Consider the following 144,179-nt stretch of genomic DNA (forward strand, 5'->3'; position numbering starts at 1 on the left):
ATTTTTTCACCCATATTGCACTAATTTATTACCACCCTAATATTTTTCACCACCAAACCACCCTTAATGAGAGCGGTTCTTCTGGCTTAAGGTTCAAGATGGCAGAGTTCAAAAAAAAAACTTTTTGTTGATGGCATATTTTTTTACCCATTTTTCACTAATTTATTACCACCCTAATATTGTTTCACCATTAAACCACCCTTAAGGGGAGTCATTCTGCTGGCTTGCGGTTCAAGCTAGCAGAATTAAAAAAACATATTTATAATATACCACAGTGTTTTGCTAGGTTTTTACGAATTTATTACCATCCTAGTAATTTTTCACCCCTTAACTACCCCTTGTGAAAAGTCAATAAATGTGTTAGACTAAAATTTAAGGAGAAATTTTTTTTTTCAAATTTACTGTCCACTACTTATAACTGAAATAAAAAAAGTGTTTTATTAAGTTTATACTAAACTTTGACCATCCTGATAATTTTGCTCCCATAAACTTATTAGAAAACTTTCCTACTAGCTGAATATTTGAACCAGCAAAATAAGAAAAAAAAACGTATTTTTGAAATACCTCAGTATTCTGCTAAGTTTTTACTAATTTATAACCACCCTAGTAATTTTTCACGCCTAAACTACCCTTTGTGATAAGTCAATAATTCTGTTAGGTTAAAATTTAACGTGAAAAAAATCTTTTTTTACAATTTCACTATCCTCTGCTTATAACTGACATAAAAAAGTATTTTTACCCTGATAAGTTTCCATCTCTAAACCAATCTTATTTGGAAACGTTCCTGCTAGCTTAATATTCGAGCCAGCGTCATTAAAAAAAATTATTTATGATATACCACAGTGTTTTGCTAAGTTTTTACGAATTTATTACCAACTTGGTAATTTTTTATCCCTCGACTAACCCTAAGTGGAAGTCAATAGTTCTGCTATGTTTAAATTAAAGGTGAAAAAGTTTTGTTTTATAATTTTACTAAATACTATTTATAAGTAAAATAAGAAACTCTCTGGTTAGTTTTTACTAAATGTTAACCAACCTCACCAATTCCACCATCTACACATTTACGCTGGTTGAATGCAAAGCAAATCTTTTCGGAAATATGAGATACTACAGTATTATGCTAGATTTGTACTAATACATTACCATCCTAGTAATTTTTCACCCTTCAACTACCCTCTATAAGGAGTCAATAATTCTACTACGTTAAAATTTAAGGTGATAAAAAATCTATTTTTATAATGTTACTGTATTCTACTTGTAACTGAAAATATAAATTGCTTGCCTGGTTTTTACTAAATTTGATCCACCCTTATAATTTTTGACCCCCTAAGCCTCAGTTAATGGGAAACATTCAACAAGATACACATTGACGCTAGGTGAATAAAAAATCTTTTTGAAAACACAAGAGTGCTCTGGTAGAATTTTACTATATTTTTACCAGCCTAGTCATGTTTTTCTCAACTACCCTAATTGAAAAATATTTTCAAATGTTATTCTACACTAACTAATATTTATTTTTTCAATGTTTAAATATTAAAAATATAAAAACACTTTATTCCAAAAACTATAAATTTTACCTGTTTTAAAAAATTGACTCTGATTCGAGTCGTATTACATGGCTAAGAGAAATCGAATCGTTAGTCCCTTTTATGAATATAAAATAACTGAAATCAAGTTGAGTTTTCGTAAATACAATGGAATTTTTATATTTCACAGAATAAATTACCAGGTACGAAATATTCAAATTGAAATAATTTTATTACGTCTATTACATTATTTATCTGATTGTAAATGAGGGTCGTCGGGATCGTGCGCACCTATTGTTAAAAGATTTGTATTCATTAGGTAGATGAAAATTTGAAAAATAATTTAGGTATTTAATATTTTAATATTATTTAAATAAAAAGAGTATTAACGATTGGTCAAAACATAATTTTAAGATTAGGTGTATAACATAAAGAATTTATATTGCAAACCATTTTAGGATATAAATATTTTAAGTAGGTATATTCAAATGAGACCGAAATTACCGGTTGGTCAGAACAGCTGATATACAGTGATGAGTGTCTTACCACCCGGCTTTTTAACTTAAGAGATAGAAAACACAGTTACCTTGTGAAATAAAAAGAGATTAAACACGTAGAGGTGAGAAATAATCGATAGAAACCTATAATTTACATTACATTACATTACCACTATCAATAGTCTCACGCCTTTAGACGTTAGATTCGAGCTAAATCACCTCGGTCATAATTATTATGAGTAACGTCGAATGTGTGACGTATTTCCATTTTTTAATTTCGCATACAGTAAAAACTGATTGACCACAATAAAGCAAAGATGTGAATAAAATAATTTAATTAATAGTGATTATTTAATCTAAAGTTTTAAATTATTAACCAAGAATAATTTCTACTATGATTTGAGGAGTTTCATACACTCTTGTCACAGAATAATTATAAATCCTTCGTGGATTAGTGGTAAGAATTCGACATTGCGATACAGATATCGCAGACGATTAGAGTTCAAAACCCACATGTGGTTTTCTTTTTTTTTTCTTTTTTTTTTTGATAATTTGAAATTATGCAAAGATCGTTTTGCTTTGAATCACTAAACAAAACTAAACAAAAACTAAAGTTAAAACAAAAAATCTTATTGACAAAACAGTATCGTCGTACTTTCGAAAATAAAGTAAAAACTTTTAAAGAATAAGTAGTAAAAATTCTACAAAAATAAAAAAAATATCCGTGGCCACTAATCAATCGATTAGGAAAAATCGCACTCAGATATTCACTGACGATGCGAGAATTATGTGCAGGACAACCATCGTGTTGAAACCATATGGAATCGAAAGGTATTGGTAAATTACAAAGGGCTGGGACAATTTCATTTTGCAGAAGTTTCAAGTATTTCCGCCCAGTCAACATACCATCTATAAAAAATGGACCAATAACATGATTCCCTATTATGCCTCCCCAAACATTTACTTTTCGAAGACGCTGGGTACGAGCGACATAAATCTGACGAGGATTTCCTCGAGATCAATACCTAGCATTGATTGAATTGTGACGGCCATGCAATGAAAACGTACATTCATCGGTGAACAAAACGTTCTCTAAAAAATGTTCATCTTGATGTGACATTTTCATTGCAGTTTGACAAAGTTCTAAACGTCTATATTGATCCCCAGGGAATTACACGTTGAATTTATGAAGTTTATAGGGACGATATCGATGTCTTTATAAAATTTCACCTACTCTAAATCTTGGAATTCCACATTGTTCTCCGAGACGAGGTGTTGATTGGGTAGGATTTTGCTCAATACTTGCACAAATCAAAGTGTCCCTTAGTTCCAAATCTGAATTTACCTCCCTTCGTCTGCGAACTCCTCTTGGATCGAACACGGATCCATAAGTAAAAAAATTACGTATAATAGACTGAATTGTTGATCGTGCTGGAGCCGGCCTATTTGGAAACATATTTACAAATTGTTGTATAATCATGTTGTTTGATAATCCATTCACATGCCAGACAACAATTTGCACTTTTTCCTCTGCCATTAAAATCCTTTTCACGAATTGTTTTTTCAATAAAAAGTTTCTGTTTACCGTAAAAAACACTTCTCGATGTGTTATTATTTGATAACTTGAAGGCTTGATGATTTGGTTTGCTATAAAGCAGGTAGCTATTCGCGCGCATCCATTCCAATGTCGTCAATTGTTTTGAAAATCATTACCTGTACAGAGGAATTAACATTAACACTGAGAATTTAGTGATGGATTTGACATTAAACAATCCCTAATGTATTATTTTCCATTCACAACTGAAGACTGTAAAACTGGAATTGAATTTGAAATATTTTGTATTTCTATTTTATAACATTGGAATAGAATAAATTGTAAATAATGAGTTTTTCGAAAACTTGTTACCTAATATGTATCATCTTTTCTATTATTTTTGATTGAGTAAAACAAAAATTTTACCCTTGGTGTGAATTGAACCCCAGTCTTCTTATCAATAGACAACGTCTCTAACTATTACGCCAACTCCACATACAACAATTATTTTCGGGTTGAACATACCTATTTAGTTTAGTCAAATATTTCAGCTGAGTTATTTTTATTATTAAATAAACTTAAAGATTTATAATTTAAAATCGCTACTAATTAATGTTTTTTACTATATGTCTTAATATATTTAATCATTTATTCAAACAGCAGAAATTATTAAAATAAAATATTTTTGAGGTCATCCGTATAATTATGACTGAAGTCAAATAGACACGTCTAATAACTAGCCCTATCTCGTACTATCTCACAACTTAATCTGTCTTCTATCCTTTCTGCTATTTTGCCGGGTAAGACACTCATCACTGTAGATTATTTGCGTAGTAAAATAAATTTATATTAGCAGCATTTTAAAAATTTAAAGATATTTGTATTTTAATTCTTTGTCGATTTTTCATTCATTGTCAGTTGAATATAGGTAAAAATTAAAGGTTATTACAAAAAAATATTAACTTATTTATTTTGTTTATATAAATGTTTGAAAGAATCGCCCACGGAGAGATCTGGTTTCTCGGCACAATCCACACACTCATAAATTGGGTTTTTTCTTATTTTTAGGATAGGACATACTCTGCATCTTTTCGTTTTCGTTTCGCGTTTGTCCGATTTATTAGCAATTATTTATAGGTAAATGTTCGCGATATTCCGTCTTTCTTTGCTTTTCTATAAATTAATTTACGAATTAATTCTAACCTTGATATCGTCTTTTTTGTCTTTTGTTTAGTATATTGTTTAAAACTAAGTCTAACTTTCCACGGTACCATCGATTCATCTAGCGATAATTATTTTACTGGATAACGCAGAGCAGTCATTTTATTATTAAAATGTCTATAACTGTTCTTATTCTATAAAACCTATTACCTTCAGTAATAACATTCGGTCCCATTGGATTATGGATAAAGATTAAGCACCTTAAAATTATAAGAAAAAGATCTCTTCCGATGTTCTGCAAAAAAGGTTGAATAGTGGATCTATTTTCGAATAACCCTCCAATCTTGAAATCCGTATGTGTCAGTGTGGAAGATAATTCCCATAAATACTAGAAATTCAAATAAGGAAAGTAGTTTACATCTTTAAATGCTAGTTTTACACAAACACCAACTTCACCAACTTTTTTATATGCTAAACATTGCAATATTGTTGTTTTGTACATTTCCTATTTTTTAACAAAATTTTACAACTTAAAAAGGGATCATTCCCGTGAGTTGGCTGTATATCATATAGTTAAAAAACTCGAACATTGAAGTAAAACACTGTTGTGATTGGTATATTTAATTTAATTTAATTAAAGGATTAAGTTCAAAACGTTTTCGGACTTATCAGTCCATCTTCAGTGAAATTTGTAGTACCTTTAGTAAGTAATTAATAAGTAATAGGTAAGTAGTAATTTTTAATTAAATATAAGAATTATTACAACAGATGTGTTTTTCACACACCCACACTCGCACACACACACCGTGTAAATGTATTGAAGTATTTTTAAAAAAACAAATTTATTTAATTTTTGTTAAAGGGGTAGTAAGGGGTGAAAAATTACTAAAGTTGTAATAAATTCGTAAAAACCTAGCAGAACACTGTGGTATATCATAAATATTTTTTTTAATTCTGCTAGCTTGAACCGTAAGCCAGCAGAATCGCTCCCCTTAAGGGTGGTTTGATGGTTAAAAAATATTAGGGTGGTAATAAATTAGTGAAAAATGGGTGAAAAAATATGCCATCAACAAAAAGTTTTTTTTTTTGAATTCTACTAGCTTAAACCTTAAGCCAGCAGAATCGCTCCCATTAAGGGTGGTTTGGTGGTGAAAAATTATTAGGGTGGTAATAAATTAGTGAAAAATTAGTGAAAAAATATGCCATCAACAAAAAGTTTTTTTTCTGAATTCTGCTAGCTTGAACCTTAAGCCAGCAGAATCGTTCCCATTAAGGGGGGTTTGGTGGTGAAAAAATATTAGGGTGATAATAAATTAGTGAAAAATTGGTGAAAAAATATTACGTAGGTTAAATTGGATTCCGCTCATGTGACCCCGCTAGCTTAAGGGTATCATCTTCACTTCCTCGCCCCGGTAGCGCTTCTAACTGTCGCGAAGAATCCAGAGTCGGGTTCGCAGTTCCGCGGCCTACTTACGTTTAAAAATAAAACAAATGAATATAGTTAGGACGGAGTCTTAACAATAGTTTATTTAAGTGTTCTTGTAATATTGATGCAGATTCTTGTGAGATTCCGTTCTGTTATACTCTAAAATGGGATATAGCACCATTCGTTCGGACTTAAAATGTTCTTTGATTTAAAAAATTGTTTATGTAGGCCAAAATTTTTTCTTGGTTTTCAATTTTTTTTTTAGGATAATTAACATATGATATTTTCACACTATATCAAATGCTTTAGTTATGTCATACATTTTTGCCATACATTTTTGATTAGTTTTAAAAGCTTCTTGAATAGCGTTTGTTGGTGAACAAACGCTGATAAAAGAACATGTTGATAATATAAGACAATATGATTTTGGTTGTAGATAAGCTTTATATAATAATAGAAAGAACAATGGCATTTTTCCAGATTTTTAAAAATGATTTTTGTGACCAAATACTAATAAAAATTTGTAATACAAACTTTTGAGCTTCTATGAGAAGTTTTTTAATAAATTGTATTGTTAAGTCGTCTGGACCGGGTGAAATATTTCTCATGCTATTAACTGCCTCCTCCTGTTGTTTGTAAGTTAAGAACTCTTTACTGTAATTTTGGCTGAATTAGAATTTTGATAGGTATCAGCTAGTTAATTTACTATATCCTGTGGATCAGTTATTAACGTACCTTCTTTTTCTAGACTTACGATTTGTTGGTAAGTATGCTGTCCTGATATTTTTTTAGCTTGAAACATTTGAAAAAAAAACCTGAAACATTTGAAGAAGCAAGCAGTAACTTGGAAAATGTACCAGAAGTCCTTCCGGGAAAAATATATTCCAATGACAAAAATGAAAGGCAGTAAATCAGCTGAAGTAGATGGCATTACAGTAAAACTACTTAAATACATTGGCACAAAAAAACTTAAAAATCTTAGCGCGTATATCTCATAAACGTCACAAATCAAGATACATATCAGACCTCTGGAATAGCAAATAATAATTCTCATAGGCAGCAAAGAGAATACCAAAAACATCAGCTCCATAAGTCTACTATTAATTATATTCAAGACGTTCACAAAAATCATCACCAACAGATTGACTAATGTATTAGATACTGCATAGTCAAAACAGCTGGCTTTAAAAGTAGATTCAGTAGTCTGTAAATTCCATACGTTACAAGAACTAATAAGTAGAGTTGAATAATATGAAATACCGCTTGCCCTAACCTTTTAAGACTTAAAGAAGACTTTCAGTTCTATTCATCACAGGAAAGTAATAAAAACTTTCACCAAATAAGGCACTAAAAAACTATACATAGAAATTATAGTAAAAATATACTACAAAAAAGCAAAAGTTTAAGTAAAAATTTATGAAAACACTCCTTTTCCCACTACACAATGCGTCCGTCAAGGAAACGCAATACCCTTAAAGCTTTTCACCGCAACCCTACAATATATACTTAGAAAAACGAGCTGGCTTAAACAAAGGCCTGTCCATTCTTATATACTTCTGTCATTTGCAATTCGCTGACAATATCATTTTACTTGCTAATACTTTTGCAGAACTAAAAGAATTTATAATCGATATAATCAACCGAAATGCACCTAAAAATGAAGTTGGCCTAAAACTGAACTTAAGTTAGATTATTTTTTGGTTAAAATGCTGTAATATTTAAATTTAGAATGCTACTCCATTTAAAGAAAAGAGTAGTTGATCAGTGTATATTACTTATCCCATTCATACTAATGACATACGGCTGCAAAACTTGTACACTAAAGTACTCAAAGGTAAATGGAGAGATGTGTGTTAGGAATAACAAAGAGAGATCGCAAACGAATATACTGAATCAGGCAAAAAACCCAAATCACTAATGTAATCAACGGAATTAAATATTTTAAATGACAGTGGGTGGATCAAACTGACAATAGATGGTCCACGAAAAGTACATTGTAATATTCAAGAAACATCAAGAAACCAAGACGACGTTCAAACTTAAGATGGGACTAGATGATGATATACTTAAGATGATATAAAGCAACAAACATGTAGAACATGGTACAGAGAAGAGAATATTAGACAATAGTAGGAAGAAATAAAGAATGACAATGTAAGATAGGCTGTACCATAATCTGTAGCATACGCTAAGACTGATAATCATTATATAAGTAGACTTGGGGGACAAAGGATTAGGATGCGAAAATATGGAGTTAATTCCAGTTTACTCCACTTAGCCCCTTTTACTCAAATCCGACTCTCACCTTCCCCTGGTGTCCCCTGTTAAACCAAGCAACCCAACTGGAGATCAGGTAGACAACCCGGGTGAAAGGTTGGTTCGGTAACTGACAAAAGCGGGTGAACAGGTCCTCCAGGTTGGGGGTTGGGCAATGTGATAACACCCCTCCCGCTTTAAAAATTCTTTTGTTACGGAAACTTCAAAACAATCTGCCAGACGGATTTTTTGTCGACGACTTGGCAAACGAAATAAGGTTAATGATAAGGTTAATAATATTGTTTTATTTACTTGGAATGTACGTACGATGTAGTGCAGGTAAATTAAGAAGTCTGACCAATACACTTAATGAATATTTAGCAGACATTATAGCACTTTAAGAAATCAGATGGACAGGTAGTGCTAGCCTAGAAAAAAAAAGACTACACTTCCTTCTACAGCGGAGATAAAAATAATCATACTTTTGGCTTGGGATTCATACTGAATAAACGATTGGAATCAGAAGTCACAATTAAAGGCAGGTTCTTTAATTACAGCATTATCAATATCCGTGCTACCACTGAAGATAAAAAAGACGAGGAGAAGGACATATTTACCGAGAAACTGGAAAGCACTTAGAGACAATGTCAGAACAATGACGTAAACATTATTGTTGGTGATTTTCACGCTTAAGTCGGCCAAGAGACTATTTACCGACCCACGATCGGCGAGCATAGTCTTTATGCTGTCAACAACCAAAATGATTTACGCCTGATTAACCTCGCAGCATCATTGGAAATAGTGGTAGTAAGTACATGTTTTTCTCACAAAAATATCCACAAAGCCACATGATAGATACCAGACAGTCAAACAAAAAACCAAATTGACCGTGTACTAATTGATAGTCGACATTCCTCAGACGTACTAGATGTAAGAGCATATAGAGGTACTAATATAGACTCTGACCACTACCGTGTAAGAACAAAACTCAGGGCTCGTATATCAAACGCTAAGAAGGGCCAGAGCACAAAATCTACGAAATATGTATAATACTGATGTGCTAAAATCTGAAGACTCTAGGTATAACAACATGAAAATTTCAAATAAAGAGCTGACAAGAACCGAAAAGTGTCGACGAGAAGAAAAAAAGCGTTTAGAAAAAAAAAGAGTCATACGAAAACGCTACGAAGGCGCTACAACTTTGAGTTATATAGAAGTTTTGGGGAACCTGCCGTTGTAAAATGTATTAAATTAGCCCGACTTCGATGGATAGGACGTGTAATTAGGCGAGATGAAGATGCAACGATCAGAAAAATTTTCGACCGAAGAGGACCAGTGGGAAGACGAGCCAGAGAAACGCCAAAACATAGGTATCACGATAAGATACAGGATGATCTAAAATCCATCAGAGTTAAAGCATGGAGAAGAGTTGCCAGAGACAGGAGCGAATGGAAGATTATTCTGAAGAAGACTCTGGCTTACAACGAGCTGTAATGCCACTGATGATGATGATGATATAAGTAGACTGTAATTTTTACATTTACGAAAAAGCTACTGAAAAATAATTTAAGTTTTCTAATATACTACTCGTATCTAAGTCAAATTTTCAGACTGTAAAATTAATCAAGATAAGATGACTTATTATGCAGATTTAATATCAGTAAAACATTAAATTTGCTGTAATATTTTAAATGTTCATTAAGTTATAATAAGTATTTCACCTTATCATCGATGGAAATCAAAGCTAACAATTATAGAAATGTAGTGGGGAGTATTAACACTAACAAAAAACGTAATTAGTCAAGTGGTCCTTTTTTTAAGTGGTTGGCTTCTTATTGTATATAATGCACATTATTGTGAAATATAATTCTCAAACATGAAGACTACATTGGTTTTGACTCTCTTGTTCTGCGTCGGTAAGCAATAAATATTTTTTATGTTTATTCAGTATAAAGGTTTTATTACTCTTAATTGGTAATATTTGAATATTGTATACTACTTATTATTTATTTTATCTGTGTCAAAAGTACACAGATAAAAATAAATAATAAACTAAATGGTTCTTAATTCCGCTTGTGTTACAAACTGGATGTACTCTCTGGGTCAGAAACCAAGGAGGCAATTTTAAGATACGAAAAAAATAGCAAAACTGTTAAAGCCACAAATAGACAGTAGAAACGCAGATGATTATTATTATAAGCAGCTGATATTGTTAGCAATTTGGCAATATGTTAAGCCTCACTACACGCGTAGGTTGTGCATCCAAGAGCTTGTGTTAGAACTTACGACTCGCAACCAAAGGTTAATACAAGCCTATATATTGACTTAATTTTCTCATTCTTTTTGATCCTAATTTTCATCTATTAGTATAAATCTTGTATTATTTTTACTAATTGTCATTCAATATTTTTGTAAGTACTTTATTGCATATTTCTAAGTTGATTTGAAGTTGTTTTTTATTTTCGGCCAATATGAAAAAATCTTAAATTTCTATAACGCGCATGCATCTTTTTCCCTTTTACGTTACATTTTTTAATTATTTCATTCCATGTATAGAATTTTTTCATTAATTTTAAAACTCAGATCAAACAGATTCTAATTGTCTTTACTATTAGTTTTTATCTTTTTTTTTAATTTTGTACTTTTATCCCTTTTTGCTTTGGTAACAAATTCTTTTACTAATCTCCTGCATTTTTTAAATTCTTCATAGTTTTCTGCTCTTTTATTTTGTAAGTATATTTTTATGCATTTTTCGTTCTTTTTGCTTTTTTAATATTATTTAAAAACTTCATGATATATCTTTAAATATCTTTGATTACACAAAACAAAAACAAATTGATTGTAATTTTTTTATTTGTATTTATCTGCGTATCTGGCTACCGATTACTGGATCCATTTGTATGTTACCAAATTTTATTAAATTTAAAAATACAAAAACTTTAAAATAAGAGTTATTTTATTTTAAAAATTCCTACCAATAAAAGCCATTGTTTACTTTTAGTTCTGACCGTATTCGCCCAAAGAACCCGTGAGCCTGAACCTGAGCCTACCGACGATCCTGAGCCTGAGTAAGTAGAAATCGTACAAATAAATGGGAACTTGCTAATAAAATATTTGCCAATCTGGCCAGTTTTATCAAAAATAAATTTTATTGTTAAAATTTCTTAGCCTCAATAATATATTTTTAAAGATTTAGTCCGCCCGATTGAAAATTTACTTTTTAATACTATACTAGAACCCAAAAAAATTAGATCGTATCAAAAATGAAACTTGAACAAAGCAAAATATGTTATTTTGGAGGATGCTAAATTGATCTCGTTCGAAACAAATCTTATTGCATAGCAACCTGGGGCTAGTTTCTTATTTAACAAATCGATATGAAAGGATAACTTAAGGTTACTGTCCATCAGATGATACTAGTATCACCAGTAAAAAGAAATATTTTTCCGTCAATTTTCAAGTTGGTAATGTCATTTAGAAAAATAACAAAAAGTAGAGGACCTGAAACTGAACCTTGTGGTACTCTACTTAAATGCATTTGTGACTAGAGTGAGTATCATTTGCTCTAAATAGCTGTTTTCTATTTTACAAGTATGATTGAAGTCAATTTAAAGAATAACCTCGAATTCCGTGGACATTTAGTTTTTTTTATTAAAATTTCGTGATTTATACAATCAAAAAATTTGGCAGTCACAAAAAACAGTGTCAGTTTAACAATAATTGTACAGTTCTTAATAGACCTTAGGTAGTACAAAAAACATAATTATCATCACTCATCACTGGTACATTTATTAGATAAAAAGCAAAACTGCCTTTGTAAATGTTGTTTTCAATGAGAAAGGATATAGTCGAAATGATATAGAAAGTCGAGCTTTTATAAGTCTTTTAATAATTTTGGGTACTACCAGTAATGAATCAATAGGTCTGTAGTTGCGTGCATTGATTTTCATCCCCTTTATAAAGATGAATAATAATAACTGTCTTTAGGCACTCTGGAAGTATATCTTTTTTAAAGTAATCATTAATTAGTGAAACCAGGACTTGCTTATATTTTTTTGGGAGATTTAGGTAAATTTTTATTATTAATCCATGAGTACTACAGACAAATTTGCTTTTGATACTACTGATTGTTTAGCTTAGTTCAGAATGATCAACTAGTCTTAAAAAGACCGAATTCGAGACATTTTTTCAAGTCTGGAGATAGAAAGTATAATCTTGTTGTGGCAAAATAGTAGACGTTATATTTTTACGAACATTAAAAAAGTATTCATTTAGCTTTTTAGGGTTTGGAAGAAAAAATGTTTGAGCCGGGTTAGTTTTATTTCGAAGATTGTTTATAGTGGACTGAGTTTCTTTTGCAACATTTTTAGACCTCAATAATAATAGCTTCAATAAACTTAATATTTAAAAAAATAAATTCTACGAAATTGAGTTAATTGAATTAATAGAAAAAGTCGTTTCTTTCTACAGATTTGATTGCGACAACTGTATATTATTTACCACTGTTATCAAGGATTTAGTAGAAGACGGAGTACCCTTGGTAAGTTTTATAAGTAACACTATAGTCATCAAATGTGTGTCCATAAGTGAAAATTTTGTTAGTTTGAAAAGTTAGTTAGTAGTCATAAGTAAAAATTTTGTTTTACATACATTTTGTATGAATTGGCATTAAAATAATCAATTTTATTACTAATAATTAAAAAATATTTAAAACATGCAATAGTATGTGCATATTTTGAATAAAACAAAATCTGTGTGTAAGAAGTTACAAATATATAACAATAAAACGCTGAAAACTTGGTTTTTAAAACTTCCAAAAAATTTATTATATTATTTTATAACTATAGTTGTTCCCGCAGAGTGCCTTTCTCAATTTTTGGTATGTGTTTACACTTTATAGTATTTAACTAAATAGGTTGAGGAGAGAAAAATTGTTTGACACAAATTTTTCATTCAGAATTAAATCTGTATTTTTAATTTGTTAATTTTCATTGATTCTATCTAATAACGATAGCTTAAGGTCTTTATTTACCTGTGAAGAATTTAAAATAAGTCTAAATTAAAATTTAAATAGTATAAATTTATAAAGTTAAACTTTAAATTAAAATTACTGTTTTTATGTTATTATAGGACGAAGTTGAAAGAGACGCAGACAGATTATGCGGTGTTTTACCAGGTGACTTGAGAGATTATTGTGAACATAATTTGCTCCCAAAAGTTGATAGAATCTATGGCCAGCTCCACGAACATACTCCTGAGGAAGTATGCGAAAATTTGGACTTGTGTTGAGATCCATTAAGAATTTTTTTAAACATATGTAAATTTGAAAACGTCTAAAATAAATATTTAAATACAATAGTTTTGTTATGTATTAAAATCACATTTTTTTTGTCAATATTTCCTACTTTCTTGTATAAAATATTTAGCGAATTTTGAGTCACTACTTGGGCCTGTATACGTACAATATTTAACTTCTTTAGGAATTAAATGTAAGTGAGTATAGACCAGAAGTCGAAATCTAACTGTAATTTTGAAGTTCTACTTCTATACGTGCGCGTAAGAGAGAGACAGAAGATATATTTTCCCTCTTTCTCTCTCGAGAATAAAAATGTTCCGTTTGTATATATATATATATATATATATATATATATATATATATATATATATATATATATATATATATATGTATGTATGTATATATATATATATATATATATATATATGTATATATATATATATATATATATATATATATATATATATATATATATATATAATATATATTAATATTATTATTTATGTGATATGTTTTGTATTATTTATTAAATGTTCATAATTATTTTATTATTAGATTTCAAAATAATAAATACAATAAATCACTGTATGACCGAGAACTGTCAATTTTGAAATATGTTAGTTTCATATCTAATTGGCAAATTTTTTACGTGTTTGGTTCATACGCTGGTATATGTGAGTTCGAATTCCAATATGTATTTCGTTTTTTATTTTTGAAATATTTAAACCTCTCGTTAATCCTATTAAATATACGTAATATAGGCAAAAATATTAAATTTTAAAATAAAATGAAAATTTACAACATAATCCGAGTTGTTGGTTTTTTATTTTTATCTTCCACAAACATTTTTTGAAGTTATACTTCTATACGCGCGTTCGACGTTGGAAATTTGTACGGGAGTGAATCGGCAAAATCATTATATGTAAGATAGAAAAGAGAGAGACCGAGGATATATTTTCTCTCTCTTTCTCTCTCGAGAATAAAAATATTCCTTTTGTAAATATTTTTAGTATTTATTATTATTATTGTTATTTTATTAATATTATTATCATGGTAAATTGAACATATGCGTAAGTAAGTTATCTACATTTTCATTTGTAAATACTTCTGAATATTGCATTTTAATTTGTATTGTATTATTCTATTGAATTGTGTTGCAGTGTATTTTACTGTATTGTTATATTAATAACAAAAATGTGTATGTGTATGTGTATGTATGTGTAAAAAAATTTTTTGCATTCAACTCCTTTTATACATATATGCAAATAAAAATATATATTTTCATTAAAATATTGATTTAATCCTTCATTTACTATCACATTTTCTATACTCCTATACCTAATTCTGTTTCTCTTTCTGCTTTCTCTTACCTATAGCATTACATATGTAATGATTGTGCAGATTGACTACCATATAAATTTGTAACGGCGAATGCGTGTATAGAAGTATAACTTCTACCGGCAGTTCCTCTGGACTGCCACACCTGTTTTTAAATCATCATCTTCATCAAAATTATTTTCAAGGATGAGATACATTTTTGGATGAATGGATTCGTCATCAAATAATATTGTGTAATTTACAACCATTCCAATTCGAAGCAGATCAAAAAACGTCAAATGTATCCCAAAAAAATGGTTAGTGTGGATCACTTGTGGCAAATTATAAGTATGATATATGATGAAGAAATGATGACCAAGGCAGGGAGGGGCACCGTAATGGTATCTATACAGTGAACGGCTAAATTATGGAATATTCTCATTATTTTAAGAACCGTCGATTTTTAAGGGAAATCCGGAAACAGGTCGACTTTTGTTATAAAATACCCATGTTATAACGTACATGGAGTAGGGATAATGTCACCGGTGTAGGTGTAGTGACGTAATCGTTTCTGCTGTATCTTCCAGTTCTGCCCCACTCAGCTCATCTTCAAATATCACTTTAATATTTGATATGTCTATATTTTCTAAATCTTCATCATTATTCAAGTCTTCAATATCACTTACATCACAATCATCTTCACTATCATTCCAATTGTCGACTATAACTTGTAATTATTTATCTGATACAGGCCTCTTCATACATCAGCTAGACATATAAAATAATACCCAAATTACATGTATCATAAATGATACAAACAAACTTTTTACCATACCTTTAAAAATAATAGTTGAATAGCTGAATTAATACTGGATGACTTGTAGATGTATAATAGCCAGAAAACGCAATTTTGTACATTCAATTTTCATTAATAACCACCTATAAAAAAATGTTAAACTTAGCGTTATCGTCAACATGACGGTTAAGTGATAACTGACTAATTCGCGCGTTTTATAAAATAAATTAGACGACGTTGTCAGATTAAAAAATATGTATCATATATAATAGAGTGGTATATATCGAATATATTACATAGTGCTGTTTGGGCTTAATATTATTTCACTGTGTTATACATGTAAATTCTCGGTATGTTTCATATATGATACATTGAGCAGTGTAGGGTTAAACTATCTATAGAAGTTAAATGCATGTTGTGTTTTCGTCGAAATTATTTAAAAAATAAACGTTTGAAAAAGGAGTATGTTTTTTACTTATAAACAATTGTAATAGCTTTTTATTTTTCAAGCTACAGACTTATACGTACAACCATTGGATAGCTGGTAAAAAAACTCACATGAAAAAAAAACTTTTATAACCAGTAGGAACGAAGTTAGGGACTATTAGGAAACGAAGTTATATATAAAAAAAATCATATCTCCATTGTTTATAAACATTAAGAAGTAAAATTTGCACAAGTTTTAAATGAAAATCTAAACTTTATATTGAAACATATAGCTATAAAATTCATCCAACTTTTCGAAACTTACAGCCCTTCGAAACGAAGGTACTTTCTAAAGATTGGCATAGGAAAGTGGAGAGGATAACTGTTTCAGCTCCGTTTTTTTTTCGACATCGGAACTTCAAATTGAAACACGTAGGAAAAATTTACATTATCTCGGCTTCCATTGCAGCTTGAAGCTTTTTTTTTTATTCTAGGGTAGCTCGTCGAAATAAGAATAACAACATAGTTTTCACTGACCGGTAAATATGGGAAACCTCGGAAAAATTGAGTCCATTTGAAATTCACCGTAAAAACTTACTTTTTTTAATTAGGCTGGAGTAGTCTGCTGCAGTATTAACAATGATGACATAATTTTCACCTCCCGGAAATCTCGGAAAATCCCGGAAAATCAACATATATTTTTTTTCATTTTATATCAATGATAATGATGTAATAATACTTATATATTTTATAAAATAAATTTCGGGTACCTTTTTACACATTATATTATTATATTCCTTATATTAATTATAATTGTTTGTATTTTTATAAATAACAATATTGATTTTTCAATAATAGATTATGGGTCAATTTTTTATAGTCAAGCAGCGATGACTCACCTTAAGAAATTAGATAGGCTAGTAAATAAAGTCTTAAGAATAAGTATAGGTGCACTTAAGAGTACACCCATTTTAAATTTAAATGTAGAATGCAATGAACCTCCACTAAATTTCAGAAGAGATTACTTAACGGAGAAGTTTTTATTAAAAATGTATGCAAAGAAAAGTCCGGTAGTACAAAAATGCTTTGAGCTCAGTATTTACGATCTAGTCAAGGAATATTGGCAAAAAAGCCTACAATTACTGTTGCGTAACAACAATACTTAATATTTTTAGTCTATTTTTGTATCATATTATTTAGTTTATTTTTGTATCATACTGTATATTAGTTTAGATATATAAAATTTCTTTGTACTAACTAATAATCTGTAAAGCGCCGTTATCTTGCATTTAAATAACTTTCTACACAAGTTTCTAAAACCTTCATAGAATCGTAACAATGAAAGGATTAGTATTTTCCAAATTACCCTCTGACGCATTCCAAAATTCCGCAAGTTGAGACAAATACCCTTATCAGGTAGTTTTTATCAATGATTTGAAAGTTAAAGTTATTTGAAAAATAAACATATCTTTTAATACGTCGAGGGGTCAGGGGGGAGATTTCGGAATGTTTGTGATTGAGGGGAGAGAGTGGACATCAGTATCAGTTCAAATTCCAGCACGGAAGGAGCGTCAGGCTCTACTCGCCCTAGCGGCATATTAGTGTTTTAAACCAGTCGGTATATTAATAAGTTCGTGTCAATATTGTATCACCGACAAGTGTGTATCATATGCAAGTTATCGGCGTTTAAAATACATTGTATTTGTTTAAATATATTTGTTCAAACGTTCTTTTCGAATCTTCATTTTTCCCAGTTTTCTGGGTGGTCCTTCAAAGAAATATATATATATAAAGTGAACCTATTTCCCTAAGGAAAAACCTTGTTCGCCAAGGGAAAAAACCAGCGACCTATTACTGGTGCGTGAAACAAAGCCATCAGGACAAAGGTGTAAGGACAAACACCTACATCTTCGTTCATGTTCCTTCGAACCGGACTTCTTCACATTTCAACTTCGAATCAGAGATCTTCGCATGTCTCATCTTCAAGTTATACATCAACGCAGCATCTGCAGCATCTTCCAGTAGGACGCCTCCAGACTCCTTCATCCTGGTAGCTGATTTAACGCCTAGCATCACACTCAACAAACTGTAAGTTTTTTAATTTTAATATCATTTGTGAAGTGCATACTATAAACTCTTTTTGAACATTTATTGAACATTTTCGTTATTTCGCTATTATTTTTATAATTATTATATCCTTTTACTTATATTTTCGATTTTTAGTGAATTCTCATATTTTCGCTATATCTCTGTGTTTATTACTATTCTTCTATTTTTTCAATTTAAAGATCAAATTCTTTCACATATTTCTCGCTTACTAAATCTTAATCTAATTCAATCAGCTAATCATGGATAAAACGGTTGATGATATTGTTAAAGTAAAAGATGATCTTGTTAAGGCAAGAGGTCGAAGTAAAGCTTCGATAACTAGATTGGAGAATTGGTTTAAAGAAAATGAAAAAAGTAATATTTCAAAAAATGAATTAATTTTTAGAAAAGACTATCTATCAAAAGTTTTTGACAAATATCTCGAGGTTCAAAATGAATTAGAGACAATAGATGATGACTTTTCTGTTGACATGGCAGACGTAGAAGACAGATTTTTAACGTTAGGATCAGCTCTAAAGAATAAAATTGATACAATTTCAGTAAATTCTGTTGTGAGTACCTCAGCTCAACAAAATCATTCAAATAACCATCATATCCCCCTACCGGAAATAAAAATTCCACATTTCGATGGAAATATAGCAAATTGGCCTAGTTTTATCGAGATGTTTACCAAACTTGTCGTAGATGATTTAAATCTTTCAGATATTGAAAAACTAATTTATTTAAAATCAATTCTCAAGAACGAGCCTCTACAACTAATTGAAAATTTGGAAGTTGTAGGCTCAAATTTTTCCGTTGCGCTCGATACACTTAAGAATAGATTTGAAAACAAATGTTTAATAATTAACACTTATTTAAAACAACTTTTGAACGTTCCTTCATTAACAAAAAATACTGCTCAAAACTTGCGAGAATTCTTAACTCACATAAAAAAGAATTTAAGTGCGCTAAATAATTTAAATATCTCCGACAATCTTGCAGATTTAATTTTAATTCACATATTTACACAAAAATTAGATTTTAATATGAAACGATCCTTTGAATCCGAAAGAGATTTCAACGAACTTCCTACAATAGATGAGTTTTTGAATTTTATTGAAAAGAAATGTAAGATATTGGAAAATTTGATCTTTGAAGAGAAAACAGTTTATAAATCAAAACCGTCTCTTCATATTTCTATAAATAATAGAGATACATCTTTTAAATGTTTCGTATGCAATTCTAACTCACATAAAGTATACTCTTGCCAACAATTTTTAAATTTGTCCGCTCAAGAGCGTATGCAAAAAGTAAAAAACAAAGGTTTTTGTCTCAATTGCCTTGCTAGTGGTCATATGTCTAATTCTTGTTCCTCATCTTCGAATTGCAAAACCTGCAATAAAAGACATCACTCTTTGCTTCACATTTCGCACCCGTCGGAAAATATTTCACGGCAAAGTTCGTATAGATCGAATTATGAAAGTCAACCCGCCCAAAATCAATTTGTTCGGAATTCACGTCATCAACGTCCAAATCAGCATTCGTCTCAATTCACTTCGGAGAATATTCATGCAAATTCGCAGAACAACTCTGTTCCAAATGCAATTCCGCAAGGTTCACCAGATACGCAAAATCTTCCAGGGCCGAGCAATATTTCGTCCCACTCTGTATATTCGAACAATCTGCAAATTTTACTCGCAACTGCTTTGGTAACTGTTTACGATGTTGAAAACAATCCCATCTCTGTTCGTTGTTTAACAGACTCCGGTAGCCAAGTTTTGTTCATAACAGACAGGTTAGCCAAAAGAATTTGTTATTCATCCTATACCAGAAATCTTCAAATATCAGGTATAGCTCAAACTTCTTCTGTTTTAAACAAGATGGTAGACCTTAAAATCTATTCAAACACATATCCTGGTAAAAACTTTAATCTGTCCTGTGCTGTCCTCGAAAGCATTACGTGCCAGCATCCACAAGTCGCGCTGGATTTAAATTTATTAAAAATACCAAAAAATATAAAACTTGCAGACCCACATTTCTGTACCCCGTCGGACGTAGACATGCTTTTAGGAGCTGATATTTATTTTGACCTAGTTACTTACGGCTTAATAAAATTAGGCCCCAACCTTCCTATTCTTCAAAACACTCATTTGGGTTATATTGTAGGTGGAAATATCCCATACTCTCGTTATACAATGTTAGGATCAAACGCGACTCCTTCAACGAATAATGCACACTCACATTATTCAAATATTTCGTTACACGTACAAACTGCTGATCTTGATTCTCTTTTAAAGAATTTTTGGGAAATAGAAGAGACTAAACCACTCACTTCTATTCATGTAAAAACATTAACTCCCTCAGAACAGCGAGCTGAGGATATATTCAAATCTTCACTAACAATTCTTCCTAGTGGCAGATTTCAAGTAGACCTACCTCTGAAGACTCCTAATGAATATCAAAAATTAGGTGAATCATTTCATTTGGCAAAAAGACGTTTTTTCAATCTTGAAAAAAGGCTTAACAAATCAGACGAGTTACGGCATCTGTACACAGAATTCATATCAGAATATGTTTCTTTAGGGCATTGTAAATACGTTCCCCTTTCTAAGCTTAATGAATCGTCCGAACATAAGTTTTTTCTCCCACATCATTGTGTTTTCAAGCATGATAGCTTAACTACTCGACTCAGGGTTGTATTTGATGGATCAATGAAATCAACCTCAAATGTGTCTTTCAACGATATTATGCTCAAAGGTTATACTGTACAACCTGATTTGTTTGAAATTCTAATTCGCTTTAGACTTTACAAATATACTCTTATCGCCGACATCGAAAAGATGTTTAGGCAAATAAGAATCAACCCAAAACAGACATTTCTACTAAACATTCTGTGGCGCAATTCCCCGCAAGAAGAATTAAAATGTCTAGAACTTCAGACCGTGACCTACGGCACAAACTCAGCTAGTTTTTTAAGTACTAGGTGTCTTAAAGAGTTGGCAGTTCGAAATAAAGAAAAATACCCATTAGCTGCTGATGCTCTAGAAAATTCTTGTTATGTATATGATATTTTACATGGTGCAAATGATATCGAGACTTTGTACAAGACTTATAAGCAACTTTCTACGAGTCTAAATTCCGCTGGGATACCACTCCATAAATGGAGTTCCAATTCTTCCGAGTTTCTCGACTCTATTTCCTCTGAATCTCAAAAATCTAATTATGTAATAAAACCCGACAATTCGTCAAATAAAGTTCTTGGAATATGTTGGAATTCTCAGTCTGACATGTTCTCTATCTCTCTTCCTGACATTTCTAGTGAACCAAAATACACAAAAAGAGAAGTTCTATCAATTATCTCTTCTATTTTTGATCCTCTTGGTCTAATAAATCCGATTACTGTATCTGCCAAGTTGTTAATGCAAAAAATTTGGATATGTAACTTAAATTGGGATGACAAACTCACAGGAGAAATTTCATCAGAATGGTTGAATTTTTTAGCTCACATTCCTGATCTTGCAAAACTCACAATCTCTAGACCTCTGCTCAATCCGCTCAATATTTCTCGAATTGAAATCCATGGTTTCTGCGATGCAAGTATGAAGGCATATGGCGTTTGTATTTATGTACGGGTTTTACATGAAAATGGAATCGTTTCATGCAACTTAATTACTTCAAAGAGTCGTGTAGCTCCGCTAAAAACCATTCCCCTACCCAGACTTGAATTATTAGGGGCTGTTTTGCTTTCTACCCTGATTTCAAATATCTTTCTTATTATTTCACCAAAGGTTTCTTCCATAGCTTCGGTTAGGCTCTGGACAGACTCCCAAATTGTACTTGCATGGATAAATTCTCACCCTTCTCGTTGGTCAATCTTCGTAGCAAACCGTATAACTCAAATACAGGAGTTAACGCGAACTTATTTATGGAGTCACGTAAGTTCTAAAGATAACCCAGCAGATATTCTGTCTCGCGGTACCACACCGGCCCTGCTGGTAGACAATACATTATGGTGGCATGGGCCCCATTTTCTAATGAACGCAACCACTAAATTTAATGAATTTGTTCCAAATATTGATATAACAGATATCCCTGAAATAAAAGCCACTTTACACGCTGTAAATAATTCGAAACCTACTCTATATACAACTTTTTGTAAATTCTCATCTTTCACTCGGTTACAAAGAGTAATTGCATATTGCAATAGGTATATTTACAATCTTAAAAATAAAGAAAACAAAAGAAATGGTGTACTTTCGGCTTCCGAATTAATAGAAGCCGAGCAGAGAATAGTTAAAATCATTCAACTAACATTCTTTCAATCAGAATTTAAAGACTTAAAGCATCAAAAAACAATAAAAAATAAGGCTATCTTAAAATTGAATCCATTTATAGACACATCTGATTTAATAAGAGTTGGTGGACGACTTCGCAATGCAAATGTTTCGTATAATCAAAAATTTCCACTTCTTCTTCCTACAAAATGCCAGGTAGTTAGATCGTTACTTGAAAGAGAACACATTCGCCTATTGCACACAGGCCCTCAAAATACATTGTCAAATATTAGACTCACTTATTGGCCTCTTGATGGACTGAGAGAAATCAAGAGGATCATCTACAAATGTAAGAACTGTTACAGATTTAACGCAAGACCAGCTCATCAAATAATGGCCGATCTACCCAAAGAACGGTTTCAGGTCTCTCGACCATTCACAAATGTCGGCATCGACTACGGGGGCCCATTTCAAATAAAATCTTCAAAACTGCGACGTGCTCCCATTTGTAAGGCTTATATAGCAGTATTCGTATGCCTCGTCACTAAGGCAGTCCATATAGAGCTAGTGTCCAGTCTTAGCACCGAAGCATTCCTACTAACGTTAAAAAGATTCATTTCACGCAGAGGTATTCCTAAAACCATTTATTCGGACAATGCGTCCAACTTTCTTGGAGCTCGTAATCAGTTAAAAGAGCTTTATGACTTTTTTATGGGAACGGATGTTCTACCCACCATAAAAGAATTCGCAGCCTCAACATTAATTGAGTGGAAGTTCATTGCACCTCGATCTCCACATCAGGGTGGAATTTGGGAAGCAGCTATAAAGAGCTGCAAGTATCATTTAGTAAGGATGATGGGCAATAATATTTTTACATTTGAGGAATTAACCACTATTTTGGCTCAAATAAAAGCTGTTTTAAATTCACGACCCCTCTGTCCATTGTCAGACAGTCCAAATGATTTTTCTTTTCTAACCCCCGCTAATTTTCTCATTGGAAGCAGCATGACTTCCTATCCAGAAAAAGATATCTCGACAAAATCCGAAAATAGTTTATCACTGTGGCAGAAATGCAGCAAAATTCAGCAGCATTTCTGGAAATGTTGGTCTAGGGATTATTTAAATCGCCTCCAAAATAAGCCCAAATGGTTTCTGCCCCAAGAAAACATTAAAGTCGATGATCTTGTACTCCTAATCGATGATAACGCTCCTCCTCTAAAATGGCCACTGGCAAGAGTAATCGAAACACTGCCAAGTAAAGACGGCAGGGTTAGAACTGTAAAACTAAGAACTAAAGACGGAACATTTATAAGATCTGTTGTTAAAGTATGTCCTTTACCCCATACTCATTTAGATGTAGGTCACATCAACGGGGGGACTATGTTGCGTAACAACAATACTTAATATTTTTAGTCTATTTTTGTATCATATTATTTAGTTTATTTTTGTATCATACTGTATATTAGTTTAGATATATAAAATTTCTTTGTACTAACTAATAATCTGTAAAGCGCCGTTATCTTGCATTTAAATAACTTTCTACACAAGTTTCTAAAACCTTCATAGAATCGTAACAATGAAAGGATTAGTATTTTCCAAATTACCCTCTGACGCATTCCAAAATTCCGCAAGTTGAGACAAATACCCTTATCAGGTAGTTTTTATCAATGATTTGAAAGTTAAAGGTATTTGAAAAATAAACATATCTTTTAATACGTCGAGGGGTCAGGGGGGAGATTTCGGAATGTTTGTGATTGAGGGGAGAGGGTGGACATCAGTATCAGTTCAAATTCCAGACGGAAGGAGCGTCAGGCTCTACTCGCCCTAGCGGCATATTAGTGTTTTAAACCAGTCGGTATATTAATAAGTTCGTGTCAATATTGTATCACCGACAAGTGTGTATCATATGCAAGTTATCTGCGTTTAAAATACATTGTATTTGTTTAAATATATTTGTTCAAACGTTCTTTTCGAATCTTCATTTTTCCCAGTTTTCTGGGTGGTCCTTCAAAGAAATATATATATAAAGTGAACCTATTTCCCTAAGGAAAAACCTTGTTCCCCAAGGGAAAAAACCAGCGACCTATTACTGGTGCGTGAAACAAAGCCATCAGGACAAAGGTGTAAGGACAAACACCTACATCTTCGTTCAATTACTATTATTGAATCGTACAAATACGTAAGGATACAACTTAGTAAGGACATTTCGACTTCAAGAGAATTACCATGTTTTAAAATAGAATTAGAACACTTGGACAGCATAAAAGTAGGATATCTTAGAGACTACTCAGAATTTCCACAATATATCCGGAATAACATGTTCCAAGCTGGCATAAAGTCTATGTTCCCTAATTATTCATATATTTTTTCGGATGCATCCAAATCAGATTTAAAGGTTACATCTGCCTTTTACGATCCAGATCGAAAATTTAGTACAGTAGTAGATCTAAATATTAAGAACTCGATATATACCGCTGAATTAATAGCAATATTAGAAGCACTTAAATATATTAGTAATTTCTCAAGAACAAAATCTAATTACGTTATATTCTCTGATAGTAAAAGTTCAATACAAAAAATTGAAAATATTTCTAAATATAACAATATTGGATTTAATTATCTGTTATCTGAAATTATAAACCTGGTGGGTACAATAAAATTAAGAGGATCTAATGTAATGTTTTGTTGGATAAAAGCTCATTGTGGAATATTAAATAATGAAATAGTAGATAAAATTGCTAAATATAATGAACCATCTAAAGAATCAGAATATAAATGTGTAATTAAAGATCTAAATTCTCATCTAAGGACAAAAATGTTAAATTCATGGCAAACAATGTACAATTTGTCCAACAAAGGATTATATTATAAAGAGATAAAGCCAAAAATACAGTCCTCAACGTGGTTCAAAAACTCAAATTTTAATAAAGGTATGATTAGAATACTATGTAGAATAAGATTTAACCATGCTCTGTCTCCGTTACATAAATTTAGAATTAATTTAGCCGAAACTCATTGCTCATTAAATACACGATGTATAAACCAATTTATAATAAAAATATACGAGTATATCAATAAGGAAAAAATTCGTATAAAAACCTTTTATTTATTAGATTTAGTAATAAAAACCAATAACTTGCATATATATGAAATAATTTTTCGCCGCATACGTAAAATGAAATTGAATTTAAAATGAAAAAGACAGTAAAGATTCCATTTCACGTACAAATCGTCTATGTATCTGTTTATACGTATTTCGCTTTAATAAAGCTCATCAGAACAGTTATTCATAGGCGTTCTCAACGTGAAAAATAGATCTTTTCTGTCTTTGGGAAGCAACGATAAAATGGCTTCGAAACGGAAGCAATAGCGACATCTGATATTAAATCCGTAAAATAGTTTGGAAACACAATTCAGATTTCTGCTTTAATCTGAACGTTCTATAAATGCAAGGTATAACAGACGTTGATAAAGATGTTAATAGAGACATGGGGAATCTAAAATTTGCATTCCACGACATGTCTCCTCAACTAAGCAGAAATCGTTAGCGAAATCGTTATAGAAGGTTCAGATTAAAGCAGAAATCTGAATTGTGTTTCGAAACTATTTTACGAAATTGAATTTCTAAATGTATTATGGTAACAGTGTATAATTATATTTCAAACATAAAAAGTTAGTTATATAACCTATAATTATAAGTCCTTTGTTTTAACCCAGTTGTTAACCTTTCTATCCGTGGTCTAATTTTATGTTGTGCAAATCGCCTTGATAGACCCCTAGGCGTATGTAATAAATCAGCAAAACCATATATTTTCCTTTTCCTTCCAGTAAAAAAAACTAAGAAAAAAAAATAATAACAAAAAAAAATATAATAAAAAAAAATAAAAAAAAATAAAAAAAATATAATGATAAAAAATAACGTACGTACCTACGTTAAAAAATTTAACGTAGGTACGTACTTATATGTAAGTCAATAGAAGATAAGATTTTATTGTTGTTACGGGTTCTCTCTATAACAATTGTTTAAAAAAAAATTAATTAATAACTCAAAACATAATAGGCTAATAGATTATGTCTCTAGTCATAAAATGAAACTACACACACACACACACGCACACGCACACGCACACGCACACGCACACGCACAAGCACACGCACACGCACACGCACACGCACACGCACACGCACACGCACACACACACCCACGCACGCACGCACGCACGCACGCACGCACGCACGCACGCATCCACACACACACACACACAATATTGCTTTTTATTCTATTGTGCGTACAAATATAATATACAATATTAATCTAACCTGCGTTACTGCTTTGATAAAATAAGTCGATTTTTTCATCACTTATCTTATTAAATTTTGCAATGTTTATTGAACTTTACTTTTTTTATTTTCTTTACTACATTGGTTTAAAAGTTAAAATTTGGTTCATTCATTCGACTTCACGGTCAGCTTTGAACCTTTTTGTTGCAGGTTGTTTGTCTTCACTTATTTAATCAGTCTCTAAATATTAAATATACATCTTCAGAATCACTCTTGTCGTCAAACGTAACTGTACCGAGGTTGTAGCATATTTTCTCCTCTACATCTAATAGTTTTGCAACCTGTGGTGCATTTGCATGTAATTTGCTTTAATGTCTCTTCGGGAATTAAATAATATAGAGTACTTATGAATTGGTTCAAAACCAGTGACACTTTGTCTTCAACCATAGGCACAAGCTTCTAACTTATTACCTAACCACATTATTTGTAATTGATAGTAAACCCGAAGAACATGCTGTTTGACTGCACCATCAGTTTAAAAGATGATTTACCGATATTTCTGTTGAATTGTAAGTTTCTTAAATCATTTAAAGAAAGTGTATCGTTGTGTTTTTTTTTTATAATTATTTATTATAATTAATTATTCATTCAATAGTTTTAAATATTGCTTACAATTTTCAATCAAAAAGTAATTAAAAACGTTTAGTTAGAGTTAAGTAGAACTTTTTTGGTTAAAATACACAAAATATTTTACTCAAAGAAGTATAAGTATATTGCTTTCTAAAGCCACTATACCGAGACTGACGAAATTTTGGAGCGTGGTGCTGAAACAGTTTCCCCTCCACTTTCCTATGTCGATCTTTCGAAAGTACCTTCGTTTCGAAAGGCTGTAAGTTTCGAAAAATTGGATGAATTTTATATATATACGTTTTAGTATAAAGTTTAGATTTTCATTCAAAATTTGTGCAAATTTTACTTCCTAATGTTTATAAATAATAGAGATATGATTTTTTTAAAAATAGTCTTCGTTTCTATTGGTCATAGAAGGTTTTTTTTAAATGTGAGTTTTTTTTTACCAGCTATCCAATGGTTGTACGTACAACTCTGTAGCTTGAAAAATATAGAAGTTATTACAATTGTTTATAAGTAAAAAACATACCCCTTTTTCAAACTTTTATTTTGTAAATAATTTCGATGAAAACTCAATATGCATCTAACTTTTGAAATAGTCTAAGTCTTAAAGAATCCTATGAAATATGCTGAATGTGTCTAGCATCATGCATAGGGCAAGCTCAATAGTTTAAATAATTTGCCTCAGGGATAAACAAATTAAATAACTTATACAATATTTGACTGATCGGGGGGTAATTTCGCACAAATCTAAAAGATGGTAATTCCTTGATGTTTAAATGTAATAATACCATTTTATTTTGTTAATAAAAAAATTAATAAAATTTATAAATTAGTGCAAAAAAACGGCTTTTTTGCAAATATCTCCGTAAATTATTTATCAATTTTAATTGAAAAAAACGGGAAAATAAAGATATTCTTGATATAAAAAAATGGTATAAATATTGTTTATTTAAAATATAAGGGAAAAAACTTATAGACAAAAAATCAAATTGTGACTATAAATTATTGTTTAAAAACACGCAAGGTAAAAATACGAGTACCTTTTCATCTATTCGTCATCTTGTAGCCCCCACCTATGTCTTAAAAGAATCAGATATCTGCGAAAAATTTTGCCGTGAAATCGATGATTTTTGCGTAACCAGACTGGGCTATTAAGTATAAGGTATTAATAAGTTTTTAGGTTATATTCCAGTTTACTAATTTAACAATACCAAGTATTTAAGCATGCATTAAGAAATCAAGACCGTAGCTACGTTTATTTTATAAGTAGTGTATTAAAACGCTGGTTTTTCATAAGTTTAAGTAGATATTTGTGGCTCTCAATTTGATTATGTAATCTATGTTAGTACAAAAAAATTTTTTCTATGAACTCAAAATATATAAACCACAAGAAGTAATTTACAATGATTCAAATCTGATTGGTCTTAAAGTAGTTAGTAGTAGTAAAAATGTACCTAATTGTTCACAATAATTTAAACACATTCAATATTAGTAATCTGGTTACCAATATTGAAAGAAGAAATCAATAAAAATAAAATACCGCATAAATATAAAGTTGGAATCTGACGTTAATATTGAGAGTAAACTAAATTGAACTCTCTTAATGCTATTACTGTTTTGATGTTTCTCTTAATTATTTCACTCAACGCACTACAAAAAGTGGTATTATAGAATTCTGTTTTTGCACCTGATTCTAAAACTTCAGTAGGAGCACAGCACTGGACGACAGTTATTTTTTAGTGTAGGGTAAATGCGTATAAGAGTACGCACTTAATATTAAAAGTGCGACAGTTTTTTATTTTTACGAAAATGGACGATTTATCAATCCTCACATTGTTAATCAACCATTTAAAAAGATGTTTTAGAATAGTTTTAAACCATGTTTGTATTTAAACAAGAAATATTTAATTCTGTTTGCGAAGCTGTTAATGCGTACTCTTATACACAAATTTGCATAAGAGTACGCATCTATATGTTTAAGAGTACCCACATTACTGAAGTGTACAAAAATATTAAGACATTCCAAAAATCAAACTTTTTTTCTAAAATAAACGCAACACAAATACATAAAAAAAGAAATATGAAAAGTATGTTTTAGAACTCATGTTTATTTCATCTTTAAATCCATTGCTACTCCTCACAGTTAAAACACATGAGGTCTTCTGTTACGTAAGTCGTACTACAAGATTCGTGCCACCAATTCTTGCATTGAAAGCACATGATCCGGTCTTCAACAGAATTTGAATATAATTCATTACATCCGGGGCACGTTACATCAGGATTATTTTCTGTATTCCGTTTTTGAACTTTGTGCAATGATTTACTACAACTAGGCACTAATTTTCTTTATATTCGTTCCGTCTTCTTTTTTTGTTCTACTTCTTTGGTTTTTTCCAAATTCTCAAGTTCTTTTGTATATGGGCTACTGGAAAGTATTTCGGACTTTTGAAATTTTGTTTTGCGTCGATTAGGCTTTTCTTTAATTTTGGTTAATGGTAAAATCTCTGCCGCTAACACTGACATATTTAAGCTATTAGTGCTAGCTTGTGATGGTATTAATACACCATCTTCGCATTCGATATCAAGATTAGCCACATCGAGAGGCGGTGTAACGTGAAAAGAGATTAGATCATCTTCATTCTCAGGCTGCTTTGAATGAGGTATTAATTCAGATGGTATTGGAAGCTGAAGTCCATTATTTTCTTCTTCTACATGGACTCCATTTGAAGTATTATCTACTACCACGCTTACTGGATTGTCCAAAGGTACGTCGGTAACATGGCAGGGGGCAAAATCGATGTCATAAAACTGATCAGGGTTTTAGATTTTAGATTTTAGACTTTAAAAGAATTTTCGGCCTTCTGAATATTTGCTACAGAACCATAAGCAGTACTAAATAATCCAGCAACTTGAATTGTGTAATTACTTTACCTGGATTACTTACCATCCACTTATCACATTTCCTACTGTAGGTTTTTTTTAAAGGGCCAAAAAAACGAATATCCAGTGGCTGTAGTTTATGGCTTGAATGAGGCGGTAGAGATAAAAGATCAATGTGATCCTCTCGGCAATATTTTATAGCTTGCAGGTCACGATGAGAGCTGTGATTGTCGAGAATTAAAAGAACTTTGTTTTCAGCACTGGGTTTGGCAAACTTATTAAAATGGATTAACCACTTACAAAAAAGATCCGTGTTGATATATCCAGATTCAGAAATTAATTTCAGAGTTTCACATGGTGCATTTAAAAACAGCTCTTCCTTCATTCTTTTTCTGGGGAATATGAGTGCTGGAGGAATATAGTTACCTATGGAGTTCATGCAACATACAGCCGTTACAAGTTGTCCACGATCTGTACTAGCTACCTTCCCTACAAGTTTCTTTCCCTTGCTTGGTAATGTCTTGGGTAACTTATTAGGCACGGTTAATAAACCCGATTCATCCATGTTATATATTGACTCACCAGCCATTTGTAGATTTCTATTAAAACGGTGAGAAAGATTATTAGATTCAGAAAATTTATACGCTGCTATTTGCAAATTTTTTTTTGTAATTCCATAAAACATCTGATCTAATTCTCGTATCTGTTGTGCTAATTCGGCTTCTAGGTCGCTTGGAATATCGCTTTGAAATCGTCCCAATGATTTTGGTACATTTCCACACTTTAATATTTTTCTTAATGTGGCCTCACTTATTCCCATGTCATTCGCTACACTTCTTTTACTACATCCTGCTTCTAATTTTTGTTGTATTTTTCGTAAGTTTTCTTCAGAAAAAATTAACTTTCTATCGGTTTTTCGCTTGTATCGACTCATTATGAATTTAAAATCTGAAAATAAAAGAAAACTTAAAATAAATAAAAAATTGTTTAAGAATACCCAACTGTGTATAAGAGTTCGCATTGCCTAATCTTATACATCGGTAACTGCGTACTCTTATACATACATATGTATATGCATTTTGTGATTTTAAAGCGTTTATTACGAAAACAAATAGATTTACGGCCCATTTTTTTTAAAAGCAATCACTATTTCATATAAATGCAGTCTAAAATTATTTTATACAAAACTGATGGTTTGCTTACCTCTCAATTGACTAAATTGTGAACACACAAAATTATAAATCTGAACAGCAACTATTTGCAGCGACCATATTGACAAAACTAGGACGATAATGCAGATTTCTATTTATGACCGTGCAATACTGTAATAATGTATTTAGAATGCCTTCAAGTAAAAATTACTTTAATAGATGGCCATATAATATATTAAAAATAATAGGTACGTAAATACTCTTATACACATGCGTGCTCTTATACACACTTACCCTAATATAATTTTTCACTTTTCCTTTGAAACGAGCTATTATTATTCTGTCATTTACAGGACTCTATTCGATCACTCTTCTCTTCAAATTTTTTTAAAGAATCAAGCCCATACCATTTCGGCACTTTGTCTCATCCTTAGTCTGATCAGAGTACAAGAATACTCCCTTTTTTGTTGGCACCTTATCAAACCCAGAACATCTCATCTCAATAAGTTCCAGAAAATACAACTTAGATTCCTCCATCTATACCTATCTCTATCTACCTGCACTTCTCTTGCTGTACGATTTTTTTATTTCCTTTAAACTTAATTTAATTCAAAGGTTGTTTCTCACATTTTTTTGCTAACTTAGACTTCAACCCTTAGATATACCTTCATAAATTTTATCAGTGTTTGTTTTTATTTTTCTGATTTATCTCTGCTCATTTTCAGTCCCGTTACGACAACATTTTTCTTCCTTCTTTGTCTATCCTACAACGTTAACATGGTTTGACTGGTTCATATGGTCAATGGACAAAGGGGTAACTTTGTCCTTATGCAAAAGGGTGCAATTGGGTGAATTTTATGCAGTTTTTTACATATAAATCTACAAAAAGTTAATCAAAATTAAATTTCTTATCGAAATGTCACCTATTAAAGATAAAAATAATTTTTTTTTGACAAAAATATATTTAAGAAACCAATAAAAAAAATAGAAACATCTTTTTTTCAGTTCAAAACTTTTTCCCACGGGAGTATAGGTATAGGTAAAAGGTTTTTGATAAAAGTCTTTACAGTTTGCACTATCTGAAATAGGATTTTTCCAAGTGCCCCACTCACACCATTTTTGAACCACTTATGTTATTTTTTCGCTTTTCTTAGCAGTTTAAGGTACCTATAAGCAATGGTATATTAAATAGAAAGAAAATTTTTATTTCAAATCCTTTATAAAAGGTATATAATAAAATACCCAAACGGGCTATATCACAAATACTTTACAGAACTTTTTCGGAATGTAAATTCCATCATCAGTGTAACGAAGTATACATGCTATGAGCCACTAAAATATATGGGTGAAAATCATTTAAATGTTATTCATTTGTAGATATGTTACATTATATATTATTATAAATTAGGATGTTTAAGTTACCGTTGGAATTAGTAACAACATTGTTATCAACAGGTCTTCGAGGACCTGTTGATAACAACTGATAAAAAAAATCAACATCTGATAAAAAGCAGTTGTTATCAACAGGTCCTCGAAGACACTTTGTCTCAGGACCATGTAACCTATGTACCTACCACAACTTAGAAAATCAGTTGGTAGACTATCTACTTTTAATGGAAAAAAAGTTTTACGGGTTAACAAGAAATTATGTTAAAAGTATGGCTTATCAGCTGGCTACTATTAATAAAATACCCAATCCATTTTCAAAAGAAAAGGAAAGTGCCGGAAAAAATTGGTTGAATTTATTCCTGAAACGACACAAGGATAGAATTTCTGTCAGAAAGCTAACTGGAACGTCCATCCATAGAGCCAAAGGCTTTAATAAGGAAAACGTGACACATTTCTTTGATATTTTGGAGGCAGCATTTGAAAATCATAATTATTCAGCTGGTAGAGTATTCAACGTGGATGAGACTGGATTAAGTATTGTTCAATCTAAAGTCCAATACGTTCTTGCGCTTAGAGGTTCGAAGCAGGTGGGAGCATTAACTTCTGCAGAAACAGGTTCTTTAGTCACAGCAGTCTTGTGTATGAGTGCCGGAGGAATTTTTGTTCCACCATATCTGATTTTCCCAGAAAAAAAAAACAATGTCTTATTGAAAAAGGGTGCTCCTCCTGGTTCAAAAATTGTGTGTCATCCAAGTGGGTGGATTCAAACCCACATTTTTACAGAGTGGTTCCTATATTTTATTGAAAAAGTGAAACCATCACAAAACGATCCAGTGCTCGTCCAACACTAGCAACACTGGATCGTTTTGTGATGGTGTCCACCATTCACATTGTCGAAATTTATTAATGATAAATTTGGCAAGGGAGAATTTTGTTGACATAGTTTGCTTGCCCCCTCATTCTACCCACCACATGCAGCCCTTAGATAAAACGTTAATGGGACCCTTAAAAACCCATTATAGTGAGAGGTGGAGATTATTTTTAAGGTCAAATCAAAGACCAATAATTACACATTATGACATTGCTAAACTATTTAGAAAGGCGTATCTTAAGGTGCAAACTGGTAAAATTGCCGTTAATGGCTTCAGAAGACCAGAATATTTCCTATAAATCGCCATGTCTTTAACGAAAGCGATTTCCGTACTGCAGAACAAGAAAATACTGAAAAAGAACAATATGCAGTAGTTGAAAATATTGCCGACAATAGTGTAGATGAAAATGAATTTGTTGGACCCGAAAAGATTACACAGGTGCCAACCTTTCAAAAACAGACAGAACCTCGAAGGGGTAGGGCACCTGGAAAAGCAGCGATTATTACCTCGTCTCGTCTCCATTAATCGTCAAAGGCGATTTAGAATCTTCAATAAATTCTCTTCAAAACAAGCCAAAACAGTAAAGCAGAAAGTACTAATGGAATCATTAGATAACCAACAAACATACTGTAACTACCACCATCTACGTAAGACGAAGAAGAAGACAATATTTCAAGATTCCTCTTCAGAATCCGAATCAGTAAGTTTCAAAGACGATTCTTCCGATGATGTTGACATGATAGATATTGCAGCAGACAATCCTAAAGAAGATGCTACTTGTTTCTATTGCAATGAAAAATGTTTGGAAGGCAGAAAAGGAGAGAAGTGGATACAGTGCGTTGTCTGCAAAGAATAGTGCCATATAGATTGTTCCGGGTGTGAAACTGATATCTCTATTTGTGAGATTTGCAAAGACAATTCACATGTATTGTCAAGGGATAGAAAGTATCTAAATCCTAATAAGTTAAAATATAAAAATAAAGAATTTCGAAAAAAAGGTAGTGTTTTATTTTAAATCTTATTTTTTTATTTAAATGCATATTACTGTGTTTCATATAAGAATCACAGCATAGTCCACATTAAGTACATATTCCATATTAGGTGCAAAATTTACCTTTTCAAATGTCACTTTTTGACTATCCCGGTATGCAGATTTTCATATTTTTAATATTAAAATCTGATATATAAAACATTAATGTGTATTTATGAATAAAGAGTCACACATTATTTTAAGAAACAAAAAAATTACAAACCAAATACAAAACGGTATTCCATAATATATGGCGCACTTCCTCTATACATATACTTATACTATTACTTATACCTTCATAATATGTTTTAATTAATAAACTTAAGTATAAGTATAATTTTGTTGTTAAGTTGATTTAAATGTTCAAATTAGTATTACTGTACATTAGGGACATCCCACCAACAAATTAATAATCCATATACTTTGAATAGTACATCCTACACATTTTACATTGCTTTTGAAACCAATTTAAAGAATTTAAAGTTCTTCTTTACACAGTATTACGCCCATGCCTAACTGATTTCATTTGTGAGGATGTCCCCTTTCAGCGCAGTATTCAACTGCGTCGGCACTTTTACTTTGGCGGCCAATCGCCTAGTCCTGTGCACCTTACCTCCAGGGCGGAGCAAAGCTAATAATATAATCAGAAAACGACATTAAGTAGTTCCATTGGTTATAAATACTATTTACATCCAATGAAATGGAGAAGTTCTTAATACCACATCAACTATAAAAATTTGTTAGCATCAGTTTTGAAGACATTTTATTCACTTTTAGCTTTAATTTTGCAAGTATAATTTCAGAATTTTTTACAGGAGTGGAACATATTTCTGAGTGAGTAATGAAATAAAAACCATATATGGCATTGGAGCACAAATTAGTCAAACTTTTCACGTCTGAATAGGAATCAATAGAACGATATAACAGTTATCCGTATTAAACATTTTCAATACTTTTAATAAACATAATAGAATTTACTTTAGAGATTGGTAGTGAATGTTCGGTATCATTTCTAGACACAAGATTAATAAGAACTGAACAAAAAAAAATAATGACAGATTGGTATCAAAAGTCAACACAATCTGGAAGATATTTAAACTAGGCATATTAGTGACAAAAAGTTCATAAACAGAAACTTAAACTTGCTATTAAACATCGTTGAAAATAATAGATACTCAAAACATATCCTCAAAAAACTGATATTTAACTTATTTTTGACGGTCCCACTGATATCGGAGCAGTACAGTCAATTCAATATAAAAAACTGCCATTGATAAAGCATTTAACCCCTTATGTGACTAGATTATTTAATCAATTTACTAATATAAAAATTGTTAAATATAATATATTGGAAAACGAAAAACTGTTTTCAAAAGTAAAAGACAAGGCTCCAACTCTTTATAAAAGTAATGTTATCTACAAGTTGCCTTGTTCGGATTGTCAGAACTGTTATGCCGGTTATACTTTACAATGGCTCAAACAGAGAATAACACAACACAAAAGTGACTGCACAAAAAAGAAAATACGTGTGCGGCAGTTGACCACTTGTTGACATTTTAACTAACCAAATGTCACGATCTTAAAGCAAGAAAATAGTTGGTTTGGAGTTGAATAGTTGAAAAATAGTGGTTTTTGGAAATGTACCACATCAATAAATAAATAGTCAATAAATTACAAGGCACATATGGGCAGTTAAGCAGTATTCTGAATAATTTAAATTAATTTTACTGTATAAATAATAAAACATTTTAACCATCTTATATATTTTAACTTGTACAAAGCTGACTATTTCTATTGTTTGTTTAATATGTACTTGTGTTTTTTTGTTTACTTTTTGTGTTTTTTAATCAATAATTATAATTATACACTCAAGTGATATTGTCTGTCAGTACTGTTTTGAACATATAGCCCAGTCTGGTTAAAAAAAATCGAAAAAAAAGGTCGAAAAATTTTTCGCAGATATCTGAAGCTTTTAAAACATAGGTGGGGGTTACAAGATGACGAATAGATTAAAAAGTACTCGCATTTTTACCTTGCGCTTTTTTGTTTAACAATAATTTATGGTTACAATTTGATTTATTGTCTATAAGTTTTTTTCCCTTATATTTTACATAAGCAATATTTTATATCATTTTTTTATATCAAGAATATCTTTATTTTGCCGTTTTTTAATTAAAATTGATAAATAATTTACAGAGATATTTGCAAAAAAGCAGTTTTTTGCACTAATTTATAAATTTTATAATTTTTTTTATTAATAAAATAAAATATTATTACATTTGAACATCGAGGAATTACCGTCTTTTAAATTTGTGCGAAATTTCCCCCCGATCAGTCAAATAGTTTAAAAGTTATTTAATTTATTTATTCCTGAGGCTAAATATTTAAATTATTGGACTTGCATTAGTAATTATGCAAGACACATTTAGCAAATTCCGTAGGATTCTTTAAGACTTAAACTATCTCAGAAGTTAAATGTATATTGCGAGAATCGATCGAGCAATCGAAGTGTAAACACGCTATCAGTTATAGCAATTAGTGATAATTGAATTTTTAATTTTACCAAGTTTAAAATAATTATTCATAATTCATAATTTTTATCTACTTATAGTTAATTTTCCTAATCAAATAAGTATGTAGTAATAAGTAGTAGTGAGTGCAGTCTCTTTGCATCTTTAAAACTAAAGTAAGATGCACAATTATTATTTTATTTTGAAGTAAATAAACAATCTACTTAAAGTAAGAAATAAAAACAAAGACAGGTTTCTTATTAATTAGTTTTCGTGCCTCTTATCAGTCTGATTTGCTTCAAGGCAGGTCCGGCCTGAGGGGGTACAAATAGTTATTTGGAAATAATGGAACTTCAAAATAATGCTGCAATTATTACTGTCAACAATACTAACAATCAACAACAAAGTTACTCAAGAGCTCTTACCCAACCGAAATTCCCTTTAAAAAATCAAGCTATAGTTTTCAACTCCCTTAATGGAATAAAACTAGAAGAATATCTTATATCCATCGGAACGAAAATTAGTCCGAAAAATATACTTTTCTCGTCTAGGATATCTAACAATAGAATATGTGTTTATCTATCCAGTGTGGCAAAGGTCGATGAATTCATGAACACTGACAATGGAATAATTACAGTAAATTCAGAACAAATTCAAACTCGCAGATTCATTACTCCAAGCCAACGCTTATTATTATCTAATGTGTGTCCATCTATTCCACATGATTGTATAGAACAAGAACTCCGAGAACAAGGCTATAACTTAGTATCTCCTTTAAATTTTCTCAGAATTGGGACAACCAACCCTGAGTATAAACACATTCTTAGTTTTCGTCGTTACATCTATATATCACCTCCCAACAATACGGTCCCAGACTCGATTTTATTATCTCATGATAACATATCATATCGTATTTTTTTGTCTCATGAAAGCCAGCTGTGTTCAAAGTGTAATCAAACAGGTCATTTCTCAAACAATTGCTTAACTGCAGTAAGTCAAGAGCCTACAAACAATACCAACATCCCTACCTCACCAAATGAAATCCCTATCATGACAACTGTACAAGTAAATGAAAAATCTTCACCTTCCCAACCTCTAACCCATAACATAGCACCAAATACACAAAATAATAATAACGATATAGATAAACAACCAACCACAGACATATCTACGCCTTCCCCAAAAATAAAGGAATCAGAAAATGTACAACAAACAGGTTCCAAACGCAGTATTACAGACGTAATAACACCTCCTCCGTCCTCACAAACTGAAGTTACATTTTTAGTACCAACTACGCAGAGAAAGAAGAAATCCAAAACTGATACTGAAGAAGAATCATGCTTGCCCAAAACACATGAACCAAAATCTAATGAAATACTGCCGTTACTGGAACCAACTAGGAAAATATTCGAAGAAGAATCGCTTAAACTCAGTTTTGATGAAATCGTCGATTTCTTTGTAAATGTTAAAGGAAACAAAGATCCGCTAAGCTTAGTTAAAACATATACCGAGAATGTTCATGATTTTTTGAACCTATTAGCTAAAATTCATCCTTATTACAAAGACCGAAGTATGAAAAACAGAAGCACGAGAATAAGACGTAAGATTATGAAGCAACTAAAAATGGACCCGATAGCAATGAAGATATATCTAGAAGAAGAATCCGACACCTCTGTCGATTCAGCGTAAAGTACATAGTAAATAGAAGCAATGGCGTCCATAATACAATGGAACGTAAACGGTTTCTTCAGCCGTTACGAAATGCTAAAGCATATTATCTCTGAAATCAACCCAATGATACTTTGTTTACAAGAAACCAACTTTAAGGATTCTAGCCATGCATTCAAGTTTCAAAAATACTCAAACTTTTTCAAACACAGACAAAACGCTGATATAGCCAGTGGAGGGGTTGCTATTTACGTCGATAAACAATATGAAGCCCAGCAATTACAAATCAACACACATAGCTTTGAAGCAGTAGCGATTACAGTAAACATGGAACAAACAATCAATATTTGCAACATATATTTACCTCCTGATCAAATTATAGTCCAAGAAGATTTTGATAATCTACTGCAACAAATCCCCAGCCCCCGCATTATTTTAGGCGATTTTAATTCACACAATCCTATGTGGGGTTCAACAAAAACTAACGCTAGAGGCAAGATTGTGGAATTTTGTATGACCTCACAAAATCTTAATTTGTTAAACGATGGTAGACCCACCAGATTTAGCATTCAAACGGGTAGTCAGTCGGCCATCGACATATCTTTATGTGATCCAATGTTATCCCCAACACTAGAATGGGACGTTATCCCGTACCTATACGGAAGTGACCACTATCCCATTAAAATTACGTTCCCACAACAAAAAAATAACAATATTACCACAACCCCATCGAAATGGAATACAAAAAATGCAGACTGGGAGAACTTTACAAAATACATACAAAATGAAATAAACAACATAAAAGATATTACTCTTAATGACATAGATAAAGACCTAGATACCTTCATATCAATAATTAAAAAAGCAGCAGAAAATCATATTGGAAAAACAAAAACACTAAAATATCATAAACCTTTACCATGGTGGACCACAGAATGCAAAGAAGCCGTAAAAACGTATAAAAGAGCCTTCAATAGGTATAATCATCACAAAACTAGTGAAAATATGGTAGAATACAAAAAACGTCGAGCAGAAGCTAGATATATTCTCAAAAAATGCAGGAAAACATCATGGCAAAAATTCGTTGCAAGTATAAATAGTTCTACCCCAGCAAGTAAAGTGTGGCAAAATATAAGGAAAATATCTGGAAAAAAATGTTCAAATAAAATACCTTTCCTGGCAAAAGATAACAAAATTAGAAGCGACCGAAAAGAAATTGCGGAGCTATTCGCCGGTGAATTTGAGTCAAATTCAAGTAACGATAACTATTCACCGGAATTTAAGCTCAAGAAACAAAGCATAGAAAAAACGAAGTTGGAATACTACTCTCAAGATGATAATATACTAAATGTGCCAATTACAATGCAAGAACTAAGGGATGCCCTAATGTCAACTAAAAACTCCGCTCCAGGTCCAGACGGCATACCATTAATTTTTTTGTTAAACCTACCAGAAAGTGGAATGTCTTGGCTGCTAAAATTATACAATTTTATATGGACAAATCAGGTCTTTCCATCTGTATGGTCGGACAGCATTATAATTCCTCTGCTCAAGCCCAACAAAGACAGAACAAAGGTAGACTCGTACCGTCCTATATCACTCACTAATGTATCCTGCAAAGTTCTAGAAAAAATTATAAACAAAAGACTATTGTGGTACTTAGAACAAGAAAAACATTTAATTCCACAGCAAAGTGGCTTCCGTCAAAATAGATCATGCGTAGATAATCTATTAGATTTAGAATCAGAGATACACGAGGGTTTTGCAACTAATCAAGAAACCATCGCAGTGTTTTTCGATATTACCAAGGCGTACGATACAGTTTGGAGGTTTAACATTATATCAAAATTACACAAATGGGGAATCAGGGGTAATATGCTAAGATTCATAGAAAACTTTCTTCAGTCAAGAGCTTTTTCTGTGCGCGCCGATAATTCCACTTCAACAAAAAGAATTCAGGAAAACGGAACACCTCAGGGATCAGTTATGAGCCCAACTCTCTTTCTTGTCGCTATCAACGATATACTGGATCATTGCTCCCCGCTAGTTAAGGAAAGACTATATGCCGATGATCTGGTTCTATTTGCAAAGGGCAAGAATATAAAAATGCTTCAAAAACACTTACAAGAATCCATTTACAAACTAGAGATATGGTCTACATCAGTAGGTGTACAATTCTCCACACTAAAAACAAGATGCATGATTTTCTCAAGAAGGCACCGGATGCAAAGAACTACACTAAAGCTGTGTGGCAAGCCGCTGGCATTCTCAGACAAAATTAATTTTCTCGGAATGGTATTCGACCAAAAACTAACATGGAAACATCATATTTCAGAAATAAAAAAGTCTTGCCAAAGTGGATTAAACGTAATGAAAACATTATCAAATAAAAAATGGGGAACCGACGAAACCACATTATTAAATATTTATAAGTCACTTGTTAGATCAAAAATAGATTATGGGGCTATTGTATATGACTCGGCTAAAAAACACGTTACCAATCAACTTGAAATCATTCAAAACACAGCACTTCGGATCGCCACAGGTGCATTTAGAACCACACCCGTTAAGAATCTCCAATGTCTTACAGGAGAACCACCTCTTACCCTACGAAGGAAGTATCTAAGCCTTTCGTATGCATCTTCAGTTGCCAGTAACAAATTCCACCCAGTGTTTCGAAATACATTTACGGACCGGTATCTAGAAGCTTATAAAAAAAGTAAGTTCGATCCACCTTTCTATGAAAGAGTCCGAAGAAATTTAAAAGATCTGCAACTGCAAATTCCTGACCTCTATCCTTCAAATCTAAAAACTCCCCCTCCCTGGTTAATCATGATTCCCGAGATCAATACGACACTACTCCAATATTATAAATCAGAGACATCACCAAATGTAATCAGACAGTCATTTTTAAAAGAACTCGAGAATTGCGGGGAAAGTTTTTGCATTTATACAGATGCCTCCAAATCTGCAAACGACGTAGGAGCAGCATTTGTCACTCCACATGCATCCTTCCAATTTAAATTAAGGTCGGCCACCTCTATATACTCAGCAGAGTTATATGCAATATTACAAGCCCTCATTCATATCAAAAGTACAAAACAGTCTTCCTCCGTCATTATCTCAGATTCTCTAAACTCGTTAACAACAATTGATCAACTATTCACTAAGAACCCTATAGCCTTACTTATCAAGAAAGAACTTGCTGCCTTACAAGAAACTGGTTCCGAAGTCAAATTTATATGGGTTCCATCTCACATGGGAATACAAGGTAATGAAAAAGCAGACCTCCAAGCAAGGGAAGCTTACAAAAACGATCATGCTACAATAGTGTCAAAGACTATTTCCAGTGATATAAAACAGTTCGTCAAAGAAAAAGTGATCAGTGCGTGGCAAAATGAGTGGAATTTATCGGAATCTAAACTAAAAGAAATTAAATCGACAGTGAGTCCGTGGCGCCTTCTTCTTCTTAAGGTGCCATGCATTTCTGCGTAGGCGTCCACCGTACATCGTCTTGTCAGGTGAGATGTTAAATAGTCAGGATTAAATAATTCTGTTTTTAGCAGCATTGCGAAGCATTTCATAGCTGTGGATTCCTGTCCATTGTCGAATATTGCGCAACCATGACATTTTTTTACGTCCGAGACCTCTCCTACCCTCTATTTTCCCTTCGAGTATCAGTTGCTGAAAAGTGTATCGTTCTCCTCGTATAATGTGCCCCAAGTATGCAGTCTTCTTACTTTTTACATAATTAAAAAGTTCCCTATCCTGTAAGCCCGCTCTTCTGAGTACTTCCTCATTTCTGACCCTGTCCGTCCATGATATTCTGAGCATTCGACGCAGGCACCACATTTCGAACACTTCAAGTTTGTTAATGGAACTGGCCTTTAACGTCCATGCTTCCATTCCGTACAGGAGAACAGGCCACACGTAACACTTAAGCATCTTGTATCGGAGGTTGAAGTCCAATTTGCGATCAGTCAGAAACTTACGAAGCCTCAAAAAAGCATTTCTGGCTTGTTCAACTCTGCTCTTTATTTCATTCTCGGGGTCCCAACCCTCATTCAGCAAACATCCCAAGTATTTGAATTGCCTGACTTGTTCGATTTCTTCTCCAGAGACATATATCTTTGCGTTGGGGTAATCATTTCTACTTATAATCATTGATTTTGTCTTCTTGATATTTATTTTCAAACCCCGAGCTTCACTTGCAAGAGTTAGATCATTCAAAAGGCACTGAAGATCTTCGATGTTATCTGCCACTATGGCTGTATCATCGGCATACCTGATGTTATTAATAAATATGCCGTTAACTTTAATACCCTTATTAGAGTCTTCCACTGCTTCTGCGAAGGCTTTTTCTACGTATAAATTGAACAGCATTGGAGACAGTATACAACCTTGCCTTACTCCTTTTTTAATGGAGAAATCTTCTGTTTCGTTGGAATTTTGAAGACGTACTGTTGCTGTCTGATTCCAATACAGTGAACTAGGTGGCGCCTAGTGAACTTAAAAAGAGCTGATCAAGTCAAAATCTCTCGACTTCGATTAGGTCATACCAACATTACACATAAGTACCTAATGAATAAGGAAGACATTCCAGTGTGTGAATACTGTCAAATCAACATTACTGTTAAACACCTCCTAACAGAATGTGGAAAATATACAGTCAACAGACAAAATAACAATATTTCCAACAATTTAAAAACAGTATTAGGTGAACATTTAAACATCAAAGACTTAATTAATTTTCTTAAAGATACATCTTTATATAATTTAATCTAATGTAAAAACTAATGTCGCTAATGACCCAAGTGGTTGAAGCGACTATTTTCTTTGTAAATAAAAAAAAAAAAAAAAAAAAAAAAATGTATATTGCGTTTTCATTGAAATTATTTACAAAATAAACGTTTGCAAAGGGTATGTTTTTTACTTATAAACAATTGTAATAACTTCTATATTTTTCAAGCCACAGACTTGTACGTACAACCATTGGATAGCTGGTAAAAAAACTCAAATTTTGAATAAAACCTTCTATGACCAATAGGAAGGAAGTTGGGGACTATTTTGACGAAATTTTGGAGCGTGGCTTTTACGCATACTAAGATATATTACCGGTTTTCTATTATATAGATGACCTTTTTCTTATTCACATGAATACATATAAAATGTAGGGACACGAGGACGGTATACTCTGTGATCTTTGGGGCAGTGGCGCACCGAGGGGGGGGGGGGTTTGGGGGTTAAACCCCCCCCCCCCAGGATCCTATTCCGACACTGTTACTTACACATTTTAAGGGCTCAAAATGGAGGTAACACCATAAAAAAATTTTTGGTGACCAACCAAAACCCCCCCAGAGGCAAATTCTAGGTGCGCTACTGCTTTGGGGATATTTAGATCTAAAAACATAAATAAATGTGTTTACCGTCCTCGTACTGTACATATACCTATACACATATATAAACGTATAGATCGTCAAAGTAGTTAAAAATTATAATTAATATAAGGAATATAATAATATAATATGTAAAAAATTAACTGAAATTTAATTTATAATTTAATTATCTATATTATTATTTATTATCTATATTATTATTTATTTATAATTTAATTATTTATAGTAATTACTTAGAAATAGGTCTGCAGTGCTAAAAAAAATCATCAAAACCCAATTAAGGATTCAAAAGAAATCTGGAGAGTAGAAAATCACGTAATGCTTTGAACATACTTTCCTTTTTTTAATAATAAAGATATCACGACGATTTTTTTACGAAAATGTGGAGAAAGAATGAGGCAATCTCGAAATATTAATAACATGTGGCGTTTGTTTCTAATACATTATAAAGGATGTTGCAAAATTAGATGAAAAAACAACTTTATTTTTACACCCCGTATATAGGTAAAACGTTGACATTTCTCAAAAAACATTATTATAGTAATTAATTAGAAATATCCTACCTATAATGTGAAAAATAAATCATCGAAATCCAATTAAGAGTTCAAAAGAAATATAGTTTCAAAATCATGGTCCATCTTAGGTGGTGCGTTAATTTTGGAGAGTAGTATAAAGTATTATTACATCATTGATATAAAATGAAAAAAAAATATATATTGATTTTCCGAGATTTTCCGAGATTTCCGGGGGGTGAAAATAATATCATCATTATTAATACTGCGACAGACAATTCCAGCCAAATTAAAAAAAACTTTTGAATTTCAAAACGGTGAATTTCAAATGGACTCAATTTTTCCGAGGTTTCCCGGCCAGTGAAAACTATGTAGTTATTTATATTTCGACGAGCTACCCCAGATTAAAAAACAAGAGTCTGGAAACTCGATATGTTAATAGAGGAAACAATAAAACCAATTGTTATTTCGATGGCAAATGAAGAAACTGATAATAATGTCTCCTTGTCGAAAGAAGACAAATTATGTATTTAGGTATGTAATTATATATCTATATTACTAATTATAAAATTATATGACGCTGGTACACGAAATATTTATTATTAAATTGTAAGGAAATGTCCTAAACCAATATTTAGTATTTTTATAAAAATTAATGTGGGTATATAATATTGACATTTTAGTTTTTTTTTATTTTAAAGTAATTTTATGTTCTCCGTCACTGAGGCGTTCAGTTATTGCTTAATAATGGGTTTGCTTATTTGCATTTAATTATGTATTGTCCCTGAGTTTTGTAGGGGTGGTCATAATAAAGTCGAGTGAAAATTCAGTTAAAAATTTAATATAATAAAAGTAAAGAAAAGTAAAAGTAAATATAATAAACATTAAACCATCTCCATCAAACTTCATCCTTCCTTCTCTTCTGGTTGGTCACACTTTTCATGACATGTTTTTTTTTCTTCATGGCAAGATCTAAAACAAAGAAATAATTAATGTATCAGAATTGTAATTGTATCTTATTACAAGTAAATATTTTTTTAAGCCATATTAACTTTTGAGAAATGGGGTAATAATCACAATTTTCAAAAAACGTCTGAAAAGAGCCATTTTAATATTTACATGCCCTTTTCTCTCTGTGCTTTCCGCAGAACATCTGCCACTAGGGCTAAAAAACTTTGGTATACCTTGTAGCATTTGAAAATTCTTTGAAATATATATTGAAATGTATTGAAATCCTCTCGAATTTGCTAAAGCAATCGAAGAATATTTTAATGTATTTCATTTCCCAATCGAACGAGTTAAAACCCAAATAGTTATTTCGTTCTTTTTGCGTCGCCGAAGTTAATGTAAACCATTTTATAGTTTTGTTTATATTACACAAGATGCGTATTTTGTTGGTATTTCTCTTTGATCGAAACCGCTAAATATTCTGCGTTTCAAATAAATATTCCACTTTACATGTTTTGTTTATACCAAGATTAGTTTATACCAGGATTTAGTTTTGTTGGAGTCGGAATTTATTTTCAAATTCGTAATCTTTTCGTCTTCCTTTTTTTGTCATGGAAATGTAGTATAAAGTGACAGTAGTAGGTAAATGTGTAGTATTGAGCAGTTTTACAACAATTTTTGAAGATGACCTCATGTTTGGTTGTGCTGTGCCTGTTTCAGTCTTTAAAGGAGACCAGTGTTCGAGGTTTGTGTTCCAACCGGTGTTAGCTTCCACCCTTATCTTCTTGTCTCTGGTCGTCATCCCAGATCTGCCTCCAGAGGTTTTAATGTATCCAGTTCCCGACCCCAGACATTGTGCTGAGTGAGATTTAGTGAGGTTCAGGTAACTTTTTCTGTGTTTAGATTTTAAACAGATAGACATTTAAAAAAATTGCTTAAAAAGATAATTCTTTACTTGTAATAATTTTTATTTGCCACAGTTAATAGCCCAACAACATTTGTAAGTTTTGTTGCAATTCTCACTTGTAAACGAATAGGACACATGTAAGTTTTTCTTTGTTATTTTTATATTTACTTTTGTGACTATCAATATATTTTTTATGTATTATCTATATTTTTGTAACTGTTTGTGGCGAGACACAATAAATGTTTAATTTATCTCTCTGGACCATTTTTTTATTTTGGAAAAATCTCCTAACCCCTGTTTGTGTTCTTTATTTTAGGAAAGAACAGCCTTTTTTCCTTTATCCAGCAATATTAGGATTCTTCGAAGCGGCGTCCTTATTTTAAATAGCTAGAGATCTTTGTTGTTGTTTTTTGTTAACCCTTTGGTCTAGAAGATTCATGTCAGTATTTCATTTTTTTTGTAGTTGCCCCAATCCGACACATTGACATTCAACTTATCCACGACTAAGCTCTCCAAACAAACCCTGAGTGCCGTTCGCACAGTTCCGTTTATTTTGCTTGCCCTATCTCCATCCCAGTAGTTTCTGTCCTCAGTTTTCGAACCCCGTATAATAATACCCTATGTGGTAGGCAAAATATTTCGTTACAACTAAATTCGAGTAACTCGACAGACTGGCAGAACATAAGGCCAATGACACACGCGGCGGTTTTCTAGTCCAGTGACACACCTAACGATTTAACTGAAACTATTTTTCACATAGTTTTACCAGTTCGCTTAATCAAGAAAGAAGTTTTTAGTTATTTCAGAAAGAAAAAGAAAGATTTCCCTTTCAAAATTGCAAAAATTACTGTGATTTATTGAAATGAGTGATGAAGAAGAATTATGAATGTTGACTTTGCTGTTTTATTAATGCTTAATTTTTGTCGACTACCGCTGGAAAAGGAGAAGGAACACTTGGGAGGATGTGAATACACTCAAGTATTCAATAAAGAAAAGATACAGGGCACTTAAATAATTTGTTCATTGAGTTGAGGAGCAATTTTTTTAATTTTACTGCTGTCGTCACCCCTTTAAGTGTCATGGCACACAGACACACGCACACACAGGCACGCACACTAACACACGCACACACAAACACTTGCGCGCACACACGCACCCACAGACAATCCCACACGCACACACACCCACACACGCACACACACACGCACGCACACACACACGCACGCACACACATACACATTTTTTTTAATACGATTAGGTCACTAATTTTTAATAAGACTGTATGACCTCTATTTTTATATATATTTACCTCAAGGTATTCATGTTATTGACATGGTTTTAATCTATTTATTTCATTATTAATAATCTATTTTATTATTATCATATATATATATATATATATATATATATATATATATATATATATATATATATATGTATATATATATATATATATATATATATATATATATATATATGTATATATATATATATATATATATATATATATATATATTGTTATGATGTATTGTTTGTGAATGATGAGCAATGAGTATTTTTAATAATATAATATATAGGGTTTTTATCGCGGTTCTCAAAGAATTAGTTTGTAAGTACTTTTTTAAATTATCTGTATTATATCTATTATGAAACACACATATATGTCTAACCTAGCCAATGTAAATTTAAAATAAACTATCTTTAAATTGAAATTCTTATGAAACTAATTAAATTCTATAGACAATGTAAAATTTAAACAAACTATCTTCAAAATTGAAATTGTTATGACACTAACTAAATTATATTAACAAAATTTTGTACCTTTCTGTCACTGAATGCCTAAATGAACTGTTTTCCACTATATAGATTCTAATCACCACTCAATGTCTTCGTGCTTCGGTTATCCTTGTTTTTGTGAAATTACTTTTTCCAATTATCAGCTTCCACCAATTTAAAATATATTTCTTCTTAAGCATTTATAAACCACCAAGCAAACCAGCAAACAGCATTTATATTTATTCTTCTTTTAAATATACCAATATCCAATCACCAAATATATTATATAATTTTAATATTCAATTAATACTTCTTCCATTATACAATCACCATTTATACATAACATAATTTTTAATCTTCAATAATATTTTCTTTATGCTGTTTCTTAATCTTCATTTAACTCACTATATTGAACAATTGGACCTTCTGACTTACTGATTGACTGACTCTAACTAACTTTCATACTAAAACTGGCCATCATAGTAACTGTAACTCATAACTGATGCCTTGAATCCAAATCACCGGGTATTTATATCTTTTTCCATGTTCCAGAATCATCTGGCAAGAAATCATGTTCGATTTTGTTCCATCTCCTTTTATATGGATGTTCTCGAAAAAAATATATGTTCGATCCACAGACATAACCATTATTCGAGAATGTTCCACCGTAAACAAAGGTCAAATTCTGTATTCTGGAGAACTCTTTAATTTTCTATTGATAATTTTGTTGACATTTAGGATTTTCAGATCAGAATATACACTTAAATCAGTAACTAACACTCTAATTTAATAACTACACATTTTAAACAACATATCATTATAACCCCACTTTATATTCGTAATTATTACTTAAACGTCACTTCAGAGTATGTATATCTGGTTGCCTAGTCACATGGCTCACTTAAATATATCTACAACATCATAATTACTAAAACAAAACTTTTTTTTACACTTATTACATGCTAATTTCTTAAAAAATGCCCTCACATAAATAATTTTTATTAAATTCTCTAGTATATAACTTCTTAAAATAACCAAATACTTTTTATATCTAATATTATCTAGTATATAATTTATAAATTATTTTCTTTAAACACCAATCATCTCAATATATATATATATATATATATATATATATATATATATATATATATATATATATATATATATATATGTTTGATTTGAGGTTTCCGCGGGAGCTATATGTGCTGTCACTATTTTTCCGGGTTTGACTCCGCGTTGTAAAATGCTGGTTTTCTTGAAAACCATTGTTTTGGCGACGTTTCGGCAAGGTCTCACTTGCCATTCTCAAGCCTGGTGGATCTACTTCTCGTCGTTACCAGTACTAATCGAGTAATGACGAGAAGTAGATCCACCAGGCTTGAGAATGGCAAGTGAGACCTTGCCGAAACGTCGCCAAAACAATGGTTTTCAAGAAAACCAGCATTTTACAACGCGGAGTCAAACCCGGAAAATATATATATATATATATATATATATATATATATATATATATATATATATATATATATATATATATATTGACAAGAGAAACGTGTAACAAATATTTAAAGAAACCTACCTCAAAACTTACGAGGATCAGATTAGATCTAAAGGAATACGACTTTGAAATAGAATATATAACAGGGAAAAATAATTACGCAGACAGTCTTTCGAGAATAACATTGCATCAACTAAAGGACATACATAAATAACACGCACATACTAGCTATAACATGAGGAAAGTAAACCTACATTACAGCCGGAAGTCCACAAGCAACTAGTAAGAAGAGTACTAAATAATTTAGAGGCGCATAGACTAGCAATTTTGTCTTTTGAGGGAGACCGAATCTCACCATCACTGAGCATTCGGATCAAAAACAAAATCAAGTGCAGCAAGAGCATGGCCACAGTACTCACTCACTTTAATTTAAGTCAAATGTTGGCACAGCTTAATTGGCTGGCGGTAGAGAATGCAGTACGTAAAGATATACGTAAATGATATTATTTTTAAATTGTGCACAATTGATGAATTTATAACAGAAGGAAACAAATTATTGAAAAATATAGAAATATACATATGCGAAGTACCAGAAACAATAGAGGACGACAAAGAAAAACGTAGGATAATGGAGGAATATCAGAACCACCCGATGTTTGGGGTCATGTAGGAAATAATAGGCTATTATAATAAAGAAACTGAAGGCAAGATTCAAATTGAGACACATGGAAAATACGTAAGAAAATGCATTAAACAATGTCATAAATGTCAAATTAACAAACCGAAAAGACTACATGTCGAGGAATTCGTGATATCGGACACTTCTTCAAAACCATGGGACATAGTGTATATAGACACAATAGGTCCATTCCCTAGAAGTAATGAAGGCAATAGATACTGTATCACAATGCTGTGTGAGCTGATGAAATACGCAGTAGGTATACCATTATGCAACAAAGAAGCCGAGACAATAGCTCGCGGAATTTTCGATCATTTTATACCAACATACGGAGTCATGAAACAAATCAGAGCAGACTACGGCACAGAGTACAAAAATGAAGTAATGCACGAACTAATGCACGAACTAACAAAAATGCAAAAAATGAGCACAACTTCTCAACGACGTACCACCCACAATCGATTGGAAGTTGTGAGAAACTACATAGAACATTAAACGATTATGTGAGATCATTCATAGATGAAGACAGAGAAAATTGGGACGTATGTTGCACAATGTTCACATACTGCTACAACACAATCCCTAAAGCGTATCATGGATATACACCATTCGAATTGCTGTATGGCAAGAAAGTAAACTTACCTGAAGACCTTACACAAGACGTTCAACCATGTTCCAACATAGATGCCTACTACAATAAGTTAAGCTATAAACTACAATTCGCACAGGAGAGAGCTGAAACCTTCTTATTAAAGCACAAAAAGTTGCGACAGGAAAGAAATAAGTCAAAAGCGACGCCATCGAAATAGGAGACTTAGTCCTGGTCAAAATAGAAGAGAATTTTAAGTTACTTGATAGTCTTTATGCAGGTCCTTTCATAATAACAGAGGTAAATAACATTAACTGTAAAATTAAGACAGATAACGGTAAGATCAAGGAGGTGCATAAAAATAGGCTATATGCTCAAGTCCAGAAACACAGTGAATAGTGATATGTGAAAACGGGAACAATTATATTGATATTGAACATTTTTTTTTTGTTATTAGATATAAGAAAATATGTACCAAAAATTTATGTATAATTCTATAAATATGTATACCTATGTAAATAGTTGTTTGAGCAATTGTAATTATTAATTCTTCTGGTTGGTTGGTCATAATTTTTGTTTTATTATAATTCATTTGTAGACCTATTTTTGTTGATTCGCTATTTAATTCATCCATCATATTTTGTAATTCTTCCCTTTTATCTGTTATTAATACAGTGTCGTCTGCATATCTCAAGTGATTTAAGTATTGGCCATTTATGTTAATACCTCATTTTTCCCATTTAATTTCCTCATAAGGTCTTCCAAAGCTTGATTGAATAGTTTGGGTGATATAGTGTCACCCTGTATGTCCTCGCCGTATCTTAATGGGCTCCGTTTGTTCAACTATTTTGATGGATGTTGTTGCTTGATCACATTTGTGTTTTACTAATATTATTTGTACACAATAATAAATAAGGTTTTGATTACATTGCAAATTTTATTAGGTTAGCGCATCGAGAAGCGTGTTATAGTTACACCGATATTTTCAATGTCGTAAACAAACAATCGCAATGAGAAATAAGCAATGATTAATATTATTAAAAGGATTTTTAAATTTTTAAACTGAATTAGGTTACCTAGATCTGTTTTCTGGATGCTTAATTAAATCCCGTTACCATTCTTTCAGTTCTTCAAGTGCCCTTTGTGCGCTTCAAGTGCGCTTTGTCTTCTTCTACGTACACAATTCCATTTTCACCATGTAAGGGTGGAATTGGCTTTTTAGCTTTTCTTAGTATTTTAAATAGCTTCCAGAACGCAGATTTATTTGGGTTTAGTTGCTACATATAGTTATCCCAATTGTCGTTTCGGTGTTTCTCAAATTGTTTTTTGACTTCACTATTTAGCTCAATACCAATTCTTTTGTCATCTTGGTTTCTTGTTCTGTTGGCCCTTCTTCTTCTTCTTCTTGTTTTTTCCTTTATTAGTTCTTTCATCTCGTCGCTGTATTCTCTGACCTTTTACTTTTGGCGTTTCTTTATGTTAACGTCAACACCTTAATCCTTCTCAACAATTGTTGCTTTTTAAAACAACCATTCTCTCTACACTACTGTCACAACACTCCCTCCAAAAGAATTTTTCAGCCCCCTATTGTTAACATCATATCTTTTATACCTCACTATTTCATTATTTTACAATCTTCACGTTTACATCATATTCCTGTCCATTCTTTTTTCTTTTGCTAGTTCTCTGTCTTTTCATATATCTACCATCCACTCATTAGTTCTAAACTCAGTAAACATTTAAACACAATCCAGCAATTCATCAGAATTCACTTTCTCCCACTTTACCTAAACCCTTAATCAACCATTGCTCCCCCCTCTCTTAGTCAACAACTCAGTACACCATACTCACAAATAAAATTTCAGGCTTTTATGTATCGAATTTAATATAACCAAAATATATTTTGTTCAGGGTGCTAGATGCTTTAAGCATGAAGGACCTCTATCATCTCTAATTTTGTTGATTAACTCATTCATTTCCCTTTAACCCACTCTCCTTTATTCTTTAGTCATTCCATTTACTTTTATTCCTGCCAAGTCTCTGAGGATCTCAGTCTTTCCAAAAAAATTTTTAAATTTAATCACATATATTATAACTTTAATTCCTTCAGCCGGAAGATTTTCAATCCCTTTTCTCAATCTATTGGACTCACTTATATTAAAAATTTTTACGATACAAGCAGTATTAAACAATTTCATCTACATACGAAGTCTTACATTAGCTACAAATATATACTATTTATTTTTCCTTGTCCTAGATGTAAGCAACATAAAAGGACATTTCCATATATTTCAGCTAATTCTTCACAAATTACACCTTTTAGACCACACTCCATACGATAAAGAGTAACATAAGCTGCCTAATGCATACGTCATCCTCTTAAACATGACCTTCAACAACACCAGTAACTTACATCTTTTATATCCAATATTAAATAATTATAGAAAAATTTTTAAATCCCAACACCTGGATTGCTGTTATCATTTTAACATCATCAAAGTTTTTTAATCTTTTGGCTGTAGTAATATAATGTTTAACTAACACTGTTTCATGGTTCATTGACATTTTGTTTTTGACACCGTTCACGGGTATTTTATCAATCAGTTGCCAGCCGTAGTCCGTTTGAAGAGGTTTACTCTCCGGACACTGGAACTCACTTAAGCATGGGTGTATGTTACCTGAAGTAAAATCTAATTAAAATATTAAACATCATATAATATTATCAACATCATGTACAATCTTTGGTAACACATTTCATTTTAAAAGGTTTTTACCCAAATATTTTGGTGGCTCAGGCATGGTAACCTGTAAGTATAACCATTTTATTGTTTTTTTTTTTAACCTTAGTCAAAATTTTAAACCACGTTTGCTGTAATTAAATGGTTTATACTTATTTTAGGTATTTTAACCTGATGATGGAACAGTTGTTCCGAAAACGTTCGTGCTTGTAATGTTGCCCTTTTAAGGGTTTTTATAAAATAAAATATACCCACATACAAAGACTAACCTCTTTTGTTATACGTGGTATACAGCCAGCTACAGGAATTATTTTCCTTGTGGATTTTATATATATATCTTTCCGAGTCTGTTGGCCATACTCATCACACTTGATCACTTTAGATATCTCCCAGCATCTATGTGTAAGCATAACACTTACACATAGATCTGGTGTTTAGCTGCTTCGACACATATTAGTCGTATATTTGTTAGGTAAGGTAGTTTCTTTTGTATAACCGTCACGGTTTTTTTTTAGTATTTATATTCCCTACCTTACCTATCTAGGATTTAACTTTCGTAACTAACCTTAGTGTTAATATCTCGCTTCTCCCATGGACTTAGATTATAGATCTACTAATACACCTTTTCGTTTGGCCCAGTAGTGGGGATATTTAATTTTGTCGTGGCTTTTTGGTCCTCGCATACCGTAGCCCCACTACTGTAATTATATTTTCTCTCTATATATATATATATATATATATATATATATATATATATATATATATATAGGTGAGTTTTGTTAGTTGTTAATATTATAAATATATTTGTTACAAATAGTTTTGCTTTTATTTCAGTTCCTGCTTACAGTTATAATATAGCAGAACAAGGTCAATAGTGTCTTATCGGTTTTTAAACATTATTACAGGGTATTAAATCAATAGTACTTTATTCCTTGTTGTTCATAACTTCATTTATTTTTTTCGTTATTTTCCTTCAGAAATTAGCTGGCGCCCATTTCAGTATTTTCCTAGGCATCTCCGTATATTCTCTTATCTTACCCCTTTTATAGTTCCAGATTTTCCGGTGCATTATTATATTGTATTCTTTTGGTTAAAAGATCTCTTTTCCCCTTATCTCAAAGCCAAATTCTAGTGTAGTGAGGCTAGCCCGAATTCGTGCTTGAGGTTTTGTGTCTCTGTGTTCTTTTGAGCTAAGCCATTCTTTTTATTATAACTTCTTTGCTAGTTCTTCTCTAATTGATCATCTCCTTCTCCATATACCACCTCTAAATTTGATTTAGGTTTCATTTGGCGCTTTTGCGTTTGCAATTTGGTTAGGTTTCAATTGGCGCCGCCAGCTAATTTCTGAAGGAAATTAACGAAAAAAATAAATGAAGTTATGAACAACAAGGAATAAAGTACTATTGATTTAATACCCTGTAATAATGTTTAAAAACCGAAAAGACACTATTGACCTTGTTCTGCTATATTATAACTGTAAGCAGGAACTGAAATAAAAGCAAAACTATTTGTAACAAATATATTTATAATATTAACAACTAACAAAACTCACCTATATATATATATATAGAGAAAATATAATTACAGTAGTGGGGCTACGGTATGCGAGGACCAAAAAGCCACGACAAAATTAAATATTCCCACTACTGGGCCAAACGAAAAGGTGTATTAGTAGATCTATAATCTAAGTCCATGGGAGAAGCGAGATCTTAACACTAAGGTTAGTTACGAAAGTTAAATCCTAGATAGGTAAGGTAGGGAATATAAATACTAAAAAAAACCGTGACGGTTATACAAAAGAAACTACCTTACCTAACAAATATACGACTAATATGTGTCGAAGCAGCTAAACACCAGATCTATGTGTAAGTGTTATGCTTACACATAGATGCTGGGAGATATCTAAAGTGATCAAGTGTGATGAGTATGGCCAACAGACTCGGAAAGATATATATATAATTTTTAAAAACCCTGATACATAAATTTCTTCCCTTCCCTTTTAAAAACCGCTGTACAAAAATCATGAACCCCTTCCCTAACAATGAATCTAATTTAATTAATTAATAACTATTTACCTAACTTTTATAGATGTTACAAAAACTGTAATAAGTACTAACCTTGGTATATGCATATACAAAGTTGTAAATTACAAGAAAAAACCTTAACCCTGAGAAACTAGTTGTTAATGTCTGTCACAACACTACAGCGGTCCTGGTTAGGTCCCCTTAAGACTCTGACGGTCCTTGAGGCTCCGAAAAAAAACGAATGAAGAAGAACGCTGTGGTTCTGGAGACAATCGGTTCCTGGTTACCAATGGGTTGAAGTAGGTGTTCGGTTAAACTAATTCTAATATTAAAAGTTATCCTAATCGGGTGAAATCTACAAAAAATAACATTTAGAGAAACATCAAGGCACCCAAAGATGACTGTCAACACATACTCTTACATCGAATTACCACAATAAACAAACATTTTATTTCATCAGCTGACTGTCATCCTGTCTATTTATTGCGTCTGCGCATTTAAAGAATATCTAGTAAATTAGGCATGAAAGTTTTTATACCGAGTAGGTATACAAAAAAAAACAGAAAAACTAATTAGGTGTCCGATAAATTTATGATCTAGGCTCAAGGCCACATGATACATATGAGAAAACTCTGATTTTACACTTTTAATATTTCAAAAGACAATGAAAATATCAATAAAATGATAGGCCTATAAAACTAACTGATTTAATTGCTCACCTGGGTTTTAAATAATTATTTCGGTAGATTTGGAAGCCGGGTTTTTCAATCAAGATTCTTTATCATTTGTTCCAATTTCTCCCTTGATGTTCGGGGAAAATATTAAATCCAATCCCAGATTTTCTACCCGATTTTAAGACGAAAAGTGCCGGTAAAGGCTTGGAGAAATAAACCTCTCAGTGTGAGTTGTTGGCCAAAACTGACCTTAGCTGAGCGCCTCTTGACCTGTAGTTGTTACACTTGCGCATCGTTCTCGTCTATTGCCCATAAACGTTTCATAAACGGGATTCTGAGGGGTTTTAGGATTTTAATAATAAATTATATTAATTAATTATATGTTAGCAGTTGTGACTGCTACACATCAGGAACTGATCTTTGTAGTGATCTGTACTAGAATGGTGGCAACGCCCTGCTTCAAGTACTGCACAAATTTTCACTTCTTGTCTGTCAAAATGAGACCATGCCCTGTGTCTCAAGGCGTGATATAACCGTTACATAAAAAAAGGCGATCAGCTCCAGTGTAACAGCTACAAAGATATAAGCCTGTTAACAACTGCTTACAAAATACTAGCAAATATTTTCTACGAAAGGCTATAAGTTTACACAGTTAGCACAGTAAATACCAGATCGGATTTACTATAGAAAATTCAACAATTGACCAGGTTCATTCAATAAGACAGATCCTCGAGAAAACATTAGAATTTAACGTTCAAACCCATCACCTATTCGTCGAATTCAAGGTCACCACAATGTCAAGAGAACAGTACTATACCAATCAATGCGGGAGTTAGGTATACTAGAAAAACTTATCTCATTAACTAGAATGATGACGTCGAATTTACAAGCCAGCGTTAGGATACAGAGAGGAAATTCTCGATCCTTTGAGATAAAGGATAGACTCAATCAAGGGATGAATTGGCTCGTATTTAACGTTGCCTTGGAAAAGGCAGTTCGAGACACACGAATTAGAGACGGCGATGCTTTTTACAATAGATCGATAGAAATCTTAGCATACGACGATGAGATTGACATAATATGAGAAGTCATCAATGAAGACAAAACCAAATATATGTTTGTTACTAAAGATCCCATAGCAAGTTAAACATGTTAACAGCTTCAAATACCTTGGCTCGCTAGTGGCTACTATCAACAAAACAAGCGAAGAAATTAAAAGACTAAACTTTACCGATAGGGCATACTATGGACTCAAACAACAATTCCACTCAAGAAATATCCAAAAAACACCCTCACATATGGGGTGAAAACGTGGACTCTAACGGTGAAGGATGAAACACTTCTGGAAGAATAATTTCGAATTATACCAACCATTTAATGAACAAGATGTCGTAACATTAATTAAAACACAGACTTAAATAGGCTGGAAACGGATGCCTGACAATATAATTGCTAAAAATCTAACGATAGGAACACTTATAAGAAGAAGAAGCAGAGGCTGACCGCGAATTAGGTGGGTAGATGGGAGTTGAGACCGACTTACTGATACAAGAGATCAGAAGATAGCAACACGTTGCCAGAAGCCGAACAGAATAGCGACAAAGATGATGATAAGTTTCGCTTTTGTAGTTTGACCAACTTGTCCGTTTTTTCTTTTGCAAGGTTTACAAGCAGTTGATTTCCACTGTTCCCAGGCCTAATACAATTGGGTTGCGATTTGATTCACCCTCGTTCATTGTATGTATTTCGTAGTATTGAGCCACGTTTTGTAGAATAGCTATGTCCAGGAATGTGGGAAGTCTATCTCCACCATAGAAGTATGTAGGTTCTGTGGGTATGGTATTTTGTCTATCTTCGAGATAGCCACAGAATAATCTCCAGTTACATTTTGTGGTTCTGTCGAACGATTTGGGCGATCTTGCGTTTAGGTCTCCAATGATAATGGTAGGCTGTGTCCAAAACGACGTTCGGCTCTTCATTGAAGATCGGACCATTCGGTCTAACACATGCTGAAACAATATTCAGCATATCATTTCCCGTTTTGATCCTTACTATGGTGACTTCCATAGGGACCAGATCATCTGGTGTAGGAATTGCTTGGTGTTTGATTTCTATTTTAACTAGAATAGACGTGTCTCCTGATGTGGCTGTTTAGTCATTTCTGTAGAAATTTTGTTTTCGTTTTTTCCGATATATTAGTTTCTTGTAAGCTACGATGTTTAGTTCGAGATTTTTAGCAAACTCGTTCAGAGAGTTAATTTTTTGTTTTAGCCCATTTGTATTTCATGACCATATTCGCAGATTGTCCAACCAGTTAGACAATTAATTATTCCTACACCAATACTGCCCATTGCGCTCACTGCACTAGTCATCTTCTGGAACATAAACATGAAGTTCTTTAATTGTTCGTTGAGTTTGGCCATAAGGATTGTTGTTTCAGAATTGACCGGGGATTTTGGTTCTTCTTAGAATCGTCCTCGAGAAAAAAGCCTGGATCCAAACTCTTACTGTGAAAATATATCCGGCCAAACATGACAAAATATATATTGGACGGATATGTGCTAATAGGTCCGATGGAGGAAGGGAAACAAGCAGTAATCAGCTTAGAGACGTAACAGGCTTCCTTAATAAATATAAACCAGTCAAGGGACATCAGCATATAACGGGACTGTTTCATGGAGACTTGAGCTGCCTACTCTGTCGCAAATAACTAGAAACAGTTAAGATCGCAAGCCGCAAACACTTTTTGGAGACCACCAAATGACTTCAAAAATATAATATCCATCCACTAGGCTTAAATAAGATGGTACAGTGTTCCAGAATCCTGGAATGCTTGTGATGAAGGAAAGGAAGATGTCCAATAAGCCTATAGTACGACTGGTAAAAATAAAGTTTTGTACTCACAGGTTGATAGCATTCTCAGTACACTGTCACCTTTAACTTTACGTTCTAAATAGTATAAAAATTAAATTATATTTTAATTTTTAACTACTTGAAGTTATAAATTTGTCAGGACCGATATAAAGCTGTTTGAGCTGCTCAGTATCGGAGCCGGACTTCATTCTACTTATTTCTTATTGATATTTTATGCCCGAATAAACATTTGAGATAAGAAGATTACGGGGATTATTAGCTGTGTCCTAAAACTGTTTTCAATAAAACTTTCAAAAGAAACATATCTCACAAGGAAAATGAATTCCTATTATATATCCTAAAAATTGCTTTATAAAAGGTATTTATTTAGTGGGAATGGAATAGTCATTCCGAAAACGTTCTGTGATCTTAATAGCTCGATAGGGTTTTTGAATAAAAAAATTTTTGAACATATATACTTTTTTTATTCTAGGAGAAGATTAATCTAGTATTTTATCAATGACATAACTTACTCTGACCTTGTGTCTTCTCCATCCCCTAAAAAAAAGTTTTTAGGTTATAAATTATGGATATTATATTTAAAAGATATATACAGGGTAATGGAACCAATCTTGAACACTTTAAGAACCATAAATTATCTTTTTCTTTTGGTAATTATTAATAATAGAACCTGCTTGTTACGACCGTCTTTAATCATTACAGTAATTCATTTTACCAAAATAAAAAATAACAACGCATAAAAATGTATTTATTATTATTAACTAATGTTTTTTCCCCAGTATTGGACCTCGATATTTTCAATCGATACTAATTTGGACAGTTGCGTACACAGTTATGGACACAATTTCTATCTATGTATATATACGAGTATAGGTTTATATATATATATATATATATATATATATATATATATATATATATATATATATATATTAAACATAATTCAAAGAAATAAAATAATTGATTAATATATTATATAGAATCCACGTTAATTTTATAGTTTTCACAGACTAACTCATCTTCATCTTCAGAGTCTAGAGCACTACACTGTCAATGTAAGTACTTGGACGGAACACAAATTTTCACAACGCGCAAAACTAAGCCACTTTGCCTTTCTTCCCAAAAAATGGTGGTCCTTCCAGGCTGTATTACATTAGAAGCACCTTCAACTATTTTTTTTTAATCTTCATTTTTAACTACAGGCAGATTTTGTTCTTTTCTTTTTTTTCATTTTTTTACATTTGTTTTTCTTCAAGATTTCCTTTGATTTCTGCTTTCTTTTAGTTCTTCTATTTCTTTTCGTAAGTTTCCTTTTTTTGTTGGTCGTCTTTCCCGTACCTTTTTCCAATCCAATGTTGACTGACAATCCAATGTTGACTCTTGCCCATTCCATGCCTCTTTATAGTTTTGTGCTCTCATAGTACATAGTATTTCAGGACTAATGCTACTTTCTAAAATGTTTAAACATATCATTAGCTGAATTTTGATTGTTTTCAATTGTAGCCACGTGATGTCTCATTAACTGCTGGTTATAGTTTTCTGTCAACCATTTTCTGACAGTGGGGTTATCTTTTTCTGACGTTTTTGATACACTATAGATATTTGTCACTTCTTTAAGTGACAAAACTTTCCCAGTTTTAGGACACAATGAAATAGCTATTTCATCAGCATTAAAGATTCGATCTGCATCTTCTAAAATTTCATATCAATTGCGTATATCGATTTCTGTTTATTGGCCACGATAACCGGTAAGTCTCTCTGACTTCTTCAACGATATATTGCGATGTCTGCTGAGAAATGATTTAAACCACTTTTTTCACCAGTAGTACCTTCGGTAAATGGAGTTTTTCTATCTCATTCCTTGATAAACTTAGTGATTGTATCGACTAAGCATTATTTCGTTACAGGCAACCCAGCTCTTGTAATGTTGATAATCCAACTAATAATTCAATCTTCCTTATCTGCAGTGAGAACTGTTGGAGGCCTATATTGCAGATCTCAGGACTTATTCCTTTTAGCTTTTAGCTTATTACTCAATGTAATACAAGGTACACCACATCTCTTACTTACAGTTGCAACTGTCATAGCTTCTGATAGAGCTTCTGCCATTTGAGCAGTGGTATAATTATTATGCCCCTTTCTATCCATCGCAAATGACCAGCTGTAAAATAAAAAATAAAATTATTTCTTATTGGACACTCATTTAATAGCCATGTCCAATACTTGATCCCCCCAACATATAGACTGTATAGCATAAGATAGCATTTTTTATTTCTACTTATGTGTCAGTATTTTCAAATAAAAACGTACGTGCCCTTAAGTATGCACCCTGTCCATTTTACGAATATGTTTAATTGTAGATCCAATATTGGATTCTCATAAAGGTTCCTAATAATGTGCATTAATTTGTTTATGTCCAAAACTGGTAACAGTACCCTATATGAAAGTAAAACACTTCAGTTTGTACTTTATCTTGTCACTGTTGTAATAGGGAACATGCATAATATAATTTTGTACCAAATATTTTTTTTTCGAATTAAAATTATTGTCAAAGTATCAGTAGACTATTTTTTATTTAATTATTATTTAAACTTATAAAATATTGTATAAAAACTGACAAATATGTATAGCAAATTCAAAAATTGATTCAGTGTTATTATTTATTTGTAAGAAAAATAGTAGTAAATTTATATTTTTAATGAGTATATCTTGGGTTTTGGTAATAATTTTGTTTTGGTTATCAACATCAACAACAACATACAGAAAACAATTCAAGACAAGACAATGCAGAAGTCAGAATGGTGACCTATTAACAACAAGGAATCGTATTGTAAGAAACAAGTATTGAATAGAGGGGTGGAATATTTTAAAGAGGCACTTAATATAGAGGAAGAAGAAGAAAACCTGGAAGACGGAAGAGATGATGTAAGGGGAACAGACGAGAGGGAAGAGGAAACAACAACGATTCTTTAAGTTAAAGATGCACCCGTAATAGATAATCGCCCAGCTGAACTAGAACTAACGGCTAAGTTGCTTATGGTCATCTCTGTATAAATCCACGAGTTGGCAATCGCAAGGTCAAATAAGTGAAAAATGGTTTTGACTTTACTTCTAGCTCCCATTCGATAATAACTGATCATCTTACCAATTAAATATATTCCCCCTATGGATTCGTTGTACTTTTTAACAATGTTTGGTCTAGGTACCTCAACATATCGTGAGTCCTTTTTTGCATATCTATTTCTATTTGCAACGCAGTTGACGCTAACATAACTGATTTTATATCGTTGGACTATGTTAATTTTTCCATTAGATCTTATATCTTGCTCAGAAGAACCACGACCTAATTCGACTCATCACCTTATCTGATGTTACATGAACTGCTTTGGGTATTCTGGATCTCATTGTTGTACCAGTTAAAAAAATATTTTTGTTTTACATGTACTCAAGTAAAGGTTAGGTGGTAAACTATCTATCAATGAATACATGTGTTCCTTCTAATAATGTTGTATATATATATATATATATATATATATATATATATATATATATATATATATATATATATATATATATATATATATATATATATATCTAAAACCTACAAAATATTCTCAGTTCGCCAGATCTATTCCAAAACCTTACTAATTTCCTCTATGAAACCAAGCTTTACCAGGAAATTTAGAAGACAAGCGTAGTTTAAAATTTAATAATTAATAATTGCACCAATATTAAATGTGTTTAATGTATTTCTTTATTGATTGTAATGTTACTGTGTTTTCTATAATAAAATTGTACAATGTATTCCTTTATTGATTGTAATGTTACTGTATATTCTATAATAAAATTGTACCTGTGTCAGTGACCTACGCTGTTCGAGACACGCAAAGCTAAGAAAAAAAAAATTGGAATTACCTGCCGGAAAACTCCGTTTTCTTGGGTCTGGATGATTCACTTTTTGTCTGCAATCAGATACAGGGAATTCGCTTTGTATCAATTTTATAAATAAGCGCTTTTCTGGAACAATAGGTAAGACATCTGGGGTATCTAGGATATCCGGGGCTCCTTGAAATGCGGAGGACGACCCGCCACTAGAATCGGATCCAGATGAGCTATTTTCCGACTCTGCTTCGCTCGAATCATCTAAAATTATATTTTGTAATAATACGAATTGTGAAAGGATTAGTCCCAAAACCACCCAAGAATATATCCTAACCTCACATGGAAACCAGTTGACTATCTTTATGATAGTAATCATTTTCCTATTTTAATATCTAAAAAATCTGCAAAACATTTCGACTCCTTTAAAAAATGGAATATTTCTAATGCCAACTGGGATGGCTTTCGATTATATACTGAAAGCAAACTAAGTAATTCAACATTAAACAAATACCGCAAAGACAGTACTAAAGCAAATTTAATTACCTTAAAAAAACAGAGTCAAATCTAAGTATGTAATTAAACAAAGCAAAAAAGACTTTTGGAAAAAACACGTTTCATCCATAAATACTGACACTCCTTCTACCAAACTTTGGAAAAAAATTAAACACATGACAGGAATGAAAACTTGTTCAAAAATTTCTGCCATACTTACTCAAAACAGCATAGTCACTTGTAGTCAACAAATTGTTAACATCTTGGGTGAAACTTTTCATAAGAAAGCAACAAATAGACTTACTTCAAATTGGCAGCTTCCTATGTGTACTAATCTAAACTCCAATTTATCTGATAACAGAAAATCTAATAAAACTTCTCTAAATATGCCGTTTACATTACAAGAATTATCAGACATATTGTACTGTTGCAAAAATTCAGCTGCAGGTATAGATAACATTCCCTTTAACTTTATTAAAAATCTTTCAAAGCCTACTCTAGCTAAACTGCTGGAAATTTACAATTTAATATGGACCAAAATATCATTTCCAAATTTGTGGCAAAAATCCATAATAATTCCTGTTAAAACAAGCAAACTTTCAACTAATCTAAATTCCTACAGACCAATTTCTCTTACATGTACAATGTGTAAATTTATGGAGAAAATTATCAATAAAAGACTTCTGTGGTTCCTAGAAAAATATAAAATAATAAATTTGGCACAATCAGGTTTTAGATCACATCGAAGTACAGCAGACAATCTAGCAATCCTCCAAACATCAATAATTAACGCCTTTCAGTGCAAATAAGACCTACTAGCTGTTATCACCCAAATGGTTTGGCAAGATCACTGGAATAAAATCCCTTCCAAGCTTCGTGACATCCATCCCAACGTTAAAAAACTTGAGTTTCCTTCTATGACACAAAAAACAAAATCTTAATTCGCCGACTTAGAATCGACCATACAAGACTAACTCATAAACATTTAATGACTTCCCAAGATCCACCTAGATGTACACACTGTGGTAATATTCTATCTGTTAAACATATTCTCGAAGACTGTTCCCACTTTAACAACGAAAGAAAAAAGAATCTTTTTGGTCGAAACCTACAAAATATTCTCAGTTCGCCAGATCTATTCCAAAACCTTACTAATTTCCTCTATGAAACCAAGCTTTACCAGTAATTTTAGAAGAAGAAACGTAGTTTAAAATTTAATAAATTGCACCAATATTAAATGTGTTTAATGTATTTCTTTATTGATTGTAAGGTTACTGTATATTCTATAATCGAATTCGAATCGAGTCAGTAACACAGTACCTGTGTCACTGACCTGGCGCTGTTCGAGACATGTAAAGCTAAGAAAAAAAATTAGTAATTTGCTTTTAATCAATTTTATAAATAATCGCTTCTCTGGAACAACAGATAAGACACCTGGGGCATTTGGGATATTTGGGGTTTCTTGAAATGTGTAGGACCCGCCACTAACCACGGATCCAGAAGAGCAGTGTGCCGACTCGATATCTAGCATTTTTGCTTCGCTCGAATCATCTAAAATTATATTTTGTAATAATACGAATTGTAAAAGGATTAGTTCCAAAAATATCTGACGCTATATCTGTGGATACATTCCAAATATCATCGGGATCATATAAATCTAAATCTGTATTTTTAACAATTAAATTATGAAAGTTTCAATCGCTCAAAATTTCATTGATTAAGTATAAATATTGTCACTAAGCTGGACTTGCACAGACGGTGGCCGGATAAGTGACCTGTGACTGTGGCGCACCTATGAAGGGTTTTGGGGGTTAATCCCCCCCCGGGCATATAAAGTAAAAAGGGCATATAAAGTAAAAAATATATAAAGAATAGTAGGAAAATGTAACTTTTCTTTCACACACAATACAAAAAATCCAAAACGCTAATTGAATAATTAAATTACCACTATAAAAACACAATAATTATTGTATACATAAAAATTTTTCATTATATTTAGATATAGATACCTAATATTAGACTTATGAAAAAGTAGACAGAGTCTCTTGCGAGTAGCATACGCCTACAGGACTGTATCTGCGGTGGCCTTGTGAACTATTATGAGTTGTGTTCCTCTGCATGTGTTAGCAGTAGAAAAGAGACATCTCTATGAGAGAAGAGAGCATTTGACAACAGCTGTAAAAAAGAAGAAAGGGAAAGATCAATGGAAAGATGGCAAGAAGAGTGGAACAACAAGGAAGATGTTGCCCAGTGGACCAAGATGCTGATCCTGAGCCTAAGGGACTGGGTAGATTGCCTATTTTAGGGTTTTTCTTCCTAGGTTCAGAAAGACAGATACAGATAAATGCCTATACTGCGAATATTCCGACATTGTTACTCACACAATGCTAGAGTGTAATAGATGTACAGTGGAGAGAAACAGAATGTATAAAGAAATAGGTATGAACCCTGTAACTGTAAGAGAGACGATAGTGGAAATGACGGGAAGTACAGAGTGTTCACAATTACATCCGAGCAGTCATTAAAAAGAAAGAAGAAGAAGAGAAACACCAACCGGGCCAACGACAGAGATAAGACCTAATTACTATTTTAATGGGAATAAGTCGCAATTGCAATAAGCCATACCTTTTAGGAATAATCACAGAAGTATACAGGGATAACACTACTTACCTAAAAAACGGTAATAGACTATCAAAGCCAATAAAAGTAATTAAAGGACTAGGCAGCCCTCCAAAATTTGAAAAACCACTGCCGGGGAATGGTAATCCCCATAGGAAATGACGTACTGTTCTCCCTGAACTTTGCGTATAACCAACTCGTCCTAGCTCAAGATTTTTATGATCTAGAATTTATGTTAAAGCGTCGATACAAAGAATATTTAAAATGGAGGTTACAAGTCAGCATGAAGAAAACAGAATATTTAGTTATCAATTCAGATGCAAGTTTTAGGTTAGGTTTAGGATGGAAGCTCCCTGGAAGAAAAAAAAAGAGGTAGACCTCGACGCTCATGGAATCAAAGAATTAGAAGAGCGATGGAATTGAGAGGTTTGGAGGAGGAGCATGCCTTGGACCGGTTGGCGAAGGAGAACGGAAATACGGCAATAGTCGTCTCCAAAATGTACTGTATTTATAAGTTGGATTAATGGCAAACGTCAATAAACTTATTTTACCTTCAATTGTGGCTTATTCCCATTAAAATAGTAATTACTTTAAAATGCCCTAAGAAAATAGCTTCAGAACAATAGATAAGATCTAGATAAGAGAAGGGAGTGTTCCAAAAATGACGTCAGCCTTACAGCGACCACCCAACTTTCGGAGTACGATACGTGCGACAGTCAGCTGCGCACAAGTAAGAGGGGGTAGTTTAAGTTGGTAGGCAGGATAATAGATACCTGAATCTTTGCCACTGCTATCTTTAGTACTTTAAATTAAACTAAAACCCAAATTTTAGGGACTCAAAATGGAAGTAGCATAAAATAAAACAATTTGAAAATACCCCCCTCAAACAAATTCTATGTGCGCCACTGACCTGTGATGACGTATAATCTAACACTGGTGGTACGTCTTCATTTTGATTAAATATACTAGAACGGCTTGAGACTGTAAACGGGATTTGAATTGAATGACTTGATTCTAGATTCTTAAATATCGGACGAAGTTCTGCAAAACGCTTCGCTTGCATGAAATCAATCGCAGCTTCAACCAGAATTATAACCAATTAAATAAAAAAAAAACAATTAAATTAAAATCATCATTCCGACATCAGAATCTAACCACCAAAACGTAAAAAAATCACACATTGTTTAATTACTTGCAATTTCGAGGAATAAACATGGCGGCACCTGTCAAATTTCTTATGCCGCTTTTAAAATTATGGCCACCCAAAACTTTAATGCAACAATGTGCAGTAAAAAATCATATCAAAAAACGTATTAGTTTAAATGCGAGCATGCTGTGCAATATTTAACTAACCTAATGTAAGAGATTGTATCTATTGACACGAGAAAATAGAATCTACTCAAGTAATACTTGTTTACATGTCAAATAATTGGTATATGAAAAATGCAGAGAAAGGCTGTTTTTAACAAGATCATCGTCTACAAAAGTAAGTGATTTATTTAGAGAAGTTGATCTGATCACACCAGTTCTGATTGTCACAGAATTTTCAATAAACTCAAAGAAAGCCTGGAAGGGAAAAAATGTGTACTTCTATATTGCTTGACAACAATCTCTTGATCTTTTGATAAAGTTTGGTAGACGGGATTGCTGTACAGATTATAATAGTAATTACCATATCATATTTATCGATTTATATAGGTTAAGAAAATTATTCAAAAAAGATGAAGTGGAAGGAGACGAGTGGTGTGTTCTTTAAGAAAAATGATTCCTATAAAAGAAAAATTTGTAAAGCTAGCGTATTAGACGGGTATGATGTAAGGAACTGATGTTGTTCAATTAAAAAGAGGAACAACGAATGCGTGTGGTGGAAATGAGAATGTTTAAATGTATGTGTGGGGTGACAAAAAAGGATATGATGGAAATGAGTATATTAAGGGAAGTCTAAGGGTGATGGTACCTTTATGGTTATGGTTATGGTAGAGCGGGACAGGGCCCACTTATGAGCCTTTCAGATACTTAGACCTCGTAAGACGGATCCATTGTATCACCCCAAGGGTGGTACCAGTTGATGCCAAAATGAGATCTTACACTTCAGCGTCAGCGGCATATGCGGTTCGTTAATAGCGATCAGGAAACCCTGATGATGGTCGCGGAGATGTGCGCAGAAGGGCTAGCTGTGAGGAGCTCTGGAGCCGACGTCGATACATTACCGATCTTGGATCTTGGTGGTAGTAGCAAATACCTGTTGTCGATTTGGTTGCAATTAGCATCTCATTACAAATGAATCAGATTCGCTGTCATCTGATACACAAATATTCGTTCTTTTTTTTAATGTGATTTATGATATTGCTATAATTTTAATTAAAAATTAATAAATAATTTTATGATACTGGTATTTATATAATTTAATAAAAGTTCTTAGACATTCTTAGTGGTACCTTATGGTAGTATACGGGATTGTCTTGCGTCGGAGGTCGGAGCCAGTTAATAATAATCTATTTTTTACATGAAATCATCGGTAACTTTTCCATTAATTTTGAGTCATGGTATCGAAAACAAAGACATTTAAAATCATGGTTTTAACTACATCAATCAATGGTTTATAGCTTATCCGCCCACCCAATTCTGCCATTTGAAGATCTGCTTTTGTAATGAGCTGCCAATTGTAACCAACTAGACTTTAAATGACGACAAACGTAAATGTATTGATACTTACTATCAGAATTTTTATGGTCATCCATCATTGAATCTGGTCACCTTAAAAAAAATCAATACTTGTTAGATATAATTCATTAATTAAAGAAATATAATAAGCTTATTAATAATTTTTTGTACAATTAAATTTTTATGGTGATATACGGCAAAATGGATAACAGAAAGTCTAGTTTGGGTATAAGCATTATAACAAATACGCTCGTCTTTCTTGTGTCACCGCAGCATCTATTTCTATGAGGATTTCTGTCATATTTTATATTCTGTTTCTAGTTCAGCTTCTTTTTTTTGGATTTCATGTTTATGATTTTTGAAAGCATAGCTTTCTTGGAATGCATTGATCGATGTAATGGATCGCGCAGTCCCATGCGTGTTTTTTAATAAAATAAACTAAACTAAAATAAATAAAATATAAACTAAAAATAAAATTAAATTAAATTAAAATAAAATAACATTAAATTAAAATAAAATTAAATTAAAGTAAAATATTCCAATCGAATTAAATCGAATGGAATTAAATTGAATTAAATTAAATTAAAAACCATTGCTCAGTGCTTAGACGGTAAGAAAGCTATACTTTCCTTCCTCGGTCACTCCTGGAGTGCCACAACCCATATTAGTTCTTATAAAACGTCTACATAGACAATATAATCTAGTATACTTTTTACATTCCTGCTCCATTGGATGGTACTAGTAGTAGGGAGTATTTACCACCAGTAGATCGTTAATACAAAATTCTAGAACTTTCTCTATTTTATTTTATGCGATATTTTCCTGTATTATTTGGATATTTTCTTATTTTTCTATGCATATCTTACATTACTATTTTTATGTTATTTCTTTTTGGTATGTATATATGCTTTTCTTTAATTTATAGGTTTTAATAGTTTGTTACGCCACTGTCAAAATATTTATTTAGCCAAAAGTGTTGTTTAGCTTTTGATAGTGACATTGAGTCTTGTTCATGTCTTGTCATTATTAATTTTTATTACTGTCATAAGAGACGTCATTTTAATATTAGTTAAAAGATTCAAATGTTGTTTCTTTTTGCAGGTAATGTAATTTTAATTTAATATTGTACAACTAATAATAAAGTTGTTCTTTTTAGAAAGAGACGCAATTGAGTTTTTTTAATGAAACTTTGCATTACAAAAAAAAACATTAGATATAGACCTTCTCTAAGATTTGTTCTAAAATGTCCATTGAAACACCAGTTGTGGATATTAGACATTCTTCAGTGTGAACACTTTGCTGTACCAATGTAAAATCGTTGAAGTATACATATTTCCATCTTCATCTATATACTTTTTGAAAAGCTGCTGTAGCCTGTAATGGTTACAGCATTACAGGTCATGATTGGAATTATTTTGCATATCAATTGGCATTAAAAAGATTTAATTTTCCTCGGTCTGAATTGAGGTTATGGTGATAAATTAAAATCTTAGTTTTGCCATTTGAACTTAAATTATAAGCAAAAATGAATGTGAGAGATTATGAAGCTCATATTGACTTAATGGGAGATAAATACTGCTCCAAACAGCCATACAGATGTAACATTAAAGACAGAAATTAATAATAAAATTGTTACCCCACAGTCACAACTTTTTCTATTGATTGAGGACTTAATCGTAGAAACTAGAAATTGTAAATACTTTTTCACTTCAGAGATGGATGGCAACATTTACTTCTTGGAAAAGAGTTCTTAGTATACTTAGATCACAAACATTTAGAAAATTTATACATAAAAGCTAGAACTGATAAAGAATTTGGAGACTTAACATTCTACTTATTTCAATATAATTTTAAAGTAAAGTATAATTCCAGGAAAATATAACCCAGAAGCAGACTCTTTTTAAGCCGAAATCCAGTTCTAGAACCAACGCTCAAATGTTGATCTACAAAATACTACTAATAAATACAGGTTCAAGAATGACATATATTATAAAAAGTCAAAAAGAAAAGACAACATTATTTTATCAGAAGATATAAGTAAAGCCTTATTTACACCTTTTAGTAGACTATGGGAATTGCGTTTTAGATTTTCGAACAAGAATAAACATAATTACAGCCTGACATCCCTACGAGATCAAGGGCAGTGTTGTAAAAACAACCTGTATAATATTGTAATCGTATAGTTATTTTATCAAATTGTGCGCTCAGGTCGTCAGCTCTCGTGTTAACGTGTGTGCGACTGATTTCCTACATCAGGGACCCGTCCTCCCCTCGTTATATAACTTAGGAGACAGTGCCAATTTGCCTCTCGGCAAGTGAAGGCCGGGTGTGTGTGTGATCCCGAAAAGTACGTAAGCCGCGTATGCGCTATCGTGAGCCGGTGTTTTCAGTGTTTTGTGTTAAAACGTATATAGTTGGGTCTCTCTCAATTTTATCATTTCATGTATATCTGTTACTGCCTCCCCGCACTCACTGTAAAGCTAATATTTGTATAACTCTTTATGTAATAATCAGAATTGCGATAATTGTCAATGTTTGAACCAGCCCTTAAGTCTATTGTGTAAATACATCGAAGGAAAATACCTCTTAATTGTTTTATTGCTTCAGTGGTCCTTAATAAATATTTTGAAGCAATTAGGTGTTCAAATAAGCCTCTCTTAAATGTGGATAGTTTGGCAACAAAGTTTACCCTTTCCAACATTTGTGGTCTCTTCGAACCGGATATTGTTTATCGCAATTCCTCTTCCGATTTTCTTCATAAATCAAATTAATTTTCTCTTATTTAATTCTTTTCCCACAAAAATTAAAATAAAACTCATTACTAAGTGCTCTTCACAAAATAGAACTTTGCATAAAAACATAAGATAAACAATCTCACGGCACATGGAACATTACGTCACCACGCAAGTGTTTGAAGTGTTTCCTCCCAAAATTCTTAGATTTATCGCTCTTCGCCGGCCGGTATCAAGTAAAATTGCTGACAAGAAACATGTGATGTGAATATGGATTTATGGATTTTTTAGATTCATTTCTATTTGGTGAGTTCGTTCCAAGATATATTTTTATAATCACGCGTACAGGGACATTCAAAAGTTCGAACGCATATTATTAGTATACGGGACGAGTTTATATTTCGCAGCATTCGTACAGACATTATTTTCTGAGACTCTTGTTTATTATACGGGGTGGACTAAGCTGTGTTTTAGACTCTAAAATTTTTTATTTCTCCTGTATCTCTCATAGATAAATATCTCGCAAAGCTTTCGATACATTTCTAACCGCAATGGATCAATTAAAGAAACAACGCAAACCGTTGAAATCAAAAATCTCTCGTATCTCTAATTGGTTAAGGGATAACTCTGCTCAAGAAACGGATCCCTTGCAGTTCCAACTCCGTCGTACTGAACTAACGAATTGTTACGCCAAATATGATGACCTCATGGATCAGATTGAGGAACTGGACGAAGCAAACACTGAAGAACGCGATAGGGAAGAAATTGAAGAAAAGTACTTCTCAACTCTAGCAGGTCTTCAACATAGAATGGAGATGCTCCAACCTCTTTCACACCAGTCCAGTTCCACTTCTGCACGTTTAGCTAGTGCTAAAGTGACTCTTCCCGAAATTAAAATTCAAACTTTCTCAGGATGCTTCTCAGAATGGAGTGCATCCTATCAGCTCTTCGAGACGTTAATTATTAATAACCCGGAACTCAACAACGTCCAGCGTTTTGTTTATCTCAAATCTTTTCTACGCAACGAACCTCTCCAGTTGGTAGAAAACATCCAAGTTTTAGAAGAAAACTTCCAAATCGCGTTAGACACTCTTCGAAATCGCTACGAAAACAAATCGCCCGTAATTAGTTTGCATATACAGCGTCTTTTGAAAGTTCCATCCTTAGTCAAAACTAATGCAAAGGCCTTACGTGAATTTTTGGTCACCGCAAAACAGACCTTACTCGCGCTAAAAAATATGAATGTACCCATCGAGCATTGGGATCTCTTATTAATAGAAATATTTTTGCAAAAAGTGGACTTTACTACTCACCGGTCTTTCGAATACGAGTTAGGGTCAAAAGATAGTCCCACGCTAAATCAATTCTTTGATTTTTAGAAAAAAAGTGTGACATTATGTAAAAGTTAAACTCCTCAGATAATAACGATAAAAAAGTTATTAAAACTCACTCTAAAACGGTTCTCTTCTCTTCGGCAAGTAATAAAAATAACTCGTACTCCAAAACATGCGTATTTTGTAATAATGCTACACACACTATTTATGCATGCACAAAATTTGCTAATCTTTTCTTACAGGATAAGTATAAATTTGTTAATGAAAACAAACTATGTCGCAACTGTTTAGGAACTAAACACTTTTCTCAAAATTGTTCGTCTCAACGTTCATGTAGTATATGCAAGAAAAGGCATCACACACTCTTGCACAATGACCATGAAAATAGCTCTTCTTCTAGTAGATCTTTTCAACGACAAAATCACGCAACCTCTCGCAATGTACAAAACACTTGGTCTGATGGTGAAGCCGGTCCAAGTAATTCTGTCTCTCTCTCTGAATCTCAAACTTCTCAGGTCTCAAATGTGATGTGGTCTCAACTTCTCTCTCTGCTCTGTCAATAAAGCAGGATGTTCTGCTGGCAACCGCTCTAGTCACTATTTATTCAAAGCATGGCGTACCCATACACGCTAGATGTATTTTAGATAGTGGATCTCAGTCGTCATTTGTCTCTAAAGATTTGGTTCAAAAATTAAATCTCTCTCCTTACAGCAAAAGGTTACAAATCTCTACTATCTCTGAACATAGTTCATTCTCGAACAAAATGGTCGATCTAGAAATTTTTCCATACAAAAGAAATGGTAATGGTTTCAAAATCTCCTGTGCTATTTTAGACAACATAACTTGTAGACTCCCCCAGGTATCCATAAACAGAAGTAAATTTAATATTCCCTCTACAGTCACTCTCGCAGATCCCACCTACTCTGTCCCTGGAAATATAGATCTTCTTCTTGCCAGTGACATATATAGCGAGTTGTTATCGGATGGTTTAATACGTTTAGGTAAAGGACTCCCTGTTCTCCAGAACACACGCTTAGGGTACATTATGTTTGGTGCTTTACCTCCTTACGCATTTCACAAAGGAATTTATCGGTCACAGTTGTCCCCTACACAGTCAAATGTCTCTTTATTTGTCCAGTCCATATCTGAGGAAGATAAGCTCGATAATATAATTCGACAATTCTTCGAAGTCGAAGAAGTGACCCCCTCTGTTAAAATCTCCTCCTCTGAGGATCTGGCTGAACAAATATTCACTGAAACAACTCAAATTCTACCTTTTGGTCGGTTTCAGGTAAAGCTTCCTCTCATTTCTGAAACAGCACATAAAATGCTGGGCAATTCTTACAATATGGCTAGGAAAAGGTTTATTAGTTTAGAAAATAAACTCTTAAAACACGAAAATGTATACTCTCAATATAAAGCATTCATCAATGAATATGTTTCTCTTGGACATGCCAAAAAGGTTCCTCTTTCTCTCACAAATGTGCACTTAGAAAATAAATACTTTTTACCTCATCACTCTGTCATAAAAGAAGAATCATTAACTACCAAATTACGGGTGGTTTTTGATGGCTCCATGAAAAGTTCCAGTGGCTATTTTCTTAATGACATCCTGTTGAAAGGAAAAACTCTTCAACATTCGACATTCTCCTTCGGTTTAGATTGTATACCTATGTCTTCACTTCCGACATACAAAAAATGTACAGGCAGGTACAAATTCATCCTGATCACACATTCCTGCACAATATCCTCTGGCGGGATTCTCCAGAACAGGACATCGAATGTCTTGAGCTTCAAACCGTAACTTATGGAACAAAAAGCGCAAGCTTTCAAAGTACTCGTTGTTTGATGGAATTAGCTAAAACTCATCAAAACAACTACCCATTGGCCTCCGATGCTCTCTTAACAGGCTGCTATGTAGATGACATTCTATATATGGTGCCAATGACACGCAAACTCTTCTTAAGGCTCATAATGAGATAACTGACCTACTTAACAAGGCATGCATTTCTCTTCATAAATGGTGCTCTAATTCAAAAATGTTTTTAGAAAATGTTTCTACTCTCTCTACAAACTCTGCCTATGTTATTTCACCAGAGAACCAGAATGCTTCTAATAAGGTTTTAGGTCTCTGTTGGAACCCCAGTACTGATACATTTTCAATTTCTGTACCTCAATTATCAATAAAGGATAATTACACAAAAAGGGAAGTACTCTCTATTATCGCTCAAATTTTTGATCCACAAGGGCTCATTACTCCCGTAACTGTTCTTGCTAAAATTATTATGCAAAAAATTTGGATTTCTAAAATTAATTGGAATGACTACGTGGATTCAAATATTTTAAATGAATGGTTGAAGTTTATAACTGATCTCGCTGCTCTCAAAGACATAAGCATACCCAGATGTCTTTTCTCATGTCATGAAATTTCTTCTATTGAAATTCACTCTTTTTCTGACGCAAGTTTGAAAGCATATGCTGCTTGTTGTTATATACGGGTTATCTACAAATCAAACAATGTCTCGTGCTCTCTCATTGCTTCGAAAAGTCGTATTGCTCCTTTAAAGACCATAACGCTTCCAAGGCTGGAACTTATGGGTGCTTTATTGGCTAGCAAGCTCACCACAAAGGTGGTTGATATCATAAAGGATAAATTGCCCTCTATTACCTCTATAAACATGTGGAGCGATTCTGAGATAGTTTTGGCGTGGCTCAGATCACATCACTCCAGATGGAATCAATTTGTCGCCAACAGGGTAGCTCAAATTCAAGAAAATTCTTCTCACTCTCATTGGAGACACGTAAAGTCTAAAGACAACCCTGCTGACATCCTCTCCAGAGGAATGATGCCCTCTAACATACTCAACTCCACTCTTTGGTTTCACGGTCCCCAGTTTTTGCAAACATTTGACCTAAATTTGTCTGAATATAGTCCTAAGTTTAATTCTGATAAATTACCAGAAGAAAGAAAAGTTGTTCGTCGCACTCGAAGTGCTCAATTTGATTTCTTTGTCATGCTTTCTGAAAGGTTCTCCAGTTTCACGAAATATGTAAGGACTATAGCTTATGTACTCAGATTTGGTAATAACGCAAAGTCTGGCACTCAAAAATTATCCGGTGCACTTGAAGTATCTGAACTTCAAAATGCCAAAATGAAAATTATAAAATTATTGCAAAAATCAAGTTTCTCCTCAGAAATTGCTGATCTCAAAGGCAATAAGATTATTTCTAATAAGTCTCTCTTACAATTTGCTCCTTTTCTTGACAAAAATGAAATGCTCCGTGTAGGTGGACGTCTCAGGTATTCCGAAGTTACCTTTGATCAAAAATATCCTCTCCTCCTCCCCTCGAAAAATCATGTTGTTCGTCTAATTCTCAAAAAAGAACATCTTAGGCTCCATCATGCAGGTCCTCAGAATACTCTCTCTCAAGTTCGCCTTAGATATTGGCCCTTGAATGGTCTACGGGAGATTAAGAGGATAGTCCACGAATGTCATGTTTGTTTCAAGTTTAATGCCAAACCCTTAGCTCAAATCATGTCTGATTTACCTAAGGAATGCTTATGCTCTGCTCAAGTTTTTGCTCATGTAGGTTTGGATTTTGGTGGTCTCTTTCTAATAAAGGCCTCTAAACTTCGTAAAAGTCCCTTGATAAAGTCATACATAGCTCTATTTGTCTGTATGTCCACACGTGCGGTTCATATAGAATTAGTCAGTGGGCTCACAACAGAAGCGTTTCTTCTTACTCTTAAGCGCTTTATCAGTCGAAGAGGTCTCCCTCAGACTATATTCTCTGATAATGCGACAAACTTTCTGGGGGCTAAAAATCAGTTATTCGAACTCTATTTCTTGAAAAATAAGGAAACTAACTCTTCTATTCAGGCATTTTTAGCCTCCTCTCAAATTCGGTGGAAAGCAATACCACCTCGATCTCCTCATCATGGAGGACTCTGGAAGAGCGCTATAAAGAGCGCTAAACATAATATCTATAGATTGTTGGGCAATCTCAAAATTACATTCGAGGAATTCAGTACCGTGCTTACCCAAATTGAAGCCGTACTTAATTCTCGGCCCATTTGTGCCCTCTCTAATGATCCCTCCGATTTCACATATCTTACCCCTGGTCACTTCCTAATTGGAAGGTCTCTCACCTCGCTACCCGACCAGGAGTATACATCTATCCCGGAAAATAGACTTAGCATCTGACAAAATCTCTCTAAGCTCCAGCAACTTTTTTGGAAAAAGTGGTCGACTGATTATCTGAATCGACTTCAAAATCGTCCAAAATGGTTTCTCCCATTCAAAAATTTAGAACCCAATGACCTTGTGTTAGTTAAAGAAGATAATCTCCCTCCTCTCTACTGGTCATTGGCACGAGTGATGGATGTCTTTCCGGGTAAAGATGGCCGAGTGAGAATTGCATCTGTTAAAACTAAGGATGGGATTTTCAAACGCACGATAACAAAATTGTGTCCCCTTCCTGGTGAAGGATTATGTTAATGTTATTAGGTTTAGTACTTTTACTCATATGTTGTTTGTATACTATTACTCATATTGTTTTTTTTATGTACTCTTTTCTTTTTAATGCTTTTTATAATGTTAAAGCTAGTGCTTCAACTGGGGGCAGTATGTTGTAAAAACAACCTGTATAATATTGTAATCGTATAGTTATTTTATCAAATTGTGCGCTCAGGTCGTCAGCTCTCGTGTTAACGTGTGTGCGACTGATTTCCTACATCAGGGACCCGTCCTCCCCTCGTTATATAACTTAGGAGACAGTGCCAATTTGCCTCTCGGCAAGTGAAGGCCGGGTGTGTGTGTGATCCCGAAAAGTACGTAAGCCGCGTATGCGCTATCGTGAGCCGGTGTTTTCAGTGTTTTGTGTTAAAACGTATATAGTTGGTCTCTCTCAATTTTATCATTTCATGTATATCTGTCACTGCCTCCCCGCACTCACTGTAAAGCTAATATTTGTATAACTCTTTATGTAATAATCAGAATTGCGATAATTGTCAATGTTTGAACCAGCCCTTAAGTCTATTGTGTAAATAAATCGAAGGAAAATACCTCTTAATTGTTTTATTGCTTCAGTGGTCCTTAATAAATATTTTGAAGCAATTAGGTGTTCAAATACGCCTCTCTTAAATGTGGATAGTTTGGCAACAAAGTTTACCTTTTCCAACAGGCAGTCTTTTTTTTATTTCGCGCTTCTTGCGAAAAAAACAGGCGAAAGAATGTCGAAGTCCTTTGCGCCTCAGATAAATAGACGTCAGATGTTCAGCTTAAGATCCAAGGTTAAGGGAGTTTATATCAAAGCGAAAGAACATTTTTCTTCCTTTTTCATTTGGGAGTCAAGTCCAGGCCAACAGTTTTATTGGCCAGCCAGAAAAAAGAAGTGGAGTTGAAGTGTTTGTTTTTAAGCTTGAGGGAACTGAACTATATTATGGTTTTCTTAATTTCTGGATTATCTTTTGTTATCAATATGTTGAAACATGCCCAGCTATCTCCTTACAAGAGCAAAGCTAACACGAATAAACAGAACAATGATTACAAAAGGTAGAAAACAATAGCAAGTAGTCAAATTTGAGCACTTTATTATGGAAAAATTATTAATCATGCAGACATTTAGTGCGAAGAAAAACAACAATTAAAAATAAACAAATCTCTATGATTTAAAATTTAGTTAATTATTTGAATAATACAAAATACTTCATAACAACTTAACATCATATAGGTATTTCTTCGATTATTTCATGTATTTTTACTTTATTATTTTATTTTTATTTCAGGTTTTCATTTCTGGGGATTCTTCTTTTCTTCAGCTTATTTTTTCGGCATTTTGACTTTTTTTTTTCTTCTTTTTTAAACAGTTTTAAAACCCGTCACAAATAAAAACAAAATATATTTAATACGACACGCGAATTTCTCTTTATCCACCTGTTTTTTATTGTATAATTATATTAATAATATGTTGTATAAGTAGGGGAAAGGCGTGTACCTTGGGACGGTTTTACCTTGGGACAATCATTATAAAAATGTAACCGTTGTAGCGAGAAATCTGAGAAATTTGTAATATGATGGCAACACTGTCTCCACTTACATCAAACATTCGCGTTTCCGTCAGCAGCCATTTGATGTGACGACAAGTGTAAAACGTTTTGGTGTCCGTGAAGTAAATTTTATCCATCTTTATAAAATAATAGGAAAAGCACGGTAAGAACTATTGGTTGAATTTTTTCGGCGTATTTCGTCTTTATATATTTAATGCTCACTGTAAACTATATTTTATGAGAAAAAACTTTACTTTAAATTGATGAGGTTAGATTTAGTAAAACATGTGCTTGGTTGTACCTTGGGACGTTGTTATGGTTGTACGTAGGGACTTGTCCCAAGGTACAACCAGATATTTTTCTTCACCGTGTTAATGTTAATCTTATTGTTGCAGATGGGAAGAAGTGCTACAGGAAAAAAAAGGGTGAAACCAGATGCAGAAGCATTAGAAGCAGCTGCCAATGAGATACTGGCGCATAGTCGACCTTTGAGAGAAATAGCTAATCTGTATGGTGTTTCAAAAAGTACTCTTGGTAGGCATATTCAAAAACATAAAGTGTCTATGAAAGCGACTTTCAAGTATGAAGCGAATAATTCAACACGCAAAGTCTTCAGTACTGAACAAGAAAACGAACTGCTCACTTACATTATCAAAGCTGCACAGTGGAACTATGGCGTCACTGTTGAAGAAATGCGAAAACTAGCATATCAGTACGCCAAACTCAACAATGTGAACTACCCTGAATCATGGGATAATAATAAAACTGCTGGTAGACAATGGTACCGATGTTTTAGAACTTCTTATAATAACAAAATATCTCTTCGGAAGCCTGAAGCCACAAGCTTAGGTCGAATGGCCTGTTTCAACAAGCCAAACGTTTTAATATTTTTTGATAAATTGGGAGAAATTTATTCGAGATTAAAGTTAACACCTCAAAATGTGTGGAATCTCGATGAGACCGGCTGCCCTACTGTTCACAAGCCAGTTCGTGTGCTTGGCGATATAAAAGCTAAGCAAATTGGAGCAGCTACTTCTGGCGAGAGGGGTATTAATGTTACTATGATAGCCTGCGTTAGCGCTGCCGGAACATTTATTCCACCAGGTATAATTTTTCCACGTGTTCACTTCAAAGAGCACATGATTAACAACGCACCACCTGGAACTATTGGTATGGCAACTTCTAGTGGTTGGTCCAATGCTGAATTGTTCGTTGAATATCTTCAACATTTCATTTCAGTTGTGAAGCCATCTCCTGAAAATAAAGTGTTGCTTATCCTCGACAACCACGAAAGCCACCTCTCATTGGCTGCTATACACATAGCTAGGGATAATGGAATAGTAATTTTAACCTTTCCTCCGCATACCAGTCACAAACTTCAGCCGTTGGATAGGTCTGTGTTTGGGCCATTTAAAAATTATTTCAATAATGCTAGCAAAGAATGGATGCTGAACCATCCGGGAAAGCCTATATCTATTTACGACATGTCAGAGCTGATAGGAAAAGCATTCCCATTGGCGTTTACCCCAAATAACATTTCGTCAGGTTTCAAAGTAGCAGGTATATGGCCATTTAATGCAAACGTGTTCGGAGACCATGAGTTCTTACCAGCTGAGGTGACCAACAGGCCATATGAACCAAAACAAACTGATATTGAAGAGACAGAACTTATGGAAGTTGATGAAGCCATACCATCAACAAGCAGTGCGCCATGTTCCACTACTGGAATGACCCCTGAACAAATTCGCCCATTTCCGAAGGTTCCACCGCGTAAGACTGGTGGAAGGGGAAGGAGACCGGGAAGATGTATGATTGTCACAGACTCACCGGAGTTGCAGAAAATCAAGGAGCAGAAAATTAAAATATGTAAGCCAGTCCCGAGGAAAAAAGAGGCAGTCAAAAGAGCACTATACCCTGGCCGCTTAAAACATGGAATCCAAGGTCGCATGATCACTCAATGCAAGAATCGACAGGCGCTCGAAACTAGACCTTATGGGAAACTGTTTACACCGTCATTATTTGTGTCATGATACTATAACTTAAATGTTTTATGTATCATGATTTGTGTTTCACTTTCGCTGGCTGGTGAATTTTGTGAAAATGTTTAAAATTAATGTACATCAATAACCTCTAAAAAACGGTATAAATATATTATAGCAACATTGTTAGTTCGTTTTTGTTAAGCGGTGTAAACGTGGGAAAAGTGGTAACATAGGAAGAGGAATATTTAAGAGTGCGTGCCACTCACATGATCATTCCATCTTTTCAGCGGCTCAACTATAGTTGTATCTTCTTCTTCGTCTGAAGATGAAGACGAGCTCGAGCTTAAAGACATCTCTGATGGAAGCAGATTTGACTCAAGTTCCGAAGATGAAGATGTTCCTGATTTCTTTCCATCAGACAAAGTTGCACTCAATTTTACCATTGGCAGCTGGGTTGTGGTAAAATTTGAAGTCACTGGAAAAGCTACATCCACTGATGTTTACTATGCTGGTTTGGTTCAAGAAAGCATAAACCAAGAAGTTACTGTGAAGTTTCTCCGAAAACGGAAAGTTTATTTTGTCTTCCCAAATGTTGAAGATATTGCCGTCGTGAAGCATTCAAGCATAGTGAAAGTGTTGCCTGTGCCCAAAATACGGCGAGGATTTCATTCATTCAACATTGCCTTTCCACAAAATATTTCTTTTAAATAATATATAAATACAATAAAATACTTTTATTGGTTTTTTCATCATTAAAAAAGTTATTTCAATATTTGTTTTATTTATATAAATACAGTCAGTTCATGTCCCAATGTACAAACAACACTGTCCCAAGGGTAAACTACAGGTTGAACCTTGGGACTAATATCACTGTACACTTATATGGTAATTACTGATTTACTCGTTGGTTATTATCGATATTTTTAATATCAGTCCAGTGCCTAAATCTTCATTCTTTTACATGGATCAAATACATTTCAGTTTCAGATGAAAGAAAAAAACATAAAAATTTAAAAGTAAATTTTGTCCCAAGGTACACGCTTTTCCCCTAAACATAAAGCATTAATATTTTAAGAACTAATAGCTCGGGTTCATTCGGAAAAATATTCCCATGAGATTTGTTTACATAATCCCTTTCATGTGATACCCCAAAATTAGGTTGAAGAGGTCGCTCAGGCAAAAAATTGTTGAAAATGTTTTAAACAACTTTTTTTAAACAAAATTATAACAATAAAATTTTTTGGCTCAGGCAAATTTTTTTCAATTTTTTGGGTCAATCTGAACAAAACGAGTTTTCTGTAGATTTTTGTAAACTTGATCGTTTTTAAATAATTTAAAACTGAGAAAATCGCTAAATTACGATTTGATAGGCCCAAAAACACATTCAAACCTTGTTCTGTCATTTCCCGATAAGTATTTTGGGCCTGTTTCATTTTAAAATATTGTTTTTGAATCGTTAATAAAGCGCTTATGACAGGACAGGATTCATTTCTGAAGGGAGCTTGCTCTCTTGGCTGCAGCATCTAATGCATTTGTTAATCTGTTGTTGATGATCTTTGTGAATATCTTGTATATGATTGGTAGTAGACATAGGTCTGTCGTTTTTGATATCCACTTTGCTACCTTATTTATAAATTATATATGCTGTATTCCAGTGGTGTGGTATGCTTCTAGATCTTAAGCAGTTCGTAAATATGCTTGCTAAGATTTTCCAGGTTTTTTTGCTAGCATATTTAAGCAGTTCCACTGTTATGCCAACTATTCCAGCTGCTCTACCGCTTTTCATTTTCGTAACTGTCGATTCTACTTCTTCCGGAAGGACTTCTGGTACATCTTCTTGGTTACAGATTGCTTCTTTAAGTTGTAATTTGGATTGTATTATTTAATTTCTGTCTGTAATTCTGGTGTTTTCTCCTAGAGCAACAATTTGCTTTTTTCGAATAACTACTTTTCTTGTTTTCTTATAGTTTTTCCGGTTTTCGATTGTATTTTCTTATATCTTCCTTAATACTTTTCCTTATTGTCTTACAAAGTTCTGCAAATTCTCCGATTTCGTTGGCACTATGAAGGATGATTTCCATTAATTAACAGTTGTCGATTTGGTCATGTAATATTTCATCAATTGCCCTTTGGTCTTAGGTTTCTCTTAGATCGTTAATATTTATACCGGTTAGTTGGTTTTGTAATTTTACTCTATGTAATTTTATTTTTTCTATTTCAGATCTAGAACAATTTTTGCTCTAATTAGTCTATGGTCACTGCATGTTTGAAATTTATTTATTACACTGACATCTTTCATTGTAGCCATCTTGTTGGTTAAAATGAAGTCAACTTCGTTCTTGGTGGTTTCGTTCGGTGCCACCCAAGTCCATTTTATTTATGTTCGATTTTTTCTTAAAGAATGTGTTTGCAATTAGCTTGTTTTTGGTAGTATGCAAAATTAATATAACCAGTCTTTCTCTCGCACATCTCAAAGACGCACAAGGGTTGGTATTCATCTTTCGAAGAAAGTTTGGTCGAGTTGCAGAACTTCAATGCCAACTACCAGCCACTGGAAAAACTCTAAAACTCCCAGATGCTTCACGTTACCTTTTTTATCTGGCAACAAAAGACACAAAAGAGATTGTAACAGATAGTAAAATCGTAAAAATATCCTTTGTATGTTTTTGTATGTCTATGTTGTATGTCCTGTCCTGCAAAATCCACACATACTGCCAAGAAAACAAGGGAGTATCTCGAAAATTTACCATAAAAGGTTATAAGATTTGAGTTTGAACCTAAAACAACGAAAAAAAGCCATAGATAGCACTTTAGGAGACATAATCTAAAAGCGTAGAAGTAATAAATAGCCTTAAACCAGGGTGCAGATTAGTTTGAGGAGTCCAACTGAGTTAGTCGATGAGTTTTAGATGATAGCAATATATCATAACACAATCTAGTTGCTGTCGTGAAAATAAAACTAATCTCAGAAGACGATAAAACACTAATTAAAAAATAATGTCTTTTTCTTCTTCTTCTTTTTATATAGACATGACTCTGTCTGTTTTTCAATGTGCCTCCAGTAAGTTGTCATTCCATCGTTTGCGTGGTCTTCCTATTGTCTTGTTATTGGGGAACCGTCTTTTGCCGTCTTTATTACTCTATTTGTTGTCATTCGGCTTATATGATCGTTCCATTCTACTCTTCTATTTTTTACCCAGTTTTTGATGTTCTCCACCTTGCATCTATGTCGTATATCTGTACTTCTAGCTCTGTCCCATAGTGTCTTACCATCAATTTTTTTAAGTGTTTTCATCTCTGCTGTTTCTAACATCCTTTTTGTTCTCTCTATGTCAGGTCTTGTTTCTGCCGCGTATGTCATTATTGGTCTGATGACTGTTTTGTTAACTTTCTGACTGTTGCCTTTCGTTTCTTTCCCGATATTTTTATTTCTCCATATTGTTTCGTTTAGGCTGCCTGCGGCTCTGTTTACTCTATTCACTTGATCTTCCACTTCGGTTTCGAGCTTTCCGTAGCTAGATAATGTGATGCCTAGATATTTAAACTCCATCACTTGCTCTAAGATCTGACCTTCCAGCTCCAATTTACATCTTAGTACATTTTGCATTTTGTCTTTGTTGGGGAAATTAACATGTTAAATTTAAAATTAAAAAAATTAAAAAAATAATGTGAATGGTAATTTGCAAAAAACACTTACTGACAACAAAAAAAATTTGCACGTAAATAAAAAAGTATAAAATAATATAATAAAAAACACAACTGAAACCAGCTCAAGCATGCTTGACAAAACACATATTAAAGGCTAAAAAACAATGGATGACTAAGAATTAAATCCTTTAGATAGGAAAAAACCCGATAGATGAAATCAAATATGCTATCAAAAACAAAAAAAGATAATAAGACCGCTGGATGAAGTATTGGCAGAGGAGCAGTTAGGACAGCTCCTCTTAAGAAAACAAACCATGAATATCTGAATTTTTATAAGAGATGAAATTTTTGAGAGTAAAGTAATAAATATAAAGTTATTTGTAATGACGTATTCAATGATAACACAGTTAATAATTTTTCTTCCAAGATTTCCTTTAGCTGTGATGAATGGAAATTAACCTAGTAGGATAGACATCCCTTTACTTTCGAAAAAAAGTATTTACCACACAACCAGGGTAAAAATTGTAAAATCGTGCAATCTTGCAAAAATAAGCATAGTTTTAAATTCTTAACCTAAGCATTTAACCCTTCGGAGGTCGCGGTCATAAAGTGTACTATATAGGTCGCGGTGTATCTCAGAGATACATTCGTTTAAGTTTAATGTTTCAATACGATTGAAAAAAAACTGATCGAACTCAGAAGAAACGTTTATTTTGAACATAACTAATCAAAAAATAAGCGGATTTAAATTAATTTATTGTCAAGAGAAAATAAAATAAATGCAGTATTAAGAACATAACAAAATAAAAACATGTAATAACTACATGTACTAATCTAAGGCAAAAATAACCCAAACATATAATTCGATTTAGCTAAACTTAATAAGATTCATCAGCGGAAGGATTAGTAAAACGGTTATAACAACTGTTACAAACAATATTGCTATGCTTAAGACATAAGAATGTGGTACAACATTTACCATAGTATTTGGACAAACGCTTCGTCTTTGTAGCATAGCAAGAAAAACACCTTTTTCTTTTATTGTCCGTTTTGGCAACATCTGGATCTGCCCCACTGGTTGAACTTTTCTCCTTATGTTTCTGAACCTGAAGCTGCAATGGTCTGTGAATACCTGTAGTAATATCCGATCGCCGTTTTATTTGCTTTGACAATGAAGACAATTTTTCGAATGAAGAGTCTACGTCATATTTTTGAATTCTGATTTAGCATGCCAATGGACTGTGCGTTGATCCCAGCAACGTTCAAGACGACGTAAAATATCACCATAGGCCACCTTCTGCTGTTTCTGGCTACATTATACGAACCAACCATTTGGTCTACAGTGTCAACGCCTGATTTCGTCTTTTGTAATAATTGATTGTCTCTGGCTTGTGCGTATCTGAATTTACTACGTCATCGAAGTGCATACTAGATACTAAAATTACGTTTTTTCCCTTCTTCGACACATGCGATTCAAGAGTACAATCTTCACTTCAAGCAAAAAAGTTAGATTGTACTGGTCTGTTTGCCGTACTCACTAATTCAGGTGGTAGTTGACGTTTGTTTCTTCTGACTGTCCCTACATATGATAGTCTGTTCTTTTTCAAATCGCTGACGAGAGTTAGATCGGTGAACCAATTATCAGCAGTGATATTTCGTCCTGAATTATATATAGGTAGGTTCAGCTAATCTCTTGATCACATCTACTGGTTTATTGCTGACACGAAATGAACCTTCAGGCTACAGTCCTGCATAAATTTCCATATTGCCTGTGTGAAATAGCTTAGAATCAACCATGGAACAAATTTTAATCCCATATTTGTTAGGTTTTGATGGGATATATTGCCTAAATCCGCGAAAGCCTCGAAAGCTTGCCAACATCTCGTCTATAGTTACGTTTTGTCCCATAGAGTATTATTTTTTGCAATATTCTACAAATAGTGAAAAGATTTGTCTAAGAGCTGACAACTTAACAATCTTTAGCCGAGTCGTCTTGTCATCGAATCTTATACAGTTGTGAATAAATTTGAATCTTCGCATTGAAATCGTAAGTCTAAATAATTCCATTCCACTACCATCTGTTGCCCATAAATCTTTAGCCAAATTTAGTCGATTACTGTGGTGGAAGCCAACTAAATACAAAAGACCCAAAAATGATTTTAGTTCTATTTTCTCGGTTTGTTTAGCATTTCTTTATCTGGAATATCTACTTGAAATAAAGTCTATATATTTATTTGTATAATGTAAAATTAAATCTAAAAGTTCTTCTGACACGAAACAGCTCCAGCATTCATATTCATTTTTTGCAGTATTCCTTACTAGAGGCAATTGACACAGAAGATTTTGTTTCTGTCGTCTGATTTTATTTCCGTAAACTGTCTTTTTTCCCCACTTTGTTACTTTGTCTTTTCCGAAAAAATACTCCCCGTTTTCATATACCTTCTCTTCACTCTCCTCACTAGAAATATCTTGTTTGCTGTTTTCTGATCGCTCTTCTCATCGTCAGAATCGAGAAGCATATTCTCTTCAACATCCTTTGGATCATCATCATCATCATAAGTGGCTCGACAATCCGTTGTGGATCTTGGCCTGCTCACAAAGAAGTCGCCACTCCTGTCGATTCCTGGCAACTTCCCTCCATCTTCTAACCCCTAGAATATGTAGGTCTTCTTCCACATCATCAATCCATCTCATTCGTGGTCGTCCTCTGCTTCTTGTGCCCTCTGGTTTTGAAAATGTTAATCTCTTCGTGTATTCGTGATCTGACATCCGAGCAATGTGTCCAGCCCATCTAAGTCTCTGCACTTTAACGAATTTCACAATATCTGGATCGGTGTATAACTGATACAGTTCAAAGTTGTATCTTCGACGCCATAGCCCATTTTCATTTACGGCCCCAAAAATCTTTCTAAGAATTTTTCTCTCAAAAATACCAAGAAGTCTTTTATTATTTTGAGATAAGATCCACGTTTCAGCCCCATATATCAAAACTGGTCGTATTAAGGTCCTGTATATATTAAGCTTTAGTGCACGTTTTATATTTTTATTTTTTAAATGTCTCTGGAGGCCGTGAACAGTTCTGTTTGCTATTGCTATGCGTCTTTTTATTTCGTCGCTTGTCGTGTTTGTTGCGTTTACTAGCGATCCAAGATATGTAAATTCTTTGACTTGCTCAAAGGTATGGTTGTTAATTTGAATCCTTTGTTGGATATTTCGAGGGTTTTTAGAAACCAACATATATTTGGTTTTTTCCTCGTTTACCACAAGTCCTAATTCACTTGCTGCGTCCGCAAGCCTTGTAAAACACTGCACAATGTCTCTCATACTTCTGCCCACTATAACTATATCGTCAGCGAATGCGAGAATTTGCGTCGATCTATTAAAAATAGTTCCATTCATTCTAATATTTAATTGTCTGATTGCCTTTTCCAAGGCAATATTAAAAAGCAGACACGCCAACGCGTCTCCCTGTCTAAGACCATTATTAATGTCAAAGAACGTAGAATTTTCTCCTTCAATTCTAACGCATGAGCTTACGTTTTGCATTGTTAGGTGGGTCAACTTAACTAACTTAGGTGTGATCCCAAAGTCTATCATTGCATTATATAATGCAGTTCTTTTCACACTGTCATAGGCTGCTTTGAAGTCAATGAAGAGATGGTGTGTTTCTATGTTATATTCTAGTGACTTTTCTAGAATCTGCCTATGTGCTTGAATTTGATGTGTAGTTGACTTTCCAGCAGTAAATCCGCATTGATATTGACCAACAATATCCTTTGTAAAATGTTTAAGTCTTTCAGATAATACATTGCCGAAGATCTTATACGCAGATGCTAACAGAGTAATGCCTCTATAGTTCTTACACTCCAGTTGATCCCCCTTTTTATGCAATGGACATATTATTCCCTTCAGCCACTCTTCTGGTACCCATTCATTCTGCCATATAAGTACTATTAGTTTATGGATTGCTGCAAAAAGTTGATCACCACCTTTTTTATACATTTCCGAACAGATGTCATCGATTCCTGGGGCTTTATTGTCTTTGAGTTTTAGGATCGCATTTGACACTTCTCTTCTTGTTGGGTCTTCACTGTGTAGTTGACGTTGTATATTTTGTTCATTTTCTATATTGTTCTCTCCTTCAATATCGTTTATATTTAGATGTTCGCTGAAATGTTGTGCCCATCTGTTAAGAACTGAGTTTTTATCATGTAGAATTTCACCGTTAGTGTCTTTACAAATTTTTAATCGTGGTTTAAATTCTCGACGGCTAATATTTAAGGATTTGTAGTATTTCCTCGTTTCATTTTTATCGAATAAACTTTGTATCTCACTGAGAGTGTTCTGTTCGTATTCCCTCTTCTTACGTCGATGGATACGTTTTTCCTCTCTTCTAAGACGTCTATACTCTTCTTTTTTTTCTCCGTGTACAACCTGCGTCAATGGTTTTTTGATATGCTGCGTTCTTTCTATTTGTGGCCATTTCGCACTCATGATCAAACCAATGATTTCTTTTTTCTGACTTGGTTTTGCCCAATATTTCAACGGATTTTTGTAACACAATATCTCGTATATTTGCCCATAGTTGGTCAATATCTTCTTCTTCTTCTAAGTTTTTTGTCCTTATTTGGTCTTCTATTTGCTGTCTGTATACATTTGCAATGTCGGGATCTATATAATTAATAAACTAAAAAGTTTATTAATGTCGATTTTTTCTCTCCTTCTTCCCATCTCCTTTTTTAAATTGGATATTCTCTCTTTAAATCGTGTTTTAACTAGATAATGATCACTATCTATATTTGCTCCTCTAAAAGACCTAACATCTAATAAGTTAGAGCAGTGTCTTGCATCGATGATTATATGATCTATTTGGTTAATCGTTTCATTATCAGGAAATTTCCAAGTTCCCTTATGTATATCTTTATGGGGAAATCTTGTCCCAGCTATAACCATGTTCTTAGACATCGCAAAGTTTATGATTCTGAGACCGTTATCATTAGATTCTACGTGTAGGCTCTCTTTTCCGATGGTGGGCGAAAATATATTCTCTCTTCCGACTTTGGCATTAAAGTCTCCTGCTATTATTTTGATGTCATTTTTTGGGCACTGATCGTACTCTCGGTCTAGTGCCTCATAGAACATGTCTTTTTCATTATCCTCTTTTTCTTCCGTTGGAGCATGGATGCTAATAATGCTAATATTAGCGAACTTCCCTTTAAGTCTTATTCGACATATCCTATGATCAATAGCTTTGAAATCGATTACACTATGTTTGACCTTGCTGCTTACAATAAATCCGGTACCAAATTCGTGTCGGGTAGGATGTCCACTGTAGTAAATATTGCAGTTATTTTTTTCCAGGATGCCTGAACTAATCCACCTCATTTCCTGTAAAGCAATGATATCTGCTTTGGCATTATTCATTTCTTGTATGAGCAGAGCAGTGGCTCCAGGCTGATAAAGGCTTCTTACGTTCCAGGTGCAAATCTTTAAATCATTATCCTTATTTCGTTTGCGAGTTCGTCGTAGGTTAGACAGTCCGGTTTCCTTCTTTGTAGCTCTCATAACAAAAGGTTTTTTACAGGGTTGGGTAGTTAACCCAGCGCCAAACCCCCTTTTCGGAGGGCCATTTCACCCGCTCTCGTCAGTTCCCGACCCAACTTTCCACCCGGGTTGGGTACCGGATCTCCAGTCGGGTTGCTCGGTTTACAGGGGATACCAGCATGAAGGTGAGAGTCGGATTTGAGTAGAAGAGGCTAATTGGAGTAAACTGGATTCAACTCCATGTTTTCGCATTCTACCCCTTTATCCCCCTTTATCCCTCTTTATCTGGAATATCTACTTGAAATAAAGTCTATATATTTATTTGTATAATGTAAAATTAAATCTAAAAGTTCTTCTGACACGAAACAGCTCCAGCATTCATATTCATTTTTTGCAGTATTCCTTACTAGAGGCAATTGACACAGAAGATTTTGTTTCTGTCGTCTGATTTTATTTCCGTAAACTGTCTTTTTTCCCCACTTTGTTACTTTGTCTTTTCCGAAAAAATACTCCCCGTTTTCATATACCTTCTCTTCACTCTCCTCACTAGAAATATCTTGTTTGCTGTTTTCTGATCGCTCTTCTCATCGTCAGAATCGAGAAGCATATTCTCTTCAACATCCTTTGGATCATCCAACTTATATACCGTTTTCGACATTCTGAATACAGCCGCTTCTCAACTGCTAGAAATTACCTGAAAGCCGACGTTGTGTGTTTCCCCACTCCTAAGGCATACATGTGAAGCTAGACAGTGTCGTAGAATTATGCAATGCACTTATATTTATAAAAATGTTTTCAATGTATCTCTCAGATCAGCCGCCACTTCCGGAGGGTTAATGCTACCTAATCCTAAGATCTGAAGCATCGCAGAATCTGTGAATCTTTACTTTAAAAAACTGGTTACAGTACGACCAGTTTATAACAGGTATATTATTATATTTTGAAAAAGTATTCAATTTCGTAGAAAATTGGGTAGTAAAAAATTCTTTATAGAAGGAAAGAATTGAATTACCAAACCGACAAAGATATACTACCTACATTTTACTTAAATTCAGTAAAAATTTAAAAAATAATACATGATAGGTACTTAACAACAAATCAATAAAACTTGGATTAAACATTCATTGTGACAAACTAATAAAACCATGCCAAATCAAAAATACCTTAAAATCACAGTAGAATAAAAAACAGAACAATACCCTAAAATATGTATTTACTGTAACTCATAAACGAAAAACAGACTGAGGAAATAAAAACAAACTAATCTTGTTTTATGGATAATAACAAAACACCTAATAAAAGGTAGAATTATGGTGGGACGTCGACCACTAGAAAGACCAAGTGAGAACCGATGATAAAGATATAGGTATTGTATTAGTTATGGAAAGAAACAGTATTAAACAACCACCATATCTTTGGTAGATTCTAATTTTCAATTTAAATTTTAAGTTGATTATGTTTTGTTTGCATTATGACATTAGTTTAATGTACTGCATATATTATGATACCCCGCCTCTGGACTAGTAAATTTCTTTTATTTGAAAATTAATTTAACTACGCACCTGAACGAAATTACGTGACAAAAGGACTGAAATTTGAGTGCGTAGTTTATAGTTAATATACTTACTTTATTATCGAGAATGACTCAGAGTTAGCTTGAGAAAAGTAATAAAATATTAGTGCATAAACATTTCTTTTCAGCAACACAACAGCCGATTTTTAAAACGATGTTTAAATCGTCGGTATACTGCGAAAACCAGGTAAATGACAAATTTTAAAATATTGAGTTAAGTATACCAAAATTCTCAGCTTTTTCCACTCTACATACAGGTAAAACCTAATAAATGATACGACTTACCATTCAGCAGATAATTTGTGCAATAAACAAATAAGTTTCTAACCTAACCAACTATTCATTTTCAAATAAAACAATATATCCCTTCTTACTGCCATAAAATTAAAGTTCTGTTGCATGTAAAACAAAGTAAGCCCACATAATATTACTATGCCGGACAACATTATATTTCTACTTCTTCTTCAAGTGCCATCTTCGTTCCGAAGGTTGGCGATCATCAGGGCTATACGTATTTTCGAAACTGCTGACCGAAACAATTCGTTGCTGCTACAGCTATACCACTCCCGTAGATTCTTTAGCCAGGAGTTTCGTCTTCTTCCTATGGACCTTTTTCCTGCTATTTTCCCTTGCATAATTATTCGAAGCAGTTCATATCTTTCGCCTCTTGTAATGTGTCCCAAGTATTGCAGTTTTCGTTTTTTGATCGTAAATATGACTTCCTTTTCTTTATTCATTCTTCTCAAGACCTCGACATTTGTGACTCGTTCGGTCCATGATATTCTCAGGATTCTGCGATACATCCACAGTTCAAATGCCTCTAATTTTTTGGTATCAATCTTTTTCAACGTCCATGACTCCATTCCGTAGAACAGCACAGAAAGTACGTAACATCTCGTCAGGCGAAGTTTCATTTCAAGGCTCAAATCTCTTCCGCAGAACACTCTCTTCATTTTAGTGAATATGGATCTGGCTTTTTCTATTCTTATTTTGATTTCTGCTGAGCTATCGTTGTCTTCATTTATAAAAGTGCCTAAATATTTGTATTTGCTAACTCGATCGATAATTTCATTGTGTAAATATAAATTTTGGACATTTTGTGTTGATTTCGATATTACCATAAATTTAGTTTTCCTTATGTTCAAAGATAGTCCATATTCTTCGCTGTAGTCTGCTATCTTATTCACCAATGTCTGTAGCTCTTCAAGTGTTTCTGCGATCAGAACGGTGTCGTCGGCAAATCTCAGATTGTTTAATCTAACACCATTTATTTTAATACCTACGGATTGCTCAGAGAGTGTTCTATTCATTACGTCTTCGGAATAGAGATTAAACAGGGTTGGTGACAGTATACACCCTTGTCTCACACCTCGCTTTATTTCGATTTCTTCAGTGGTATTATTCTCTACTCTCACTACTGCTTTCTGATTGTAGTACATATTTGCTATTAGTCGGATGTCTCGTTTATCTAAATTCTTTTCTGTCAGGAGTCTGATTAGGTGATCATGCCGCACTTTATCAAAGGCCTTGTTGTAATCTATGAAACACATGAATACATCTTGATTTATGTCAAGACATCTTTGAGACATAACGTTCAGTGCAAACAACGCCTCTCTTGTTCCAAGTCCATTTCGGAATCCAAACTGGGTATTATTTATATTTCTACTACTGCATACCATATTCAGTAAAAAGGTAATAAGTGACTTTAATACTATTTACGTGTATGATTTATTAAAATTTCTCGTTCATATCGACTAGTAAAAACCTTTAAGTACACTTACTTCATTCTACCTGAAAACGGGTTGAGTTAAAATTTACAAATGATTAATAAGCTAAAACCATAAATGATCTTAATGGTGTTAAGTTAAAAGATTATGCTAAAATTAAGCAGACTATTAAATAAAATTGCTTGTCTTCTATATTTGTGACTAGAAAGAAAGTTTTGAAATACTTTATTAATAGGTATTAATTAGTTACTTGTTGTGCAATATCTTGTGTTTTTTAGATTTCTTTGAAACTGAAGACAGCAGTTCAATTCTTGATGATTCTCAGAACAATATAGTCTCAATCATGGAATCCATTTTTGATAGTGACTTTTCAGATGTAGACCCCACATATCAGCCAAATGAAGGGTGATCACTCTCTCTAGAAAGTCTATATGAATTACAAACAGCTGACCTTGATAGCCTAAATGATGAGAAAGAAAATACTGAAATAGGTGCACTCACGAACAATTTGGTGTCAACTGAAATAGCTAGTTGGATATTAAATCTACTTCTTGACAAAGTATGGAAAGACGTACATCAACTAAAACGGAGAAAAGTCAACTCCAAAGAATGGGTAATAAATGTCGCAAAAAGGAGGCGTGCTAAGGGTTTACCTTATGAAATAAAAAAAAAGAATAGGCCAGCAAAATTGCCAAAACCAGTTAATTGTTCAGAGTGCGTTAACAAATGTGCCAGTTATTTCAGCGAAGATTACAGACAAAGACTATGTCGTGATTATTGGAAGTTATGGTTATTGAATGGTCAAGACATATAGGTGTGTGAGAAATTTTTTTGTAAGACACTTTGTATATCAGCGTTATTAATACAAGATGTTGTAAGAAAACTGATATTCTAGGCTGTTACGCAGATACGGATAAAAGAGGCAAGCATACACCGCCAAATAAAACAAACAGTGAAACCCGAAAAATTGTGAAGGCTCATATTGAGTCTTTTTCAGCCATGGGCCCGCATTATATTCGCTAAAGCTCAAAGCGTAGATATTTGGACAAACATTTAAGTATAAGAAAAATGTACCAAATTTATAAAAATGACTGTGGGCAGAAGTAACTGGAAGGTGTTAGCGAAATGACATGTCGAAGAATATTTTCTAACGACTATAATTTAAGCTTTTTTGTTCCTAAAAAAGATCAATGTTTAGTTTGTAATAAATATGATAGGGCTAATCCAACTGACAAATCGAATCGAAGGCAGTTAGAGAACATCAAAAAAGAAAAGAAGTATGTCATCTTGAAAAACAAAGTGATCAGAAAAGATCTAATGAACAACGGGAATTTGTTTCAATTACTTTCGATCTACAGGCCGTACTACAGATTTCAAGCGGATTGACTGGACAACTATATTATTCTCGAAAATTATACGTCTACAATTTGTGTGTGTATATGAAGCCGCATTACCAAATGCAGCTTACTGTTTTGCCTGGTCAGAAATTAACGGTAGACCAGGAAGTTCTGAAATAGGAAGAAGCATTAGGGAGTTTTTGTAACTACCTAACGTAACGTGTCTCCCTAACTTTTATTCTCTATAAAATGATATGTGTTCGTTGGAGAATTAAATAACGTAACTCTGAATGAAATGCACAAATTTATTTAGATGTTAACAGTTTAGGGTATAAGACTATACTAACTTAAGAATTACAAACTATCCTAAAAACCTCTCATAGTTCTTGATAGTATCGTAATCACCTCGAGATACTCAGCGTGGATGTTTATCATCTTCTAAGTAGTCTGAATATTGAGATAAAACACACACACACACACACACACACACACACACACACACAGTGGCGTGCTCGCCATAACACCTCCCTCCTGAAGACCGAAGCTGGGGTGTCCAAGAAGGGCTTCTTTTGCAGCTTCGAAGTTTTGACTTGTAGTGAAGAGCCTCTCATACTCCGTACAGGGCAGGTAGGTCCACATGGAACAAAAAAACCAACCGGCAATAACTTATTCTACTTTTGTTGTTATGAGAAAGCCGTAGATGAAGTGTACCACAAGGTAATCGAATTATATATTGCAGTCATTATTGATTAAAATTCCTTTATAATATGAATAATTAAAGCTCATATCTACTACTTGTCGTGTTACACTTCAACTTCGTTTAGTTAATCGCATCATAAAATGGTTTTACATTATTAAAATGAAATTTTCGAAATGATATACATTTCTGTCATTCTCATCGTATAGATATAAAATATTCTTATTGTTAACGTCTAAGATTTGCTCACTAGAGTAGGAGAAATTATTTAAATTTAAGTTAGTTTTAATATTCTCAAATTCGGTATATTCATTTTGTTTTTGATGGACATGGTTTAATCGAATTCTTGGCAGAGCTTCTAATTTTAGTTTACTTACAATAGTATCGATTTTTTCAGTTACGTCAATAACATTATTACTTCGGACTTGATGTTCGTGTATATTATTTACACTAAGTATATTATGTTCCTGATCAGATTGAAACAATGGGATTTCCTCGCGATTAGCAAATAAAGTATTTAAACCAAAGTCAATAACACATTTATTCTTTTCTAAAAAATCATAACCAAGTATTCCATCAAAAGGAGAATTTATGTCAACTATATAGAATTTTTGAACACCCGAATATAACTTAAAGTTTACGCTCTTTGTAACTTGAATTGGTTCGTTATTAATACCAAATATTTCAAAATTTTCATGATTAAAGTGATAAAAGTCTAAAATTTTACCTGGTTTCAATATTGATATAGCTGCCCCTGAATCAATTAATAATTTTATATTCAAATTTTTAATATGCGCGTAAAGAAGCGGTTTATTTGCTACTTGGTAAACTGTAACGTTGTCAGCGGCACTTGCTCTAAAGAAATCCTGATCAACTTCGATTTCTATTTCTTTTTCTGAACTATCTTTGTCGCAATAGGTATTATGAACAACATTGTGAGATTGTGGTTTACGATAACATTTTTCTGCTTTATGTCCATATTTATGACAAACAGTGCACTTTGGAATGGTTAATTTAATTGGTGGATTTATCGATTGATTTGTTGAACCGGGATCAGAAAATGTTTTTTGCGTACCTGCAGTACTTGAAAAAATTTCATTGTCATTATTTATAATTAATTTAGAAAAATTGTCATTTGTTTGTTTAAAATATTGTTGGTTTTCATAATCATTTAAAATTTGATTAATTTGAAGTAACGAACTAGGATTTAAAGAGCGAAGCATTTGACACAAAGGTTCTTTTATGCCCGTAATAGCGGTCAGAATTGCAGTCTTACTGTGAAAATTATTTAAACATTTTTTCTCAACATTGTTCAAATTTGAATCGTATTTGATAACTGTATTGATTCTTATTAATTGTTTTTCAATTCTATCAACGAAATTTGTAGGTTTTTCATTAGAACGTTGTTTAAAATGACATAACTCAAAATTTAGACACTGCAAATCCAAATTTTCACCAAACTGAGAAAGGAGAGCATTTTTTATCTCTTGCCATGTCGAAAATTCTTTCGAGCCAATGAAATCAAGAGCCATTCCCTCTAACCTGCTTTTTACAATAAAAGGAAAAATTTGCAATTCCGCTGGGTCAAATTTTGCAAAAATGAAATCAACAGAATCTATAAAATAATGTAATTTTGAAGAGGACCCATCAAAAACATTTATAAGCTTGATAGCTTTGTCACAATTAATATAATTATTAGAAGTGGTAGCGGAAATTATTGGCGTAGTTGCTGTTACGTCGTTAGTTGCCATTGTATTATCAAAAATAAATTAAACAATTAAAAAAAATGCAAATACTAGATATGATAGCTTAAAAGTTTGAAAATTGCGAAACAGAGTAAATAAAAAAAAAAAATGAAAACAAATAAAAAATTAATATAATTCGACTAACCTCAAGTATTTCCGTGAGAACGTGGCTTTACACCGGAACTGGTCGAAAACGTTGCAGCGTCTCAGATCAAGTGGATTTACACTGGAACGGGTAGAGAACGGGTGAAGAACGTTGTACCTTCTGGATCAACTGGGTTTACACTGGAACTGGTCGAAATTCTAAACTGTATGTAGTCGGAATGGTAGCCGAGATGTTGCTTCTTCTGTGGAAATGCTTCACCGTTTCCAGGGTCGAGTGGCTTTTCACTAAAGCTGGTTGAGAAGATTTCACGAAGTTGCTAGTTGCGCCTCCCCAGAACTTCCGAATTACTTTGTGGCTTTACACAACAAGTGGCCTTACACTTGGAATTCTTCGAAGTTGCTTACGGGTTCATTCAGTTTTCCTTCCTCGTGGCCTTACACTCGGAACTCAAATACTAAGTCACTAATTCTCCAAGTTTCCAATTAACGATAAAAATCGATTAAAAAAAGGCTTTACTTTTTCTAATTGGAAATCCTACTGACTGCGCCACTTCTATTCTCTATAAAATGATATGTGTTCGTTGGAGAATTAAATAACGTAACTCTGAATGAAATGCACAAATTTATTTAGATGTTAACAGTTTAGGGTATAAGACTATACTAACTTAAGAATTACAAACTATCCTAAAAACCTCTTATAGTTCTTGATAATATCGTAATCACCTCGAGATACTCAGCGTGGATGTTTATCATCTTCTAAGTAGTCTGAATATTGAGATAAAACACACACACACAGTGGCGTGCTCGCCATAACACCTATACGTAAAGAACTAACGTATCGAAGAAGATGAACGTTAAATTGAGAGTTAAAGTTCTGCACGCAACGTACCGATGGTGTTGCCCGCATCGAATTAGTGATTAACTAATAAATTGTCAGTGCCAGTCTTGTCCTTGTCAGTTAATACCACGGGTGCTTATGAAATGTGGATGTTGAAATTTTGGTAATCGGGTAAGATCCCCTTGTGCATTCGGTTACCTTCGGCTCGATAGAGATGCGTATGAACGTAACCAGCCCGTTACGTTAGGTAATACGTATCTAGATACGTTAGTTCAACCATTAATGTGCATGCTTATATGTCAAAAAGATACGTTACGTATACGTATTTGCTTGCACAAAAACTCTCTATTATACTCCACTACGAAATACGAAATATGTAAGTTTATTTTCTGATACCTGCGGAGGACAGAATCGTAATCAGCATATTGCAGCCTTACTATTATGGGATGTTCAAAACAGACGATTTAAATATTATTGAACACACATTTTTAGAGTCTAGACATTCCTATATGGAAGTTCATTCTATGCATAGTAGTATCGAAACCGCACAAAAAACACAGATCTATCTATGGGATGCCAGATTACTTGTCTGTTTATGACTTAAAAAATTTGTCACACACTTTAATTAAAAACCGGACAAAAGACCAAAACGTCGAAAAAATAATGTGGTTGAAGATAAAAAGAATGAGATTTGTGAAAGGAAAGACAAACAGAATCTATTTTAATTATGACATGCCAACAAACTTCAATTATTTCCTTAGTGGTACCTACTACGCGGCAGTCAACAAGAAAAAAGCACGCCAAGTTATCAACTAATACAAGCAATCTTGAAGAACTTAAGCGACTTTATGATGCATATTTGCCAATTAGCATAGCAAAAAAGAGAGATTTGGTATAGCTATGTGATAAGGGAGTGATACCGGAGGAATATCACGAGTGGTATCGTAATTTGAAAACGGGAAATGATGTAACAGACATCTTGCCAGAGCCTGCTTTCAGTGACGAATCGGACGAAGAAGCCTCATAATAATATTCTTAATATATTGTTATTATTATATTCGAAATAAATTTGTTTTTACTATAAAACGGCCTATCATTCACATACCTAAATAATAACTATAACTACAAACAGCTGTTAATAATATTTTCAGGGAAAACCAGTTAAATGTCATAAATATCGACTAATACCTTAAAACATTGCTATTACCTAGTAAAAGCCTCATACCTCGATCACAAAACTGAAAAATAATATACTTGGTTTATTATATTTGTGTTAAATAAATATGTTATTTGAAGAGTAACTGATTTATTTAGATTTACAGGTAAAACCAGGTAAGTGATAGCATTTCCAACTTAAATTTAGGACTAGTCAGATAGGTGAACTAATGATAGAATATCATTTCAGATATATTTATGCATCTTTCACTAGAATACCTAATATCAAAAATAAGCTGACTGCTTAATTCGCAACAAAAACTAAACTTTAAAAACGTTTTTTCTCGATTTCGGTATTCCGACATTTACCTGGGTTTCGCAGTATACCGACGAAATTATCAGGAGTTTTTGATAAATAAAATCTAATATTAAGTGGTGCGATTAAGGATGGTATTTGACTGTTCTCATAATCTAAAAATAATATTTCATTTAACCATGGATTTGTCGTCGCTCGTTTCTCAGATATGGGGTGATGAAATTTGTTATATATGAAACACGTATAGAGACTCAGTCCAAATGTAATAAAGACAGAGGTAATAAATGCAATAAAATTTTTAAAAAGAGGTAAAGCTAAAGATAGAACCCATGTTAATTATCGAAATGAATTAATGATGAAAGAATTAATGTGCTAGTGGAACCGCTATATTTTATATGCTTAACATGTATAGTTCAGTGAAATAAACAAAAAAAGTACCCTGTTTGGGACACAGATCCCACCAAGTAAACAACAGTTGTTTTGAGTAGTACTCTATAACAAGAACCGTTTTCTGCAGTATATTTGTTTAACAAATTAAGGTCAAAAAACAGTCAATTTTCGCATTTTTCGCAAAGAGTAAAGCATTTGAAAAAAATTGCAAATTTGAGAGTAAGAAACAAGTCATATAAAAATTATTAAATGTTTTTATCCTTACTTGTTGCTTAGAAAAGAAAAATAAGTCAGAAATGTTGGTTTTTTATAAACTTTTTTAAAAATGAACTTAGAATCTTGGAATCTAAGAAATATTACATGGAATGTTGAGCGTTGTGCTTAAAATATTATCAGAAATTCAAAGCGATCGTTCAAATAAATATCAGTTAAAATTAAAGTAATTACTATTTAAATGGGAATAAGCCACAATTAAAGGTTAAAGTTGGTTTATTGACGTTTCAATTTCCACTTCAGAAATCGTTCTCTCAAAATACAAACATCAGTAAATTAAATTGGAATCGAATTAAATCATTTAAAATGAAATGAAATGCAGTACGAATATGCATTATTTAAATAATTCAATTGCTAAATAAATAATCTAATTTAAATAAGAAATAACGGAAGAACATTAACTCAAATCCAAGACATATCCGTTCTATGGGAAAGAAAGAAAAAGGGAAATTGGGAAAAGGTAGGATATAATAAGAAAACTCCGCCTCTGGTAGTTGCTGGGTGAATTAAGTAGCTCTGTAACTATCAGTGCCGGTCCCAAGCCCAGGTAAAGGAGAGTTTGTATCAGGAAAGGCATCCGGTAGTAAAAACCTTGTTAAAACCGTGGAAAGGAGAAATATGAAAAATAAATAGAAGAGAGGGCGTTCCCCGTAAGTGACGCTCAGTTGCGGCTTCTCCTGACCCCTACGAAAAGTCCCTTACAGGAGGTAAAGGTTATTGTAGGCTTATTAAGGATAGGTTAAAAATTGTAAAGTGATAAAGTATAGCGAAACCGGTCGTCTTGGGTAGTAAAATTAAGTTGATTGTAAGTCTAATTTATTTCTTTTTACCTCTTTTTAATATTTGATTTATTTTATAAAGTGATTATGTGTTCTGTCCTGTGTTGGGTTTGAAAACAATAAAAGTATCTATTTTTAGAAAAAGTGCGAAATAGAAGACAGGTTGAACAAATGTTAACACTCGATCAACCGCACTCGGATGATGATTATAGAATAAAGGCTTATAGTGCAAATACTGAAGGAGTGATACTACCAGGTACAGCTTGTCAAATTTAAGGTGATACTTGACAAATTTGTCCACTTGCTTAGAAAATTAAGTGAGAACTCATTCGGAGGAAAAGAGATACATAATGCGCTCGGTCTCTTCGCCTCTTTGGTACACTCCATACTACAAGTTTACAGAGAGTGACCTTATTTATTAATGGAACTTCTATGATATGTCTATATTGTATGTTATTTTGACGTTTCAATTTTTCCTTCGGAAATTTTTCTCAAAATACAAAATATTTTCTTTTTGTTACTTGGTAAAACAATTCTTCTAATAATTATATTTTATTTGACTCATTACTATTGACCATTCAGTCATGTTGAAGCGGCAGTTTTTTCGAACACTTCTATAAATGTTTGGTTCTATAATTTTATAAGAGGAATATTGGTAGAGATGAAAGCTTTACATTTGCGTTACAGTAAACTGTATAAAAATAAAAGAACAGTAGTTAATCTTATACCTGGAACATACCGACGAAACATTTATTACTTAATTTTTATACTAGAGTTGTCGTTATATTTTAAATTATAGTCATTATACTTTTATTCTTCGGATCTTCGGCATTTTAGCATTTTAGTAAGTCATAAATATTTTAATCTGTTGTTTATTTCTTTACAATAGAATAATACCATCCGTACCAAAATATTTTATTTTGGTACGGAGATTTTGTAGAAATATATCATATAAAATATATCTCAAATAGTGACTGAGTTGTCAATATGAATAAGTCAGATAAAATAAAATTATTAGAAGAATTTTGCCTTCATTAATTTTTTTTGTTATATGTCGCAATGTAGGAACTCGTTTTTGCGTGAGATAATAATGTATTATTATACGCCGAAGTAAACCTTTGTCAAAATCGCCTAAGTTGGATTTTGGGGCAGATCTCATTCTTTTGTTATGCGTCGAAAATGATGCAGAAGCACCTTCTTCTATATTTTTCATTTCACGAGAGATCCGTTTTATAGTGGCTATACTTACCCCCGTTGCTAAGGAAGCACGCTCTTGAACTTTTTTAAAATCTTTAACATGCGGATTTTGCATCGCTCCTCTCTGCATAAAAATAATTACAATTGCTATTACCTCCCTCGTTTGTCCAGACAAGACTTTGCCTTCTAACTTTGAATGAAAATCCATGTTTATAATTTAAAATACCTAACAATAATCATTTAAAAAGTCAAATCTATTGTAATACGATAGTTCTTCAACACACAGTAACTTTAAACATAAGTAAAATAAAAAAACTTTGTCGCAGACTATACAAGTACCTTGTACTTCGAAAGGCCAAGAAATAATAAGGACGAATTGTGTTGTGGTCGAATGCGCATCGTGGGTGGAGCCTAATTTCAAATCGGCCAAATATCACGTTAAATTTGACAAGCAATATTATCAAGTTTTTTATTTATTTATTATACGGTGAACCAACGAAATATATACATATTGCTATCTTAAATAGTTTCTTAAATATCAATTTTTTTCATGTTCAGAAAAGTTTCTAATCATTAAAAATAATAATTTAAGAATAATAAGTGTGAATTTTCTTTGCTTTATACAGGGTGTGGCCCTTATTGTTATTACGAAAACCGGTAAAATAATGAAAAATTTTAACTAAATTATTTATTTCCAGGCCCATCATGCAAAAGCCCAAATTGCAATAGGCAGAATACAATAACCGAGACAAATTCAATTATTATAGACGTGTATAAGAATATTTTAGATGATATGCAATTAGGTCTACCGATTACTGATGTTAAGTTTAATGAGATGCAACCAAACGAAACGAATGTTAATGAATGTGTTCAAGTATTTACCATTGATGAGAGCACTGAAGTATTGGCAAGCCGTGTTTAATTAATCTCATGAGAACATTACTAAAATTCAAGTTCTATGGGATATTCAGCTGACAATTCCGGATGCTAATAATGCTCAAGACGATAGTGATCCTGAAGATTTACTACCATAATTCCAAACTTGTTAACTTGGCCGCTGGTCAAAAGATCTCTACTATAAAAGTTACACCTGCCAGTGAATTAAGGGCATCAGGTATCCAAGAAAATCCTAAGGCCAAACTCAAAAGAAAAAATAAGGTTGAATCTGAATAAAAAAATTGGATAGCTAACAAGAACAAAAATCTAAGAATGAAAGGGCAAGAATATTTAGGGTATAGAAGACCTAAAAATGACAACAAAGTTTTCCATGATACGATAAGAAGTGCAAGAAAAATGTCAGGTATTTGTAATTCACAAATTTGCAAGAAATCTAATTAAAGGTTCTGTGATGAAGTAAAAGAAGAAGAGAGATTGGCATTATATAATGAGTTTTGGAATGATATGAATTGGGAACAAAGAAAAATTTATGTCTCGTCTCTGGTTGACTGTCATAGTGCTACAAGAAAGAGAACACAAGAACATACTTCAAGAAGAAATACAACTTTGGAATATCACTTAAAAATTGGAAGTACAAGACGTCAAGTCTGCAAGAAAACTTTTTTAAACACTTTTAGTTTAGGAGAATGGTCAGTTAGAAATTGGGTGACTAAAAAAAAAGAACAATGCAGCAATTCACAAAAGCAGAGAGAATAAAATTGCTGAAAGAAGTGAGACCTTAAGAAAAAGTAAAAAGAAGGAACAAAAAGAAAATCTAATAACCTATTTAGATTCTATTCCAAAACTACCATCTCACTATTGCCGGAAACAAACAGATAAACAATATTTGGAACTGATGTTTAGCACTATGACACAATTTTTTAATCACTATATTAAATACCGTGAAGAAAAGCAAATATCACATTTAAGTAGGCAAGTATTTGATTCAGTTGTATCAGGGGCAAATATCTCCATATTTCACATAATAATAAAATACAATATTGAAAATTTGGATCAAAATGACTATAAAATGCACATTGATCGAAAAGAATTAGCTCGACAGGAGAAAAGTGAAGACAAAAAAAGAGCTGAAGATGGCCAATGCATTGTCATGACTGCAGATGTACGGGCTGTCAAATTGTCACCATTCTTTAATGCCAATGCCCTATACTACAAAACGAAGGTATGCGTTCTGTGTTGTCAAGTGCTTTACTTATGTTCTCGGTAAATAATAACATTATACTTGAGCAGAAGTATTTAGAATTCGGACACACTCAGATGGAGTGTGATTGTATACATGCCACAATTGAAAACAAATTGAAAAACAGAATTATCCATCTTCCTTCAGATTATGTTAGCGTAACGAAAGAAGCTCGACAAAATCCTCGACCATATGATGTGAAATACCTGTTATTTGACTTTTTCACAGATTATGCCAGCAACAAACTTTGTTCATAAATTAGGCCAGGATTACTCACAGTCAATGAAATCAGGTGTCTCTAATATTTGCCAGAAGATAAAATTACGTACAAATGTGTTTTTTCTGATGAATACAAAGAACTGCCACAACGGATAAAAATTCCAGAAAACCTAACTCCGGATTTATTGCCGAAATTTTACAAAAATCCACTTAAAATAAAACAGACCCAAATGGCAACAGTAGCAGCAATTAAAGGAAATTTTGCCAAAAGAATGTCATCATTTTTATGACAGTCTTCCACATCAATAAATTTTTGTTTTTGGTAATTTGTTAGTTTAGTTTAGTTTCAATATCATTAAACGTTTATTTCTGTAATTGTTTGTTTTTGTTGATAATACCTCGTATCGTAATATTATGTACATTTTTTTTTTTTTGGACTGAGGTGGAAAGGTTCTAAACCGACTAGGGAAGATGTCCCTAGTACTGTTGGATTCGATCCGAAAAGAAGCACATGCTGGGACATAGCATCCAAAGTATGGATTATATGCGCCACATGCACCCCTGACCAGTCGCCTACCAACTAAAAACCACCCCTTCTTCGGACAAGGCACCCCCGGACGAGTTCAATCGGTGAACGAAACATTGAGATGCCTTGTGCAGTCTGAAAATTTGGGAGAAAATTGTAAAGGGGTTCTTACCTAAAAACGATAAGAACCACTTAAAATGATATGCAGAGACGGTAATTGTGGGGAAACAAAATATGGGTTCATAAAAAGTGCAGGTGTGTTCAGCCTGACATGGAAGGAATGTGAATTAAAAGAGGCATGAGGTCGTGAAAACTACGTACGTAATATAATTACAGATCTGGCTGTAAAGGTGCCGTCTATTCCGTCGTGCAGCCGAGCTGTAAAGAACTCATGACAGCGTATTATGTAATTTGTTACCTCAACCACCCTGTTCCTGTCTCGCTCTTTCTAGCGTCTCCTTTTTCTTTATAATTTGCGTAATTATGTCGACAGTAACATCGTAGGATTCTTTGTTTTGCGTCGCTTTTTGTATCAGATTGTTGAGCGTTATCGCTCCTAGCCTTGATATTAGATTATTCCGTTCTCTTTGGAAAGTAGTGCAAGCAAAAATGCAGTGTTCTGCGTCGTCTATGACACCACAATCTATACACAAATCATTTGTTGTCTTCTTTATTCTATACGTGTACGACCTAAAGGAGCCATGGCCGGTGAGAAATTGTGTAAAAAAATAATTTAACCTTCTGAACCTACATTTAGACCAAGTTACCACATCAGGGATTAGCATTTTGGTCCATTGTGCCTTCTCCGTTTGTGCCTCCCATTCATTTTGCCATATTTGGAGCATATGTGATCTTACTTCGGATTTTATTTCCGGTAAATGACCGTTTTCTCGGTTATATAAAGTGTCTCTTTCTTTAGCTAGGAGGTGAATGGGGAGCGTACCTGTTATGAGCCGCAGGGCAATCGTAGAAGTAGTCCGGTATGCGCTTGCTACCTTTAGTAGAGGCTTCCTTTGTGCCTTTGCAAGCAGTTCTTTATACTTAGCCATTCTCAAGGCTTCGTACCATACGGGAGCGCCGTATAAGAGGGTAGAATGCACAATCTGAAGGTACATTCTTCTTTTGAGGGCACTTGGACCGCCGATATTTGGCATAATTTTTATTAATGACGCGGTTCTCTCTTCTGCTCTTTGGACTACTTTCATCAGGTGCTTTGTAAATCTTAGACCTGTGTCTAGTTGGATGCCCAGATATTTAGCACAGTACGTAGGCTCTATACTTGTACTACCTACTACAAAAGCCAGGTTTGGGCGGGCTCTAGGGCCTTTTAAGATCAGAATTTCTGTTTTTTCTGTTGCCAACTCTAGATCTTGTTTCACCATCCATCTTTTGACTTTTCTACAGCTTCTGTTGACTAACATTTCTAACTCCAAGTTATTGTTACACTGAATGAGTAGAGCTAAATCGTCTGCGTATGCAATAGCTTTGGTCTCTGCTCCATAGTCGATTTCTAGGATTTCATTATATAAAATGTTCCAAAGCATTGGTCCTAGTACGGATCCTTGCGGTTGTTTTCAGGTCTTTAGGTTTTGCCACTTGGACATACCTTTCATTGAGGTAGTCCTTAATTATATTGATCAAATAATCTGACACATTTGCTTTTTCCAGTGAGGTGATAATGTGACCCCAGTTGGCTGAGTTGAAAGCGTTTCTCACATCAAACATCACGAGGGCGGCCCATTTCTTCCTCGTCCTTTTTACAGTGTCAACTATTTCTTTTACCGCATCGATGGATGATCTAGATTTCCTGAATCCGTACTGTTTGTCAGATATACTTCCATTTATCTGTAATTCGTCTTCTAGGCGATTTTTAATAAGATTTTCATAAAATTTCCCCAGGCTGTCTAGAAGGCAGATCGGCCTGTATGAGTTGGCAATCTCGGGATCCCTGCCCGGTTTAAGTATTAACGTCAGTCTTGCCTGTTTAATCATTATGGGAAACATTTGCTTCTGGAGGAGTTCATTGAAGATCCTCCGAACCATCTCAGGATTTTTCTCTATGATGATCTTTATCGCCTCAGGAGGCACACCATCAGGACCAGCTGCTTTTCCTAATTTAACACTTTTTGTCGCTATTGCTATTTCTTCAGCCGAAAAATCAACAGGTCGAACGTTGACATTATTTTGAGTGAACTGATGTGGGGGCTTAGCAGGAAATAGGGTATTAGCTATTTCCTTCCGTTTTTTTGCACAAAGGCTGTATGGGGTCTCTGTTCTTAATGTTTTTGTGACAATTCTATAGGTTTCGCCCCATACATCATCTTCTAGTGCTGTGCATAGGTTATGCCAGCAAGAGTGCTTTGCGCGTTTAATTTCTCTGCCCAATTCTTTTTTAGCTCGCTTGTAATTTTCAGTGTGTTGTGGAGTCCTATACCTTTGTGCCGTACGCCTGAGTCTAAAACATTCGGCTCTCTTGCTCTGGATCTCATCATTCCACCAGTATGGCACTGTATATGTGACGTTCTCGGTGGAGCTACTTGAAGTGTATGCATTTATAATTTTCTGTCTGAAATCTTGAAATTCGGTAGTGTCGTCTTCTTGTAGGTTACTTATCTGCCTCGTATAAGCTTCTTTATTAAAGGTTACTTTTTTCCGGCCGATCTTCGAGACCTTGATACCAGTTTCAAAGACTATGTATCTGTGAAAAGTGTAGAGATTATCCTCCAACACCTCCCAGTTCGCAATCTTTCTGGCATAACTTTCATTCACAAGGGTAATATCTATGTGACTTCGACTCTCTCCTCTCACAAATGTGGGTTTTCCATTGTTTAGCACTACTAGGTCATTTGCGAATATCCAATCATTCCACATCTTCCCTCTATGGTCATTTCTGGGAGACCCCCATATGATTGATTTGGCGTTTACGTCGCCAGCAAGTATAAAATCCCGATATGTTTGTGATGTCCTTATGATATTCTCGACCTGTTCTTTGTAGCGCATCAGGCTGATATTCGGAGAGATATAGCAGGCAATAATAGCCAGGCTTCCTATTTTAATTAACACGTGCCCCTCTTTCTTGACAATCTTATTTATGCATACTTTCTTATTCATTATGTATATAGCGACATCTGCGTTTATATCCGCTATCCAGCCTTTGTTTTTAGTAATGTTTTTGTTGGGCTCAGGGACAACAAGTAGGTCTGCTCCAATCTCGAAGGCTTTTGCATATATCAGTTGGTGTACCATTTTGGCCCTCCCGATGTTTACTTGGAGTATCTTTAGTCTTTTTGTCCCTTGTGCAGCCATTTCAAAATCCTACCCTTGTCTTATTTTTTTTTTAGGTCTTAGGAACTAGGGGGCTTCCGTAACTGGGCCCGGCGTTTGCTCCACCGCTCGTGGTGCTTGGACTTGATTCTTCTCAGAATTTCGAACTGTTTGAAGTACAGTCCTGAACTTAGGGCAGTTCGTGGTGCCACATCTGTGAGGTGCATCACAAAGGACGCAACTAGCCGTCGACTGACATGATTTAGATTCATGTCCCGTTTTACCGCAGTTAAAACAGGACCCACTCCTGTCCGGCCCGTTACAGTTATCTTGGGTGTGATCGAAGGACCAACACCTGGGACATCTAGGCACCCTCAGCCGTTTTTCTAATTTGCAGCGTACCATGCCAACTCGCAGGTACTGTCCCTGGAGGAGAATCTCCGCGGCTGTCTTAGACAAAATTACTGAAGCTGCCTGCGTATCGCCTCTGAAAGGTCTCATTTCTGAGACCTTCCAGGATTCATCCCATGAGCCAGACTGCGCCATAATAGCTTCTTTTAGCTGATCTTCTGTGGTGTCTAGCTCCATTCCTTTGACATGGATAGTCACCAGCCTCTCCACACCCAGCTGCAGGGTGGTCATGCCCTTATTTTTGTCCGTTAGAGCAGCATTAATTTGCTTCAGAGCACCCTGGTCCTTATCCATGGTGATGAGCAGTTTTCCATCCTTTGTGCTCCTAAGGGTACGGATGACGTCTGTGACACCCGCCACTTTCACAGCAGTCTTGACTGTGGTAAGAAGATCTTTATATGTTGTGTCCTTTTTAGATACAATCATGCCGTATGTAGGCCGACTAATAGATGTAGCAGTGGTATAAATGTACGCTGTTGTGTTTGTATGTTGGAAGATGCACTCACACATCTTCCTCAGGTCTTGGACCGAAAGAAAGCTCACATGATGGAGCGCCACTTTGCCTGCATTACCTATCTCGTCCTTAATTTGGACCATCCTGTCCCAGAGTGTCTGTTCATCTGCCGCGTTCTTAACCTTGATTACCTTCCTGACCAAGTCCGCTGAGACCTTGGACCGGAAGGCAGTCCTAATTTCGAGGACGTCAAAATCTTCGTCCAGTTGCTCTAGTTCAGGGTACCGGTCTCTATATAAACGTTGAACACTCCTCTCCATCTTTGGATCGGAGGGCTCAACCAGGACCACCTTAGTGAGGGTATCTGGGGCATTAACAGGGTTTCCGACTACGACAGTGGATCTCTTGAAAAGGCTCTCTGGCCATTCCCAGTCTTTATATTTATTCCACGTTTCGGGAGAATCTATATGATCTATTGATTTCAAAACAAACTTGAACCCCGGTCCATGCCAAGGGTCAGTCTGCGTTGAAATCTCAGCGGTTAGGGGTTTACTTGTAGTGATCCCCTCAGCCAGGTTTGGGTCTGTCTGTATTATTTTGCTAGTCATTTGACACGTCGTGTGGACCGCGCATGGTTCAGTCTGTACATCCGCATCAATGAGCATCTTTTCTGTCGCTTCGAATCTGTAGTTTTCCAACCACTTTCTGATAGATTCCCTTTTAAAGGTTGCTACATTCTTCTTTAGTCTTTGGGCAACATCTTTTATTTTATTAGTAGTATTAGGAACCTCCCCAATTAATTTGTAGAGGTCTTCGGTCAGTTTTTCTTGCATCTCTATGCTTTCGATTAAGGATAAGTATTCCGAACTCTCCTTTTTTTTATATAGTTTGGAATCTAGGTTCGGCGAGCTAAGTTTCCGCTTAGCCCCCGAAGTCTTAGGTAAATCAAGGCTATCAGGAAGAGAGTACGTCCTCTCCCTGCCACCGTTTTCCCTATTGAATCTTCCCGTTATACCGGACGGGTCGCCACCGGTTTTTTGCAGCAAGGAAATTTTTTTCATACTGTTCCCACGAGTAGCTAGGGAAGGGACCTGTCCGCTGTCGCAGAGCCCCGCTTGCGGCAGTAAGGCTATTTACAATGGGGTGTCGCCAGATGCCCCAAGGGAACCGTTCTCGACCACGTGTGGTGTGGCCATTCATCCTTCAGCACGGTGTATCACACCTTGGATTCCGGGTTTTTCCCGCTGGTTTTCTCCATCGGTTTTTCTTTTTTTTTGCGACAGGTTGTCTCCTGAGGTTGGATTAAAGATTTGGGAGCAAGGAAGGGGGAGGGAATCCCTCGCTTTGTAAATGTTGTTAGATGAGAGGGAAAAGGATATGGCGGAGCAGCTGGGATTGACTGCTCCCCCCTAGGGAGCTTTGCAGACTACCTAATATTATGTACTTAGCGTAAAAAAATACCACGTATATCCACTTAAAAACTGAAAAAACTTCGAAGAATAAAAATTTAGTTAAAAAAGTATCTTTGAGTATATAAAATATACGCACAAAAGATTAAATGTTTAACTGCAAATAAATAGAGCACAAATCAGTTTTTTGTGTCTCCTGTAAAATTGTCATTTGTAGATAAGAGGTATTGTTTCTTAAGAATCAATATGTCAAAATGTGAATACAAAGAGAAAACATTTAAATTAGTTTATTTATTGCAGAATCAGAGATATAACAACATGTACATATTTAGGTGTTATCTTTATTATAATAAAAGCGGAGGGGATAAAAGCAATAGGGAGAATGGAATGACGGAAAGAATAAGTACAAAGGTAGAACAATGACATGAATTTTGAAAAAAAAATTTAAATATCAATCAACAAATACTTTCTTAAAAAAATAAAATATATTAATTTGCCGAAAGTGTCTAACGATATAAAATTGTTTTCATAATAAGAGTCTAATTGCTCAGTTATTTAATTAAATAATGTAAATACTTTCTAAAATCATGTCTATTTCAAACATTCTATTTTCTTCTATTTCGTTCTTCGTTGTATTTTTCATTTCTTCGCCTTCTTCTTGTCTTCGGGGCATATGTTATCTTCTTTTTTTTAAGCACCAAATTAAAAACCGTCACAAATTAAAAAAAAATGCATCAAATAAAATTAGTGAATAAAAAATAAATGTTTTAGTAAAATTATGATATTAAATATTTATGTAGCAAAAAACAATTTTTATACAAACAATATTTATTTTTCTGTATCTTCTTGTCTATCTGTATTAAATTAAAGAAATGTGTTAATATAATATTATTCTAAATAATCATAAAAAATGATCGATAAGATCTAATAAAACTGTGTGAAAAATTCTATAATTCAACGCAGTTTAATTTGGTATTTTCTCAAAAAGATTGCACTTTCAAAGTCTTTAAAAAATAATAATTACTTTATTATTTAAAGGAGAATGAATGGGGCAGATGAAAGTGTAAGTGTTGATGAAGGAAATGAACGAACTAGAAAGAAAAGAGTTACAAGAGGAAAAATGAAAAGTGAACAAATAATCAGGTAGGTAGCTCCTAAAAGGGCACTAGTTTTTGTACCGTTTAAGCACAAAATAATGAACGTTTCACGTGCGTAAAAATAGGTCCTATTTACATCAACCCTTTCAAAGAAGAGTTTAAGGTTCCAGACACGAAAAGACAAGACAATATAATTGCCAGTCTGATTCATACAACATAAATCAAAAGACATAGGCCTAGGTTGGTAAACAATAACAAAATGAAAAAACTTGGACCTGAGCGAAAGTACTCTATACAATACTTTTTTCCAACTGTCTCTGGTGCTAAAACTTCTGTATATACAGTAGACTCCCTCTATAACGAGAACTGAAATGGCAGACTAATTACCTCGTTATAAGCGGATCTCGTTAAATCCAACAACAATAATATTGTGCATACATATGAATATGTAGTTTTCTAAAACATTAACTTTCTATAGTGAAGCCATTCGGAGCAATATAAGATGCTAATAAATATTGTTTGAATGGCGTTTTTAAAACAAAGTTGTTTACTTTTATTGTCAATGAAATGCATTAAAACAAAAAAGAGTTGTTTACTTTTACTGTCAATGATATATGTTAAAACAAAAAATCTGTATTCTGTAAATATGTATAAAGCGTATAAAGTTATTTTGTCATTTTTGACTGCTTTAAATTGTCCAATATTCTATCTATCATATTTTCTAAAGATGTGAAACAGTTTTATGCTTCTTCATTTGCGTTTTGTCCTTAGATAAAGTTTCTGACAACCTTTAAAACACTTTCGACATCTTGTCTATTAGGACCCATATTATTAGGTGTGAATGGTCAACCCAATACAATGACACTTGTGAATCATAAATTTTACATTTCCGACTAAGAATCATAAATTGTAAGAAGTTTATTGCGGGCGGCCCGCAGTTAAAAAGGGTATTTATTTATAGCTACGGCCGGGCCAAAACGTAAAAAACACGTTTTGCAATCTTATTTTCTCTCGTTATAAGCAAATTTACCTCGCTATAAAGGGTTATAGTTCAATAGAAATTTCACGGGACATCTAATGTACCTCGTTATAAGCGAAACCTCGTAATAACCGTGTTCGTTATAAAGGGAGTATACTGTATAAAACTTTTTGATTGTTTTTTTGATTGTATTGTATTTTTGATTGTTTAGATTTAAGCGATTTTTCCTCCTATGTAATGTATTGAAGTTCAAATCGAGTGCTAAGTATAGGTTGGTATAATATTGTAGGTTGGTACAATATTGTAGGTTGGCTACAGTGTACTTATGACTTACGTCAAAGTCAACGACTATATAATAAATTGTAAGCAAGACAAGATGGTTGTAATATGTTGTTCTAAATAATAAATAAATAATCTATTAAAAACATACTTATTTTGTCATTTAATAACTAAATTTTAAAAATATTGGATCGGATCACCAACCGCTTGTGGCAGATATTAAACTAAGGTTAAAACGAATCCAACGACAAAAACCAATATAATTAATTTTGACGACATAAGCATAAAATATAACATTAAAAAAGAATTTAACAAGAGAATAAAGAATATCGGAGAACAACTAGAAGATCCAGAGGAACTATGGAATGAATTGAAAAAACAAGTTTACAAAATCTCCACAAATAATAATTATACAAGTAACATCAAGAAAAACCAATGGATGACAGAAGACTGAAATTGATGGAACAACGTTGACCTATAAAATCGAATGAAACAGTATATAGACATCTATAGAGAAAAATTAAAAGGAAGATAAAATTAGCCAAAGAAAAATGAATGAGAGAAAGGTGCGAGGAAATAGAGGATGTGATATATGGATGTGACTTTTTTAATGTGCACAAAAAAGTACAAAAAATAAGCTTAAAATACGAGTTCCCGCTGTACTAGCTGACAAAAAAATTATTGTAAATGAGAATCGTCTTTTTTTACTACTCCACGCAACTGGTCTAATAAAATCCTTCCTATTTAAAAATATTTCCCTTCCAAACTGAAAGAAATTATTAACAGCCACTTTTTTCTAAAATCGGATAGTCTATCGAGAATGACTCTCATAGTTAAAAGTGCAGTACTTGAGAAACAAATTAATTAGAATTTAGATAGTTAAGTATCAAAATATTTCTGTAAGCAAGTCAAGAGGTAGGTACTTCAAACTTAAACGTCGATTTGAATTTTGTCAGCAGATTTCGATAAATGAATTTCTAGTGGAAAATTTTATTAAAACATTCAAAGTTAGTAAGAATGAGAGCTATTTTAACTGTACAGAAACAAATGATACAATATTTTACTAATATGTTACTTAACAACTATGGGTCGCTAATTTTTTAACTACAGGCTATTAGAATAAAATACAAATTAATATGTATATTACTAAAGACATCATTAAGACATAATTATGTGACACTATTTCAGCGCCAAGATTATACAGGAAATATCATAAATATGTATTCAGCTATAAAAATTTCAAGACGTTTCACTTAACAGATATTGCAAAATTGAAATTGTTTTACCCAAAAAGTTTTTGTCTACATCGTTATTATCCGTAAACTATTAGATCTAAATAAATTCTGATAACACCAAATTGAAAAGAAAGCCTTATAACTCATACAAGAAGTTATTTTTTTTTTGAATATCAGCATTTTTACACGAATATCACAATTTTAAAAACAAATTCATATCCTAAGAACCCAATTTAGCAGCTTTTTTTATTTCTCGATTTACTATTTCAAAAAATGAATTCATAAATTGAAAATACAAGTCACAATGTCTCTAATTCTAATCAACAAAACTTAATGTTTTTTTTTTAATTTGAGGTAGCTTGTTGCATAGGTTATGAAAATTCTATTAGTTAATTTGAGAATAATTGTGTATTTAACTGATGAATATGTATTTTGCAAAATTTTAATTTTCACTTATTAAATGTTAAATATTGTCTTTTTATGGGATTGAACCACAATACCACAATAGATTGTAATGAGAATTGCATTTTACATTTGTTTTTGACGTTTAGATTTCTAGTCCCGAAACTAATGTATATTTTTTGAAAACGAATTCTGGATTTTTAAGTCGAAACGTCAGAAAATGTAAAATGGAATATTCTCATTAAAATTAATTGTGGTGTGGTGACATATAAATACAATCGTAAGACTAGTAAGTATTAATGGTACAAACATGTAAAGACCAACAAAAAGAGGTATATACACATATGCTAAATAAACGAAAAATCCTTAGACACAATAAAGCGCAATGCACTAATGAAATAACTTTTAAACAGATCGACTGGTACCAAATGGCAACAATCGAGAACAAAAGCAGAAAATAGTGATTATATTGATCAGTACCTACATTACCAGATGCACATACAAGAAGCTTTTGAACATTGAAGATAAGAGATGCGTAGAAAGATGAATTGCATAAAAAAGCTAAGAAATGGACAAGATTAGCATCAACTGAACTGTTTAGAATTGCAAATGATACAGAGACATCTCTGTGTTGATCACCACCATCCAATGAAAGCGATGAATATGCAAGAAGAATAGTTGGATCAGATAACAGATAACTTGGTAGTTGGAACAATTCGAATACTGCGTCGATGGATAAAGTCAAACAATTTAATATCACTACAATATACAATAAAATAGGAAGTATTTAAAGGGTATCTAGAATTTGAGAATATGTATGGAAAAATCCAATTATGGGACATTAGGCAACATAAAGAAAATAAGAAGCACGGAAAGATTACGACCGAGATGAGTTAACAAGTAAAAAAGATAACAGGGAAAGTACAATGTTAAGTGATGCTTAACGTATGCGGTTGATGTGGTGTTATGACATACTAAAAAAAAAATTGGGCAAATGCTACAATAAAGACAAACTATCAAAAAACAGAGTTTTAACAGGATGGATAAAGAGGAAGGAGGTGAGTTCTGCGATATAACAGAAGTGAAACTGAAATATCATCAAACCAACTAGGTTATACAGCACACACATCTATTTTGGAACGCCAGTAAATGAGTTTATTAAGAAAGCTTATCGTAAGCCTTGTACAGCAGACTAGAAAGCATCAAAGACACCTGAAATATTGTTTAGGCAGGGTTAAAGGGACGATAAGGCATACAATGGACCTAGACATGTTATGGCACGCCACTGTGTGTGTGTGTTTTATCTCAATATTCAGACTACTTAGAAGATGATAAACATCCACGCTGAGTATCTCGAGGTGTTTACGATACTATCAAGAACTATGAGAGGTTTTTAGGATAGTTTGTAATTCTTAAGTTAGTATTGTCATCGAATGCCATAGTCTGTGGACTAGTACGCGTTTCGATGCGCATCGCCCCGCCTCGAATTTTCCCATTGGCTCTTGACCTGGAGATCCCTATTTATCGCTCGAACAGCGCATATAAATATTGGCGATTTTCAGGTCAGCCAAGTCAGTCCCTCACGGGCTCTCCGAGAGCTTAGTGCTCTCGGGGTTCTGCTTCTTGCATTTATTTTCCATACTCTGTGGCTGAGAATTGTTTCAACTTAACTTGGTGTTTTATTTCGACGAAGAAATTGTCATGTAAGAAATATCTTGCCTTTTTCAAGGCAAGACACCGAAGATAAATATTTTCCTAGTCCATAACCCGAAAATGGACTTAAGTAGAAGAGCTCTCGACAGTATATTCGAAGCCCTCTACAGAGCACCCGGAGACAACAGAAGGTGGTTAGACCCTTATTTGTTCCCCCGAGGTGACAGTATAGTCTTATACCCTAAACTGTTAACATCTAAATAAATTTGTGCATTTCATTCAGAGTTACGTTATTTAATTCTCCAACGAACACACATCATTTTATAGAGAATAAAAGTGGCGCAGTCAGTAGGATTTCCAATTAGAAAAAGTAAAGCCTTTTTTTTAATCGATTTTTATCGTTAATTGGAAAATTGGAGAATTAGTGACTTAGTATTTGAGTTCCGAGTGTAAGGCCACGAGGAAGGAAAACTGAATGAACCCGTAAGCAACTTCGAAGAATTCCAAGTGTAAGGCCACTTGTTGTGTAAAGCTACAAAGTAATTCGGAAGTTCTGGGGAGGCGCAACTAGCAACTTCGTGAAATCTTCTCAACCAGCTTTAGTGAAAAGCCACTCGATCCTGGAAACGGTGAAGCATTTCCACAGAAGAAGCATCATCTCGGCTACCATTCCGACTACAAAGAGTTTAGAATTTCGACCAGTTCCAGTGTAAACCCAGTTGATCCAGAAGGTACAACGTTCTCCACCCGTTCTCTACCCGTTCCAGTGTAAATCCACTTGATCTGAGACGCTGCAACGTTTTCGACCAGTTCCGGTGTAAAGCCACGTTCTCACGGAAATACTTGAGGTTAGTCGAATTATATTAATTTTTTATTTGTTTTCATTTTTTTTATTTACTCTGTTTCGCAATTTTCAAACTTTTAAGCTATCATATCTAGTATTTGAATTATTTTAAATTGTTTAATTTATTTTTGATAATCAACTACACCAATAATTTCTGCTACCACTTCTAATTATATTAATTATATAATAATAATAATACCTAAAATTATATTAATTGTGACAAAGCTATCAAGCTTATAAATGTTTTTGATGGGTCCTCTTCAAAATTACATTATTTTATAGATTCTGTTGATTTCATTTTTGCAAAATTTCACCCAGCGGAATTGCAAATTTTTCCTTTTATTGTAAAAAGCAGGTTAGAGGGAAAAGCTCTTGATTTCATTGGCTCGAAAGAATTTTCGACATGGCAAGAGATAAAAAATGCTCTCCTTTCTCAGTTTATTGAAAATTTGGATTTGCAGTGTCTAAATTTTGAGTTATGTCATTTTAAACAACGTTCTAATGAAAAACCTACAAATTTCGTTGATAGAATTGAAAAACAATTAATAAGAATCAATACAGTTATCAAATACGATTCAAATTTGAACAATGTTGAGAAAAAATGTTTAAATAATTTTCACAGTAAGACTGCAATTCTGACCGCTATTACGGGCATAAAAGAACCTTTGTGTCAAATGCTTCGCTCTTTAAATCCTAGTTCGTTACTTCAAATTAATCAAATTTTAAATGATTATGAAAACCAACAATATTTCAAACAAACAAATGACAATTTTTCTAAATTAATTATAAATAATGACAATGAAATTTTTTCAAGTACTGCAGGTACGCAAAAAACATTTTCTGATCCCGGTTAAACAAATCAATCGATAAATCCACCAATTAAATTAACTATTCCAAAGTGCACTGTTTGTCATAAATATGGACATAAAGCAGAAAAATGTTATCGTAAACCACAATCTCACAATGTTGTTCATAATACCTATTGCGACAAAGATAGTTCAGAAAAAGAAATAGAAATCGAAGTTGATCAGTATATACTTAGTGTAAATAATATACACGAACATCAAGTCCGAAGTAATAATGTTATTGACGTAACTGAAAAAATCGATACTATTGTAAGTAAACTAAAATTAGAAGCTCTGCCAAGAATTCGATTAAACCATGTCCATCAAAAACAAAATGAATATACCGAATTTGAGAATATTAAAACTAACTTAAATTTAAATAATTTCTCCTACTCTAATGAGCAAATCTTAGACGTTAACAATAAGAATATTTTATATCTATACGATGAGAATGACAGAAATGTATATCATTTCGAAAATTTCATTTTAATAATGTAACACCATTTTATGATGCGATTAACTAAACGAAGTTGAAGTGTAACACGACAAGTAGTAGATATGAGCTTTAATTATCCATATTATAAAGGAATTTTAATCAATAATGGTAACCTTGTGGTACACTTCATCTACGGCTTTCTCATAACAACAAAAGTAGAATAAGTTATTGCCGGTTGGTTTTTTTGTTCCATGTGGACCTACCTGCCCTGTACGGAGTATGAGAGGCTCTTCACTACAAGTCAAAACTTCGAAGCTGCAAAAGAAGCCCTTCTTGGACACCCCAGCTTCGGTCTTCAGGAGGGAGGTGTTATGGCGAGCACGCCACTGTGTGTGTGTGTGTTTTATCTCAATATTCAGACTACTTAGAAGATGATAAACATCCACGCTGAGTATCTCGAGGTGTTTACGATACTATCAAGAACTATGAGAGGTTTTTAGGATAGTTTGTAATTCTTAAGTTAGTATAGTCTTATACCCTAAACTGTTAACATCTAAATAAATTTGTGCATTTCATTCAGAGTTACGTTATTTAATTCTACAACGAACACACATCATTTTATAGAGAATAAAAGTGACATGACTGCCGAACAATATCAAGAGGTCGTTATCTTTCCATTCGAAGACAATTGTCCAGACAGAAGTCAGGCGAAAATTTAATTTTGCTAAAAGATTAGGTGAGTGGTGGTGGTTATCGTACAAGCTACGATAACCACCTAAAAGACTAAGACATGTATATAAATATAATACCGGTTTTACAAAACATTAAAAAATGTGGAGAAATGTAATGATGAAAACTCATCTCGCATAAGAGTGAAGGCGAAGAGAGGATGACGAATGAAAGATAGTAGACACTATGCTAGATAAAAAAAATGATCAGACAAAACAAAAAACTGCCAATCCTGACATATTATATAAAACTCAGTCAGTTGACAGGTCTAGCGGTTTGAAACTGTTAAAAAAAGAACAATACAATAAACGGTTGTGTTTTACGTGCTATTTAACTGGTACGCATATTTTTAAAAATAAAATAATGACCCTTTGTTATTTACGATATAGGTAGCACTTGTAGATTTTCAAAGAACAAACAGTTTATTGTTAAGAAAATGAAACATGAAACATCACTTTGCTAAAAGCGCCATATAAAAATATAAAATTTCAATAATTGCACTATAAATTATAATATTCGAATAATTTTAATACATAAAGTTAAATTACCCACTTCATTAAATAATTATGTATTCGAAGTACTACACAACACAAATTTCGAATAAACAAAGGAACTCTCCACCCTCGTTTGATTTCATTTTATTGTATATTCAGAGAAAAACAAAGCTTTATTAACGCCAATCTGCTATTGAGGAAAGACGCTTAAAAAAGATGAGACTAGAATGTAGCAGAGTAAGAAAAAATTAACCTAAAAGTACTAGAAAGAAAAATCATGAGAACCAAACACAGTTATAGAGGGTTAAAATGAACAGAAATAAAATAATTTATTTAAGAAAACATAGTAACGTACATATAAAGGAAGAATGAGAAAAACCAAATTTTTCAGTAATATGAAAAAATAAATCATTTCGTACTAGTTAAAAAGTGAAACATATTTTATCACACAAGAAAAATTAATTAGAATTAATATATATCAAATAATGGAAAACGAACCGTAAGAGGCAACAAATTTAGAAAAACAAAATTCGTTCAAGCGACATTTCAAAAGTAACACAACAGCGAAACACAAAAATACGAAAACATAAAATTAGTTTGATAGTTAAAACGAAACCTCAACTAAAGATAGTTAACATTCAGGCAGTACTTACTATAGCGGATGATAAAGCCCAATAAATAGACACGAAATGAACACTAGAAATAGATCATAGTTAAATTACGGTTGAGACCTAATGAAATCAAAGTAGAAATAACTAATAATTATTAGCTTAATAATAAGAATAATGTCAGATTACAAAAAAATATTAGAAAGTGTTACAATCCTTATCTATTATGTACAAAAATGCTTACCTTCCATCACCGTCAGTCACAATCACAAGAATACTTCACTCCTCACTCGGACTCGGTGCTTTTCTTTTACGTTGAGCGTAGAGCTTACAGACTCAAATTAGGGATGGTGACCTGATCCCGTACCAGTTACTTTGGAACAGGTATTTTATTTTTACTTGGGAAACTGATCCCTAACACCAATATAAACGAGTAAACTGGACGTATTACTGGATACGGGATCGGTATCAGTAAATACTTATATTCGATATCTATTTAACCGACTCAGCTCTACGGGTGGATGATAAAAAAGTACGCGAACGGGTAGGTACCTATATTTACGTATACCTATAAAATGTACTCATTCATATTGTCTCATACTCATACTTGGATGCTGGACGTGATGCAGGACTTGGATTTGGATTTGATCGATGTCGATAATGGATTTATGTATATAAATATAACATGTACTCGGTACCTCGGTAGATATTTCTTAGAACTCGCTGTAGGGAAATATGTACTTGGTTTGTTTTTGTTATTGAACGTGGTAAAATAACTTTTGTAGGTGTATGCCTCCGGATGAAGTTTAAATTTATCTTAGCTGAATGTAATATGATATACGGCATTTACCAAATGTATAATGTATATATATATATATATATATATATATATATATATATATATATATATATATCTACGGCATAAAATGGACTCCGCCCATGTTAAAATTCAGGTTCAAGTGAGCTCCATGGTCAAGTGGCCACCGATATACGGAGCTCACTTGACCATTCCATAATATTGGCTCTGTCGATTCGTCAACATGTATAGTTTCATAATTTTTAAAAATTTTGTGGAACCCCTAAGTACCCCTGTATTATGAATGTATATCGCTTAGTTCACGTGTATATATTATAGGGGTCGTTCAGATCTTTTTCCGTGTATATTGGAACCATAAGTATATCGGTTTAAGTAAGCTCTGATAGTTTGGCAACTATGGGATTAAGCCGTGTATTTCCAGCGTATATTCTAAACGGTTCATATGGACTCCTTACTTTTGTTTCATTCATACGCATTACAGTATGTAACAGATATGTGTACTACCAAATACCTGTTTTTGGTAGGTACGTGCTTTTCTAAAAATAGATTTATAGATACAAAAGGATTTCATTACCAAGTTGGATGTGTTTTTTCATATGCGAAAATTATCTAATGTATTTTGTTAACGTGAGTATGTCTTTATACGTTTTATTTGAGAATCCGGTTAATAAGAACTTCTTTTATTTCATCCATTGTTTCATGATATCTTATATACAGCTTTTTATTATTTTATTTCTTCTATTTTATTATTTTATTTTTTTATCTGTGTACTACATATAATTCTGGATAGAAGGTTATCTCAAAATAAATATTTAAGTGCTAAAATAGATATTTTTTGTTAAAATGGGTAGTAGTGCACAAAAAAGGGAAGACTGATTAATTTATCTAACACGAATTATACAACTTCACCAATATTACATATTTCTGAATGTTTTATCTCCTATTTAGGGGTAATATGTAATCAATATAAGTGGAGTTAGTGTCAAATTTGCAATGATCTTTATAAGTAATAGCTTACTGACTGTACTTTACATGTTTAGTTCACATAAATAAACCTTGTCCCTTTAGAAAAGAGCGATTCGAATGGTAAAGTTTACTAAGAAAGTGTAATAAGTCTTGTACCACCCCACATGCACACAAGTTAAAAGGTGTTTGCAGGCCAGAGTCCTCCTGGCAGATTTAAGAAAGATAACTTCCATAAGGAAGTTCCTTTCGAGGGATCAGATGGCGAGGAGCAGCTTATTTTTGTTTGTATATCTTGCAGATTTGTTGATATAGCCATTTTTCCTTGATTTTAGTCATAAAATGGGCTGATATTCGTGGAGTGGATGTTACGAATCTGGACTTTGTTTCTTTTGCTCTCTAGCTACTTATCTTCGGATATTAGGTGGATTGATAGCTACGATATTGTAGAGCTTATGTATGGATGTGAGTCTTAATATTTGCTAAATTTGGCTGACTAATTTATAACTGAATCTACGTGTTAAGTATGTGTTGGTGTCACTTATACTATCAAGGTATATTAGGCAGCAGAAGCATAGAGTTCAAGCGTCTACGTTTTAAGGGTGGAAGGATGTGCTTCACATTTTTAGCTGACAAGTTTGCAGAGAATATTATTTTCTGGTTCTAGTTTGGCATTTGATTTTAAAAAAAGTACTGTGAATGACAAAGTGTGATAGAAACTATCTTCAAGCTATTTATAGCAAGTCCAGAGTTTAAGGATTTCATGACACTATTGGTTCAGGTATATATTCAGATTTGTGAAAGTGTCTCTGTTAGGGACATTGAAGGAGCACACCTGACTTTTTTCGGGGTTTGGCTTAAAATTGAGTTATAATCTATTTTTGTTGTATTTAAGGTATGATTTAGATTTTTCTCCACTTCACCAACAAAAGTTTTTGGCTGTGCAACAATAGATAATGTATCGTCTACATAATAAAAGTCCTAGTATTTACTGGTATAAGTTGTGTAAATGTTATACAGAGTAGGTGCCATTACAGGACCCCAAAGAGACAGTTATTCTACGTTCTCCATCTGCTATTCTTACCATTGAGTGATACGAAAAATTTTCTGTTGTGTAGGCATACGCGGATAATACAAGTGAGTTTATTACCTCAGGGGATATTACATAGATTTTGGAGAAATACCCTATAATTTAAGGTGTCGTAAGCGGCATTAAGATTAACAAATACCACTCCTCATACCTGATATTTTTCGTACTTCTCTTAGCTGTGTTGGGCAAGATTTAGTATTTGTGACGTATATGATTTAACCTGTCATATATAGCCACTTTTTTTTAATTTGAGTTTTTCTTCTATTATCGATTTATATTAAGGATCATGTGCAGAAGTATTTTGTATAGCTGACAAAATAAATAGATATATTGGCCGATAGCTTTTGTGGTCGTTGGAGTGTTTGCCAGGTTTAAGCAAGGCAACAACTTTGTCTTTGCTTTGCTTGTCTAAAGACTTTGGATATTAGCCATTGTTGTATTTTTGGTTCAAATTTTAGAGTTAGTTTTGTTCTCAGATCCTCAGCCAGGAGCCGTAATATTGTTCATTATATACGTGGATAGCGGATCCAAGCTCAACATCGTTGAAAGGTTCTCTCAGCTGACTGGTTTAGTTTTCTTTCATTATAAGTTTTTCTTTGCTTCTTTGCCTGCATTTAATATGTAATTTTCAGCGATCAGCTTAATACCAAATACCATAGGATTGGCCATATATGTGCTTCCTGCATTTTGTTAAGCGCATATGTAAAGTGGAGTGTCTTTATCTCTAGATATACTCTTAATATTTATACACATAATTAGAATAGTTATAGACGAAAAATATCCTGGCTTAAAAACCTAAGGGAATGGTTTGAAAGCAGTAGTGCAGAACTTTTTAGAGCGACAGTCAACAGAGTCCGTATAGCCATGGTGATTTCCAACCTTCGATAGAAGATGGAACTTAAAGAAGAAGGTGGAAAAAAGAACTATCTACCTAATAAATCCCATTAACCTGTTAGTAATGGATAACCAGATATATTTAAAAAAAGATTAAGTGCCTTTCTTTTTATTTTGGATTTTGAATTTTGCATAACTAGAGCAAGCGACTAATTTTTGTGTATTAGTTTTGCATTAGTAGACCAAGCGCCTCTTGCGAGCGTTTTAATGATTTTAAATCGAATATTTGGCAACATATGTACATAAACGTTGTTAACAATGGTGACGTTGGCAACTTGTTGAGGCGTTTAGATAAAGAAGTAGTGGCAGTTATTTCTTAAATTTTTCTATAATAGTCACATTACAGAAGAGCTAACACAGAAAGAGAATACCTAACAAAAGACATAACACTAAGTAAAATGTATGAATTGTATATTAAAGAAGCAGACAATGACCTTGTTAAATTTTCGTTTTACAAAAAAATGTTTTTAACACGATTTAATCTTCAAAGAAAAAAGTTGAAAAAAGTTACTTGTAGTAGATGTGATTGTTTCGAATTAGAAATTAAAAATTACGCAGATAACGAACAATTAAGCAAGTTAAAAAAAGAAAAAATGTGCACTTAGAAGAAGCTGAAAATGCACAATCTAGAAAAAAACTAGACATGAAGATAAGCAACTATCAACCAGAAGTGGAAACCTTTTGTTTTGATTTAAAGAAAAACTCTTCCCCTTCCGAGAATTCTAATAAATATTGTATATTATAAGCGTCAATTATGTATTTACAACCTTGGTATCCATAGCGCCAAGGATAACAAAGGTCATTGTTATATTTGGATAGAAGGTGAAGCTGGTCGGGGAGCCCAGGACGTAGGCATTTGTCTTAAGAAACATATTGAAGAAAATGTTACTTCTTCAAGACATGTAATTTTTTGGTCAGACTCTTGTGGCGGCCAAAACCGCAACATCAAAATAGTTTTGATTCTGAAAACGATTTTGGAAACTCGTCCTACCATTGAAAAAATTACATTACGCTATTTCCTTCGTAGTCATAGCTTTTACCCAATGGCAGTGATTTTGGAGATTTTGAAAATGCCCTAAAATTTCAACAACGTTTATATATCGTTGATGATTAAATAAACGTGATGAAAAAATCCCGTAAAAAGAAACCACTAGTAGTTCACAGAATTAAAAAAGAAGAATTCGTTGGAACAAAGAAGTTAGAAACTATGATTACAAACCGTAAGTCAGACATAGAAAACAGTAAGGCTGGTTTAAAACAAGAGAAATTTAAATAAGAAAGGATATACTACTCATTATTTTTATGAAAACTTAACACTAGTGAAGTTGAAGTAAATCTTTACAAGGATTTTTAAAAAGGACGGCCTGTTGCAATGCAATCCGTAAGTAACCACTTGATTCCTCTTTGGCCCACAGGCAAGCCACTTTTTGTGCCTAAGCTTAACGACAATCTTTAACGCACCTAATACCAAATGATGCAAAGCCTTTGTATTACTCTCTTTTCAGAAACAATACAATAGAAGACGACATTAAAAGATTTTATATTTTTGATTAATTTCTTAAGTAATATAAAATATTCAAAAACAACGACTATTTTTGTCATACCCAAAAAGAAATAATAGCTTGTGGCCTACCAATAATTCACTAAAAGTGATATTTTAGTTACTCATCACTAGACCAAACGACCTCCATGTCGCTTGGTCTACTGATGTATAACACAATTACACAATGTGGCGAAAATCGTAAGTCGACCAAAAGACTTTTTTTTTGTTTTTCTTTAATATTGGACAAGTTACTATTTCGCACTTATAAGAAACATAAAAAACTGTATTCGAAAACAAAAAATTACGACAATTGTAACATATAGTGAATTTTAATAGAGTGAAAACTTTAAAGTCAAATATCTCAAAATCATATTTTGGCGCTTGGTCAAGTGATGAATTACGCCTTCCATATAAAATTACGAGACAATATTCATATGCTGTGGACAAATCGTCATATTTGCGTTATATTGATATGTATACGACAATCAGCTGTAAAAGTCATTGCCTTTTTTTTGCCGTATCATATTTTAGCATAGTCTTCTGATTTATTTTGTAGTATGTTAACTAAACCGGTGTAGTTTGCGTGAAATGAATCCACAATTCGTCTAATAATATTATGTTTTTAAACAGTTGTGTTTTTATGCTCATCCGTTCACTTTTTGTAAAGCAGTCTGTGTAAATATTAGGGATTTACTTATATAATCTTTTTATATATATAATTTGTTTATTGGTTTTACTTTTTAGATAAAGTTTCATAATTATAGTCCTCTTGCTTTTATTATCTATGGTAATACATATACATACCCAATTCGAAAGGGTGAAAACCAGCGGTTTCTAGATTAAACATAGACATTCTTCTCTCTATCTCCCTCTATGTTATATAAAGATCATCGTCATCGCATAGCCAAAATACAGCAAGATTCTATTGCCTTTTCTTCTTTTTGTCTCCTCATTTCTATTGTAAACTCAGCTACGTAAATGACGTTTTAAAAATTTATGTCAATATTTCTGAAGTGCCTTTCCTGGGATAATTTTTTTAAGCTCAGTTCGTTTGATTACAAGTAATTGATTTGATAGCTTCCAACAGAGAAGTATTGATTGTAGGTAGAATAGCAAGTGTTGATAAATATGATGGGTCGGTAGGTAGTCTCATTATTCCTAAATCTGATCATATGTTACCTCCACCCTTCATTTGTAGACATCGTCTCGTGGCATTCTCTCAATTTAACTTGGTAATGCAGTTATTGAGAGAGCCTTTGGATATAGCTAGCTGAACGTTGGAGTTGAGATTGAGTTTCTTGTACGACATTGCTATCTTTATATATGTGTTTGACATTGGCATTAGTTCCGTTCGTATTGGTTAGTACTCGGACCTTTGTAAGTCGGAAAATACCTCTGATGGCTTTTCTAGCAATCCTGATTCCTGATCTAATTAATACGTTCTTGTCACATATCCACACATTAGCACTGGTTTAATCACTGTTTTATATATCCTGCTTTTAGAGATTCGTATTAGACTTCTGGATTTAAAAGTGTTATAAGGGTTATATATACATCAATTAGCTACCTGAATATTCCCTTTTATTTCTTATGTGACAACGTTATCTACGATATCTAAAACGCTGCAATCTTTCAAAATGATATGGCTTTATCGTATGGCTTTACGTTACGCCCCACTCTACATCCTCTCTTTTGTATGTTAAAGAACATTTATTTGATTTTTTTATTAGTGACTATTAGACCGTTTTTTTGCTGCTAATTTATGGATTAAATCCAGATAGCAAATAGATATTCTTCACTTTATCGAAGAAATATTATTCTAAAACACAAAATTAATAAATTGCCAAAACCTTCCTTGCATATTCTGTTCACTTATGAGGGGCAGCAATATCAGTACCAAGATAAGGCGTATAGTCCTGGACTGGCTAATTGTTGGATAATAGGAAGCATGAGTCTAGCAGTTTTATTGCTTTCGGGACTGCACCAGGTATCGGGGAGCAGAAATATCATTACCAAGTTAATGCATATAGGAATTGTTGCTTGAACTTTATTATTATTAACATCATTTAATCTTCGCTTATCCACTGCTGGACATAGATCTCCCTCATAATTTTCCATCTATTTCGATCTTGTGCCTCTTGCATCCAATTCCTATGACAACGTTTTAGATCGTCAGTCCAACGTGTTGGTGGACGACCTCTGCTTCGGTAGGCATCTATGAAGAGAAAACATCCAATCATATCTCAAAAAATTAACATCGTGAAGGTTATTTTTTGAACCCCATAACAAATGGCTAATCTTTTACTTTTCATTAAAAATTTAAATTTTAATAAGCCACGTAAATAACGTTTTAAAAATTTATGTCAATATTTCTGAAGTGCCTTTCCTGGGATAACTTTTTTATTCTGGTTTGTTTGATTACATGTAATTGATTTGATAGTCCCCAACAGATGAGTATTGACTATAGGTAGGATAGCAGGTAGTTGAACAGGCATGTGTTGATAAATATGATGGGTCGGTAGATAGGCTCATGATTCCTAAATCTGACCTCATGTTACCTTCCCCCTTCATTTGTGGAAGTCCTGGACATTTTTTCTCTTGGGGCATCCTCCCAATTTAACTTGGCAATGCAGTTATTATAAAGCCTTTGGACATAGCCAGCGCAACTTTAGCATTGAGATTTAGCTTCTTGTACGACGTTGCTGTCTTTATATACGTGTTTGACCTTGGCATTATTTCCGTTCGTTAATGGTTAGTACGCGGATCTTTGTAAGTCGGATATTACTTCTGATGGCTTTTCTAGCAATCCTGATCTAATTAATACCTGAGTTTCACGTACATTGTTTTGTCAGCGTTCTCGTCACATATCCACACATTAGCACTGGTTTAATCACTGTTTTATATATTCCTTATTTAAGAGAGTCGTATTAGACTTCTGAATTTAAAAGTATTATAAGAGTTATGTATACATCAGTTAGCTACCTGAATATTCCCTTTTATTTCTTATGTTACAAACTTATCTACGATATCTAAAACGTTTCAATCCTTTAAAATTATATGGGTTTATTGTTACGTTATGCCCTTCTCTACGTCATCTCTTTTGTATGTTAAAGAACATTTATATGCTTTATTACTGACTATTAGATCGTTTGTTTTTTTTAGCTAATATCATTATTTTATAGCATCCTATTATTTAATTTATGGATTAAATCCGGATAGCAAATTGATATTCTTCACTTATGACATTCTGCAATTATTGTTGGATAGCCCAAAATTGACGAAGTAAGTCTAAAACGTTAATCACAAAATTTTTTTATTATCCAATAACTTCGAGTCTTTATCGCGGTTAATCAATTTCTTCCTTTAAAAAAACGTTTTTTGGCTTATTTCAGATACCCCTGAAGATGCTCTAGGGAGCGAAAGTACTTGGGCAAGATTTAATTAATAAAACTGTGCTCGATATCTGCCTTTATTTTATCAAAGTTCATTTATTCGAGCATTCAACCTTGTATCTATTTTTTTATTGTGTTTAAGATATGATTTAGATTTTTTTCCACTTCAGCAACAAAAGTTTTTGGTTGTGCAACAGGAGATGTATTGTCTGCGTAATAAAAGTCCTAGTATTTACTGGTACGGGGTGTGTTAATGTTCTATTATCGGTAAAATTATATTAAGGATTATGTGCAGAAGTATTTTATATAGCTGACAAAATAAATATATTGACCGATAGCTCTTGTGGTTGTTGGAGTTTTTGCAGGTTTAAGCAAGGTAACAACTTTGTCTTTGCTTTGCTTGTCTGCAGACTTTGGATATCAGTAATTGTTGTGTTTTTGGTACAAATTTTATAAGCTTTGTGCTCAGATCTTCAGTCAGTAACCGTAATATTGTTCATTATATAGGTAGATAGTGGATCCAAGCTCAACATAGTTGAAAGGTTCCCTCAGCTGACTGGTTTTGTCCTCTCTCATTCAAGTTTTTCTTTACTTATTTGCCAGCAGGGATAGCACTTTTACATTTATTATGTGTTTTTCAGGAATCATATTAATACCAAATGCCCTAGGTTTGGCCCTCTATATGTTTCCTGCACTAGAAATACGTCACATTTGTGCTAAGCACCCTTAATATTTATAGACATAATTAGAATAGTTGGTCCTAAAAAGGGCCGATTTGACAAAAATCATATTGAACGGGTGATTAGCCGATTAATTAATTGTTCATTACCCAGGGTACGTCCGATTGCGGTGGTCTTATTAGTACTTAAATTTTCGTAAAGGCTTCTCTTTTGAACTCCATAATAAATGGCTAATCTTTAACTTTTCATTAAAAATTTAAATTTTACATACTGTTACTTTTCGACGATATTTCGAATCAGATATGTATAGTAATCACCGTACTTAATAAAGAGTCTCTTTGTGAAAAGTAAGTGAGTTTATCATATCGGTGACAACTCATATATGGATAATAAGGACATAAACGGGTAAAATAAGTGTACAAAATTTCAAATAAATATATCGACGCTATTGCTCAGAAGATGGGTTTATCCCAGAGATCAAAGGTTACAGGTATATTAAAGGTTCTGTTTACGTATTTTCATTACTAAAAAAGTATATTTAAGATAAAAGCCTTAAGGTATTTTTAGATTCTATGGAAATTAAAATTTAGGGAAATCAGCAAATTAAAAAATACAGCCATAATTCTAAATCACCAACTTGAGACAAACAGTTGTCCCCTCTTCAACTTATTCAGTTACAGGCTATAACATGTAAACGCATACCTGTTTTATTGTCAGACAAAATAAATTTCCATCAAGTGACAGTCGAATCCATCACTTACTTAAAGAGTAGGAAAAGACATGCTTATGCTTTAGAGTACGGGTACTTTATTACAAAGTACCCTTTGCTTTTGGCAATTAGTTTCTCACTTTCTCAGCGATGGATCTCTCTTTCCTCATCAATAATGTTTTCGCTCGATACTGTCTGAATATCTTATTCTACAATATTTAGATTTCACTATATGCTCTACATTTCTTGGCAATACTTCTGATGGCTTTTCTGGTAATACTGATCTAATTAATACCTGAGTTTTACTTACATTGTTTTGTCAGCGTTGTCGTCATGTATCCAGTCAATAGCATTGGTTTAATCAATATTTTATATATCCTGAATTTACGGATTCGTATTAGACTTCTGGATTTAAAAGTGTTATGAGGGTTATATATACATCAGTTAGTTACCTGAATATTCCATTTTATTTCTTATGTGACAACGTTATCTACGATACCCAAAATGCTGCAATCTTTCAAAATTATATGGGTTTAGTGTTACGTTATGCCCTACTCTACATCCTTTCTTTTGTATGTTAAAGAACATTTATTTGGTTTTCTGATTACTGACTATTGACCGTTTTTTTGCTGCTTGTAGCATTATTCTATAGCATTCTAATATTTAATTTATGGATTAAACCGGGTAGCAAATAGATATTCTTCACTTTCTTGGAGAAATAATATTCTAACATACAAAATCCTATTAAATTTCCAAAACCTTCCTTGAATATTAAATTCACTTATGAGGGGCAGAAGCAATATCAGTACTATAATAAGGCGTATAGTCCTGGACCGGCTAATCGTTGGATAATAGGAAGCATGAGTGTAGCAGTTTTATTGTTTTCCTGACTGCTACCTGGGATCGGGGAGCAGAGATATCAGTACCAAGTTAATGCGTATAGGAATTGTAGCTTGAACTTTATTATTATTAAATAGCACTAAATTTTCTAGTAAAATCGTCATCACTTTACAGTAAGACAAATAAAGATTCTCGATTTAAATATTCAAAAAATTAATGAACAGCTTACTAAAATAGAAATAACGCATATTTAAGATGCAATCCATTAATGGACCAAGGCACAAAGCACTCCTAGCATATGCTAATGACATTGATCTCATAAGAAACTCTCTCCCATCCGCAAACGACATCTTTAACAAAGTGAAGAGAGTACCAAAACTGTTTTACTTAAAATCAACAAAATGAAATCCAAATACAAGCGAATCAAGAGAAGAGAGCAATTCAATACATCTAGATAAAATAATAAAGTCAACAACTACAATTTTGAAAGTATGGAATACTTTAAATATCTTAGATCAATAATCACGGTTAATAATAATGTCACTAAAGAAATACAGAGCATAATTCTTCTAAAATTTTTTAACCTCATTATTATATCACTACAAATCCGTATAGAATAAGAACATATACTGAATAAAGAAAGCTCTTATAACGATATTATTCAGGAAAATAAATCGCTTAAGGTAAATCGGACACATGCATAGCCGCCAAGATGTCAAACTTGTAAAACTGGTATGGAAGAAATTTAGCACAGAAGAATGCCACTTGGGTGTCTCAGTATACAATAGAGAGAAAACATCCAATCATATCTTAGAAAATTAACATTTCATTGAAGATTCGTGGAAAATCTATCAACTTGGAAAAAAGTTGTAGTTAGCGAAGACTCACCCAGTGTTGTAGCGCTACGTAATAATGACAATAAAGAAAAAAGGGAAACAGTGACAAAAAGCAACAAAAATGGACTAATGGAGCACAGCTGCTTCAAAATCATGATAAGAAATACAATAGATGATTGACGGATTCGAGAAACTTGGGACTTGAGAAAGGCACTCTGCCGAAACAGCTGTAGTGATAAAATACAATTAATTTTGTGTAAGTTTTGAAAACAAAGTTTTTAGTATTTTGTTGTTAAATAAAATGGAATTAACATACGACATTATATACGCTATAATAACTAGACAACTTGTATGATACGGACATATAAGGAGAAAGTTTCATGAAACAATAAACTACCCAATATTCGTTATGAGTGAAATCGATATAAATAAAGAAAATAAGGAAAACTGTGGCAAAAGGTAGAAAAAAGTAGTGAATAAAACATGAGAGAGGTACCTTGTGGACAACATGTGCTTAATTAGGAACGAATTGAGATACATAATCAGAAGACGACAAAGGAAAATCTATATAATATATAATAATCTATATAAATGTATACCATTTTTAACAATGCTATTTATAGCTCATTTCCAGAGCAAACGTGCTAATTGTATGTAAAATGAAACTTTTTAAGGTTTTTAATGTTTGTATGAAAGATGAAACCGTATGACACATAACCGTGAAATTTATATACCAACCTATAAATCTCTTTTAAAAGAATACTGACACCTACACATTATCACAATACTACATATCATAATACTAAGAAATTTGTTATTTTAATCTAAGAATAGGCTTTATAATTTACCAGAGATTTAATTTAATGTATTTAAAATTTTACAGGATTCGGTATAGATATATTAGATATTCTTTTAGATTTTTTAGATATATTATTTCTTTAACACTGAAGTTAGTCCAATCTCTGATATTTCTCTGCCAGATTTTGTCTTTCTTCCCAAGACTTTTCTTCCCTCTACTCTTCCTTGCATGATGACGCGTAGAAGAGAGTATTTATCGTTTCGAATTGTAGCCCAGATACGATGTCCAAACGCTTCTTCGTTTGAGACTTTTACAGTCCAAGGAATTTTAAGAAAACGCCTATATAGCCACATTTCGAATGCCTTTAATTTTTTTACAGATTTGGCTGTCAGGGTCCAAGCTTCTACCCCATATAGCAGTTGCGACCATACATAACATTCGACGATCTCAATCTAATAACCACACTCAATTTCTTATTTGTAAACATTGACTTTTATCTGTTTAGTTTAGTCCTATCTTTTTGCTTTATCTGTTAATGATTTCTATAAGAATTTGTAAATCCTCTATATTTTCTGTCATAATTGGGGTTTAGTCTGCAAATTTTATGTTATTAATGATGCTCACTCCATTCCTTACTTCTTTCCCATAGTGTCTCCTAAAATATTAGTTGACAACACACATCTCTAGCTGACTCCTTTTTGAATTTCTGCTTGATTTGTCTCTCTATCTTTCACCCGCATGACCGCTGTTTGATTTTAGTAGATTTTTTAGTAAATTAATATCTTGGTATCTAGGTGTATGTATTTTAATGCATGTATGGGCTTACCAGGTTGAACTATGTCAAATACTTTTGAAAATCTATATTAGATATAAATACGTTTTCATTATAATCTCTGCATTTTTGTAATAGTACCTCCATTGCGCACAATTCCTCTTTTATACACAATCCACTTCTAAATCCAAACTAGGTATGTGTTGTCCAATTGTTCTTCACATTTTTTATTGACAGACGATTTAATGTTGTTATTAATCGGATGACATTTGTGACTTTTATTAAATTTTGATAATCGTTACAAATCAAGTCTTTTAGTGACATATTATTCTTTTAATTTTTACTTCTCATTTAATGTCTATCTTTTGTTAATTATTTTTAGAGTATATATATGATGACTGACATTATTCCCACTTGATTCTTTTGTTTCAGTTATTGCTCTAGCCTAATTTGACATTTTCTTTCTTCAAATCATCAAATTTTTATGGTTTTTTTATATTTCGTTATAGTAAAATTCATATTTTCCACTAAGCCTAACATAAGCAGCAGCAGTGTCATCAAACCGAAATAATCCAGTTGTGCATAACGTTTTTGCTGATCGATTTACAAATAAATTTTAACAAACACATCAAATTGATCATCCTTTTTACTTTCGTATACGATCATACTTATCCAAATTAAATTTTCAATTTTCAAAAACTTATGATACCTCCTCAATCCACAACCCTGCGCCATGGACAATATCTGTTCCGGCTATCGACATCAAACAAACCTAAGAAATCAGAGATATCGTCAACCGTCATTAAACAAAAGTTTCGTACACTATTAAACAGATATGGCAATACCTACAGCGTATACACCGATGCATCAAAAAATGAAGACAGAGTTGGAGCAGCAATTTATTCGGAAGACATCTCAGTTAGTTTCCAATTGTCGTCAATTACAACCATCTTTTCGGCTGAATTATTTGCAATTCTAAAAGCTCTATCGTTAATACAAAACAAAAACCAAGAAATATGTATAATAATCACAGATTCTTTAAATTCATTATCCTCACTGACTCAATTATACTGTGACAACCCCCTTCTACTTCTTAGTAAAAAAGAACATAAAAACATTTCAAATAAGAAAATCCAAGTTCATTTTTTATGGGTACCTTCTCATGTCAGAATTGAAGGTAACGAAGTTGTAGATAAACTAGCTAAAAACGCACCAACTAACCTAATGTCCGAAGAAAGTAACATATTGGTACAAAACGATTTAAACTATAAACTTATACTACAAAAAATAATTCAAAAATGGCAACAAACTTGGAACAACACTCCATAAAGGCTATATGAAGTCAACAAACATCCACATCTTTGGAAACCAAAAATAAAAGACAGAAGAGAGCATGTGATATTTACCCGTCTCCGTATCGGCCATACACGACTTACTCATGGCTATTTACTACAGCGCAAAAATAAACCAGTTTGTGAAGTGTGCAACCGTGTTCTAACGTTAAAACATTTTTTAATACAGTGTCCTAAATATAACAGTGAACGAAATATAGCATACCCAACTGCCCTAGAAGAAAATACAGATACAAAAAGAATAATTTCTTATCTTAAAGACTGTCAACTTCTTCATAAGATTTAAAACATACATTGTAATACACATACATATTATTATTATTAATTGTGAACTAATGTATATACACTATTTGTATCAACTGTAACATTAATCTAAATACGCTAATGCCTCTGCGTGGTAGATGCGTTTAAAAAAAAGGTATTTATATTAGACTATAGATTATATTAGATTTATATTAGATTAGATATTCAGTTTTGTCAAAGCGCCTGTCTTAGACAAATTGAAGGAGCGCTCCTAAGATTTTTCGGGGTTTGGCTTAAAATTAATTCGTAGTTTATTTTATTATATTTAAGGCAATCATTTAGATTTTTTTTCACTTCAGCAACAAAAGTTTTGGTTGTGCAATGTATCGTCTACATGAAAGTCCTAGTATCTACTGTTATCGGTTAATCATTTGTGTAAATGTAATACAGTGTAGGTGCCATTACGCTACCCCAAGCGAGACCATTCATCTGCGTTCTTCATCTTACCATTGAATGATACGAAAAATCTTCTATTCTGTAGATATACGCGGATAAAACAAATAATGTTTTTATCCAAGGCGATGTCATGCAGCTTTGGAGAAATGTTCTCTTATTTAATGTCGTAAGTGGCATTTAGATTGATAAATACCACCCCTGATACCCGATATCTTTTGTACTCGTTGTTGCTTTTTACAAAAAACAGGTACATTATTACGTACGTTAATAAGTATTACGAATAAAAATAAATAAGCAAGAAGAATATAAGTGATCTATATTTAAACTAAGTGACAGAAAAAATAATATTATATATACATTTACTTCTAAATTAAAAATTAAATTTTGATATGCCTGACAACGAATGATACAAAAACACAATTATATAAAGTTGAAAATAATAATAGCTTGTACAAGCGACAAAGCATTTAAAACAATAAGACCGAACATATTATATGTAATTGTAATAGATATGTTGCCGAGAATCAAGATACCCTAAGGAACCCAAATATTTCTTCTTTTAGTATCTGCCATAAGTGTATCCATGTGTTTATGTGTATCTAAAATATAGTATATAGGATATTGAATTCCCTACATTTAAAAATCGAAATATTGAAATTAGACGGTAAAAAATTGGAATTTTAAGAATGATTTATAAATTGTTATAATTTAAATTTTACTACTCCATTAAAGAAATATTTTATACGTAATAAACTGTAACAATCGAAACATCGGAACGTTCATTTATATAATAAAAATTTCAGTGCCAACGCATTTAAAAAAAATACTAATAAATAAAAATGAACTCTTGCCTTTTCCAAGTTTATAATAGACACTACTTAAGTTTATAAATAATTTAAGCAAGTAATGTAAATTACCACTCTAAAATATTTAACTGCATTAACCAAGTATTTGTGAAATTTCTCAATGACTAAATTGATTGATATTTAAATAAATTTGAAGTTCCAAAATGTACCTGCTGTAAAATTTGAAAGTCTACGACTAATCAAATTATTGGCAACATCGCAAGAGTTTAGTTGTGTACGCGAAGGTATACATACGGATCCCAAAAGTGTTTTAACCTATTACAGAGTTCACTTAATCCTACGTGTTGCTCGGAGTCTACATAAAGCGCTACGCAGATAATAATATACACGGTGTATATTCTACTGGAGTTAGTATAATACCGTTTTAGAACGGAGCTTACATTAACCGCTAGATGTATATATATATATATATATATATATATATATATATATTATTATGATCTACTTTGACTCTATTGATGTTTATAGATGTAATCTACTTCAATTAATTAATCAATTAATTATTTCATTAATTAAACAAATCAAAACATAAATAAAATATAAATCTCAGGGCTGAATGATCCTATCAATACTTACTTTTGTGGATTCAAATATTTCTCAGTGGTTTCCTTATAGAGATAGACAAAAGAGAATCAAAATAATACACATATGGATTTTAATTAGAAATTATAAAAATCGTTTATTTTATCAAAACGGAAATCGATATTCAATATTGCAAATTTTATTTATTCTCCTATCTTTATTTCATATAACAATTGCAAAAAAAGAATCTATTTCTTTTTGTCTAAAATTTTTTTAAATCAATAACTGTGAATCTCTCTACTTTTGCTTTTTACAGAATGTTCTCGATGTTCAATTTTCTTGATATAAAAACAATTTTTATTTATTAATATTATTGTATCATAAAAAAGTCAACTACAATGATTTATAATAAACAAAACTGATTGAAATTTGATGATTTTATAATAGTGGAATATGTAGTTCCGTATGCCCTGTGGTATTTAACACGAAAAACAATACATTCATATCATAACAGAAAACGACTGACCTTTGCTGATGATTATACACTGTCTTCACCCATAACACGTTTCCTTACTTGCTGGTGTTTAGATCAAAGGAAAACTCGTCCACCTCCCCCAAGAATGTCTCTGCTACTCTGCTAAATTTTTTTCTTCTTTCCTTTCACTGCTTCGTACCGTACTCGTTCCGACTTTCTCTTGATGCAATCTTTCAAATTTTTGAATCACTTAACACAATACTGGATACTTTAGACTCAAGAATTTATAATTATCATCTCTCGACTTGGCCTATTACTCGTTCCACGATTTTTTTGATGATGCTTGTAACTTTTCAAACACAAACCGGTCTTTTCCTTTTGTACTACACTGCACTCAAAACTGGACTTCTCCTTTCGATCGAACAAAACACACTGCTCCACTCTCCTCATTCATTCTCCGACTTCCAAATCGTTCCCCCCACAATTAATTTTCCATCTAATCAAAATCAACTTTCAATCATGTCGCATCATTATTTACCCAAAACTACCTCTCTCCTTAATCTAAGCAAATTTTCAAATTTACGTATCTTTTTGTCTTTATGGAGTTCCAAAAAAGAAATAAAATTCTGCATCCTTATTCTACTTTCTACAACTAATCACGTTCTTATCTATTTGTACCGTATGGGCTAATGAGTTCCTACCCGCATATCTCGAAAACTTAATGGTCTCTCATTTGTTTAATTAAAACATATTGTCCGTGGTTTTAATAAACAGTTCGACGAACACTTTATTAAACCATCAACCCTAATCGTCTCTAATTGTTTGCTTGAAATACATTGTTCATGGGGCTAGTAAACAATTCTGCGAAACACTCTCTTAAAACTAGCTATAATTCTTTTTACTAAATTTGTCATATACAGGGCGTTAAAAATTTATATGCTCTAGGTTGGGAACATATATATATATATATATATATATATATATATATATATATATATATATATATATATATATATATATATATATATATATCTGTGGCTTGGTTCTAAAAGGGCTAAAAATGTCAAAATTCTTCGAAATTGAGTTTGGCCCTGATTCTTACTGATAAAGATTAATACTTTATTGTGTAGAAATATAGTAGAATTATGTAGAATATCTGGCACATCTGGCACATCTTGCTCTGGTTCTGACACCATTCTGCATTTATCATGTAATTCTGGGGAAGTATACAGTACAACGCAGCCTCAAGTAATGGAAGCACACAGTTCAACAGCTGTTTCTGATATCGCACAAGAAGAGTATGATGACGTGAATCAAAGCAGCTCGGATGAATTCATTCCCAGTTCCGACTCATCGAAGTTCTCTGATAGACTCGGAGACTCTGATATGAGTTCTGATTATTTGGTGAGACAAAAGAAGTACAGTAAACGAACAGAAGTCCATGTGACTGCAGATGTTATTGAGGTACATACCTTGACCAGGAAATGTAGAGGAAGGAAAAAGCAAGATGAAGGCAAATTAACGAGGAAACAAAAAAGACAGCCAGAAAAGTGGGAAAACATATAAGGAAGAGTCTTAAAGCAACAGGAAAACAATATCATTCATCAAAAGGTAATCTTGTACCTGCCAAGCATATAAGAGAATCTTGCAAATATCGGCGAAAATGTAATGAAAAGTTTACCGAGCAAGAAAGATTATGTATCTTTGAGAGTTTCTATGAATTCTCAGCTGAAGCGCAAAATCAATATATTGCCAATAATATCGAGGAGGTAATAAAGAAGGTTAAGCGGTTAAGAAAATCAACAGAATAGAGTAGAAGAAAGTACTCTAAAAGGTATTTTTTCACCAAAGGCCATAACAGCAGGATAGAAGTATGTAAAACAATGTATCTAAGCACTCTCAATTTAACTAAAAAGAAGGTACGGGTACTTTTTGAGAAAAAAAGGAATAGTCAGTCAGGAATATGTACGATGGATCAACGAGGAAAGGATACGAACTACCCAATAATATTATCTGAAGATAAAGAATGAATAAAGGCACACATCAATATGTTCCCGACATATCAGAGTCACTACTCAGTACTCACGCTCTCATACTAAAAAGCTTTATCTATCATCTGATCTTTTAATATCACAGATATATCGCCTTAATGTAGAAAACTGTATTGATGCTAAAATTGAGCCCAAAAGTTCATCAATTTACAGAAAGATTTTTGTGGAGAAATTTAATTTATCTTTTCACAAGCCAAGCAACGATACATGCGGTAAATGTGACAAATATATCCACCTTAAGACTGCTAGTGAAATAGAAAGATGTAAGGTAGAAGAGGAACAAAAGCGAAATTTGCATGTAGCTAGCATGGCATATGAAGAAAAAAATTGTGACAGGAACAGATGTAAGAATAACCCAGGTTTAGTTGTGGTTAGCTTTGACCTCCAAAAATGTCTCCCAACACCGTTACTAAAAAACAAAAGGAAACTATGGGCGTTGAACTTAACTCTTTTTGAATCGAATACTACAAGCAACTAAGCCATTTGTTACTTATGGAATGAAACTCTTGCAAACCGTGGTGGTCAAGAAATTGCATCTTGTATATTTGCTTACTTGAAAAATCTTCCCGAGAGCATAAGAGAAATTATATTTTATAGTGACTGTTCCCCAGACCCAAACAAAAAGATATATCTTGCTGTAATGTTCCTACTTAGTATTGAACACTTACGGAATGAAGGACGACATGTGACTATTACACATAAGTTTTTGCTTCCAGAACACACATATACGGAAGCTGATTCGATTTATATAGCAATAGAAAAAAGGAAGAGAGTAACTATTGCCAATATTGATATCCCTAGAGACTGGGCCAACTTGATAAGATTGGTTCCAAGAAAGTCTCCTATTATTATCAACGAAATGGAGCACAACCAGTTTTTGAACTTCAAAGCAATGCTGACAAACTACTATCAACATAGAAAAGTCAATACCAATGGAGACCCAGTACCATGAAACAAGATAAGTATGCTGCGTTACAGCTGTGAAAGTCCAAGGATATTTTTTTACAAAACATCATACGAGGCGGAATCTGCCTTTATGACTGTTGACTCAATTAGAAAATCTAGGCATCCATCACAATCGACATTGAGACCACTTTTCACGAAGCCGTTGGGAATTCCAGCGAACAAACTACATCTTAGGGACTTGATGCCTTACATCGACCAAAGCAGCCGTTCATATTATGACCAGTTTATGAATTCTCTAACTCTCAATCATTAACTGGTGTTGACACTTTAAGTGATGATAGGTGTGATGAAGATGAAGTCTAAATATTATGCTACTCCCAAAAGTAATGTATTTTTTTAAATAAAACTTTGCGTTTTTATTGTAAATTTCATTGTATCTTAGATCAGAGTTTCTCAAACTTATCTAAACCGCGACCCCTTTTTGCTAAAAAATTTGTTCGCGACCCCCCAATTTCCCCCCACTCATTTATTCAATATTATTTGACAGAAATAGCGTGCCTAATTTACAATTATTTGATGGTTTCTCAAATTTAATTTTACTTTACTGTTTAAGTTTAAATCAAAAACAAATATTTTATTTTAATACACTTATTTTAATGATTGCGATCTGTCCCACTAGTAATTAGTAGTAGGTACTTCTGCCAGAATAGCATTTACAATAAAAATAAATAACAAGAAGTCGACTACACATTGTACACCGCGACATATTAGCTTGTGTCTACATCGCAAAACTCTTCCATGATAATCGCGAAAGCGCTCGCTACTAGATGGCACTCTGGAACTCTGAAAGTGGCAGTAGCAGCAATAAAAAGAAAAACAGATTCTACATTGATGAATATCTTAAATATGGTTTTACCGTTATTTCCAATAAACCACAATGTGTTATTTGTGGACAAGTCTTGTCAAAAGAAAGCATGAAGCCATCAAAGTTACTTCGACATTTAAATAGCAAACATCCAGATAAAAAAGACAAGCCCGTAGAATTATTTGAGAGAAAGCTGAACGTCCTTCACCAACAGCAAGACAGTTTTCCCTTGGCAACCACTACTAATGAAAAAGCATTATTAGCAAGTTATAAAGTAGCTTATCGTGTTGCCAAAACTAGTAATCCGCACACAATTGCTGAAAATCTGATTTTTCCATCAGCTGTTGAAATGGTACATATAATGTGTGGTGAAAGAGAGGCTGCAAAATTAAATACAATACCTCTGTCAAATAATACTATCCAAAGAAGAATTAGTGATATGGCAGAAGATATTCAAGCGCAAGTTGTGGAAAATCTTAATAAATGCACGTACTTCTCTCTTCAAATGGACGAATCCACAGATATATCTAACTGTGACCAATTCATTACGTTTGTAAGATATGATACAAATAATGGCATTCAAGAAGATATTTTATTTTGTTCCCCATTGGAGACCAATACCACTGGAAAATGTTTACTCGACATTTTTGTGAAACGTACAAGTAAATATGATATTGACTGGGGTAAATGTATTGCTATATGCACAGATGGCGCTAAAGCTATGACAGGACATAAATCTGGTCTTGTCGTCAAACTACAAGAAATAATGCCTAATGCCAAATGGAGACATTGTTTTTTACATCGAGAAGCTCTTGCGTCCAAAGCTTTACCTCCTGAAATGGACTGTGTTATGAAAACCATCATTAAAGTTGTAAATTTCATTAAAGGAAAAGCTTTGCAGACCCGTATTTTTAGAAAAATTTGCGAAGACATGGGTGCTTTATTTGAAAATCTTCTCTATCACACAGAAGTAAGATGGCTTTCAAGGGGCAACGTCTTAAAAAGAGTATTTCACTTAAGAGCAGAGCTTTTAATGTATTTGAAAGATGAGAAGTCCCCATATGAAAATCAATTTTTCGATCGTATTTGGCTTCTGAAACTAGGTTTCCTTGCTGATATTTTCGAGCAATTAAATATTTTGAACAGTAATTTACAAGGTCGCGACATTAATATAATTAGAGCCACAGATAAAATTAAGGCGTTTCTAAGAAAAATCGATTTATGGTCGACCTCACTTGGCAAAAAACAACTCGATTCATTCCAGTACCTTCAGGAAATTATGGAAAATGTATCCAATTACAGTGCTATAAATTTTGAACAAGTTTTTGCTGACATGCATGTTACTTTGCTCAATTTAAAACAACAGCTCTGTGATTATTTCCCCGAAGAAATTCAAAACAGTTACGACAGTTGCAGATGGATACTAAATCCGTTTTTAGCCGATTCCTTTCAGCATGTTGAAATACCAATAAATATGAAAGAAAAACTTATTGAAATATCAAGTGATGGAATGTTGAAGCTCCAATTTTTTTCCCAGAAGATGCAGGAATATCCCCAGTTGGCGAGTGAAGGTGTAAAATATTTGGTTCCATTTGTAATATCATATTTGTGTGAGTTAAGTTTCTCGTCTATGACTGCCATTAAAACAAGAGTTAGAAGTCGTCTCGTACTTGAAAATGATATAATTGTGTGTGTCTCAAATACACAGCCTAGATTTGAAAGATTAGTTTCACAGAAACAGGCGCATAGCTCTCATTAAGATTATAATATTTGACTTTGTTTTACTCTTTTATTTTTACGGACTAAAATATTTAGTTTTATATTTCGTCTGATAATTAATTGTTAATTTCTATTTACGGCGTTGTTAAAATAAAAATACATGATCTAACAAAGTAGTGCTTTTGTCTTATTTTGGAAATGTTCGGCGACCCCCCTAGTACCTCATGGCGACCAGGGGGTCGCCACCCCCACTTTGGGACACACTGTCTTAGATAATAGAATTAGTGCCAAATTTAATGAAAAATTGTTTTTTTCTGTTGAAAAACGTGTCGATCTCATTTTTTTTTCTCAAGAAAGAATTGAAAAATATTGAACATTTTAGTCTAGTTCTGCGATCATTTATGAAGTTCCAAGCTTTATAAAATGGGCGTTCGCATGGTACACTTGTTGCGAGTGCACAACACCTCTGTTTAAATAACTTTGAAAGAAATGGATAGTTGTAACAATTTTCTTTCCAGCAATTAAGTGGATTATCAGTTCTTGGTAACACAGTATCTTCCAAATACCTTTGGACTTCCATTATGGTTGGCGACCTGGCATTTGAAGATACGCTGTCTGACTGTCCAGATACATTTTCAGTTAGGCAGTCCCAAACGGATAG

General features: G+C 33.1%; 7 protein-coding genes across 8 annotated transcripts; 6 read left to right on the plus strand and 1 right to left on the minus strand.

Annotated features, from left to right (window-relative positions):
- Positions 1-10,249: 10,249 nt before the first annotated feature.
- LOC140452186 (uncharacterized) lies at positions 10,250-13,728 on the plus strand. Its single transcript, XM_072546286.1, has 4 exons — positions 10,250-10,316; positions 11,402-11,468; positions 12,871-12,940; positions 13,531-13,728. Exons 1-4 carry the CDS (start codon positions 10,277-10,279, stop codon positions 13,687-13,689), a joined length of 336 nt encoding a protein of 111 aa, XP_072402387.1. The 5' UTR covers positions 10,250-10,276; the 3' UTR covers positions 13,690-13,728.
- Positions 13,729-19,369: 5,641 nt separating this feature from the next.
- LOC140451613 (uncharacterized) lies at positions 19,370-24,001 on the plus strand. Its single transcript, XM_072545459.1, has one exon. It carries the CDS (start codon positions 19,370-19,372, stop codon positions 23,999-24,001), a length of 4,632 nt encoding a protein of 1,543 aa, XP_072401560.1.
- A 9,199-nt stretch (positions 24,002-33,200) lies between these two features.
- Positions 33,201-33,782, plus strand: LOC140451614 (uncharacterized). The gene has a single exon (XM_072545460.1). It carries the CDS (start codon positions 33,201-33,203, stop codon positions 33,780-33,782), a length of 582 nt encoding a protein of 193 aa, XP_072401561.1.
- An 11,968-nt stretch (positions 33,783-45,750) lies between these two features.
- Positions 45,751-120,988, minus strand: LOC140452452 (uncharacterized). Of its 2 annotated transcripts, XM_072546719.1 has the most exons (5): positions 120,973-120,988; positions 69,339-69,379; positions 63,545-63,772; positions 60,142-60,166; positions 45,751-45,891 (listed from the first exon to the last, which is right to left on the minus strand). In XM_072546719.1, the coding sequence occupies exons 2-5, from the start codon at positions 69,364-69,366 to the stop codon at positions 45,825-45,827; spliced, it is 348 nt and encodes a 115-aa protein (XP_072402820.1). In that variant the 5' UTR covers positions 69,367-69,379; positions 120,973-120,988; the 3' UTR covers positions 45,751-45,824. The 2 variants fall into 2 exon arrangements, with proteins under 2 accessions (XP_072402820.1, XP_072402821.1); XM_072546720.1 differs by lacking the exon at positions 60,142-60,166 and having other exon boundaries at positions 45,758-45,891.
- Positions 72,570-73,397, plus strand: LOC140451615 (uncharacterized). The gene has a single exon (XM_072545461.1). It carries the CDS (start codon positions 72,570-72,572, stop codon positions 73,395-73,397), a length of 828 nt encoding a protein of 275 aa, XP_072401562.1.
- On the plus strand, positions 74,116-75,156 carry LOC140451616 (uncharacterized). The gene has a single exon (XM_072545462.1). The coding sequence runs from the start codon at positions 74,116-74,118 to the stop codon at positions 75,154-75,156; it is 1,041 nt and encodes a 346-aa protein (XP_072401563.1).
- LOC140451617 (uncharacterized) lies at positions 75,947-77,557 on the plus strand. Its single transcript, XM_072545463.1, has one exon. The coding sequence runs from the start codon at positions 75,947-75,949 to the stop codon at positions 77,555-77,557; it is 1,611 nt and encodes a 536-aa protein (XP_072401564.1).
- Positions 120,989-144,179: the final 23,191 nt, after the last annotated feature.

Source organism: Diabrotica undecimpunctata, chromosome 10 (genome assembly GCF_040954645.1).
Source record: "Diabrotica undecimpunctata isolate CICGRU chromosome 10, icDiaUnde3, whole genome shotgun sequence".
Lineage (NCBI taxonomy): Eukaryota > Metazoa > Arthropoda > Insecta > Coleoptera > Chrysomelidae > Diabrotica > Diabrotica undecimpunctata.

Bases quoted from the DNA above. Each gene is read 5' to 3' on its own strand.
- LOC140452186 (XM_072546286.1), top strand. From the start codon at position 10,277: ATGAAGACTACATTGGTTTTGACTCTCTTGTTCTGCGTCG. The intron at 10,317-11,401 runs GTAAGCAATAAA...GTTTACTTTTAG, and splicing joins GACTCTCTTGTTCTGCGTCG to TTCTGACCGTATTCGCCCAA. The intron at 12,941-13,530 runs GTAAGTTTTATA...ATGTTATTATAG, and splicing joins TAGAAGACGGAGTACCCTTG to GACGAAGTTGAAAGAGACGC.
- LOC140451613 (XM_072545459.1), top strand. From the start codon at position 19,370: ATGAAACGATCCTTTGAATCCGAAAGAGATTTCAACGAACTTCCTACA.
- LOC140451614 (XM_072545460.1), top strand. From the start codon at position 33,201: ATGGCTTATCAGCTGGCTACTATTAATAAAATACCCAATCCATTTTCA.
- LOC140452452 (XM_072546719.1), bottom strand. From the start codon at position 69,366: ATGATGGATGACCATAAAAATTCTGATA. The intron at 63,773-69,338 runs GTAAGTATCAAT...ATATAATTTTAG, and splicing joins TGACCATAAAAATTCTGATA to ATGATTCGAGCGAAGCAGAG. The intron at 45,892-60,141 runs GTAAGTTATGTC...TCTTTGTTTTAG, and splicing joins GGAGAAGACACAAGGTCAGA to ATCTTGCCATGAAGAAAAAA.
- LOC140451615 (XM_072545461.1), top strand. From the start codon at position 72,570: ATGGATCAATTAAAGAAACAACGCAAACCGTTGAAATCAAAAATCTCT.
- LOC140451616 (XM_072545462.1), top strand. From the start codon at position 74,116: ATGGTCGATCTAGAAATTTTTCCATACAAAAGAAATGGTAATGGTTTC.
- LOC140451617 (XM_072545463.1), top strand. From the start codon at position 75,947: ATGGGTGCTTTATTGGCTAGCAAGCTCACCACAAAGGTGGTTGATATC.